The sequence below is a fragment of the Athene noctua genome, chromosome 4, assembly GCF_965140245.1.
Source record: "Athene noctua chromosome 4, bAthNoc1.hap1.1, whole genome shotgun sequence".
Classification (NCBI taxonomy): Eukaryota; Metazoa; Chordata; class Aves; order Strigiformes; family Strigidae; genus Athene; species Athene noctua.
In genome coordinates, this window is record NC_134040.1 from 12,174,676 (window position 1) to 12,309,958 (window position 135,283).

The 135,283-nt window shown below is 38.7% G+C and overlaps 2 protein-coding genes across 6 annotated transcripts; one reads left to right on the plus strand and one right to left on the minus strand.

Moving 5' to 3' along the window:
- Positions 1-16,732: 16,732 nt before the first annotated feature.
- Positions 16,733-43,930, minus strand: TRMT44 (tRNA methyltransferase 44 homolog). The gene is made up of 11 exons (XM_074904451.1): positions 43,440-43,930; positions 39,983-40,100; positions 38,922-39,141; positions 35,396-35,464; positions 31,896-32,003; positions 30,492-30,563; positions 27,217-27,323; positions 26,382-26,565; positions 25,357-25,747; positions 23,820-23,936; positions 16,733-21,373 (listed from the first exon to the last, which is right to left on the minus strand). Exons 1-11 carry the CDS (start codon positions 43,861-43,863, stop codon positions 21,141-21,143), a joined length of 2,043 nt encoding a protein of 680 aa, XP_074760552.1. The 5' UTR covers positions 43,864-43,930; the 3' UTR covers positions 16,733-21,140.
- Positions 43,855-81,066, plus strand: ACOX3 (acyl-CoA oxidase 3, pristanoyl). 5 transcript variants are annotated; one of them, XM_074904447.1, is made up of 19 exons: positions 43,855-43,948; positions 44,178-44,285; positions 47,281-47,459; positions 49,001-49,234; positions 50,260-50,331; positions 51,762-51,851; positions 53,723-53,866; positions 54,720-54,808; positions 64,241-64,337; positions 64,759-64,941; positions 66,288-66,410; positions 67,998-68,118; positions 68,585-68,704; positions 69,299-69,412; positions 71,087-71,202; positions 73,741-73,915; positions 74,928-74,995; positions 75,678-75,764; positions 79,358-81,066. In XM_074904447.1, the coding sequence occupies exons 3-19, from the start codon at positions 47,292-47,294 to the stop codon at positions 79,475-79,477; spliced, it is 2,121 nt and encodes a 706-aa protein (XP_074760548.1). In that variant the 5' UTR covers positions 43,855-43,948; positions 44,178-44,285; positions 47,281-47,291; the 3' UTR covers positions 79,478-81,066. The 5 variants fall into 5 exon arrangements, with proteins under 5 accessions (XP_074760548.1, XP_074760550.1, XP_074760549.1 ...); XM_074904449.1 differs by lacking the exon at positions 44,178-44,285 and having other exon boundaries at positions 43,888-43,948; XM_074904448.1 differs by lacking the exon at positions 43,855-43,948 and having other exon boundaries at positions 43,960-44,358.
- Positions 81,067-135,283: the final 54,217 nt, after the last annotated feature.

The window sequence follows — 135,283 nt, forward strand, 5'->3', positions numbered from 1 at the left end:
GGTTCATTGGGAACATGCCAACAAGATGAAATTAAAGCAGCAAAAGAGTAGGAAGCTTTCAACAAATCGCAAAGTGAGAAAAGGCAGTGCCTTCTCATCTGTGAGGTTGCCATCTATGGAAAATTTCTATCCTGTTCCTTTGCATTTCTTTAAAGCAACAAAAGATTTTGAAATGCTGACTGAAAAAGCAAACAGACAGTAATCACCCTCCTTGTAAAATGCAGGCAGTGCTTGCAGAAGCATTGCTCAGGACTCTCCCTGTTCTGGGGCAGCTCTGGACTATTTCTAGAATAGTGCAATTTGTGTTCCTAAGAGGTGCCTGAGGGTCACAAAGCTGCCCTTGTTTCAGAAGTTGTTCTGCATATCACTTTGAGGCATTCCTTCAGATTGTCTAATCCTAAACCATGAGTTGAAGTTCAGCTCAATGCCCTTGTATCTCTAACGTAAGCACTGCAGGGAAAGGGGAAGGAGCAAGGGAGGGCATGGTATATCAGGTACAGTAGGAGATCCTGTATTCTGCAGTGACAAAATGGTCCCAGCAAGAAGCTGAAAGTGGGAATGAAAACTAATCAGCAGTGAAGCTTCTTTTTTTTTTTTTTTTTAAAGTTTTAAACACTCTTTTATAAGCCTTCTTACAAGGAGATCTAAAATAGAGCAAATCAAATTTAGTTTTTGTGGGGGAAAAAAAAGAGCAGCAGATTATTTCCTTTCTAATTCCTCAGATGTAAAACACATTGAAAAGTAACTGGACTTTTATAATACAAAGTAGAAAAACATCAAGAAGAAAGACTGAGAGGAGGAATACCTGCAGAAAGATGACTCAGTTGCCTCACTTCCTGAACAAAGCAGATTTTGGTTCAAAATGCTCCAAGCTGGGCATACCAGGTCAGGTCACTCATCTACCCAAAAAGTGCTCTAGTCAGAAAGCTGGTGCCTCTTTCTTTTCCTGATAGCTATACAGTTGAAATTTTGGCTGCCTTAAGTCCATGGCAACCCTTTTAGCAAAACTCAGTAATGATAGTGATACAGTGTTGTTAGATACATATAAACTACCATTACATTAGGCTTATGAATAGGAGATACTGCATGTTTAACAATTTTGAAAACTGTACCTTTAATTTAGGTGCTAAGCATCACAAAACATTCTTAGCATAAATATTTTTCATCTCTTCTAATTCCTGGCTTTCTTCTCCTTTAGCTACTGAAAAAGAATCTGCTTATTTTTAGTATACTGATGTCCAGGATTGAAAACAGTATTTTTCTGGTCACAGAAAGTAATAGAAAAAGGAGGCATATCTTCTGAATCCAAGGTTAAATATCCTCCTCCTCAACTGGAGACCTATAAAAAGATCTTTCTTCCCATAATTCACTGTCCTTTTTTTTTTTTTTTTTTTTTTCAAAGAGGCTGAACAGTTTTATGGTTAAAATTAATATCAGGACTAAAGTAACATGACTTCTTTTCCTGATGTGCCAGAGAAGGCCTTTATATGCTTCAGTCTGGAAGAAGCACCATGGCTTCACTTGATGAATACCTCTTGGAACAGCTTGCTTGGTTTAAGCCAGAAAATTGCTTCTTTTGAGAATGCTCTGCTCTCTGAAGAATTCATCTACATGTATGACAACTTCTCCAATGTAAAAATCTATAAAATAATGCCATGGTGCTATAACACAATGTAGTATGAGGATAAGTTCTCTACTGTTTTGGACTTGCATGAGTACTGATATGAAAATCATTACAGAAACCTAACCATAAGATAGCTAAAGTTGTTACTCTGCCATTCAATGTTTAGTGTACGATTTCTCCCTACCACTGAATTTTGCATTGTTTGGACTATTTATTTTTTCTCTTGCATTCAGCCATGTGGAATTCACTCTTGGCTATCTTCTGCGGGTATTCTGAATTGCTCTCATTTTCCTAATTCACTTATTTCTCTCTCTTTCAAAGCTGTTTCAAATTTCAAATTATCTGCAAATAGCGATTATGTTGCAGATTTCCTTTTTATTTGTAAAAAATTCAGGATAGAAATACATGTCTTTGAAGAGGAACACATAAAATAATAGCCTTCAGTGAAAAAACAATCTATTTCAATTCACTAAGCAAAATTATTTGTGGTACTGCATAGGAATACAGGACATACATAAATTGTTGATAGGAGCACTACAATTGGGATAGATTACACAGGCCTATTTCTTACCTGGCAAGATCTGAGTTAGTGGGTTTAAGCCAGGGATAAACCTAATCTAGCACAGCTCGGCTGAAATTCTGGGGTCATACATTAACCATCTGTTGAAATGATTTCACCACATAAGAATACCCAAAGCATCTAAGGAGTAATACATTAAATTTATCAGCACATATGTTCAAAGAATTTAAGGCCAGAAACTGTAAATATTGAAAGCACATTTATTCAGAGACTCCAACGCAATTTATTGTAGCTGGATCTTCTTTGAAAGCCTATGATTCTCAGATGCCAAACGAAGCAGCGCAAATCTTATTTTGAAGTGGACTTTGAAGGGCCTCTGTCTTGTGTCACAAATTAGTAAGGCAAAACTAAGAGCACAGTCCAAAACTATTTTCAAATGTCTGTATGAAACTTTATATATGACCCCAAAATATTATTCTAGATTTCTGACTCATGAAGTTTATTATTCATGTATAATTGGTGTCATCATCTGACTTCATAATGCAAGTTGAAGACATAAGGAAACAAAATAAATTTTGCCTCAATGTAAATTAGTCAAAGATTATTTTACTTCTATTTCCACAGGACTACCCCAGTTGCAGAAGCATATTTGCATAGCGTTGCTAGTACCTGGGCTCAGTTTGCAATGAAATAGTCTGAAAACATAAACTAGAATCTATTCACAAAGCTGTACTGACCTCCATGGATCATGCGTGTATTTGACCTTTCTAGATACTTGTGACATCCTGTCATCTCCCTCTACACAATTAGCACTGAAGCAATTGTACACACAATATCATATTGTGGCAATTCAATAAGATCAAACATTCAAAAAGAGTGCACGTGGATGCAAGATAGCACTGAATATGTTGTAAGGACTATCTAAAAAGCAGTAGAGAAAACAGTGCAAGATTCTGAGAACAAATAGATTGTTTTGACTCTGGTACTGCTGCTCACATCCTCTGCTTGATGTCTTTTCTTTTTAAGTACCAGATTATCAATGCTGCAGGTTAAAAAAAGTTACTTTTATTAATTTTCACAGCTATTTCAATTATGATCAAACAGGATAGAAGTGAGTTTAATTGCTTTAATGCTCTAAGGTTTAGAAGATTAGCTCTGGAAGCATCTAAATGCACATCCTTCCCTGCTTTCTCCTAGCTCCCTGTGAAGAGGGAGTTATCTGCCAGCCTAACCCAGCAATAAATAAAGGTACCCCCCTACTGTCACAACAGTTCTGAAGATTGCTTCCTTGCCACGCTGCTCCAGAAAGAAAGTAAGCAGGTGCATATATAACCTTCAATTAAGTGTATTATAAAGCACCATCTGTGCACACCTTAGGGATGATGTTCAACAATCAAACAGCATGATTCCTTAGCTCAGACAGGACTGTCTAGAGTCTTAGAGGGGCAAGGTTGTCCAAAAAGTGAGACTACCTACCCTTAGGATTTTTTTCTCCTTTCCACATTGGGCAGAAAGTTGAGAATCTACACATTTTCTCCAGCTAATCACCTGAAACCTCTTGAGACATTCAGAACATTTCATATTTTGTCTATACAAAACATTATCATAAAGATGTCTGAGGTGAAAGGAATCTTCTTTTTTTTTCAAAAAAGTAAAATAAATTAAGGACATGATTTTAGAAAGCAAGTAAAAAAGGATAATTGATGAAGCATTAAAAGGTGCACATATTTTTCAAGTTGGAAAAAGTCATTCTTGAAGAATTTCCCATGGTTTTGATGAACTGACACTTTACAATGGGAGAATAAGAAGTTCAAAGAACATTTTCAAGTATCTCTAGTAGTAGGATCTTATCCTACATTCCCCTGCAAAAGTGTAGAATTTAGGCAACTCTCTACTTCTGATTCTTGGTCTCTGTTTAAAACAAAACTTTGGTTGCCAAAACTCCTATCACTTCCACAGCAAGAAGTTACATTAATTCCTAAATTGGGCACCGATGGAAAAATATCTAAAGTATAACTGATAGCACAGTGTGGCAAGGGTCTCCATTTCATTCTGATTACGCGCCCCCAACTTCACACTGTTTCTAAATAAAATGGTAACTCTCCAGAGAAGTGTCATAGCTTAATTGTCACTTCTCTCCTGAACTGCGATAAATATAATGTCATTAATGCAGCAGCAAGACAAGTGCTGCTCCTCGAGAAGAATTTCTAAGTTCCCTCGTGTTGTCCTAGCAACTTTGCAGAGTTGACATAGATTCTTCTTTTTGAAGGAGGAGTAGGTACATGTCAGTTCTGAAACAGTTGTGCTATCTGTCATCAAATTACCTTGAGCACTGAATAGAATAAAATACTGTTTTTGCAATTTGGCTTAAAAAAAAAAAAAAAAGACCTGCATGCTAAAATTGCTAAAATACATAATCAAGTAGATGAACTTAGGCCCAATTCAAAATTCACTGAAGTAAACAGAAATAGGCTTGCCCACTTCAATTACTTTTAGCTGAAAGAACAGATTTTTAAGGTATCTAACCAAATCCCTCATTTTACAAGACAATTAAGTGTCAACATACTTCAAAATCTTTGGTCCTGCATCACTGACAACACAAACATCACAATTACTGTCGTACAGAAATATGTCTGTTTCTGAAGATCACGAAGCAACACAGAAGAGAAGTGTACAATGGTATTGCATAGCACTGACTTTGACCATTCCTCCTTCTCTGCTGTGGGTTCTTCTTAGGGTCAGGCTTCTATGGATTGTCTGTCTTGGACAACAGCATTTCTTGATGCCAACATGACAGCTCCATACACATGCCCATATCCTGGCATTCAAAGTACTCAGCACACTACCATCAGAGCTTTCTTGTTCTAGACACAGGTGACCTGCTTGTGGTTGGTCCCCTTCCTGCTGGGAAGCCTCTCAAGAGTTTTAGCCAGATTAATTTTGTGTTAACATCAAATGAAGCCTGTGGTTTCATACTCTATCCACAGTTACACTTTCCTTTCCCAGAGCTGCAAGAGCTCTGGGCTCATCTTGCCAATGTGTGCTTCTGCCATGCTGTTCCTTTGCCTTTTTGAGTATTTTGTTTAAGGATTTCCCTTCAGTGCTCTTTTTCCCTTGATAAGGTACCAAATCTCTTGGCTTAGATAATTCCTCCTCCACCTGCATGACAGATGCAGCTCAAATCCGGTCATCTCTGGGGAATGCCCATTCTCCCTCAGGTCCAGGCTGCCTCTCACACACCCCTGACGATACTTCAGAAGGGCTCAGATTTTAATTTCTCCCTGCTCTCTATTTTTGAGTCATAAACTGTTGATTTTCACTGCCCCTTTCTGGTTAAAGTAGATTCAGTTTTATTTTCTGCCAGTACAAAGACTGAGGTTGCTGCTCTTAACAGATGTGCAATCTATCCTTGAATCAAGGACACAAGCCCTGAATTTCAATTATATGCAAGCTGATTTGACTTTGAAGGGGCATGAAAATACAGATAAAACCAGTAATTATATCATACTTCTGCTTCACATTTTGTCATCTTGCTTTTACCAGCAGTTTGCTGTAAACTATGTTTAATGTTCTTTATTTATATAAGACAAAGGATTTCATTTAGAAGAGGAGATGCATTGGTTAAGCTGGTATTAAGCAACACATTAACTATGAACTAATAGAACTCTGTTCCATTTTTTTTCTTCCATTGAAAACATATTAAAAGAGGTCTCATATGACAGAAATAATTTCTCCAGATTAGCCTTTTTCAATGATAAAATATTTTCATGACATATTCAACATTTTTCTTACGTGGCAATGACATGCTACAGCTACCTGAGGAGATATCTGAATCTGTTGTATATTTTTAACAAATTCAGAAGATTTCTAGTGGGTACAAATACCTTCAAGAAAGGCAAGCTGAACAGTCAGCATGACTACAAGCCAATTAATCTAACATAGGCAAATTCTCTATTAAATCCTGTATTAGTTTGTCATTAAAAAAATAAGTGCTGGAATATAATTACAGCCAGTGATGATGATTTTACAGAAAGCAGATCTTATTGACAAAATCTTATTTATTTGATGAGGTCACAGTTTTCTTTAAAAATAGATAACTGAGGGGATATATTTAGACTTTTACAAAGCACTTGATTTATGCATATGCATATGATAATCCGATCTAAAAATTAACAATATACATTATTAATAATGTACACATTAAGCAAATTAAAAAATGGCCCACGAATCTCTAGAAATAGTCACAAAAGGGAAAAGACCGTGGAACCCAAGTTATTTTAATATGATTCCTCAGGGTTGGCACTTGACTTTGCAATATATAATTGTTTCATAACCGATTTTGAAATAAGGCTAATGCAATCTTAAAACAATTAAAGCTGAAAAAAAACAGGCAGACTGATAAAGAGCAAAGATGGAACAGTTATGTAGAATGATCTGAAGCAATTCAGGATATGAAGCAATTAAGCCCACAAAATAATAAAATCACATTCACATTATACATCTAGAAAGAGAAGCGAAAGTCATACCTAAAGAATGGAGGGTGTATTGGCAAAGCAGTTACTTAAAATGAATCTAGAATTAAAATGGACAAACAGATGAGAAATGGAATTATCATTAATCTCCAAGGGCTATGAAGACAAAAGAAATGCTAATATGTTCCTTCAGTATTTGAACCCAGGAAAAGTAAGATTTTACTTCAGTGCATTTATTGCTAGCACTGAAATAGAAATGCTGCTTCCAATTCTGGTGTTTCCATTTGGAAAATCATGGCAAAAAACTGAAGACACAAACACGAAAGAATTAAAAGCTTATTATCGCATACCTTCTCAAGAAGAGATTTACAATGAATGTTGAGTCAGAGCAGGATTTGTAATCAAGCAGAGGCAAACCAAGAAGCAGTGGTAGACAGGTCAAGTTGAACAAATTCAAATTGTAAACAGGACTAAGTTTCAACTGCAAGAGTGATTAAGCACTGAGACCTTCAAATCAAGACAGAGTACATCTTTGGAAGAAAGTCAGAGACCTTTCACAGCCCTTAGTTCTATCAATTATAGCTTAATGAACAAGCAATCAAAGGTAATAGGGATCCAGTTTGAAGCTCATTGCCATCTGAAGACCTTTTCCACTGAGCTAAGGACCACAAGAAGAAAAACTACGACATTAACAAAGTTTTTAAATCTCTGAAGTAACACTTGAAATTGAAACAGAAGGTACACTTTCTTCAGCTCAACCCATTCTTTTCTCTGGTGTGGGGCATTTATTTGAAGAGAGCATTAAGCAAAGATGACAGTCAGACCACAGCATAAATGACACTGTAGTGGGTTTGTGTGACAAGGATTTGGTAGTGGGAGGGCTACAAGGGTGACTTCTGTGAGAAGCTGCTAGAAGCTTCCCTGACGTCTGATAAAGCCAATGCCAGCCGGCTCCAAGATGATCCCGCCGCTGGCCAAGGCTGAGCCCATCAGCGATAGAGGTAGTGCCTCTGTCATAACATATTTAAGAAGAGCTGGGGGCAGGAAAACCTATGCTATTGCAGTCAGGAGAGAGGAATGAGACTACGTGAGAAAAACAACATTAACAGAGGTGAACAGCAGAGCAGATCTCCACCTGCAGCCCATGGAGGACCCCATGCCAGAGCAGGTGGATGCCTGAAGGAGGCTGTGACCCTGTGGGAAGCCCACACTGGAGCAGGCTCCTGGCAGGACCTGTGGCCCCATGGGGAGAGAGGAGCCCATGCTGGAGCAGGTTTGCTGGCAGGACTTGTGACCCCGAGGGGGACCCACACTGGAGCAGTCTGTGCCTGAAGGGCTGCAGCCCATGGCAGGGACCCACGCTGGGGCAGTTCATGAAGAGCTGCAGCCTGTGGGAAGGACTCATGTTGGAGAAGTTCATGAAGGACTGTCTCCTGTGGGAGGGACCCAACACTGGAGCAGGGGAAGAGTGTGAGGAGTCATCCCCCCCCCCCCCCCCCCCCCCCCCAGGAGGAAGGAGCGGCAGGAACAACTGACCACAACCCCCATTCCCCATCCCCCTGTGCCACTGGCAGGGAAGATGTGGTGATATTGGGAGTGAAGCTGAGCACAGGAAGAAGGGAGAAGTGGAGGGAAGGTGTTTTAAGATGTGGGTTTATTTCTCATTACCCTACTCTGATTTGATTGTTAATAAATTAGTTTTCCCAAGGTGAGTCTGGTCTGCCTGTGATGGTCATCGGCGAGTGATCTCTCCCTGTCCTTATCTTGATTCATGAGCCTTTCATTGTGTTTTCTCTCCCCTGTTCAGCTGAGGAGGGAACTGATAGAACGGCTTTGGTGGGCACCTGGCATACAGACAGGGTCAGCCCACCACATATACACAGCCTCTACTCCATGTATGCCAGAAATAGACATATTAGGGCAGATTCTCTATTAACATAAATAATTGTAGGGATGTTGTTTTGGCTCGGTCTCACAGGAAAAGATATACTTCCCCAAATCAGGGTTTTGTCAGACACGATTTTTACACAACCTAGAAGAAACATGAAAATATTCCTCATGTAGTTGCAAGATGCCACAAAAAGTTCCTGTGACGCTGTTCAAGTGGGTTGGAGAAGACTTTCCAGGTAAATAAGTGTGACAGAAACTACAGAAAGTTTTCATATGTGCATATGATCTATTACTTCAACCAAATAATCAACTAGGTTAACTGCCTCTTGCTTCCGTGAGGCCCAGATTACATCAGAAACGCGCCACATCTGATGTTTAACTTGCATCTTAAAAAGTGCAGGAGTAAAATATCTTCTCAGCATCCCATTCTGGGCTATTCAACTGTTGCAGTAATCCATTATTTCTAAGGAGTGTCACCATAAAGAGCCAGTAAGGGTGAAAATCCAGTCTCTTCCTTCAAAAGATAACATTTCCTAGCCCTACCCAATGTTAGGAAAAATCAGTCAAAGCTCACATATCTTGTCACTAGAATATAGCTCCAACAGTGTTAGGCTATTAGAAATGAGCCACTGACAAATCCAAAGAGCAATACGTAGGTTTGGAGGAAGAAAAGAACCACAAAAAATTAAACGTGGTATTAAATCAGCTCAGCTGAGTATTCACACAAGCAGACTAGTGCAAAACCTCACTGAGAAAGCCATCCATTACGAACACAGGCAGTGGTACCCAGTCTTGCTTCCCTGACTGTCATGAGTTTTGACAAAGGACACACAGCAGCCTCCTAGTCACTGGACTAGGACCCTCAGGTGAATCCCAACCACCCCCACAGATTTTAAGAAAGCCTTTCTGAGTAGTCTCTAACCTGTTGCTCCCCTCTGTTGGTTGCGATGCCCTTCCCAAACCACAGCAGTAATGCAGAAGTCTGGGAGCAAGCCTGCCTATGAGCAGTAAGGAAAAAAAGGTCTTGAGAATTTCAGTTTTCTCCCCATTGTCTATCACAACGCTTTTGTTCACTGACATTTTCTCCTGAATTGCTTTTGGTAGTGAGCACATTTTTGGAATGTTTGGAATTTTCTTACCATCTTTAATGTTCCCTGCTAGTTTTAGCTGCAGCTGGGCTTTGTCATTTGCAATTTTGTCCCTAACTACTCAAGCAATGTTTTTACATTCTTCTTTTTTTGCTCTATTGCTGTCCACGTTTTCCTAGATCAACCCTCGGAGAAACCTTTCTTTATCCCACTGATCCACCATCTAATAAAAATTAAACACATAGGTACATAAAGGATGTTGAAACAACATGGCAGTGAGGATGAATATGATATGAATATACAGACAGACATGAATACACAGACAAAAAAACCCACCTCGCCTTTGCTGCTTTTTTGAATAGCCCTTTGAAGTCACCTTTACACATCACTAAGAGGTTAGCTGGAGGAGCACAGAATTTTGCACAGAATTGAAATTAGGAAAGAGTATAATTGCCAGACTTGTTGAGAGCTGTGTCCACCTGCTTCAGTATCCTCCATCTAACAAGGGGTAACAGGAGATGTTTCAAAGGCAGACAAGGCCATTAAGGGCAACTATAGGACAGCAAGCTTTTTGAGAGACCAGCTTCCTCCATTCAGATACATAAGGGCTCTTATGTCCTGAAGCATGTAGCTTTTTATCCTTTTTTTTTTTTTTCATAAAGTCTTTTTTGTTTTAATCTCCTGTAATATTTCAGAAGATCTTCTCACTATCTATTACCCTTTTTTGATCCTATAAAGCTTCTGGAAGCAATGATATCAAGAGACAGTAGGGTTCAGAGGTTAATTGTGCCTTGTATTTAAAAAGTACCTCCTTTTTTCCATTTTAACTGTGTTCATTTTTAATGCTAAAATAGAAACTGAAAAAATCTATAGCTGAGTTTAAAATAAAAATGAAAAAAAAATTAAATTATAACACTCTAATAATTATTTCCTGTAAGCCTTGGGGAAAACTTGATGAAACTGAGAAGTTAATGTAAATTGCCACTGTTAAGGTAAGATTAGAAAGAAAATTTAAGAAATAACACTTAATCAGCTCCTCAGCTGGTAGGAACCAGCTTAGTTCTTTGGGCATTATTGAGCCTGAAGTGATTTATATCACCTGAAGATCATGCCCTTTGATCTTTAAATATCTGGTAATTTTTATGGATCTTCTGCAGCCTTCTTTTAAAGAACGGACATATTTCTTAAGTCATGGTGTACAGAACTGGACCTTCTACTTCACCTGCCGTCTCACCTCTTGCTTCCTGTGCGTCGCCTTCCCATTCATAAATCCCAGACTTAGATTTACACCTCTTTTGCAGAAAGCACGTTGATCCTTATTCAGTTTATGATGCATTATAATATCATCACCCAGTCAGTAACTCCCCATGTTGTATTAATAATGCCCCTTCCCTGCCTACATCTGTCCCCATGTACTTAGCACTTGAATTTGCTGGTTTTCATCTCAGTGATTTCAAATCACTTATGCAATTAATCAAGATAAATTTTGAGTTATAATTGTGTCTCTCCCTTTTGTTCTTCCTCCAGGAACTGCCTCCTGCCCACCAGGGACTGTCCTTTCTAGCTATAAACTCAGTTCTGCATCAAAATAATTCAATTCAAGTAATATAACAAGTAGCACAACATGGGCATACTGCTGGTTATACAGCCATCTTGGGACTCGCTACACCAAAGCTCAAAATCAAAGATTTTAAGAGTTTCCTCTTTCATAATATTCATACTACTGCATTGTGCATTTAAAACCTACCTACATAGTATGTTTTAGAAGTGAACCGGTACTAATCCTGCTTCTGACCTGAAGTATTCACACTCACAGTGATTCTAACCATCTTGTGAAAAACTGCACATAACTGAAGTCATTCACTCATTTTTACTTGTCCTTAATTATTCGTTCTTGTTATTAATAGTTGTCAAAATTCATATTAAAAACCCTTACCTTCTTCCTTTTAAGCACTCATTTGCCACCATCCACTTTAAAATGCTCACAGTATCTTCCATGTGGCATAGTCTGAAAATGTAATAAGCATAACCTTTATTCCGTCATCTACATTTTACAAAAAATTAGAGATTAGGATTCTAAAACTAGCATCTCATGGATAAGGACTCTTAATGCATCCTTCAGGCTTAACACATCTCTAGAGGTTGTATTTCAACGAGCTAGGAGCAAATTTCACGCTGTTTTCATCTATATGGTCTTAATTCATTAGTCTAAGCATAGTATCTTGTGCCATTTGAGATATCCTAGGACAGGTGACACATTCACACAAGATATGATGAAGGACCTAATAGAGGCCCTATATTCCCCTGGGTCAGAAGTTGGAGACCTGGTGAGATACCAGGAGATTAAATGAGACAATGGTATCTCAAATGGCACTTTGTATTTAAGCAACTGAACTGTTCTTAATGTATTTCCCTATCTTATTATAAATATGCCACGTAATGTGTCCATGCTTGCTTATGTATAAGCCTAGATGCATGTGAAGGATGCTTCCACATGGAGGAAGACTATATTGCAGCTATACTCTTCTGAGAGAAACAGCTTTATACCTCCCATCTATATTTGCTTTTGACAGTTAATGAGTCAAAGGAGAATTGTTCAAAGCTGCTTGGTTTATGCTAAAGAAAAGTCTTAAAAAGAACTGAACACAAACAGATCTCATCTCTGTTTGCACAACTTTCACTTGTTAGGGGAAAATGCTGAAATGGTTGACACATTCAGTAACAAAAAGTGCAGTTTATTTTCAGTGTCAGCCAGGCAGCAACCAGAACTACTCCTGTGGACATATACTGTGCAACGTAGGCAGTAATTACTTCTTTCAGAAAGATCCAAGGAATACAAGTGCAATCCTGCTTTTCATCCTCTTTAAAAATCCTTGGTTGTGCTCTCCTACTGGGATCTATCTTATCTCGCTTTCTTTTCAACACCCATTTGGAGGAGGAAACACAATCTACAGGTTTCTCTGCCAAGAACGTACAGCTGATTCCCTTTTACTCTCCACAGATGTAGACATTGCTATCTGTAAAATGTCATAATGCCTAGCAGAAATTAGCTCCTGTGCAAAGAGCAGCAAACTTACCCTGACCCTACAGAAGGTCTAACAACAATCCACAGAAGAAAGTACTTCAGAGAACTAGCTAGGGCATAAGCTGTTTCTTTTATCAGAAACATCAGTCTACTATTCATCAAATGGTATGAAGCTGCCAGACTCTGTTCCATTGCTGATTAAACACTGACAATCATAATTTGCAGAGGAAACACATATAAAAAAACATTTCCCATTAAGTGCACACATTTAAGAACAGTATTTCCAGCTGAAGCTGATTGCCTGTTGACAAAATTACAAAATATGTCTGGGTTTTACAAAATTAAGCCCGTAATCTACTGAAGTGCAGAGGTGGAGTGCTGTGACAGAGGAGTAATGGCAGCAAAGGTGTTCAAAGGAACCTGTACCTGCATCAAGATTTGATCCTGTATCTCAAAGAAATTAACAGAAAACAGCTAATTGCCTCTGCAGGACCTTTTCTGGACCCAGAGGAAAAAAAAAAGCAATTTTCTCTTTTTCTATAATACCAGAAACTATTTGTAAATAAGTGAGGTACAGGAGTGATGGGGCTTCCTGTCCAGCTGCAGAGATACCACTGCCCTGTGGTCAAACTGCTGACCAAGGAGCAGATTCCAACCCGATGCACTGAAGTATGGCTCCATGGACCTCTCTCCAGACTGGCAGTGATGTGATAGGTCAGCACTGGAACTTTCTTTAATGGCCATCAAGTGTCATTTATACTGGCTTGAAGTATTTTTTATTACTATTAAAGTTAGAATTTCTCCACCTAGAAGTCACTCTTTCTCTGGGGTTTTGCTCAATTGCTGTCTGTGGAAGTTCCTTCTCAAATTGCCCAGGAGAGGGACTGCTACTGCTTGGTTGGCTGTTCTTATGGTAGCCAACACCAATGTCACTCATTTTCTGACACTCTCATCATCACATTACTCCTTCCTAATCTTTTTATGACCCTTTCCAAAGCCTTAGCATCAATACAGTATGACACAGTATCATCAAAGAAACAAATCATAGCACTACAAACTGAAGGAACACCAAATAAATCTAAAGAATAAATATTTTCTGAAGAAAGCATCAATGTTTAAACAGAGGGAGTGTTTCAGTGACTGAGGTACCACACAAACCAGCTTTGCAAGCTCTGTGTCACATGCAAATTCATGTTAAATATCTGGTTGCAAAGAGCAAGAAAGATGACAGCTCTCTTATGCAGCAGATTGAGCTAACAGTAATTACATGCCTGAGACACATTTTAACAAGGTAAGTTTGGCTATGCTCTGCCAGCAACTTGCTGATCAACCTTTCTTGCTGAACATCTGTAAGCAAACCAACACATCTATTATTTTTAGTGAGACACCTGGAGTTTAGTAGTTAGCCACTCATTTACTTTATAGTAGTTTGATGGCATGAAGTTCGTAAGTATCTTCAAACACCCTTTGCTATTCCAACAGTCATTTTACCTCCAAAAGTTAACTGAGAAAAAAAAAAAAAAAAAGAGTTCACAAAGGCACTCAACTGTACTAATAAAGACACTTTAAAGACACTTCTTCACATAAAGACTCATAGGAGACACTAATTTGTACCAGTGTGCAGCATTTTCCTGGTTTGTTGTTCCAGCCACTACAGGTACAGATATTCCAAGAAGACATTTAAAAGGAAAGTTTGTGACATCTCTCTCTATTTATCAGGAGGTATCAGGACAATTTGGGACCTTAGAACTTACGAGGAGAGTTCACAAGAAATGCCCTTCTTATCCCACCTCCTGCAAGACCTAGAATACCACAGGCATTTTTAGAAAAGAAAGCATTTTGGGGGGGGGGAAGTGCAACATTACTTAAATACCCAGCTTCTTCATAATAATTTGCACTTCAGATTGCCAAGAAATTACTTGAAATAATCTAGTCTCATCTAATCAGGGCAATTATCAAAATAACACCACTTACTTGTAATATAGTTTAGTTACTTCACTTAGGCAGTTATATTTATACAGAATGAAGAACCTAGAGAGAAGTAAAAGCAGGTTATCTTTTCAACGCAAAAATACAAGAATACCCTGAAATAATGATACAAAACCCAACTCCCTACAACACCTAATGAAATGCAACACAACCACCAGCCCACGTTCCCCAGCGCTGGAGACGCAGTCCCAGGACTCGCTGAACTCGGGGATATGCAGGTGCTGCCAGAGTTGCCTCTCCGCAGCTTTTTCACTTTCCCCACCTGCTGGCCATGCTGGAAAGCAGCACAGCACTAATACATTCTGTAAAAATACCCCGCTCGAGTGATTCTGCCCTCACACTGAGGTACTTCCACAAGCCATTAATGAAGTTTCTCTGCATTTTTTTACTGTTAACAGTGAGATCAGCATCTGTGATGAGACACCCCTGTAAAAGAACAGTGGAAGGAAGTGCAAAAATACCTCATCAATAAAGCTTTTAAAAAAAACCAGAAGTCTTTCTGGAAAGCATTCCCTATCTGCTTAGATTCCAAATACAAGAAAGAATATGACTGCTGGGCTAAATTCTGTATTTATGTTCACAGCATTATCAGATCATTGCTAACAGGTGATGTGTTCACTATGGGGTTTAAAGTCTCTGAAACAATCTGACAAAACATTAAATAAAATAGAAGGAAAAAAAAAAACCACCACCAACATTGTTATGTCTGTACTGTTCCACAGTGCAACAGAAGTAAGTATAGCAATTCCTGTATGGATTTCCTCACAATATGTTGAGAAATTCTTTTACCAAACAATGTTTAACTTTGTATTTAACAAGGCCTGAGTGATTAAAATATACAGAGAAGATACCCTAACCTTGAGAATAGATGTATTGTGGCAGAACTGCTCAAACAAGGCGGATAAGAAAGAACAGCTTAGCTGGACAACAGAGTTGGGAAACATGCAAGGAGAAGAAATTGTCCTCAAAAGACTCATGACCATAAAAGGGAAAAAGGACTAGGGGGCTAACTCCCCAAATCACCACCAACGACCCCCCGAGGCTCCCGCGCATGCACAGTGTAGTTTTGCAACGCCAGCATTACGTAAATGCAGTACATAGGCAGAAAGGTGGAGACTTCTCAAAAAATGTATCGGTATTCATGTCTTTGAGGTATATAAAGGAAGAACTTTTGTTTTAGTGTGTGCATGTCAGGAGGAATGATCCCCTATGCACACAGCGCCAAATAAAGAAATGCCTGCTGCTTTAATGCTACATTGGTGTTGACTCTGATTTTGGTGACAGATGCACCAAAGGCCAGTGAAGATATCATGGTGCTACAGAGCAAAAAACATTACCCCTGGGAAGGCTACATGTTCAAAGAAAACAAAAAAATGCATGATGTACTGGCAAAGGACGGGCAACCTGAAAACTCTGTTATCTCAATATTTTGTACCTGAAAAAAGGTCAAACAATTTTCCCTTCCTTTCTCAGTTCCATGTTGATTCACTGGATTAAAAACTACTAACACGAAGCCTACAATCCAAAGCAAAAGGAAAGACTCATTTCACAGCTGTTGTATCTGTGTGTACACCCCACTCATAATATCAATTTTCAGTGTGGACAGTTTCCTTACTGCTATTACAGCGAAGCAATTACCGAAGTGTTAAAAATTCAGGGCAGGCTTTCCAGGAGAAGATTGCTTTTGATTCTGTACACAGTGTTTGGCTAGCTGTCAGACAACAAGACTGACTGGCAGCTCAAATGAGGGTGTTTTCACAGCATGGCAGGTGCTCTGAGCTCTAGCAGCCATCGCCTGCCCCCGAGCGTGCACAGCACCACGTACCTGGGAAGGGCTGAGTACACAGCTTGCTGCAAAGCACTGCCCGGCTCACCGAGAAACTAATGCAGATGGATCCACTGATCTCTGAACGAGAATTTGCCATGATGCTCCTGCCACAAAGGAATCCAAAGCTAACCTCACCCATTTAGAGCCTTTGAAACCTGTTATAATAAAATTGTAGAGGGAAGAGAGGACCTGGGTTGCAATTGCTGAGCAGATCTCATCTGGCAGTACTGTAGGAGCACCCAGTTAGAAGTGGCTTAAAGCAGCACTTACAAGATGGTAAATGACACTAAAGCAGTTATTTATTTCTGCAGTTATGTATTTCTACCTGATAAATATGAACATTAAGTTATAATACAAACAAAATGCATAAACTAGGCAGGTCCAAATAACAGTGTTCACTAAAAACTACTCACAACACACAAAGCCCTGTCATGGATCCATTGCCACATATATACAGTGCTGCCGCAACGGGCTTCTGCAAGAGGAGATGTGCCAACGCTCCAGAGGAAAACCTTGAGACGCTACTCACAGTGGGTCCAGCACAACACAACAGCAGAAAAAGGTGACTGTGAAAGGTATTCCTTTGGCAACATGTTGGCATGACACATTGGATGAGTTCCCAATTAACTGCAGTTTTTGCATGAAAATACTCTTTCAGTTATATAAACAGAAGTTACCAGCAATAACAAAACATAATGTCTGACTTCAGTTGATGCCAAATGTTTAGACACTTTATTGGACACCTGTCTCAATATTTGTTTCAGCTGTCACTGGTACAACTGTTCCAGATTTTAGATTTCATCTCTGCTGATGGTGAAATATTTGCTATTATAGTGCCCTAAGCAAAGCTATTGATTGCTCACTCCTGCCTACTTTATATAGCTACAGCTAGATTCCAGTTCATAAAAACATGCTAAGATCACCAAAGATAAAGAGTTAAAACTTTGAACCTGAACAAAGCAGCCCCAAAACCCGTAAGAAGCAGCCCAAGTTTATTACAAAGCACACCTAGAGGCCTGTATTTGCTGTCAGACAAGCTGTAAGACTTCCTCAAGGAATTGCTCTAAATTTGGGCTAATAATTTATAACATTAAGTGGTGATAGTAATAATGTAAACAGACAATCCACATGATACATACAGAGAAAATTTTCCTTGCTTGAAATGTACCAGAAAATAGACTGTTGTGAAGCTATATATATAAATATTAATGAGTAAAAATATTGTCTTGTGATTTTTTTCAGTTTTAGGGATCTGATAGAAAACTAAAATTCAGTCCTTTTCTGAGGTTTAAGAGAGAACATAAACACAGATTTTTTTTTTTGTTCTTATTTATAGTATTTATACAGACTTAATGAAACGAGCTTATCTACAGATGGAAATACAAAATCTCTAGATCCCAGAATTTCTGATTGCAATCTAGTATCTAACTTCTTTATATTCTCACTCAAGTAAGGTTTCTACAACAGCACGTATTTTCGCCCTATAAAGAAGGCTTCAAATAAACCCAAATTAACTAATAAACTAAGGAGTAAAATGCCAGTGTCACCTAACAACTAAGACTTTATGCTTGAATCATTTGTGGAGCAAGAGGTTTTTTATCAAAAGCAAAAATAATTCTTCCTCTGTATAGTATTTCATCCATTGCCAAAGCTGAATATTGTATTAATGCAATTTTAAGACTGTGGATGACAGAGAAAGCAACAAGACACAGAATTTAAATAAAGTAGCTATTTTACACCCTCAGCAGTTACCTTCACATTTAAATGCAGAATTATGTAAGGCTGGCATTTCGATGCAAAAATGTTCTCTCACCACTTCTCCAAGCAACAGGGAAGTTTCTGTAATTACAGGAGATTCACTGGCAGGCTTGCCACCTGCAGTGATGCCAAACAGGAATCTGTGACAGATCTGCATGCTGGTGAGTTCAGAAACAAAGTCTATACAAAGGCAGCAGTGTACTACAGTAATAGAGTATGCTAGTTATCATAGCATTGCACAAATAATAAAAAAAGTAATTTTAAAACTAATTCACTAGTCTTACCATGTCAATGAATCAAGTACGTATTTCGCTCCGCATCTGTTGGAAAGAAGGAAAAAAAACCCAAACCAAAATGCAACCAACCTTCTTCTAGCTTTACTCCTGACTTCCTGCAAGCCCGTCTGAGGGGCTCCACAGGTGAACTCAGGAAATCACCTGTTTCAGGTAAACACATCCTAGCCCAAGGTGAATCATTAGGGAAGACACCAACAACTGGAACAGAACTGAAAGTCTGTTTTTGCTTTTTGCACCATCTGGAAACAACTTCCATCTGGAGATAGCATGAACTTAATTCTACAGGGGCCTCCTCCTCAGACAGACCAGTTTTACCACAGCAAATAAGCATCTTGGGGAACTCTTCTTACGCTGCATGTAGGCAAAGGATAACTAGAGCAACAACCTCACTTGATTACACGGAAGTCTGTACAATTCCATGGCTTTTTCTCAACTCTTAGCCCATCAATAACCTAAATATTCTTCTGAGATTCTTACAACAGTAACTACACCATCAACTTCCATCCTTTACCATGCTGCCCTGCTTCACAAGAGTTGCAGCTTACCTGGTTTATACTATTCTTTCCCTTAGTCCAATAACTGAACTACACCCAACTTGCCCCTTAGAATGTGATTCACCAGAGGGTATCTCTTCCTTTTAAAATGTGTAAATTATGCAGTGACTGCAACACAGTACTGATTAGTGCTAAATTCGGGATTACAGCACTGCAGAGCAGAGCCATCAGGGAAGCTCAGAGTGCACCACAGCTCCTGTTACAGGTAGACCAGGTAGCTGTACTGTGTGGCGTATTGGATAATATGGTATGTGATCCACTAAAAAGGCACTGCTGCAATTATGAGGATCACTGTTACCTAGCAAGAGCTGCTTCTTCCAGGATCATAAGAGAAATGTAAAGGGAGAAGAGGGAACATACAACACTTCAGTCAGGCCTTTGCTCCCACCCTGTCACTATATTTAGACCCTACTTCTGCAGGCAGTGGACTGCAACCAGTCAGCTTAAAGTTCGCGTGAGAGAACAGTGGCTTTGAATCTGTTTTGAAAAATATTTCCAGTGTCATCTTTCATTTTTTCCTCTGCTTTGTCTTCAATTACTTCCTTCCTTTGTGCTTTGGATTCCCTGAGTTCTTACAGAGTTCTCACATGGGTTATTTACTTTTAGCCCTAGACATCTTAGTCCTGCAATGTTTCTATGTCATTGCTCTCATCTCCACATTTCTTGTTTAGTAATTTTTTATTTTTTTTTTTTTTTTAAATCTTGCCCTTTTATCAGTAGGGTTTGGAATCAAAGTCTTGTCTCAGTACATCACAAAAGATTTTCACACTATCAGTATACAAACTAGGCCAGAACCAGCATTATTCCTTGTCTCAGAGCTTGTGCAGCAGATACTGAACTTTACACATACTTAGCAGCTGACAGATACGAATCATGACACTAGGACAACGTGCCAGATCTGCCACTAAACCATGTCCTTAAGCACCACCTCAACACATATTTTGAATACCTCCAGGGATGGTGACTCCTCCCACCATTTCCCTGGGCGGCCTGTTCCAGTGCTTGATAACTCTCTGAGTAAAGGACTTTTTCCTATTATCCAATCGAAACCTCTCCAGCACAACTTGCGGCCATTTCCTCTCAACCTATCACTTGTTACTTGGGAGAAGAGACCAACACCCACCTCGCTACAACCTCCTTCCAGGTAGTTGTAGAGTGGTAAGGTCTCCCCTCAGACTCCTTTTTCTGCAGACTAAACAACCCCAGTTTCCCTCAGCTTCTCCTCATAAGACTAATGCTCTAGACTCTTCAACAGCTTTGTTGCCCTTCTTTAGATGCACATTTAACTTTAGAAGTTAAACATTTTAAAGAAAATAATATTCTACCAAAGAAAATCATAACCTGCTCAAGGTGCTAAGTCATTGCTTTGTTATCCAATAACCAGAAACCCTACCATTCTGATTATTAAATACATTTTCCACTGTTACTCTATACTTTAAAAACAAGGGAAAAGAGAGTATGGCCCAGAGCCGTAAAAAGGGCTACATGCAAAGACTCCCACAGTAACTTCCACGAAAATTATTCTTCAAACCAATGCTCATTTTGAATCAGTACGAAAAGGAAGGAAAGGAGCAGCAGTGTATGGCCAAGAAAGAAAAGGTAATAAGTAGTATTACTCCATAGTTACATGGAGTAAAAGCTGTCAGGTCAGGAAAGAGTGAAGTACCTCCTATTTCTGACTTCCAAGAGCCACTGTGAGTCATAAGAAACCATAAATCCTCCTGGAAAATTTGGAACAAAACAGCTGATTTTCAGAGTTTTGAAAATGCTGCATCATGTACATTTGATTTGATCAAAGATCGTGAAGAGTGTCCTAGGAAATTAAGTTTTTTAACTTTTCTACTTATACAAATGAACGTTAGACAAGCCATGACAAAACCCCAAAGCATATACATACTTTACTATACCTTTTCCACATTAATAAAGAAATTAAAGAATTAAAAATACAGGAGAACTTGTAAACAACCAGAAAATAAGATGCATAGGAATGAAGAAAAACCCTCCACATTGTACAGATCTTCATGTACTAGGCAGTCCAGAAGTCCATCACAGATTCAGTTATGTACACAAGCTTAAACATAAGTGGCAGCATTTTATTACTGTGTATGTTTTTTCTTTTTAATAATCTGAGACTGCCTTAGTTCCTCAGTCCCATGAGCATATGGGCAAGATTCAGAAGGCAAAGAACAACCATCAGGATGATGAATGAAAAACCAACAGAGACGTGTTTTAAATGCTTCAGCTGAAAGGCGGCGTTTCACTTCAGGCTTAGTTTTCCTTGATGGTTTCTCTTTTCTCCAGTCACGAATATGAACTCTCCCATTTAGAACTAAGATTTAAAAACAAACAAAAATGCAGCTGTTAATAGACAGCTATGGGAATTATACTGGAAAAAATTAATACTGACATTCCGTGAATAATGTTCCGTTCTACAAATGGATCACTCAGGCAAAACCAAATGTGTCATTTGTACAGACATAGAAAGGAGTGCAAAACAAACCAAGATAATGTACAGACAGTCTAAAGAAGTGATTGATTTCCCTGTGAGATGTTTTACTGGGATGCTGAATAGTTTGAGGCACCTTTGTATCATCTTTGTAGAGATTTGTTTATTTCTGTTAAATGTAGCAGTTAGGAACATTTAGACTAAGACTAAAATCCTCTGAATTTAGATTGCAAGTCCTGACAAAGAAGCTTCAGGAACTGTAATCCTTCTTGTGTTGGATACTTTATTACTCCACACTTAAAATGTGATTACCAGCAAAAATCTAGTAAATCTACTACTTTCACTACACAGAAATGCTCTTGCAAAGACAATGGTTCACTGTCCCAAAAATACACTGCACCAAAGAGATGAAAAGTCTAAACCCTTCATATGAATCAACTGTGAATTATCATTGGTTAATAAAGATTCAGCACTTTGGGGTTTTTTAAATTAATTTGCTGTGTTAGGACCATAAACTGCACACACATTTGTGAACCTCTGTCACCTCCTTAAATGTGTAAACAAAACCAAATAAAAGAGAGCTAGTAAGAGAGAAAGAAAATATGTAGATGAAAAACAAGAATGAAAATAAGTACAGTCTGCCACTTCCAAGTTGCACTGCTTTATTTTCATATTCTGCTTCAATTGTACCTTCTGTATCACACACTTGTAGCTTGGAACAGTAAACTGATACCATTCTGCATTCTGACAATTGCTATCCAAAAGGTAACTAGTCCAGTGAAAGCTTAATATCATACATTCAGGCCTGGATGAATTCATCCCTCCAGGTTTCCCTGTGATAGACAAATAGATCTGAACTCATATAATGCCAATCCAGAAGTGGGTTCAGCAGAGCTTTAAAATCTCTCTCAAAAGATACAGAAAAATTAGTAGATATACTGCTATTTATGATCAAGCTTGCTTTTTTTTTTTTCCCTAGAAAATCCATCCTGCATTGGAGAAGATGACTGATCAAAAGAAACTACCACAGATCAGTTACTCTAAGCCCCTTCATTTTTGCATGTGTGTGTGCATGTTTTCCATGTCCTTAAAAGACTTCAGTAAAGATAACAAGAGCTGTAGCCATGTTCTCTGTCCTCTTTGCCTTAAGCAATGTCCTTACAGCCACCTGCTGACAAATCCTTTGTTATGGTGACATGCCACTAAATGCAAGAACAAATGGTCTCTACTGAAGCCCTAGGGAGTTTCCATGTGATGTAAATTATGAAGAAAGATCCCCTTAATCCTAGTCTTTATTCAGAGATAATGTGCAGACAGCATCCATGCCAAAGTAAAATGCTCATTTCATGTAACAGGTTGTAAATCTATTCCACCTATCCCTAATTACAGGGTATCAAATTCAGACACATAATGAATGCAGAGTAAGCAACTCTTTTCAATGGATGGTAATTCAAAAGGATTTTAGGATGGCTTCACATTTTATAATTGTCAAGTGTACAGAAATCCTTAGTGGATACTAAACTTGGCTAAATTAACCACTGGCAGCAACTAGGTTACAGTCAGGATTATTTGCCATGGATTAGTTGATCAATAGTTTACAGCTGATACAGAACTGTTGGGACACAAGAAGTTAACACACTTTCAAATTTGAAGCAGCCTTAATACTGATAAAACCTTGAAGATCTTGTATTACTGAAAAACTACACCTTACTTTTGCAAAACTCCACACTGACAAAAAAAAAACCCAACCCACACAAAACATAACACCACATTACACAGAAGAAAACAAAACACAGCTATCAAAAAACCCCGCCAACCACAGAAACTTGCTACTGAGTTCTTTCTGCCATGCTACCACAGGCCACATAAATACATCAAGCCTCACAGTTACAGGTTCTTACGGAGACTAGTTTTAATTTGTGTCAGCATTTATACTTTGGGGCTTGGTAAGGCCAGACTAAATATCAGTTAAATGCTTTAGTGACCTTGCTCTGCATTTGACAGCCCCAAAATTATCAATACTTTATAGGAAAAATAAGAATTCTCCAAGACAAACAATAGCATCAGATTAACCACTTTAACCAAAAGGTTGCCTTTTCAGATACAATCAGTCTAGAACACTGCTGATAGATACCTCACCAGTCTCATTCAAGAGTTTTACTAATAGTATCTTGGAGCAATAGGCACATAGAGAATATTCCATTTTCCACAAAGGTATAAAAGCAGTTTAAAGCCCCCACGACCATAGTAATTTTTCAGTTGAGTTTAACTACATATAGAGAAAACAGTTTCTTAAAGAAAAACAAAACAAAACCCAAACCCCCTTTACCTTCAAATACTTGATGATTGTTCTTGAGTAGTGTCTGCAGGCCTCCACATTCACTCTTTAGCCTTTTTAATGTCTCTTTATTTAAGTGTTCTGCTACTTCTTTCAAGGAAAGGCTTTCTGCAAAAAATGATGATATAGCTATTAAAAATGTATATATATAAAATCCTGAGAAAATTTATCTTCTATATAAGTTAATGATTATGAGCAGAATCCATTAATTATCTACCAGTACTGCAGAAACTTTGTACTCCCATGCATGATATATATTTTATATGAATATTGTCTGTAAAACAGCAATTGTCATTCTACAGGATTCAAGTCAGAATTTCCACAGTAAGACACATTTTTTTATTTTCCCTGATTTTTTTACAGTAGCATATAACCCTCATTGCGATGAGCACTGATTACATGCATGTAGTTAGATAGCAGAGAGAATGACACAAAGGATCTCCTGTAACAGTAATATGACAAACTACTGCAAGTAAATAATAAAAATGCACAGAAAATGGAAAGATGATAGTGAGAACTGCTTATAAAATTAACAGCAAGTTCTATTCTTTTTCTTCCTCAGACTAAACCGAGAGCTCCTAATCATGTGATAATCAAATGGACTTCAAACTACTTCTTAGACAATTCTTACAGAATTATAGCTAATTATTATGTGACTATCCAAAAATAAACCTAATGTTCTTCCCAAGTAGAGTGTTCTGCTTTGGTAAATGGGGAAGAGTTCTGGGTTGGGTTTGGGGTTTTTTTAATAAAAATTGATTCTGTCCTAGTATTTAAGTGTAGAGGGAAAAAACCCTACACCAATTTCAAGATATTCTTATATGCCTTATTTGGATCTTAGTGTGCAATAAAACACAGCAAAAGAAAAAGCCTTTGATTGCTACTATGCTGTCCTTGGTATTTCCTAAAATCTATTTAACTTACTAAATTCACAAACATGTAAATTCCTTGGAAAAGACATCCTCTACTGATGCCTTAAACAACAAGTAGAAAGACACCTTCTGTTACACCTTTGAAGGTCACCCTGGTATGACTGGTCTGTCTTTGCTTAACATGTATCAAACCTTCAAAACAAGCAGACACTGGGCTCAGAGCACCTGGAGTCTTGCAGCCAGAACCAACCAACTATATAGAAGAAAAACAAGTGTGTAGGTTAACCCACACTGTGTGTGCCCCAGAGGAGAGTTCAACTAAAGGACATCCCTGAAGACCAGCAAAGACCCCCAGGAAAGACCCTAAGAGATTTAAAGTGCATGTGTAATTAGGATGCAAATATTACAATTAGTTCCAGGAAAAAGAGTATGTGTAACTATTCCCGGAAATCTAATGCATATGTAAATTGTTGAGCAGTATAAGCTCTTTTGGCATGCACATTGGGCAGAGTGATCCCCAGTGCATCCAATAGTGCAATAAAAAATGTCTACCTTCTAGAACTTCAAAGTAAGTCTTAGAGGGTTCTTTTGCGACCAAATTTACAGTAACACTACCAGCAAAAGCAAAAGATAACGTAAAGGAAAGATGTCCTCACCTCCTTGATTCCAGGTATTTGTATTTCCAGCGTGTGTATTAGAACATGATTTCTGGGGGGTTGCATTTAACAGCAAGTTTGCCACACTGAGAACCACATCATCTACAAAATCATGAGGGAGGGAAGCACAATTTCTAATTTGTTCTACTTTTTCTCTGGGTTGAAATCCAGGCATCCAAGTTGTTCCAGCAATCTCAGTCTCATTTTCCCAAAGTTCTGAACCTGCTTCTTCACATACACCATCAGAGTGATCCTTATGATTAAATCCAACTCTTCTGTCACACGTGACCACAGCACAGGTCTGACGATTATTAATATATTGTGTTATCTGCTTGTCAATCAGAGCACATTCAGTGGGTGGATAGGTCCTTTTTTTTCCAATAAGGCTTACCTATTTTAGTAGAAACGGGTAAATTACTATTTATACTGAGTCCCACGCTTAAACACAGTAATCCAACCTGCACGTCTTATGCAGGCTTCTAAATTTACCTACAGGAGGTATTAATTCAAACTCAATGCTCATTAACATCTGAGGGATTTTGCAGTTGTTGAATATTGGTGCTACAGAAGAAATCCAATAATCAAACCATAATCCATCAGGGCATACAAGCACAGAGTAAACAAGACTGCTCCTGACCCTCAGATTACATACAAAATAAGATGGACGCCTCTTCCTACTCTAAGAACATTTTACTGTGAATTTCATGGGACATGAAAACCAGCAAAATTAAGTACAAATAATCAACATGGACAGGTGGAAAAATTAAGGCAAAAAATGGGTTTTCAGTTTTCCATCCTATAGTGTGGCATAAGAAATAACCACAAAGCCTTCCATTCTTTCTTGTCCCTAGGAGTGTACCTATGACATTAAGAGCACAATACCCAAGAAAACTGAGTATTTTTAAGTCTCTCTTCAGAGCATATTGTCTCAAGTAATGTGACTGTAGTCTGATCTTACAACAATAATGAACAAACATCCATATACTTCAGCTTAAAAAAAAAAGCCCTACACAGTCCAAAATTACCCTTTTTGTTGATGGAATTCTGAGACAGTCTTCTTCCACATGAAAGCCGCATACAAATCCCACTTGGGCAACAAAATCAAGATATTCTCTGTACTGAGTTTTCTTGCTTTGTCTTCGGCTGTATTTTCCATGGAAATCAAAGAAGCAACATGGCAGCACAAAGTAGCAGCATGAATAGGAAGACCTACAAAGGATAACAAAAGTGCTGAATGGAAAGTTATTTCAGAGAACACACAAATTTAACAAATAACCCATCAGATACCCAATATACAAGCAATATATAACCCAAATACAAGCAATAATAGAAATTTTTATTGACAGAGCTTCATGAAATAGTATTTATACGTTCCTCTTTCACCAGATCTATTAGCATAATCAAAAATACTGTTTCACAAAGTATTTGCCATAGCAAATTACCATGTCAACTTTGTTTACAGGACCCAATCTCTAGATTTAAACTACTGTAGCTGTCTGTGAAGAACACAATGGTTCAAGAAAAGGCAAAACCAACAACAATTTTATTTTAAAAAACCGCCAACAACAACAAAAATCAAATAACAGATTCACATTTAAAGAATAAAAATCATTCTGTTTTTTGAACTCCAAAAGCAAAATGCCGTACTGAATTGTATGAGAAAGTAAATACTACATTTGTGCTTGTCCACAGAAGAGAATATTTTTTTAAAAATCAATTGGCATCAAAAGCAGAAAGTCCTGCAAGGACAGCAGGTGTGGCTGCAAAAGTGACAGTTTTCACCAAGACCATTGTTTTGGTTTGGGTTTGTTTGGGTTTTTTTTAATTGCTTCCCCCTCACTCCCCTCCTTCTGCAAATACCTAGCTGCAATTACAGGTATCCATGGTGTTAATTCATCTGAATGGTTTCCTATGAGCCAGTCAGTATCTGGAAAGAGATGACTGTCCCCTGGCACGATGGTAGTTTCCTAAAAAAGCAAAAGATACATTAAGTGAATTTTATTACAAGTTTCTTTAAATGCATTTTATTTGTTAATAAAGCACTAAGCAACAATCTAAACTCATACGAGCTGACAAATACAAGGTGAATGAGAACGGCAGATGCCAACATTTTCCTCAATCTGCATTTTTGACAGGTAGTAATTTTTTATAGCTATGATTTATAATTTAACAACAGCTACCCACAAAATGTCGGTCAAAGAGCAGAATAACTATTTTGATTAAGGTATCTGGCACCCTGAATATCTGTAAACAAATATCATACATAGGATTAGGATTTCTTGCTGTTCTCCTCCTGTCACATGTATGTCTGGACTCAATTTTTCAGAAAGCCGCTTACTTTGCTATGTCTCACAGTCCTAGGACCCGTACAGCAGTTAATCAGAACAGCTTCACTATCATCTCCTCTTCTTACGGACTCTTCCCAAATCAAATCCTAACATAGAGAACACCACTCTTCACACCCTATCATTCATGTATTATAAACCTATTCCAGCCTAACACTTTCCCTTGTCTATGCTGCCATTCCATTCCCTTCCAAGTTGTGTCAGGATTACCTTATAATACATGCAAAATCAGGAGTAAAGTTAGGAAACAACAGGTTAGAGAAAGAAGGCTTCTTTGGTGGCTCTTAGAATAGTATTTTGCCTCATGGAAATTCAATCAATAAACATGGATTAAGAAGATGTCATCACAGAAGCATTCCCATCACAATTCTCACTCACAGTAGTCAAAAATATCCTATTCTATTATTCTTTAAAAAAAAACCAAATCCCAAAAAAACAAACCCAACCACCAAACAGGATGAATTTTTCATATAAGTTAAATTTTAAAAGTTCTAGAGTACCTTGAATGCACACACACTTTCTTACCTTAAACTAAGTTCAGCAAAGAAATTTTGAAATTATGTTGATACCTCGGAAGTACATACTCTTCTCTAAGAACATGTATGAATCTTAAAATAATTATTGGGCAGATCTGAAAAAAAGCTTAGAATTTGAGTCTCTACAGACCTTTAGGAAAAGCCCTGAAAATGATACCCACACTCTCTTTTTACAGACAAAATGCATGTTTTTATGAAGTCAAAATTCACATGTATATGCAAAGTAGTATCTGTGTAGAAATTAAAAAAACAAACCACACTTACTAGGGAATTTCAGTAATCTGAGACTACCTCCATTACATTCCAATTCTCTTCAGAAAGCACTGTGTTAGGTGTTGTAAGTATCAGTATGATTTATTATTGTTCACTTTAAATACTACATCTCTGACCATTTCTATTTATGTATATATGTATATTTCTAGATAATATATGTACCAAATTTCTTTTTGGCACGTTAGTAGATGTTAAACCAAGTGTTTGATAAGTGTTTTCTTGTGGTTGATTAAACAAGTTACTCCTACGTTACATTCTAATTTTGATCATTCAATTTAGGCATAGCATGAATTATCTGTGCCACATTCCACATTTTGACAGTCACCCATAATCAAATTTGTATTCACCATGTCTGACAGCAGTTTGGCAATGCAGAGTGCCACCTGTTACATTTATTTATATTGTTAGTATTGGCACTGAATGTCACAGATGGCAATATTCATCCTGCAACTCATGCTTTAAGATCAAAACAAAATTAGCTTTGAGGGTAACAAAAGGCTGTGAGCAGGTGCTTTCTCCTTCTGTGGCTCCAGGAGCCTTGAAAATCATTTCACCCTTCCTGTTCATTATGTAACTCCTTCCTACATAAATCAGTACTTTCCTTATATGAACATTTTGGGTATTTTTATTGTTTCTGACCACTTGTTTCTGTTCCCTGTGAATGATTCTTTTTTTGTCTTTTTTAAAAGACAAATAAATTATACCCATCCTTCTCTATTTTGATCCCTCATGCTGCAGAGAGGGACAGCTCAGAAGCTTCCCTATGAGTCAAGAAAACTGAGAAACTGTAAGCAGCCAGACCTTAATATGAAGTGAACGTACAAAAATCTAAAGATTTCCACAATACAGAAATGTGGGCAGAAAAAGGAATATATAACATGAAGGAAAAGAGAAGATGCTGTTTGGTACGAGCAGAAGTGACTTAATGTAGTACAACAGGAATGAAGGAGTACGACAGCTTGCTGTTTTGGATTGTCTCTTGAAGTCTTTCATTAAGATCTGGTTGCAGACTGCAGCAAAGAAATCTGGTAGTTTTGGCAATCTGTACCCAAAATGGCATGGTGGCAAAGAGAAGGCTGCACAAGACTGTGAAACCTCCACCTCCCATCTGTGAAAACCACTGCTCTTTTGTTGACTTAAGTTGTTAGCATTCAAAGATATGTTAAACTAACTTTTAAACCAAATGGCTAGAGGATAATTACAGGTGGAAAATTCTTCTAATATATTGGAAGCTGACAATTTTTGAGAGAACAGAGTGAGAAGTTTTAGGAGTGCAGAGAACAAGAAACCAGTAATACCTCACTTCTAAGGGGTACCTGCTCATCAGTGCCGCATTTTAACAAGTATCAGACCAAGAACAGCTGGAGTTAAAGTGAATGTTTCTGTGCTAAAATTGTTCCTGTCCTCATAAAAATGCCAATGTAAAACTTGAAATATAATCCCCCTTTCAGATTCATTTTCCTGTTCATTTTTTTGAAGGCTATTACTGCAATTATTTACCACGAGGTCAGTACAGCAGGACTGGCTCCTTTGAGGTTCAAGAATTCTATCCCCAAAACAGCAGAAAGCACTAGAAGGTCAGAATCACTTTCAAGAATAAAATTACTCACAACTTTGGATACTAATATCTTTTATGAGGTGTTGCAAACAAAGCTGCTTAATACTGAAATTCCAGTAAAATCAAAAATTGTTTCAATGGTGTGCATATCTGTACATGCAGTAGGAAATCACACTAGTCTTCTCAGATGGCAACTAAGATGCAAAATGCAAGAGTATGATACAGCATTGCTCTCATAATTCCCTTTACAACTTTACAGTCCCACAAGACATACGGGTGGCATCATACCAAACCCATAGATCACTTTAGGTAACTTTCTGCAACCTGGTATGTTTGATTACATTTGTATCAACACAACTTGGAAGCAATGAACAAATGAACAGAGTTACAAATTAGCAAGACTGACATACATTTGCATAATACCTCTAAATGAGTTTCTGGTCCATACATGTCCCATATTTTTCTTCTCCTTACATCAATTCCTCTACCTGAATGCTGAAACATTCGAACAACAAAAAGTATCATTTGTAAGTACTACTTATAGCAGAAATTGTCAAACAGACTTGCTAAATGTACATATCAACACTGCTTATTTTCATACATACTAAAATTTAGACATGTAATGAAACACAACTTCACCATTTCGGGCAGAAGCTGAATACTTTTAATCCATTTTTTTTCCTTTTTAAATATGAAGGGAAAGACTAGGAAACATTAAGAACGTATCTGGTTTGAAATTTTACCTGGGCATACCTACTGAGACTGCTCTTGAAAATCTGGATCTCTACAAAAGTAAATTGTTTTTTGTTTGTTTTTAAAATATCAAAACCTTTCATAAGGCAAGTACTATGGTAGCACCCACAGGACTCAGAGAAAAGTGCTATTCTAAGCAGTCCTTGCTGGAGAATCGCCTTTCAGCTACAGAAGTCAATTAGGCTGCTGGAGTCCAAACACACTTTTCCCTGTATGAACTAATGGGAAGAGGAAATAGGACCAGAAACTAAAGCAAGAAATACAGACTGCATAAGGAATAGTATTTGAATGTCAAGAACCTGTGCAGAAATAAATTACTAAAAAAGTCTCATAAAATTCTCACACACATGATTTTTTGATGGTCAACGTTTGTCAGTGCTACAGCCCCCCCCCCCCCCCCCGACATCTATTGATCTAACAGAGGATACTAATTTCCTCTACAAATATTACTATGTTCTCCCTAAAGTGGAAAATACAATTTTTTGAAACAGACAGACCCAACTTCACTGGGTTTTGTTCAATCTCACTGAATTTTTGTTGTTGTTTCAGAAACTTTGCTTGAAGAAACTGAATTTTGCTGTTACCGCATTTTTACTCCTAAAAGCACGGTACCTTCTAAGACATTTTCACAATTAAGAAATCCTGAAATTATTTTTAAAGATACAGAAAAACTTTTTCAGGACATGGTAAGTAGAGTTACCTTTCAATAAAATTAAGCTCATGAAAAATATCTTGTGAGAAAGAATCTCTATGATTCTAAGATTCCCCATTCCTTTTTCCTTTGTGTACATCATAACAATATTAGACCATTACTTTTTCTTTTCCATCTTAGTTTCTTACCTCACAAAAATAGCCTTGAATTGAAATGAATTGCACTAATAAAAATAGGTAAAAAAGTGAAAGGTTTCTAAAGCTCTGCTAGGATTATCTCCTGGTAGAGTGACAAAATTCCATTTTAGCAACATGGATTAACTTAACTTTGGATATATTTGCATGCCAGATAAAAGGAAATCATAACAAGAATATTGACTATCTCTGGGTTTTCATTATTATTTTAAAAAACCCTCTATTTACCCCTTCATTGTTCAGAATATGAACCAGTAGACCATTTCCACATCCAAGATCTACAAATGACTGTTTCTTGGTCAACCCTTTTTCCTTTCTCTCTTCTTCCCACAGAATCTAAGACAAGAGAAAACATTTTAGACTTTTGCTCTCAAGTTTCCCTGTAAGAAAGCAGCAAAGGTTATTGGAAATTAAAAGAGAACGCTGGGAGAGAATGCAGAAGACATTCAGTGTACTCACAGAGAAAATAAATTTCAAGGAGAAAATAAAACCAATACAAAACCCACTAAAACTTTATGGAGAGTGGCAGGAATTATGTTGCAAAGTATCAATCATTTTCTAAGTGCTAAGCACATCCTCCACTCTCTTCCGAGTCCCCGGAAGTTGAAATTAATCAAGACTATACAACCCTGGACTAGACTGCACATAAATGTGACATACGCTGCTAAAACAAAGGGTGAAACAAATGAACAGAGGAAGCAAGGGAAGTAGCAAGTAAACTTCAACAGTGTCTCTGCAAGTAACACCACAGAAGCATTTATATCCACTGTATTAAAGAAAGAATTGGTGGCAGAGCTGAAAATAAAACCCAAAATGTTATCAGTTGACTGTATATCGGTATACTTTCTACTGAACAATGTGTAACTTACCTAGCAACAGCCAGCTGCCCCAAATTCTACATCAGCTAAAGGGACCCCAAAGCTTTTAGCCCAATTCTAGGCCCTGCTCTAGCCCCATACTTCTACAGTTATGCAATTCATAATTAGTTAATAATTGGATGTTTGCCTGTGTCAAACTGTTCATAAACAAAAAACTGATTGTAAAGAGGATGTCTCAAACAACCCGAGTAGGGTGCCCTGTGGGGGAGAAGTGGAGCAAGCTCTGTGGAGGTGGAGCAGTGGGCCGTTTCTCTCCCCCTCCCTCCTGTTGTTGCCCAGAGACAGAACTTGCCCAACTGCGCAGGTACAAGCCAGAGAAAATGAGAACCTTCTGGAACAACCTACTGTGCATGCACAAGAGAGACAATATAAAGGCAACACCCCACGTGTGTCTTGGTCAACCCGCCACCTATGGACCAAGCTGGCTACTCTGCAACAACGTGGGATCCAAGGATGGCAATTTCCCCTTTTCCTATCCCCTACTCCCCTCTCTCTCTTTCTTACATATATTCACGTGTATAAGTTTTGTAGGAATTGAATTGCGATCGGTTGATCATTGGTGGGTTATTAGGAAAATAGTCCCATCATCAAAGTGCCTTTATTCGTTCCCAGGATGGTTATAAATTGATGGTTGCCAGATCGTCTCCATTCCCTTACTAAAGTGGTCAGTTAATAAAGTCACGAGCACAGTTGTTCCCCTGAGCTCTGAGTCACTGTGGTGACTCGGCCCGCCCTGAGGCTCTGCCCAGCAGAGACCGGCTCTCCCACCGGCACGCAGGTTCTTGGGGAATTCAAAAGATTCACCTCCCTCATAACCCACTGTGTGGGATGAGACAGTCTGCAGGCACAGATTAGTTGCTTTCTGTCACTGTCAAACTTTTTCCTTCAGTGAGAAGCTACAGAGCACATATTAATCAACTCTGCACGCTTATTTTTTACTATGACTAACAAAAATCCTCAAGAGTGTTTAACCATGAAAATTAATATTTGTAAGATTGCTACTTGTTAATTTGGCAATTTTGGTAGGGGGAAAGAAGCTGCAGATAACCCATGAGATTATCAGGCTGTGTCTACATTTTTACATGTACCAATCATTGCATTCTGCACCCTAGGCTGTATCCCAGAAATCCCTAATCATCTCCTACACTCCTCCTCCCTTTCTTGCTGAGTTTCTCATGATGCAAACTGAATAGCTACTGCTTTGGGCTTGTGCCTGAACAGTAGGTGACCTTTCAGAGTCAAATGAGGTCAGGTGTAGATGCTGTAAATCCATAAAAGTTTGACACTGGACCTACCTTCTCTTAACCAGCTGTTTAACATACTTCTAAGTAGTGAGTTACTATATACCATCGTATAGAGACCCAAAAATTTTGCAAGGAGGCTCAGTTATTAGTATCATACTTTAAGCTGTCATATATATGTCACTTACTGCATGATTTCAGCAACTTTTCTGAAAAATACTATGTCATCTAAAACACATTATCACCGTAAACTAACACTTGTGCATAAAAATTCTATCATTACAGAGTTTTCTTGTGGCTACAAATTTTCAACATCTAACAGATAAATCTATTATATAATTCTTCCCACATGCCAGTATCATAGATTAGTTCAGTTGGAGGGGATCTGCAACAACCATCTAGTCCAACTGTATGACCACTTCATCATGATCATTTCTCTGATGTAAAAAGTTCAGTCAAGATTTTGAGAGTAGCCTAGGTCAGCCAGGCTTCCTCAGACAATTCTAAAAATCTTCACGGGAAAAGAAACCAGGCTTCTAGGTTTAAACAGTCAATTATAAAAATAAATTAGTCCTCAGTGAGTTCTGTAAAGGACTTAACTTACAAATACTGATTTAGAAAAGATGCAAGAGGTATCTACATTATACTTCAAGGTTGACATGTTCTTGCCACACTCTGGATAGCAGTCAAAAATATTTGATGTGCCTACATAGTGACAAATTTTGATGCTGTTTAAAAGCCTGAAGTTTCTATTGACTACAGGTCACCAAATTTTCACAAGATTCTTAAGTAGGTAGGTGACTTTAAAAACTGCACCAAGCATTTATCTGCACTCCTAGCAGCTACAGTTGGCTTTACTGTATTTGAAGACAGGATTTGAGCTGAACTTTTATCAGGGAAAGGCATAGCATTGAAAAACCTTTAGCATAAAATTAAAAGATAGAAATACGTGTAAAACAATAGCTTCTGATCTCCAAATTGGTCCATCTAACCAGTATCTTTCTGATACATCAGTGCTTTTCACGTCATCATTTAAGAAAAACGCAAACCAAACTATCTTGTCTGTGTAGGTCATAAATTTCCTGTGACAGAGGACTGCAAATCTTTTCAATCTTCACAGAGAAGTTTTAGTATTCCTCTAAACTTAATTTTCACGGTTATTGTGCTGATCTTTGTGGTACAGGGCAATATGAAAAAACAAATCAATTTCTTTTCCCTTTGCTTTGTCACATTAATTTTTTTTCCAATTCTGTTATAAAATGCCTACCTCCTGTAATCACTTATCATACATGAATCCCTGAAATGCTGTTGAGGGTACTACGAAAAAAGATCAGAATACAAACACGACTTGAACAGCAACAGGCATGAATTCCACTTGCGGTTTAAGTTATGCTGGAAAACACTAAACAAAAAACCCCCACCCCAAACCACAGAAAACCCACAATTTCTCCTGCTGCTTTCCTTTTGCCAGTAATAACTGCAAGTCATTCTATTTTTTAAAAAATGCAATAACTACAAAATGAAAATACTAATTTTTCTTTAGAGAAGTTCTATTCTTAGAAAATAGATAGATCCATATAGAATATTAACAGGCAAAGTTGTTCCCTACCAGCAAGTAAGTGGCAATGGCAACATCTTCATAAACAAATTTCTCAGGATCTGTCACTTCAGGCCACACCTTTAAAAAAAAAAAAAATTAAGAAAAATTTTCTGCACCATCTGAAATTACTTCAAAAAGTGCTCAGAGCAATCTGGATACTCATCCACTTCCAACAGGTTTCTGCACATCACGAATTTTGCATTTTAACCTAATTAAAAATGTACACAGAGACTATAAATAAAGACTGTTTGATATTATGAGTCACACATAAGAATCATGGTGTAAAGAATGTGTGCTGTCATCCAGTCAATAAAGTTTCCAAGAGCATTACAGCTCCATATGCACAGGTCACACAAGCAAACTGCTTCATCTATTCTGTCACTGAGCATGCATCCTTTTGCTTAACTCCCTCAGAGGAAAATGCTTATATATGTGCAACATTGATAACATATTTGTAAATCTATTTTCACGATGTAACAGCCATAAAATTATCAAGAATCAAAATCTGAAGTAGGAAGACAAAGTGGAAGTATTATCCCTGTTTTGTAAATAAGTGAAACAAATATTAAAATACAAGGCTACTGCAGAGCTAAAGACTGAACCATTACCTTACCAGCAAGTCCCATTTTTCTCTCATATTATCACAGAAATATCAACAGTAAATCCTATCAACATTTTCACAGTATGTTTTACAAAAGCATTTACCAATTTTTTTTGCTTGTGGCTAAAGTCTGGTGCATAAGGATAGAGCCGTTACTTCATACAGTGGTTGTCCATCTAATCATTATTTTTCTGCTTGTGGCTAGAGTCTGGTGTATAAGGATATAGTCATTACTTCACACAGCACTAAAGATCATAGAATCATGGAATGGTTTGGGTTGGAAGGGACCTTATAGATCCATCTAGTTCCACCCCCCTGCCCTGGGCAGGGACACCTTCCACTAGCCCAGGTTGCTCAAAGCCCCGTCCAACCTGGCCTTGAACACTGCCAGGGAGGGGGCAGCCACAACCTCTCTGGGCAACCTGTTCCAGTGTCTCACCACCCTCACAGTAAAGAATTTCTTCCTTGTATCTAACCTAAATCTACCCTCTTTCTGTTTAAAACCATTACTTGTGATTCTATCACCACGCCCCCTGATCAAGGGTCCCTCCCCACCTTTCCTGTAGCCCCCTTTAAGTACTGGAAGGTCACTCTAAGGTCTCCCCAGAGCCTTCTCTTCTCCAGGCTGAACAACCTCAATTCTCTCAGCCTGTCCTCACAGGGGAGGTGCTCCAGCCCCCCGATCATCTTCATGGCCCTCCTCTGGATCTGCTTGAGCAGCTCCATGTCCTTCTGATGTTGGAGGTCCAGAGCCGGACACAGCACTGCAAGGGGGGTCTCATAAGAGTGGAGTAGAGGGCGAGAGTCCTTTCCCTCAACCTACTGGCCACACTCCTCTTGATGCAACCCAGGATACCACTGGCTTTCTGGGCTGTGAGCACACATTGCTGGCTCACAGTCAGTTTTCCATCCACTAATATCCCAAAGTCCTTCTCCTTGGGGCTGCTCTCAATCCACTCATTGCCCAGCCTGTATTTGTGTTTGGGATTGCCCCAACCCATGTGCAGGACCTTGTACTTGGCCTTGTTGAACTTCATGAGGTTTGCACAGGCCCACTTCTCAAGCCTGTCCAGGTCTCTCTGGATGGCACATCCCTTCCCTCCAGCCTGTTGACTGCACCACACAGCTTGGTGACATCTGTGAACTTGCTGAGGGTGCACTCAACCCCACTGTCCATGTCGCCGACAAAGATAAACAGCACCAGTCCCAGTACCAACCCCCAAGGAACGCCACTTGTCACTGCTCTCCACTTGGACATTGAGCCACTGACTGCAATTCTTTGCATGTGACCATCCAGCCAGTTCCTTATTCACCAAGTGGTTCATCCATCAAACCCACGTCTCCAATTTAGAGACAGGGATGTCATGCAGGACAGCATCAAGTGCTTTGCACAAGTCCACGTAGGTGATGTCAGTTGCTCTTCCCTTACATTTACCAATGATATAATCCCATCATAGAAGGCCAATGAACTTGTCAGGCACAATTTGCCCTTAGTGAAGCCATGTTGGCTGTCACTAATCAGCTTCTTATCTTCCACATGCCCCAGCATAGTTTCCAGGAGGATCCACTCCATGATCTTGCCAGGCACAGAGGTGACACTGACTGGTGTGTAGTTCTCCATGTCCTCCTTTTTTTCCCTTTTTAAAAATGGGGGTTATGTTTCCCCTTTTCCAGTCAGTGGGAACTTCACTGGACTGTCACTTCTCAGATATGATGGATAGTGGCTGAGCCATTTCATCTGCCAGTTCCCTCAGGACTCAGGGATATGTCCCATTGGGTTCCACAAACTTGTGCACCTTCAGGTTCTTCAACTGGTCTTGAACGTGATCTTCTCCTACAGTGGGCAGTTCTTCATCCTCCCAGACCCCACCTTTGCCTTCTGTGTCTTGGGTGGTCTGGCTGGAGCCCTTGCCAGTGCAGACTGAGGCAGAAGTCATGCAGTGCCTTCTCCATATCCCAGGTGACCATCTCTCCCTTTTCCTTCTGGAGAGGGCCCATATTTTCCTGTCTTCTTTTTATCACCAACGTACCTGTAAAAGCTTTTTTAATTACCCTTCAGGTCTCTGGACAGACTTAATTCTACCAGGGCTTTGGCCTTCCTAACCTGATCCCTGGACAGTTTCTCTGTATTCCTCCTAGGCTCTCTGCCCTTGCTTCCACCCTCTGCAGACTTCCTTTTTGTGTTTGAGCTTATCGAGGAGCTTCTTGTTCATCCATGCAGGTCTCCTGGTGTTCTTACCTAACTTCCTCTTTCTCAGGATGCATCACTCCTGAGCTTAAAGAAGGTGATCCTTGAATATTAACCAGCTTTCTTGGGCCCCCTCTTCCCTCTAGGGCCCACCCTGCCAAGCAGATCCCTGAAAAGGCCAAAGTCTGCTCTCCTAAAGTCCAGGGTAGCAGGCTTGATGATCACTGTCATTTTTCAGGATCTCCAGAATAAAACAATATTACAATATTGCTCCTCTAACTCAAACACAGATCAATATAGCATTCAAATTTAAGAAGGGTAAGAGGAAATTTAACCCACTTGCTAACCAGTGCTGTTTCCAGACTTTCAGGTTTTGGAGAAGGAGGTGCTTTACTTATGCCTTCTAGTGTGGATGACTTAGTATTTACATCCACAGCCCTACTGCTTAGTTCCTGTTAGAAGACATACACTCTGGAAAATACCTAACTCCTCCAGATATTTAGTGTGAATTTGGTTCCAAATCTTGCTTCTCCAGTATACTACTTGCTCTTCCAAATACTATATTGTGGTTTTTTTTCCCCAAATACACAGAAAAGAAGCCCCAAAACACAAAACCATAAAACACATATTTCAATTAAATTGCTTCTTTTATTAAAAAAAGTTAGCAAAAGAAGCAGCTTCACCAAACAAACAACAAAAAAGTATATGGGAAAGCATATTATTACTGCATTTTTTGCTAAACTTACCTTTACCATATCTTTGTATTTGTTTTTAAGGTCTTGATAAACCTTGCTGTATTTTGCTACAGAAATCAGTGAGAGTGTACTTTTAAATTCACTGGGCTTTTGCTCCACAGACCATTTAGCTAGTTTGGATAAAAGTTCATTTCCAAGCCATGCTAGCTTGGGGTATGCAATTCCATCTGAAAACCAATCTTCTGGATATGGAACTAGAATAGACACACACCTTTAAAAATAAAATAAAAACTTCATATAAATACAGTGTATCTCATTATTTCAGCTACCTCAAAAAGAGACAGAGCAATGATTAAGTGGAGAAAATCAGAAAATCAAACACAGGTATAAAAATAGACTGGAGAATAAGGAAATTAATATAATACACAAAACCAAAAGGAAAATAAAACAGTGAAGTTACTGAATAATGAAACAGTCTTCCCTGAATTTTTATTAGACAGCTCACTATCTGCCAATTCAAACACTGTACATGAGAGTCCATGCTGCATTTAACACAATGACTCAGGACTCACATATGATGAACAACCTGATTTAGCAAGACACTAACTAATAAAACTGAATTCATCGAATTCAAGAAAACAACAGGAAAATATATCAGTTGGTACATTTCATTATGTCATCATCTCTATGCAGATTTCACTAGAGCTACGCCCTCAGATGCTCAGGATCGAGCTGCAGTGGTCTACATTTCAATGACTGAAGCTCAGTAGGTTCACAGGAATTCCAGTTTGACCCTCAACCTTAGTAACACCCACAGAACCTGACCTCTCACAGGCATAGCTAGTTCTCGTTACCAGAATACACATTCTTACTTTTTCTAGACCACACACATGTACAGTTAATGTATACATTCAGAGTTGAAACAGATCTGGTTTGGGTATTGTAGATGTTTCTTTTAACTGAACACTATGCACTACGATCACACCACTACTGTCATTTAGTAATCAAGCAGGAAATGACACAAACCAAATCGCCTAGATACCAATACTAAAACATGGTGTGATCCTTACAAGAACTCAGGGTTTGCTTCCTCTCTCGCTCCCAGCACTTACCATTCTTCCCCTTTTATGTGTGTAAGTTGAATTTGATAAATATTGCACTTTTTAATCTGGTATTTTCCTTCACTGTTTTCCTCCAAAGGCAGAAAGGTCACAGTTCCATTGAAAACATCTGAAAAGATATGTGAACAGAGATATATTATTCCATAGTGCAAACCATCCTGGTTACCATCACAACAAACTTTTGTCTCCTTATTACGTTAAGTGCAAACTCATGAGGCAAAACCTAGGTCAACAGAGGAAGAATCACAATGCTAAGAATAGATCCATTTCTTGGTGTGCCTGATATCTGAAACTGCTGAACTGTTTGAATTCCCCAAATTTAGCATTTTGCTGCATGTTTCCAAAATATCTAGGGCTGGCCGGTAAGACTGTTCATTTTCTTTAAACGTAACTATTTTAATAAAGTAAAGGATAGGCAGATTTTTCTAGCACGAAGCTGCTGTTTTCCCCTACCCCACAGTAAATCCAGAGTCCTGGGAAGAACATTCCAAATTATTAGTATCATCACAGTATTAGACAAACAACCAGTGCAATATTAAAAAATTATCAATAATATTAGTGTCTATCCATTTTGCCAAGTTCAAAGACACATTGCATGTGACAAGGACAAACTGCATGATTATCATTAAGTAGAGCTACGTTTCCCTTTTACTGTCTCATGCAGCTTTCTCCATTAGTGTTCCTGGACTAAGCACTGTTAAAAAAAAAATCATTATCTATCCCTAAATTAGTACCTCTAACTGAAGGGAGACTACCTGAGAAGACCTATTTTTAGGTGAAGGTGCATGTATTGTGTTAGTATATTAAGTTATTGTCGCATTTAAGGTAGTGAATTAATTTGGTAAGAGATGAACCCCCTTGCGTTCTAGCTGGTCCTCAGAGATCAGAGGGGCTAGAGTGGCTGGACTTATCTCTCAATACCTGTGCCAATTACGATCATAACTATAGGCCTGACACCAGATGCATAAACAGCCCGTATGCTGTAGGTCCAGCTGCATTCAAGAGAAGCAGTCAGGTTCACAAATACCAAATACTACAGTTTATTCTTATGCGACATCTACAGATTCTTGAGATTGCCTACGACAAATGCACAGACTGCAGGTTGGTTATATAGCACTACAGACAAAAACACCCAATTGCGATCACACACACTTAATTCGCAGGAAATCACTCAGCATAGCCGAGGGCCCAAATCTTAACAAAACACATCCCTTTGGGGGGGGGGGTACAAGGAGCATGAATCTGTCAATCTGTCCCTACGATTTGGTATCAGATTATCATCCCTCCAAGTTAGATACAAACTTGGGCTAGTATTTATCAAAGTATGTATGTGTGAGTGGGTGGGACTGTGGTCAAGCCATTGTTTCTTGAGTAACGACACAGCACATCCCTTGGTGCAAGATGTGCGCTGTTTTCGTGGGAAAAGAGGAAGAATGAGAGATAAGGTCCACAGAAGTACTGCAAAACAGTCCTTGAGAGAAGGGGAAGAGCAGAATATAAATCTGTGTAGTCATGTCAAATGTTCCTTGAGAAAAGTAGAAGAATGGGAACACATGGCCTCTACCTCATTGGTGCCATGGCAACACTGGTCTGTTCTGGCACCACGTATTAAGGAAATGTGTGTTTTGCAGATTTTTCGCTGTTTCGCTTTTCCCACACTTCCAAGAGTTATGTTCAGCAACCATGACACTGATCTTAACAGTATCTATCACCTGTGGAATAGAACATTCATCTCCAGTGATATTCCAAACATTAAAGATTCTGGAAAAGTTGAGATGGGTTGACACAGCTGGCAACACACTCCAGTGTCTCTACTGTATTTCAAGAAGAGGTTCTGCAACTTTTATCATATTTCATTCTCTTGTGTCAATCATGCGTGTACCATAATTAACTCCTACACAGTAAAAACAGAGAGGAGTGCGTTCTTTTGAAATAACTTACAAAGAGAGGCGCCTGCATTGAAATACAAACGGTACAATAAAGCCTAGTACTAACATGCTACCGATTTTTTAAAAAAACCCTTAATATCCTAATTTATTCCCTCTATCTTTCCGATAAAGTAACTCGGACAGCATTTATATATTCCTTATGGCATATGATATGTATGCATTATTACTTTATAATGTGTATATATATATACATTATAAAGTGTTATAAATTGCAAAAAATCTTTTTAGCTATTGTTTATCCAGAGTGTTTTCTTCAGCATAACCTTTTTTGAAAATGGTTTTTCAATTACCATCAAAACAAACAGTCTGATAACTGCAAATCTTCAAACTAGCAATGCTATATTGGCTAAGTAATCAAATTTCAACTGCCTCCAAAATTTTCTGAGTGTGATGGGAAACAGAGCAATAGAGCAAACACCAAGTCTTGCCATCTTGGCTCACCCTTAGCTGATTCCCCAAATTTTTTTTTATTTTAAACCTATTATTTACAAAAGTTATTCTTCTAGGCTTTTTCTTACAGATGGGCTCCCTAGATGTAGCTCAGGAACATCTTATCATCAAAAGAAAAACTAAAACTGCAACATATACTTTTTTAAGGCATCAGTAAGAATCATAGGCCACGAGAGCATCCTAAATCAGCCGTCCCAAATAAATGATTATAGGTCCTTTTGAACTGTAAGCTTGTTTCTAGAGTTGAGTTTTTTCAAAACATTACTATTAGAATTCAATCCATATCAACACTTTTTCCAAAGTTTATTGTAAAAAGCTGTCAATCTCTACACTAATTTCTTTATCTTAGTAGGATTTACTGCAGAATATTACCATCATGACATGTAAAAAACCCCAAACAAGTCGAGCTTCATTTTTCAGCAGTTGTAAACAATAAGAAAGTTGACACAAACAGTTCAACTTGGCCAGGTAGGTGCCACAGCGGCCTACTTCTTTTCATTAACTCTGCATTTGCAAAGGACACGGTCACTCCTTACATACCCCTAACTAGGTTTGCATTACAAGCAGCCTTTATGTGTGGGCAGCTTATGACAGGAGCTGGCACGAAGACAGCCCTTCTTACCTCTTCCTTTCAAAGACAAAAAGACGAGTAATTTTCTATGCCTTTTCCTCAGGAGCAGGGTGCCTGGCTTCCCTAAGTGCTTTTCCCATCTCAGCCGTACCTAGACGTGAACCATTAGCTCTGCCCCTACCGTGCTTTCCTCAGGTTGATGTGGGGCTTGTTTAGACCAGAGTTCTACAGGTGTTTGATCTCTGTAATTTGTATTTCAACTGCTGACACTTCCTAGCGCAAGAAGAGCAGTAACAAAAAAGCAGCACGCCATGAGGACGAAAAGGCCATGTGCCCTTCCGCAAGCAGGACGAAGCGGTGCTTGTCCCATTAGCCAGAGTCTCGGGTGGGACAGGCCTGCGGCAGCCCCCACCGGCCGCGCTCCGGCCGCCGTCCCCGCCCTCTCGCAGCAGCGCCTGGGAGCGGCGCTCCCGCTCACCTCGGACCGCCAGCTCCTTCGTCAGCGGGGCGGGCGGGCCGCCGGGCCGCCCCCGGGGCAGCAGCGTCCTCAGCACGGCGCGGAGCTCGGAGCCGCGGCCCGGCCCGCCCCAGGGCGTGAGGGGCGGCGGCAAGCCCCCGAGCCCCGCCGGCAGCTGGCCGCGCACCTCCCTCCAGAGCCGGCCCAGCTCCGCAGCGCCGGCAGACGCCGCCCGCGCCCCGCCGCCCCCCACGGCGGCGAGGGGATGAAGAGCCGCCTCGCCGCCCTCCCCGAGCGGCACAGGCCCCTCCGCCTCCACGGCGGCGCCGCACAGCCGCCTGTTGGCCACCTGCGGCTTCTCCAGCCAGACGCGCACCGCCGCCCAGAAGCCGTGAGGCAGCGCGGCGCCGCCATCCCGCACGGCCGCCGTCCCCACCGAGCCCATAGCGGCCGCGGCGCAGGGGGAGGAGCCGGAGCGCGGCGCAGGCTACTCCCGTCAGTTCCTGAGGCGGGAACGGCGGCGCCCGCAGGTAGGTGCCGCGTCCCTTCACTCCGGGCCGGGGCTGTGGAGCGCCCCCGGGGCGGCCGCGGCCGAGGGCAGGCGGGGGGGAAGCGCCTCCCGTCAGCGCTCCCCGGGGAGCCGCAGCTGCCGCCGCTGGAAAACGCGGGGTACCGTCTGTCCCAGAAGCAAGTACAGGCTGGAGGATTTTTGCCTTATTTATGGATTTTGGTTGAGGAAGGTCTGTGTCGTTGTGACAGCGGCTACGATACCTCGTCGTAGAAACGCCTTTCTGAGAGCGGACTCAAAACTGGGAACGCTGACTGACAGCCTGACAGCTGCCCGACGCTTCAAGGAGGCAAATCTAGGTACATTTTTTGGAGTAGAAGTAAACTTCCCACACACACACACTTCGAGCAGAAACGCGGCCCAGCCCTGGATGTAGGTAGTTGAAATAGCGGTTGTGCAATGAAACTTCAAAGGTCTCTTAAAGAAGTGGTTTACTTCCCTGCCTCTAACCTTTCTAGTCTTGTCTTTCTCTGGAAAGCTGCCAGGTTTTATTTTTTTATTTTCTAGCGGCTCTGCATTTGCAAGTAACGGTATTTCTGACAGAATAAGGGTACGATATCATTGTTCTTGATGGCTACCAAGTGTCTGAGCTGTTTCATTGTCACGCAAGATAATCAACTATAATACACTGAAAACTGAAATAACTACTTCATGATTTGCGTAGCATTGTTGTTGTCCAGTCCTGAATTAGAATTACTAGCAGGAGCACCTTCCACACAGAAAGGTTTGTGTGCAGTCACTTGTCTCCCTCGTCTGAGCAGGATGTGACATCAACTCAGCATTTCTCAGTGAAACTGCAGCAATTCTCAGCAAGTTAAAAATAAAGTGTTATTTTTTACTGCCACACCCACATGCAGATTTTGAAACTTCATCGCAAGGCTGAAATTAACAGAGATTCTTTAGGGCAGTCCTATGTTACTTCCCTGCTGTAACTGCCTGTTTTGGTTTCCTAATGCGTTTTGAAATGGCTTGGACTCAAATTATATTAAAACATTGTGTGAAGACAGAAGAATTGCAATTTTTTTGAGGTACTGGATCTTTTTTAATGAATGCTCAAGTTTTCGCATTTGAGCAACCTCACTGATTTGCAATGTAAATAAAGTTAGATGCAATAACTGCAATATATTGATGTCAATTTCTGTTTTGAATCAGAAGCCTTGAACTTCTACCTGATTTACCTTCTTACCTTCTTATCTGATGTCCAGTTAGAAGAGTAACATCTGTTTGCTTGGTTTCAGGTTGAAATGCTCTTTCTCAATGCCTTTTTTGCCCCACTCTCTTTTATTTCCAAACCTGTTGCTCTGTACTGGAACTGTACCTTCCTAGAACTTACATGGAAGTCACATGCAGAAATATTACTCTGCAGTCCTCTTCTACTATGTCTGTACTGTCCAGAACTAGGAGATTACCTCCATAAAAGGATTAGGTTGAAAGAAAAGAAATGTAGCAAGTGACAGAAAAAGTAGAATGCCAAACCAGTAGTGTCTGTAGGTTATTATATTCATAGTCCATATTGAACTCTCAGTGCCTTTTAGAACTGCTTCTTCCAATCAATCCCCTTGTTATAATGGGCCATCTTATGTGCCCCCAGCTGTTCATTTTTGCATTTTATAAGCATGATACTCGTCTCTGCCATCTGTGTGATGGAATGGAAATTGCTGTTGTGATATGAGCAGGTGGCAGCAGAGGGCACTCCAACCATCTGCTTCTGGAAGCAACTAGCAGCATAAGCCTTTACTCTGGGCCAGTGTAAAACACAAGGGGAGATTCCCTTTCTCTCCAAAACCAGTGCGGTTGTACCTACAGATATGGAAATCCTGCTGGTTCAGTGAAGTTTTGCAGTGCACTTGCATGACCCATTATATATACACAACAAAATGCCAGCAGACTTTATGGGGCCACACCACTTTTGATCCCATACTTAAGAGTCTGAGGCCAACACAGCACAAAAAAAATAAGCGTATTCAGAAAAAAATTTTTAGTGGGAAGGCAGACTAAAAGTGTTATAACCCACCAAATAACAGAAATGAAAATTTAAACTTAGGGAAAAATGAAGTTGAATTGTGAAGTTAATACTTAGTATTATTTAAAATTTATTCCTGAATATGGCAGTATGACACTTAAGTGCGTACTTACGTGCTTTTTCCAAAACTGCATCTTCCATGCAGAAGAAAGGCCCTCTAGAAGTCTTTTGTAGAAGTCACCATGATAGTTTTATTTTACTTCATTTATGTAGGTTTTATCTGTACCTTTTATAGATCCATTGTAGACAAGGCCTCCTGCTTGTCCCATTCACCTGTTCCATTCAAGTCAATGTTAGTAATGAACAGCATGTTGGTATTGTTCTAGTTTCATAATTCTAAATGTTCACCATAACATACGAAAGGAAAAGTATACAGAGCTAGAAATGTTTGTTTTCCCTGTGTAAGGCCACCTGTTTGTTTCAGTGCCACAGTTCTAATGGCCTGGGCTGATACACCCAGATAGCAGAGTGCTCGCATAGCCAAGTGGATCTGTGGGAGCCAGCCCAGTTCTGGACAAGATTAGATCAGGCAAGGGAGAGGCAAATATGCAGAATTTTACAGTAATTTATTTCTTGCAATTGGGGTACATCTAATAAAGGTTTTATTATCCACTTTCATATATTTAGCCAGTGGAAGATAAGGGCAGAGTTCCTACCATTTTGCTGATGTCTTCTGTCTCATGTTTATGCGTGAACAACAGCTCACCAATTCTATAAAACCAGACCTTAACATATAAACGATGCAATTAGTTAGACGTTGTTTAAATGTTACCTGTTTTATCTTCATGTTACTAGTTATCTCCTGCATTTGAACAGCACTTTGTATGCATGTTTGGGTGCTATTTTATTTTTTTACATTTAAATTAGAAGTGAGATAACAATTATTCACATTATGTTATTAAAGACATTATTTTTTTGCCTGGATCTTTTATCTCATCCCTCCTTTCTTATTATGCAATATTAACCAGTGGTGTTCCTGTTTAATATTTGGCTTATTTTAAAAGGTTTAGCTCATATTTTAATAATAAAGACCATGTAATTAATTTACCATTGCTTCAAGGCATTTTTTTTTTTAGCTCGTACCAAGCCAATTGAATTAGAAAAATGGAAGGGCAACCTTTTAGTTGGCTCTGCACTGCTATACTCATACATTTGAACAAGTCTATGGTTTAATTAAAAACCCTTTATTTTTATTATTATATGATTTATTTTTATTATTAAAAATTTGGCATCTCTGTGCTTCAGTTTGTATCTTTTCTTGTTTTATACAGTTTAGCTAACAATGGCATCCACACAGAATCTGAAAGAAGCCACTGGCAACCACAATTCATGGGAAAGTTTGCTACCAGATTTCCCTAAAGGACCGCTTTGCAAATACCGTAAGAAAGCTTCCTTTAACTGGAAGGAAATGGCAGTGTTACTAGATGGCAAAGATATCATCCAGCTTAAGGTAAACTTTGCAAGAATTATAACCATCTTTTAATTCTGGACATATCAGTAGAAGCAAGTAATTTTCAAAGGGAGAGTATTTAATAATATTCTCAAGATATGGAGCGTGAAGACATTGTTTTTCCACATCCGATTTTCAGAGCAGAACTGAACTTTTAAGCAACCTACTTTGCTGTCTCATAAGGCTCGTTTCATTACTGAGTATCAGTACAGGGGAGACCAGCAGGTGCTACATTAGAGAACTTCAATGTTCATTTCAAACTGAGAAAGAACTATATTCTACAATGTTTCTTTACTGTACTATTTGCATTAAATAATATATCTCATGGTTTTACAATGCACCTAAGCTGAGCTAAGTTCATTCTACTCTCAAACGTAGTATATCTGTCCTGGACTGACATAATTTCCTGTCATCTTCTGTGCTTGCATTAATGCTTATGTGGCGTTGCAGTTGGACAGTTTAGCATGCCTACCTCACTGAAAACTAACCCTACCAAAAAAACAGGTTAATTGCAGATGTGGGAATGCATGACTTGGAGATGTGGGAGGAGACAGAACTGACTTTTTTGAAGGTGGTATAGATTTACATGGATTTAAGCTAATCTTGAACATTTGCCATAATTATTAAAATCTTAGAAGGCGGATCAGAGAAAAATGCCTTGTTCTGCATCTGACTGATACACTTAAGAGCACAGAAAAAACACAAGTGCTCTGTGTCTGAGGGAGTTTCAGAGCTGTGTGGGCAAATAGTGTTGTTCATACAGAGAGAGGGAATGACCCTACCTTTCAAAGAGAGGCACAGAAACTCTGGGTTTTTTCCTTCTTACTGTGTCATTCTCATCAGAGAGGAGGAAAGGACTTTAAAAATCTCTTTAAAAGATTTTGCCTAAGGCACTGCACTTTTTTTTCTAAATTACATGAAAGACAACTAAGAAGATGTGGGAATCTTGAAGACACAGGGATCTGAGATAAAATAGTGCCATAGTATATAATCTAATAATAAAAAAGAAGATCCAAATTACATCAATAAAACCTGTTTATCCCCATATTGAATGGCTGCATATGATGGTTCCATTACACGGAGTATATTTCTGCTTTCATCTGGGATCAGAGCAGTTGTGATTACTTAATGTCATTACGGCATATTTCTAACCGAATGTAACCTCTAGAGTTTTACCTTTATCCTCAGATTGAGGGCTATTGCCCTTTATATCCTACCAGCAGCTTCATATAGCGAAACAATGAAGCTGCTATAAAAAAAAAGTAAGTTTTACCATACTGTTCTCTTACATTCAGAGTGAATCAGTCCCACACCTATTACTTCATGATGAATTTTCATAAAATTTTCCTGCATGAACAGTATATATAATGACAGACCGTTTAAATAGATATTTTTAATTCTTTGGAGTTTTGGCGTTATAAATTTATATCTTCCTATCAAATGAATGTAGCTTGAGGCCTAGTATTATCCTAGAAGAATATTAAGTTGTTTTGTTAACGCTTTTAGATTAACATTCTCATGTCAATTTTTTCCCCCTGAAGAACAGAATCTTCTCTGCTCTGGAAAGGGATCCTCTCTTTGTACATCACCCTGGAGAAGAACTGTCCCGTGAGAAATATCAGGAGCTGACATTCTTGCGCTTTAAAAGGCTCTTTGAGTATGATTTTCTTACTCAGCAAGAGATTATAGAGAACCCATTAAAGATATTTCATATGGTCCTCTGTATAGGAATGTATGATTGGTCTCCATGTATCCAGTATCTATTACATTGCGCTGTAAGTATGGTTCAAAAGGTATAGTGGTGTATCTTTGAATTTAAGCATCTTGTAATACGGTAATTCAGTTGCTTTCTGCCCATTTTATTAAGTCCTTTATTTTCAAAAATGAAATTCATTTTAACTGTTTAGAAGAATAAGACCTGTAGGATAAAGTTATTAGATGTTTGTCATTAAGCCCTGTCTCCACCGGAATCCCATCTGGAAAGTAAAGGTAGAGCGGTATAGACAAAGCTACAGAAAGATATTTTGATGCCTACAGTTCCACCTTTTTTTGTCCACTCCTCTGCCTCTTCTGTAGGGCAGTAGCAGCCACAGAAATTGTTTGTTGAGCCCTATTTGATGCCTGTGCCTTTGCTACAGATACGGGCGGGTATCCTTGCCTCACCCTCAGTGTGTTGATTCTGGGTGGAATCCAGAAGGAACAGAAAACAGTGTAAAGTTTCTCACGGACATCAGTGGCTGGGATTCTGTTCTTCAGTTGCTGCTTAGATGAGTCTTTCAGAAAGAATACTTGATATAGCTGGTCAAATAATATTAGTTGAATTAATTTGTTATTCCTATTCACATGGAAGGAGAGGGTCTGGGAATTACATTTTTGTTATGTCATCTAGAAAAACTGAAGGTACATTTAAAAACAGTGTGCTTGTCTGCTCCTGAAGCAGCTACCTTAGTTCCCAATCCATTTACAATAAAACAAACTAGAATAGCATTAAAATTTTAGTTTACTCAAGGGGACATCAATAAGGACAAGTGGAAAGTGAGCTCATTAAGTGTTTTAAGAGTTTGCAGTGAAGGCCTGAACAGGTTAGAGCTGTGAAAATTCCAGTCCTCTGTAAAGAGGCGTTGACAAGATCAAATCCTGCCGTACTTCCTCCAGCTGTAGTCTAAGTAGTAGTTTACAGTGCGGCCTACTTTCCCATGTCCCTTTAATGGACGTCACTTTTACAGATTATTAAGCATGTACAATTTGTGCTATCCATCTTGGGGTCACTGATTTAATTTGTAATTCTCTGTTTTTACAGGCATTTGGAGGTACACTTTTGAGTGCTTCTGGGAGATTTGCAGCCTTTATGAAAAAGATTTTTGGCATGGAGGTAAATTTTTTCTTTTTGATAACTTGTGAGAACTGGGCACCTGTCAGAACCATGGCACTACCTGCACCCTTGTGTTATTTCTGATCTCTTTACATACCAAGGTACTTGTAAATAGTGACAGAAAAGTCCAAGGAGCACTGAGTCCTGACTATCCTCACTGCTAGCTATTATACCGCTTGCTGGACTGTTTTTAGACTGTCCAAGTTAACACGCAGACAGTTTGGGGACTTCTCCCAAAATGCAGTATAGATGACACTACACTAGTTCTTTCTCCATCCAGCGTCCTTTAAGAGTATATCCCAGCAAGTTTTGCACACTGACACTCCCACCTCCCACATCTACATCATACACATTGCCATGATGCTTTAAGTACTCCATTCTGATGCTATAAAATGGAAAAAAATAATGTCTTAATGCCACAGAAACACCACGTGGAGTCCAGTGGAAACTCAGACCAAATGCCCTGCAGAGTAAGTGCAGCCTATCTATAGAAAGAACTAGTCCTGAACAATTTCTCCTGTCTGTGCCATTTGGCCATGTGGGCAGCATTCATGATCTGGCCTGACCGTATTTGATTTTGCAAGATATATGTGCTCAGCAGACCCAAACTGAGCTTAACGCTTTTTTTGTTATTCATTATCCCTTCTTACCTTTTTTTTGCCAACCATTTACCTTCTTTGCTTATTTATTTTTCTGAAATTCTATATTTATCTGTCTGCTTGTAGGCAGCCATATACTGCTACATAGTTCTGATGTGATAGCCTCATGTTAAAGATCAGGATAAAGTCTTTTAATGACTTTCAGGCTACACAAAAGCCTGATGATATGTATTTGTCAGAATAATTTTGCCTGAGGCTACAGGTTTATTTATTTATTTATTTTTAACTCTCACTTGCTTTTTTTTAGGTTTGCTACTTAAGAGTATGTATTATAGGCCAAACCAGTCTAGGGTAAAGGATTCCAGTATGCACATTTCACTGTGGCTTCAAGCCGGCAGTGTTCCCACATGCTTCTGAGAACCAAGTGTATGCATACATTGATCTGATAAAATTTTATCCCCATCAATAATGTAAGCTATTTTCAATTTTGAAAATAAATAACCATATTCTGGTTTTCTCCTGACTTTGGGAGTTCCCAGAACTGCATGTAGTGCAAGCAGACTTGCCGATTTTCACCATGGAACAGTTCTTTCAACCCAGACAGCTGAAAACTTAGATACCTGCCTGAATGAGTCAGCCATCAGCAAAGGAAAAAAGTACCTGTTAACCTACTGCAGCCATGATGTCCTAGCCTTAGGGTTACATTTGACTGGTTTCTTGTAATTGCAAGTTATTTTTCCAATAGCTGTATTTGCAATCATTTGAAAATCTTACCATGTTAATTACTGTAATAAAATAGTCTTGAACTGTGCCTCATATCTGCTTGTTTAGATTGTTGGATGTTTTGCTCTGACTGAACTCAGCCATGGAAGTAATACCAAAGGCATACGGACTACTGCCACGTTTGATCGTAACACTCAGGTTAGTCCTTAATGCACAGGAATAATGTTTGAGACTGTTAGACTCTTACTTGCTAACAGGACAGAATGATTCAAGGTTTCTTGGATTAATGAGAAAGAATCAAATTAAACTCCAAATGTTTAAAAAAAAAAAAAGTCAAAGTCCAAAATATTGGAGGGAAGAGTGGTTTTGGGGAGTGGTTTTGAGGAGTGGGTTTGAGCTCTGGTTCACGAAAGCAGAAACCGACAAGCATATCACAGTTCATGTGCTGCGGATGCCTCAGTTCAGAGACAGCTCCCTCTCCCCTTCATTTATTTCTAAGAGGAGGAAACGGATACCTGAAAAGAATACAGTTATGGGTGGATGTGGGGATTTCAAAAGATAAACATGTTCCCACACAGCTTTCCAGTGTTCACAAAACAAAAGGTCTTCTTCATTAGTATTTTTGACTACTGTAAATAAGTGCATATAACACCCGGAATACTTTTACAAAAGAGGAAAGTGATTCCATTTCAGCAGAACAAAGTGCAAGAAAGTGGAATGATTGTCTGTCAGATATCAATATTTGCAATAAATCCAGAAATTTCTGTTTTCTTGTACAAGTAGTTAATTTAGCTTCTGTTTGTGATACAAAATAGAGCACCCTTCTCCTTTGTTATGTCTCTTAAGGAATAGCTGGACATGCAGATTAAATTGTCTTTTTGTCTTGAAATATGAAGGCTTTATAGATGGCAATTGGGATTATTTCTTAAGGATCAGAAAACTAAATATGAAAATGAGGTAACATGGCTATTGAAGAGACTGAAAGAACAAAACAATAAACTGCTCTTTCAATTAGGATACTGCTTGCTATTCATAATTTTTTTTTCTGAAATCAACACTGCTGCAGAAATAAATTCATTGTCCTAAGATTTTTTTCAGTAAATTAATAAAACTCATTGTAGTTTTACATTGAGGGAGAAGAGACTAGAAGTTAAGAGAGGAGACTGGTAGAACTTTATCTCTCTCTTTGTCATCTATATGCTTGGTTTATGCCAAGTTGCATTTAAAATGTGTTATTTAATGTCCCAAGGAGGTAGGCTCATCATCTCCCCCAAAGACTGTGGCATAGTATTGCAAAGCATATGGGTGCTGTTACTGGCAACGATGTCGCTCATATCTGTACCTCATGAAGTGGCCTCAGAAGAATGAGAAATTAGAATCATAGACTTGAAGCATAAGATTTTATATTCTTCGTTAGGACAACATTCCAGTCTGCATTTTTTCATCTAAAAGCAATTTAGTGATCATTTATGCAACATGGATGATCAGATCCCTTTCCAGAAAAATAAACAACCTTGTGAATTTGGCAGCATAAAAAGTTCCGTTTAAATAAATCTAAAAATCTGAATGCTTAAGCTATGCCTAAATTTCAGGGTATGTGTATTCTTCAGAATTCCCAGTACTCATGGTCCCCCAGTGGTCCAAGCTGGGAAGCATGCTGCGCTTCATGCTGTCTACCAGGCTTGTTTCCACATAAAACTGTGTGAGAAGGTGGTCCCTGCATAGGTTTCAGCCCTCACAGCTGAAACAGCCCTCACAGTCCCTCCCATGGACTCACAGCTCAGGTTAACCTAAGATCTAGGAAATGCTTCCAAGTCCCTAACCTTGCTTTATTTTTCTTAACTGCTTAAATGAGCAAATAAAAGGCTGAGTTTCAGGCTTTACAATGAAATAATAAACTTTTCTCTCCAAAGTTGAACACTAAGAGAGATCTCAGCTGCTGGAGTGGAGTACATAATGAAACCCTAGCAGTTAATGGAGGTTTTCAAAACATTGCCATGATCATGACAAATAGCTGTGTCTTGATTTATATGACTTATATAATTTTCTCCTTTCTTTCCTGGCTACAGGAATTTATCATAAATACTCCTGACTTTGAAGCTGCAAAATTCTGGATTGGTAATATGGGAAAACATGCCACTCATGCAGTTGTGTACGCTCAGCTCTACACTCCTGATGGACAGTACCAAGGATTACATTCCTTTCTTGTACAGGTAGGGTAGAAATATTGCTAATCTTTTCTTTTTGTGGGGAGCAGGTTCAAATTAAAGACTTTATGTTAGGCTGTTATCTATATCTGACCAGCAGATTCTTTAATTAATGTCTTGAACATTTATTGCAATGTAACAACCGTACTGTTTTTAAATATTCACTGATTTTGTGACAGTTGTACCACCAGTTTTATGCTGCCAGTTTTCTGCAAAAAATTCTAAAAATACGAAGAGCTGAAAAGCCTCCAGATTATCACACTACTTATATAGTTAAAACTAACCTATGCTATATGAAATCATGAAAGTCCTGGATGGGACTTAACATGATTTATATCTGCCAGTGCTGCAGGCTGATCTGCATGAAATCCACAAGCTTCTACCACAGAGATCAGTTTATAAGATTAAAGGCATCAGAAAATAGGGCAGTGGAGTAGAGAAGTACATAGTAACATGAACTAGTTGCAGACTGAACAGAATTTATGACAAAATTGGAGAATAGCTCAAAGCTGATCTTTACATAAAAGTTCCATTGATTCCTACTATGTCTCTGTACACCTGAAGAAGGTTTCTTTGCTAGTCTGATGAGAGCAGTCCTCAGTGTTAAGGCATATTTAACACAGTGATGTAATTACTGTCATAATTGCCAAAGTAATTTTCATTAAGGGGTCTGTGTTCTGAATGAGAGGAAACATAAGTACAAGGTATATCCAGGATTATGTGCTTGAGAAAAACAGAGAGCTTTCTTTAGCATCAATAACAGAATACAAATTGGGAATATCTTCACTGTTTGAAAAGTTCAACCCATAGCTTTGATTGTTCCACAACTGAAATAATGTTTCATTCCATTTCTGTGCAGATTCGAGATACAAAAACTCTCCTACCAATTCCAGGTGTGGTGGTAGGTGACATAGGAAAGAAAATTGGGCAGAATGGGTTAGATAATGGGTAAGTCAATCCATGTGAAGGAGGAAACATTCTAGATTATATCACACTGTAGTGGTGCAAATGTTCTCCTGTGTCAGTTCTGTCTTCTGAGGTATTTGATAGTGGCTTTAAGTTGTTGATATTTCTTAAAAAAAAAAAAAAAAAACCCACAAAAAACCCCCCCAGATTTAAAAGTCTTGAATTTCAGTATTTTCTATCTGAACAGCCCTAGTCTTTCTGCTTCTCTCACTTTTTAGAATACGAAGTGCCACTGATACACTGAATATGCCCATGCATTCTTGGAGTCATAGACTCTGCAACAGTAATAATGAAAAAAAAACCCAAATCCATTAAGCTCTGAGTAAAGAACTTAATCAGCCTCTCCACCCATCTGAGTGTAAGCCCTTAATTATTTTGTCTGTAGATTTCCAGCCCACAGGAAGGCTAATGGAGGTCACAGAAAAGGTTTATTGTTAGTGAAGATGTAAGAGTAATGAGACGCAATAGAGGAACTAGGTACCTTGTTTAAAGCATGGGATTTCTGGACTAGTCCTGTTCACTGCAGAAGAGGAGAAGCTTAGTTATTTTTTTCTTTTCTCTGTGTACACTTGAAATAAAAAGTAACCTGGGCTCCATTTCTGAGTCATGGACTTCAGGGGCCTTACTGTATCTCTGCTAACCAAAGGTGCTGATGGGGAGGAGAGACAGTGAAGGAATTAAGGTAGATTTCTGCATTAAAAACCATTATGTAAAAATTATGATTTAAACCCCTGCATTAGTTATATAGCTCTGTGTAAAGTTAAGCGATCGAAAATAGCAAAGGAGGGAAGTGTCACTTCTTCATGCCTCAAATTTACCTCTCTATTGTTTCTATTCATTACATATATATGTATTGTCCTTCATAACATCCCATTGCAGAAAACAAAGTATAGACATCCTAAGGTGTCCTACTTTCAAATGTAATGGCTTTGACTGGCTTCCCAGAAGGTCGTAGGCCTTCCAGAGTTTGTACCAGCCTCCTCCTGATGTCCCAAAGAGCCTGTAGTGGCAAAAATAGCACTGACTTTTATGTTTATGTAGCTCATTCTCATTTATGCTCTGTTTCCTGAAGACACAGACGCAATAAAGGAAAAATACATAGAAAATTTTTATAGAGGAAAAAAGTGAGAAAAGGCCTAGAAAAGAAGGGGGTTTGGGTATTGGTGGGTATTTTTGCCAGCATCTGTATTACAAACTAGTAGCCACCAGATGGCACAGCAACATGGGCCTGAGCAGTCTAAATGTAGTTCAGCTTCACGTTTCTGTAGAAATGTTCTAATTCTACTGTTCATTCTCAAATTGCAGCATAGTTTTATGCAACATGAGGAAGAAGAAAAGTGTGCTTGTCACATGACATCAAAATGCATGTAATTTTAAAATCCATTTACCCTACTGGGAAAAATAGAGCATTTCTTTAAATTTTGGTATAATTGAATAATCTGAGATGATAATCCACATGATACACTGTAAATAAGACATACCAATGACTTCATATCTTAATGTCAGATCGTGTCCTTTATCTTAGTTATGACATTACATGTCATTTAAAGCAATCATAGGGCATTCTAATCTTTCTGCTTACTTTGCACATGCTGCTTTAAAAAATATATTATTTTCTTCTAACAACATGTCTGAGAAGCCCCAGTCATGGATCTAGATCTCTTAAGTATGAATTAAGACAGTCACTGCACTAGAAAGCTTAAGACAGCACATGCAGATTGAGGAAGGAGGGAAGCCCAAGGTTACCAATAGATACCCTTCATTCAGCTGAAAACTCTAGGAGCCTGTGCTCCTGATCTACTTCAGCTATTTTCTTTGGAGAGGTCTGAAGCTAAATGCAACATTTTTCACAAGAACTAGAGAACTAGTTTTAGCTTTGCAACTTTCCTGCTCACACTGAGTTGTCTGATGTCAGGATTTGTACATACCAATACTCAGCAGTACACGAAGGCCTGGATGGGGACTGTAGTACCTTTATAGCTCTGCATTTCTTTGCAGAGATGACAGGCTGTGCCACTCTAGAAAATGAACTGTTTGTTGCATGATCTGTAAAATGCCAAGATTTGCAGGGAGACATTTCAAAAGACACTGCCTGGTCATGGTGTTGTCCTAAGCAGTTTAGTAATCTTATATCCTAGCTTATCCCAGAGAAAGCACACCTTGCAATATAGAAGCCTGTTGGATGTGGTGATGACAAAATATTCAGTTATGCTGTGATTACAAGTGTTAGTCTCTGCTGCGTGCTTTGCCAGTTTTTTGAATGTATGTGTAAAGTCTGGTTCAACTACCATAGCTACTTAGTAAATCAGATATATTTCCATGTAGTTACACTCAGGATAAATGGTCAGAGTGAAGCAAGAAGTTTATGCTACTAATTTTCCATATAGGTACAGAGAGTTAAGCTCCTGAACAGTGGTGAAGGACATGGGAAATAAATTCCAGAGCTTCCTTGGAAAATGCCATTGATTTATGCAGAGTAGGTGATTGTAGTTGTCCCTTCTGGCTTTGGAAAACAATTTTTTTGGGTCATTTGGCTGAAAGCTGGTTTCTTGCTAATGCAGAGCATAATGTTTTCAGTAACAAAGAATTTCAGAAGTAATGTGGGAATTTTTGCTGTGTAACTTCAGTTGACTAGTCTGCTCCTTCTAAATCTGTCTTTCTAAATAATTCTCATAGCTTGATAATTGGAAGGTCCAAATATCACATGGGTTTTGCAAGTCTTCGTAACTTCAACTACCCTGACAAAAAAGAAAAAATCACTTAAATATTCTAAAGTATTTTTTCTCTCTCTCTGTGATTTACAACAATTTGTGTGATCAGTATATAAATGGTTAAAAATAGAATTCCAGTTTTTCTTACGAAGAGTTTAGACTGGTTTTATGTTTTGTTACCAAAAATTAAATTAGACTGCCACCAGGGGATGCAAGTGCTTCAGTCATTGTAATATAAAAATGTCCACCTGTTGCTTGTGCTCTGGCAGTCTTTGAAATATGCTGTTCACTGAGGTCCCAAAATGGAAGTAGCTGAGGAACAAAACAACCACAAAAAAACTCTGGGTATTTGGGATCCAGAGGCCTTTCAGTAGAAGGCATGGCAGGCATAAGAGGAGAGACATAAAACAAGAGCTTTTGTAAGTGCTGACGTGCATTTCTGTTTCTTCCCTTTGTGGGTTTTTTTTTTGTCTACCCTTGCTAACGTAACATTACCAAAATTACCCATTACTGCAGTCTGCGTTGGTAAATGATTGCCACTGTCTGAATTGGTGGTGAACCGATTTCATGTCCAGTTGCAACTAACAGCAAATTCCTGCTTTCCCAATCCATAAATGGAAATGGTACCCAACTGAATCTGCATGGGCAAGTTTGAAAATTGGTTATAATTGTGTCTCTTAAGTGGTGCTTAACATGCCTGTCTTTATAAAACGTGTTCTGTGCTCTTTCAGCTTTACCCACTGATAACATATACAATTTGTTGAGCAGACAAAACCTCTGATAAGGGAAGAACTAGTGAAATGAAGGTATTGAAGGTACAGCAAACCACTGCCAGATAGAAAGCTATTTACTTCATCTGCATTCTTTGTAGGGGAGAAAAGGGTCTTCTGGGAGAAGAATAATTGTTAACTGTATCTAATTATAATGATGGATTTTGGAAAACTGAATTTTTTTGTTAGCGGTCAAACAGCCTTTCATATACAATTAAAATGTGATCAGTCTCTCCACACATACAACATGCTAAGACATTCAGCATGTTCTCTAGCAGTCACTGAGGCCAGATTCAGTTTTCTGGATACTGATAACTAAACAAAACACCCAGGAGGAAATGGGTAAAAGGGATTTATTGGGCAGAAGACCAATAAATGTTGTAAAAGAAACCCTCCTGGAAAGAGATTGCAGGTTCTGAAAGCCCTCGCTACAATTCCTTGTATGTTGTCAAAGATAGCATACATCACACAACCTCCAAGCCTTTACAGATGACCTTTAAATGGTTAATTCATTTTTTTTTCTTTGTTACTATTTCAGTATCAGTGCCAATAACACATTAAGATTCTGCTACTGCTAGTTTAAGGGCAGAACAAATGAAAGTCTAGTCCTTCAGATGGTTTTTGTCTCCTAGTATTTATCCTTTTAACTCTTACAAAGATTTTGCAATGGTTGCAGTTATTTCACTAGGAAGATAGGAGCTGTAATACATGGTTGAAGCCTAAATAGTTTCTGGAGCCTCATTTTACAATCTGAAACAGTAGTTTGGTAAAGATAATTTCCATACTCTTTGGTCATTTGCTTCTACTCCCACACTTTTTCTTTGTGCTGGGACAAATGTTTATGTAGCTGTGTAGGGGACTCATCTAGGGAACTGGAACTGCCTGAAAACTAACCCAACAAAAAAACCCCGAAGTCTGGCTGTCTTCAGACAGATCATCTGTCAGGTCTGGTTCACTGCAAGGCCACAGAAGAGGCTGTTCAGTACAGGGAGAGGGACAGTACAGGCATGTGTATAAGAAAGCAGGTGTGTAAATCAGTCCTGCTTCTCAAATAAACAAGCTTGTGTTTGTTTAATGTTTTTATTGTCTTGCAGTCTCTGATCAGAGTCACAAACAATTACAGTAGTAATGAAGCAACTAAAATAAAAATCAATGTCAAAAATGCCTGTACTTGCACTTACAGTATTTGAAGACAGTACTATCAATACTTCAGTCTTTGTGAACAGTGCCACTTTCACAGTTAAGCCAAATGTTTTGCAAGATACATACTGCATAATTGCAATTGAAGTCAAACCAGTGATTTTTGCTGTGGGATCACTGATATTTCCCTGGTTTGAGCTCTCCACTTAGTATCTACAGTCTAGGTTAGACACTGTGTGGGTACATACAGTGATGTGCACATTGCTAAGATGTGGTCACATTGCTGAAGAGTGCTGCTTTATCTCCTCATTTTTTCTCACTTAGATCTACCTTAAAGCTATGTAGCCATAGCTAGTTCACACTGACAGTCACTTGATGGTGCTAATGTGAAAAGGTAGATTCAGATCTGGTCACACATTTGTTCTGTGACCCACAAAAATACAGCCTTGCATCTGCAACGAACCTCAAACAACCTTTTTGCTCCCTTACCAGAGCTCTGTCAGCTCTCAACAGTTGCAGGAGTCTGCACATCTAGAACTTCTTGCAAGACTGGCACTTAGACTATAAGAACTTTAGGGTGAGTGGGTCTTGAAGTGTGTCCATGAAATCCATTAAGATAGATTAGGAGGCCTATAAAATGCTATTTTGTTTTATCATTGCTATTGAGCATTACTGTTTACAGTGCTGCCTTCTTAGATTAGAGCCTTGATTGTAGAAACTAGAGCTAAAATGCTGCCTTGTGGTTTTCTCCAGCTTCTCTGTAACTCTTCTCAACTGTAAACTTCCTGTGAGTTCCAGTCTGGAATATGTGGCTGTTTTTTACCAAACCTCTGAAGTGTTATTCTTCCCAAGGTTTACAGTATCCCATAGACAACCATGAGATCACTTGACTCACAGCCTTCCAATACCGTTCACACCTGCTTTCTGTTTCTGGCTGGAAGGATTGAAGGAACTGTCACTGCACCATCTCCAACGTAGTCAATAACAAAAGCTGGCAGGATAAGCATTTTAGTGAGTCTGAAATTCACCAAAGCATGTTTGAGCTATTTGTACTATAGGTAACAGCTTATTAATTTAGTACTGGCAAAAGGAGCCTTGTAGCTTTTCCAGCTGCTCCTTTTTTATCAGCATTACTGCACACCAGGTGAATTATTATTGCATGATTTAAATTCAGTAAGATTAACTTTGCTTGAAATGGTCCTTAAACTACTGGCCAAAGAACCCAGACAAGAATGCTTCTGTTGGAATAACACTTCACTCTGCTCAGGTAATCTAGGTAGAAATCTATGGGATACAGGGGTTTTTTACCTGTGGGCTACATGGTGCAAAATTGCACATCGCTGTAGAGCCCTGTGATGCATATTTAAAGTGGCAGCTATCTGTCTTTCTTGCTGAGAGGTCTTCATCCCAGTCACACGATTTGCTATGCAGAAGAGGCCCTGAGTAGGGTAGCTTTCAAACCTATGGTCTTGTCATCACCATGTGAAATTTAGCAATTTTTCCAAACTTTCTGGTACATGATATCCCCATGACTGTGTATACAGTTCCATTATTGTAAGATATTTCTTCAATTCTTTAAGGAGATTTTTCCGCTAAATGTGGTGACAGATGTGAACCATGTCAATTCACTATGCTTTCTAGGCTAAAAAACATTACAAATGTGCTCGTTGACTTCATTAAATCTTACTACTTATTTTTAATATGTTCCAATACCAAGTTCAAATTGGTCAGTATGTTTAACAAATTCAAACAACGTTCTTGGAGAAGGAGTGTAACAGCAGTTGGCAGTGATCTCACAAGGTTGCCGAACTCCCAGGTCCTGTAAGGTTCTGCTTTTATTTTCAACACTGGTGCTTACAGGCAATATATCTTATTTCTTTACAGATGGAAATTTTCTCTGATTTTTTAATTGCTACTTCTGTCTCTCTCTTTTGCTTCTTAAAGCTTTTGTCACCTTACATGCATCTATTTTGACAGCAGCTCACAGAAAAAGAAAGAAAGAATGTATCTGTAATGGACAATATCAAGGGAAAAAGCTAAAGTCGAAAACTTACTTGAAATTTGATTTTAAGAAAATAGATTATTATATAATGATTGGAAATGTAGTGTTCTGGTTCACTAGCTGTGAAAAAAAATATTATAAGAAGGGTATATATATGGTTTTTAAGGAAAATAATTCTAGGTAATCTTTTATGTGGTACAGAATTAGCTATATTATATTAATGTCAGACTTCCTATAAGATTTTGTGCTCTTTCCAACAAAAGACCTCCTTTAGATTTATCTATTTGGGATTGAATCACAACAGGTGAAAGGGGGTAAGACTGTTTTAGGTTATTTTGGGTTCTGTTTTGTTTGGCACATATCTGCTATATGTTCAATAATCAGGCTTGAATTTCCTAAAATTAGGTTATTAGTATATAGATTTATATATTAGTAGATTGGAATTTGCTTCTTAAAGAACTCTAGAGTTTTAAGCATGTATTATTAGTATAAATAATTTTCTAAAACTGCACAGCTTTGCTGAATGAATTGAACTTATCATTACAGTGTAAAACATAAAAGGACAATTTGCCCTTTTGTTCATTGTGATTACTACCATGAATCTTACCATTCATCACACACAGAAATAAACATGCTCCAAATAGGTATTTGCAAAGAGAAGGCGCAAGAACTGGAGCCCTTTGAAGTTTCTTCCTAATCTGTGCCTCAAAGATTGTATCATCTCTTTTGTTTCCAGTTTCGATTTTTATCACCCATTCAATGGCTTATAAAAATAATATTTCATTGCTTTCTTCCATGCATCTTTTTCTACTTGGGAGGGATCCTTTATAAACACCCATGAAACTCCCATACTTTCATCACTCAGATTCCTATTTAAAATTCTTACTTGCTCTAATGACTAAATGCCAATGCTTAGCTGCCAGCATGCTGTGACTGGCAGGTATTATATCAAGAAAGTATTCTTCGGTAGTTAGTGTCTGACTCACTGTTTGAACACATTTCTAGCTTCTTGCCTTGTGCTTGCATTGTAAGCTCCTATGAGGAAGCACCTTCTTGCAGTATGGATGTATGTATGGATGTACAGTAACTAGGAAAAGAGTGCTAAAGTAGGGACCTAAACCTTGCCACACACACTCTTCTGTAATTAAAGTAATGAGTAATAATTATTAAAAAGCTCAATTTCTGTCTAACATGCGTGCCATTGCTTAAAAGTATTGGGAGTTGCTATACAGTTTTAGTTGTGATGGATTTTATTTGGGATGTGTAGAGCAGAGAATGTGAATTTAACCAAAAGATATTTTTTGAATGAGATTTTTTATTTTCAGTGATGTGAAAAAACATATTAATAAAGACAGAAATCAGATTTTTGGAAATTCTGAATTTGCTTCTGTTACAAAAATTGGCACTTAATAAAGCACTTTTTAGCATCGTTAAGGCCAGTGAGCAGCTGGTTGTTCGTTAGGATAACATGCTTTCCTCTGTGGCTAAGTCCGAAAATACTGTGTATCTCTAAGGCTGAATAAAATCAGTATGCAGATATGTTTCCTTGGAAACAACTCGTAATTTTAAAGCACATGCAGCAATGCAGCCCTTATGTAATTTATTAATGTGAAAGACCTGGCTCTCATGAGCCTTGTTAAATAGATCAGCCTGTATTGGCAGGAAAGAGGAATTTGCTTTGATTACAAATACAGCTTTTCAAGTGCTATTAGATACTGAGATATTCGTGAGTAGAGCCGATGCTACTGCTATTGTGCCAAGTTGTATTGCCTATTTGGGTGAAACAGTTCATACACTTTTTTCCCGAAGAATGCAAATACTCAGGACATTCTGCCTATTCTGACAACTTCCTTCTTTATTGCTGCTGGTGTGCCACAATTTAGAAAATATTACCTTACTCTTCCTTTTTAAGATACCACATTCCAGGAAACAGAAATCTGAGTTTGAGTTTAAACAAAGGAAAATTCTACATTGTTCCTTTTCAGAGCACTGTTTCAGCTATGTCATTTGTATTTTAATAACACGAATGATCCTCACAGATCTGTATTTTAGACTCATAAAAATATATACTGTCTCTATTCCAAAGCAGATTGGACTGAACAACACTTCAGTAAAGCATATGGTTCAGCAGAATTGTTTGTGGCAGAGAATTATTAGGAGTCAGAATGGCCTAGTCAGGTTCCAAGCAGGAGAAGGAAGTTGTTCATCTTCCCAAGCTTTTCAATAGCTGAGATACCAAGCTAAGTAACTTACCTAAACTCATGCAGACTGAGAATTCAGTTCAGGTTTGTGGGCTGTCGGTGAAAGGGTCTGTCAAACTACCTTTGTATAAGATCTGCAATAAGTAACTTTACCTGTCCCTCCCCTCAGACTGAATACATTGCTCATCCTTCCATTAGTTGTTTACTCCTTTAATGATGAAGCTGCGGAAATGGTCTCATAGTCAATGAGGTGTTTGTCTTGGTTTTGTAAACACCATCTTTTTTAAAAAAAAATAAAGAACAACAAAAACAAAAACAAACCAACAACAACAAAAAAAACCCCAACTGAAGAGTTGTAACAAATAATTTCCCATCTTGAATTTCCTCTGCTGCTCTGAGTCTGAAAGCCTTTGTTCTCCTAATCATACTCCTAAAATTACCTACCTGGCTTGATGGACACAGTTTTCCGTTTACTGATATACCTGAGATCATTGTGCAATTGTGTCTTTGTTGTGACTTTGTTCTGTAATGTAGACACCTCAGACTATGCTGAGGTAGGTTTTACATTGCTTGTGTATTTGTTTAAACAGATTTGCCATGTTCCACAATGTCAGGATACCTAAAGAAAACATACTGAATATAGCTGGAGATGTCACAGCTGAGGGGAAGTACTCAAGTTCTGTCAAGGTACCAATCAAGTTTTTGTTTCATTAATACGGTCCATTAAATACATAAAGGTATAAGTAGTTAAGAAATAGAGCATGGGTCTCTCATGTTGGGAAGTATCTGAACTGAAATAAGACTGTTGACAATTTCTGACATAGTCAGAATCATGGTTTTTTAATTGCCTTTCAGAGGTGTCTCAACTCACCTGACTGATTTTACTGACTTCTTGCACTTTGCAGTACCCCACTGATCCCAAAATAGTTTCTAGAGAAACTACTTTGAGTCTTGCCTGAACGCAGATAACTGCCTTATCTGAACGTGTTGAGAAAAAAAATCAGCCAGTCCTCTGGGCTACTGATCAGGCTACCAGAGTTGTGTTTTTATGAGGGCTGTAAATGAAATGTTAGCCTTACCATTCAGTCTGTGCTTTTTATTCGTTCAGGATGTTAAAGAGCGTTTCAGTGCAGCTCTGGGATCCTTGTCCTCTGGCAGAACAGTGATCACAGCAGTTTCCATGACCAATTTAAAGCTTGCCTTATCAATAGCCATTCGCTTCTCAGCAGTTCGCCGTCAGTTTGGACCAACTGATGATGAAGAAATACCTGTTCTTGAATACCAAACACAGGTAAATACTTTGGAATTCATATCTACAGACTTTTATAGAATGAAACTCAGATTCAGATCTACTGCAGTCCAAAATAGCGATACTAAAGATTAGTGAATTTAAAGTTGTCTGTGTCATCCAGAATGTCATTCTAGCGCACCTGTGGGGGTTCATTCCAACTCAAGGCCTTCTCCTGGCATGATCAGGCTTTTGATGTAAGTTCTTGGAATAGAAAACCCAAAATGTTCATGTTTCTCTGAAGTACGCAGAAACATTTGTTTTCTTAAATAGTAACCTTTTCAGAGAAAGACTGCCTTCTGTGCACACGTGAAAGTACTGCCGATGTAGAAACTAGTATTTGTTTAAAAATGTCAGTGCCTCTTTTGCTGCTATGCTAATTTTATCTTTTTTAGCCTTTATACTTTAAAAGTATGGAAATCAGTGACATTAATTGTGGTGATATCTCAAGCTAGCACTAATTTTAAGAGGAATATCACTATTTTTTTCTGCAGATTACATTTTTGCTGTGAAAAAATAGAACAAGAGTATGTAGGGTACCTGGGAAATAGAGAAAACTCATGTCTGCTGAATGAGAAAGATTAATATACAAGAAGTGCTGAAAAAAAACCTGCCCAGTTTGTCCTTGCAAAGTCAGTGCTTTTTTCCAGGTTTGCAGTTAGTCTTGCAACTTTGAAAGATTTTATGGGTTTCTACAAACTGGCAAAAGCTGCCTTCTTTTCGCCTCTTCTAAATAAGACAGGGTCTGCTTCCTGCTATTCTTAACATCTCTAAATTTTTCTCAGTTTTTGGCTTCTACTATGGGCCCTGCTTGCTGAACCTCTCATTCTCTTCTTGGTCTACCACAAAATCTTCCTCAAGCAGTTTCTCTTTTCCTTCATGGGCTCCAAGTTGCATGGAGCAGCAAAGATGCTTTTTGCTCTGCTTCCCAGCCATTTTTTTTCACAGAATGCAACTACTGTACATTCAGCAATGAATAAGCAAGTGAAATGAATACAATCTCTTGTCATGTTGGTACTGAGGAAACACATGAATCATGACTGGCCCTGGCATGCCAGACATTGTATAAACACAGGGCAAAAATATGTCATTGGTCCCCAGGCTTCAGTGAACTTTTGCACTGGTTTAACAATCTTTATTAAAAATTCATAAAATACATGGACTAGAATAACGTAACTAACTTGTATATAGAGTAGTTACATTTAATTATGTTTATAGATGGTTATTGTTAAGTTCTCCATAGAACAGTTTCACCATTTGAACAATGAAAAATGAATGGTTCAATATTATATATAACTATAAAAAATATGTATCAATTTGTGATCAAATCTATTTAACTTTTATTCTAGCAATGGCGTCTTCTTCCTTATCTGGCTGCCACATATGCCTTAGATTATTTCTGCAAATCGCTGTTTGAGAACTTAACAGAATTTTATTTAGGCTTATTGACAAAGCAAAGGAGTCAGAGACAGGTGAGATATTTACACATTTCTTCTTTGCTGAGTTCTTACTATAAAAAATTGGAAATAGTTAAATGAAGGACCTGCTTAGAAGTCTTAAGCCGTCTTACAATCAAGAACACTAAAGCAATGTCTCAGAAATATGAGACATACAAAGTAATATTTAAAGTTCCATTCAGAAAAGCATCTAAAATAGTTTTGATGCAGTGGTTAAAGTTTTACTGATTTCTGTAGGATTTAAGGTTATGTTCCCTTGCAGAATTGTTTATCATAAATGTATGATGATAATGCAAATTCAGTTTATAACTGTTTTAAATGATACTACAGGGGGCATATGTCAAAGACTTTCTGAAATGGTACTATTCTCAGTTCCTGAACAGACTCTGTGAGTCTGGCTTGAGTTTGTATTTGTATTCATGCATTAGGATAAGTATTTCATTCTCATCCACAGTCAGACCATTGGAAGTCACCCCTTTACAGAGGAAACAGTTTGGTCTGTCTCTGTGCAAGGACTGATTCTCAACCAAAATAACTGCAGTATGGTTTTTCAATAGCATATAAATTTTACTTATTTTTTTAAATTTTGACAGTATTAATTGTTAGGGCCTACACACTGGCTGTGTATTGCTCAGACCTCACTTAAAACACTCAGGCTTTTTTCAGCTAAAATAAAGCTCGTGAAAGATTTGTGTAGTAATGGCTGGCTGTTCTAATTTCTCCTCTTTGCTCAAAACACAGAAGAATTAGTTTGACTTTTTTAATCTGATATTTTATCTCTGGAGGTCTCCAGTGCACTCACTAATCTTAGACAAAACAGTGGCTATCAGAAAAAAAAATTGTGATAGTAAAAAATCTGATTGTTGATAAAGAATGTAATCCTTATGAACTACTTTTGTTCCAAAGAAGATCTTAAAAATAAACCAAAACAAAAGTAAACCAACCAGGGAGTTACTCCTAAACAAGCTTTGGCAGTATCATACCACTATCTCTGGAATCTGGAATTCCAAACACATTTTCAAAGGAGGGCCAGCAGAGTTAGTGTAAATGCAGGCTACCGTGATTCTCTGGAAATTGAGAGGGTACATTGAAGTTTTCTTACTCTTTGCAAAAAAGATGCTTGAAAGATCAGTGAAAACAGTGTAAGGCAGTAAATACTATAAATATCCCCTTGCTGACTGGTGAGAGAGGGATTGCTTATGTCACAGAGGGGATAGAAGCTTTCTCTGGACATGCCACCTTAAACCACCTGCCTCTGCATATTTTGGAGGAAAAGATTGGCAGGTAGTGAACTGTCCCATGCTATGCCATGTCAGCTGGCACATCTGAGCTAAGATGTACTCATGTGTCCATTACCTGGTACAAATTATTGCTGTCCCATATAAGAAAGTTAGTGCTGAAGGTTTTTGAGATGTGGCAGAGTTTTTTTGTGGCAACAAATAATATGCTCTGCCCTCACATAGATCTCAGAAAATTTTATGTATGTATTGCCAGTTACTCATTTCATCATTTTAAAGCAGTACACATAGCTATGGCTTTTAACTGGTCACAACTTAGTTTGTGTAAAAGTTATTGCTTACTTATAACTTCTGTTTCACAAAGGCTGATATAGGACGTGAGATTCATGCCTTATCTGCTGCCAGCAAACCACTGACTTCTTGGACTGCTCAGCAGGCAGCCCAGGAGTGTCGAGAAGCTTGTGGAGGACATGGTTACCTTGCCAGTAAGTTACAGGCTACTACATACACTGATATGGAAGAGAATGGTTACACTGACGTTTTCTTTGACTGTTGTTGTCTCGTGGTGTCTGAATTTTAGCAATATGTTTGGAAAGGGTTTTTCCCTCATATCCGTATTTTCATACCTGAAAGCACAAGAAAAAAATAAACCCGTGCAGCATCTGCACCAGCAGTTGGACAGACTGTACATGTGATTCAGTCTCAGTTCCAAAAACAAAAATGCAGACTTTAGAGATAAAAATTCCCCTGGTAAGATGAATGCCACACTTTTCAAGTATATTCATTTTCACAAGCTAAACGTGAATTTTCCAGTTCCTCTGTTGGTAAAAATAGCTATACCTACAGGAGCAGACAACTCTCTTGCATTTTGTCACAGAACACTTATTTAATCCCTCTTAGCTTCCATTAATATACTGAAATATATTAAATTGTACACTTGTTTTTATTAAGTGAATCGTCTAGGTGAAATCCGAAATGACAATGATCCAAACTGCACATATGAGGGAGATAACAATGTCCTGCTTCAGCAAACCAGCAACTACTTAATGAGCTGGATGGATTGTATAAGAGGTAAGCTGTCATTGTGGAATCCTGTGCTAGACCTAACAGCGTGTAGCTAATGTAATTAGGAGGTAATTTCATACTGAAATAATTTTATAGAGCATAAATAATTTGCTACAGACTCCATAATATGATACATTCACACTACACAGATATTTGCTGCAAGAAATATTCTTTCTCCTAAGTCTTGCAGAAGGTGTCTAGATGGCATGCTATCCCTAATCAGGTTCAGTAATATCTTGCTTCCCGAGAAGTGCAGTTTAGTTTAGTGGAACTACTACTAAAGTCATAAGCCTGGGTATCCTCTGCTTATTGTACTTAAAACAATTTGCATAACCTAACTTGGCAGCAATATCCATCAGTACATTCTGTAGTTCTCTAGATTTTGTTTCAGTTTTCTAGCAGTGAGTTTCAGCAGCAATAGGAGTTGAATCTTATGGGACTTGTAGGCAGAAATGTCAGGTTTTTCTGCACTTGTCCACCAGTACTCCTTTGACTGGACTAGGCCATAATAAAATAAATAGCAATTTGTAATAGGCTTTTATTTCCAAAAAGTGTGACTTATTTTCTCATAAATAATTTTTATTTTCTTTGGTATTTCAGATAAAGTTCCTTTTGAGTCCCCTTTTGGAACAATAAATGTTTTGCAAGATTACCATCATATCCTTGGCTGGAAATTCACAGCCATTAGTGTTGAAGATTGCATGGACTCCTCAGGTAGCCTTCTGCTGTTGTTCAACTGATTTTAGAGTCTTAAATTCCTTTGCAGAGGAAAGGATCCAGAGATTTGAAATTCAACCTCTGCTACTTATTAGATACTTGTCATATTACTATTTGCTGACTTTCTTTGTATTATATGCATTTCAATTTACTAAGAACATAGTTTGCATTTCCAAAGATGTTGTATTGTCCCCAGCCTCAATTCTGGAATGGAGGATAGCATCAAATATTTTGCTTCCATTTTTGTTCCTCTGAAATCGAATTTGTGATCTTGTTTTTTTGCTACTGTATTGTTTCAAGTGAAACTGTTGTAAGGGGCATTGATTACCACTACCCTTATATCACTGTAATATTTTAGAAAAACATACAAGTGGTATAGAAGTATGTTGAAAAGGCCTTAAGTGTATCTGCTTTAGACAGTTACTTTTGGTTCCATAGAGAAAAATGAGTAATGGTGAAAGAAAATTCCCTGCAGTTTTCCTGGCTTACTCTACTATAATCAAATCAAGTATGATATTAGATGCCATTCCCACTTTTTATCACTGTGAGCCCAGATTGGCTCTTGGAGGCAAGAATTAACAAAGAAATGAGCAGATAATTAGATAGCGACAGGGCAAAAGTGAATCTGTGAAACTGAGAATATACTGGGGGAATGAGATTCAGCCTTTCTATGTAAGGGGCAATTGAGTCGATTCCTAGAATTCAGTAACCACTCCAGTGCTCAAATAATTGCAAAAATGTTGGACTTTGGTTAGCGAGGCATAGTACCAAGTGAGGTAGTACCATAATAGATGTGGGGTAAAATATGAACAGCTTCAAGACACAAAGGCTTATAAGAAAAAGACTGGCTCAGAAAAGCTGCTTGCTTTCTTCTTTGTTGTAAGTCTCCAACTTGTGAAATCCAGGAGAGCACAAACTGGTGGCTAAGCACATGTTCTCTCCTCTCTTGTAATATGTACTGAACCAGACTATAGTTTTAAAAATATCTGAATCTGTTCAATGTTCCATTCTGTTAGAATCTGGGCTGTTAATTTAGGCACCTAAATTTAAGCAGCACATGAACACGCACAGTTGCGTAAATAATATTCTACATTAAATATTAAGCTAAGACACAAAAAAGGAGGAGTCATATAAGGACTTTATGCTGAAGTACTTTTTTCTTTAATAGTTCCAGGCTGCTCTAAATAACGCATTTATGTACAGAGCAGGTCATGCAAATGCGATTACATTCAGCCACCTTTGCAGTCTTAGAAGTCAAGTGCTTCCATGAAATGTGGACTGTCGTCTGTTCTTGTATTCTCAGAAGAGACTGAGTACCTTGAAGACCTAAGCCTTAATATGGGAAGAAAATAACAAGCTAAAAATACTGGATTGAGTCAGAAGTCTAAACTGATCTGTGTATATCCCTTGTCTTTTAGCTTGGGGTCAGTTTGAAATGGTGTATGGTCAGGCGTGGTATGTCTTCACTGTACAGTTACAATCTGACTGCCTTACCCAGATGTTACTTACTGCATCTGCAGTAATGGGCAAAGTGTCATGTTAATGGATTGAGTAATTAACACTTTCACTTTTCATCTTGGATAACAAAAACTGAGACTGCAGTGAATATGCATGTGACTTTTTGCATTATAAATGTGAATATTAAGAATTTTGGTTTTCTCTTTTTCACAGTTCCTTTAGCAGCATATAAATGGCTGGTTTGCTACCTGCTCCGAGAAAGTGACCTAAAGCTGAGCAAGGAGAAGCAGTCTGGGCGAAGTGATTTTGAGGCAAAAAACAACTGCCAGGTAATACTTACTCAGCTTTATTTTATTTACTTATTTTCATCCAAGTTTGTATATCTTGTTAGTTTTACCTTCTTGTGTCATGAAGTACAATTTCCTCAAGCATAAACTGGCAAGTGAAATAACTCATAAAATATAATACTTGTCCATGTGCATTGTATTAAACATGATAGCAGGAAGGCAGTTACCATCAGCAGAAGTCTTTCCCTTCAGAAAAGTTTCAGGCATGTGCTGGGTGATGTCTGTAATTTTGATAGCACAACTTCTGAAGACTAAAATCTGCTACTATTAAATCTACTGCAGCATCTGATTATTACATCTCCATCTGCTCTAGTGGCCAAATACATACTGTAGGAAAGAATCTTGCTCTGGCGGGTAGGTAAACTAGATGACCTAATAGGTCTATTCCATCTCTAATTTCTATGGTGCAAAGTACTCATGAAAGATACCAGACTGACAGCATTGGAACTTGAAAAGGAAACATTGACAATCTACATATAGCAGATCCATTCTCTCACCAGAGAGTTTTAACAGCTAGGAATGGCTTAATTCCAAATTTCAGTGTATATCCCCAAGCTCCCCAAATTCTTCTGTTACCTCCATGAGAAAAACGGGCTTGCATCCAGGGAAAGAACACTTGTCATTTCTCACTGAGGACAGAGAGCTGTTCCCTGAAGATGGCCAGTGTCATTCACCTTATCTGCAAAGCTCATTAAAAAGCATCAGGAAGGAATATTCAACTGCAGCTAGAAAGAGCCAGCCTAGCTTCAACAGGGGATGGTCTGCATGAAACCAGTGGTAGAGTGGAGGAAATCTTTCCTGTTTTTCCCTGAGAAGCAGCTTGTTAGAGAAACTCTTCAGGGTCAAATTCAGAATAGGAATTGCCAGAAATTCAAGGCTGATTAACTGTCATTTGGCCAGGTCTTGGGAGACTGGTGCCAGGGCCAGTGTATTAGAGAGAATGGTTTGCTCAGAAGCAAAGGTTCTCTTATGTTCATATGTGTGAAAATTTAAAGATACTTAGGCACAAAAGTGCTTTTGAGATAGGTATTGATACACTTCAGGTCATTAGGTTTTCTCCCTGCAATTCATCTTCAGGACAGCGGGATTTTTTTATTTTAAATGGCATGACTCAAAAACATCTGAAAATTATTTACAGGCTGTGCTTTAAAGAGATGTGCATACTTGATCTAAAACTTTCTGTGCATAAAGAAACACTTTTCTGTCAGCCCAGTGGCTGAATAATATATATTTGTTCTTGCTATGGGAGATCTGGAAGAGATTCCTGGCCTATCCCTAGGTTATTTTGGTTTGGGTATAGCTTGATAGAAAAATTACAAAAGTGCAAGCAAAGTTAAAGAAGGAAATAGAATTATAGGGGAGAATAATAGGGAGTTAGTCCTTCATTTGCAATGTTAAAACATTTCATTCTGACCGTGGAATTGACATTCATATCTAAAAAAGTCCATCTAGTAAGGGGGAAGTCCTCCCTAAACCTGGAGAGAATAGATGTGTATTTTGCAGTTCATATTTGCATCTAAGCTTGGCCGTGAGCATGCTACTGTACAGCTGTCACAAGAGACATGGTAATCTTTGGAATATGCCTTTCTTAAATGCCACAGTGGATTTCAATGCAAGGATGATGCAAGTATTTAAAGTAAAAAATAAAAACCTAATGAACTAATTCTAAATGAGAAAAAAACCAAACAACCCAACCCTGAACAAATGGGCTGAAAAGAAACACCAGTTTTACAGCATTGCAGCAAATCAGCCATAACAGCAATGGCTTCATGTTCTCCTTCTGTTCACCAACTAGAATTTTTTTAGTCAGCAGTCTATTGGTAGAACATATGCCACAGCACAGCGAAGGTGAACAATTTTAAAGTAGACAAGCATTCCTACAATCACTTAAGGTTTTATACTCTGTATTAATGGTAACTGGTGACTTGCCTTTCTGAACAGATAGTTGGCATGGGTTACTTGGATAGTTCTTTGAAAACATATTGCAATCTATTGCAATTCATAGACAGAATCCACTCATGCTAATGTGATCAAATTTTTTATTTATTATTTTAAGGAACTGTAATAAGTTTTCAGTAGGTTACTGAACCATTTTGAAGATGTTATCCTCTTTATAAAACTCTGCATAATATTAAATAAATGTAGACCTACCTTTATCTTCTTAGAGTTATATGGGTTTATTAATAATCCTGAAGTCAGCAAACCTGATTTTGCATGGTCTTCTCTCTGACATACCAACTTGATCCCATAGAGTCTTGAGGGCAACTGTCAAATCATACCGGTAATAAGCATACAATATATGCTCTTTTTCATGAGGCATTTCATGACTAACCTTTGCAAAGGCATTGCAGAGTTTTCTCCTAGAGTTTCTTCTTAGACTTTCTTCAATCTCAAGCTAGATCAGCAGATCTAAACTCAACGGATTTCCATTAACTTCACCAGAGTAATACCATTTTGCACCAGCTGAGGATTAGTTCCTTGTATTTTGTTACTCAGTGTCATTCTTTTCTGTTTCCTAAGGTGTACTACTGTCGGTCATTAGCCATCGCTTTTATTGAACAGACAGTCTTACAGAGATACCATGACTACACCCATGATCCTGACATACCATCTACTCTGCAGCCAGTGCTTAAGAATCTCAGTGCTCTCTATGGCCTCTGGTCTTTAAGCAAACATCTGGCTGTGCTCTACCAAGGTAAGATCAGCTCCCTGAATATACTACTCATGTCACTTTAGGAGTCTCTCCAAACAGACGAGGCAGGTAATCAAAATTGGATTTATTCTAATCAAAGTCGTTCAGCACTCCAACAAACATTAGTAAACTACAGGTTTGGTTGTCTAAAACAGAATTAGTACTACACAGCCAACTTAAGTTTAAGGTTTAGGGATGATGACCTAAAATGCACATAGCACTCACCCAGCAAGGTGAGGGGTCTCAACCTTGAGGAATTACCTTGGGCAGCATCCTGATCCAAGGGGAGAGCCCCTCACTGCAGACCCACTGCTCCAAGGAGGACTGGCTCAATTTGCACTCTGGCAGGGCTTCATTCATACCCTAGTTGTATCTGATCTGTGATCATGTATGGTCAGCAGTCTAGAAACTTCTCTCAGCTGATGTGTTTCATTGGCTGAAGGCATTGTCTGTCAACTGATGGGCCTTGCCTTTCCTATCTCTTACCCAAGGTGTGTACATGACCAGTCACCACATGACAGGGCAGCTCAACGCTCAACCTGTGACTTCTAGTTTTAACTTTTCCATTTCAGCAGTTGAGACATTTTGGTCTTTATTGGAGTGGGTGCACCTGCCACAAAATGTCCTAACTTGGCAGAGGGAGGGAATCGTAATTAGGATTTAGATTGGAGCATTTTCTTATTGCCTGTATAACATAAAACAATCATTCTGGACAAAATTATCAGGACCAGGAATCTGGAGTGACAAATTAACACAAGTTTTGCTGTGGTCCAGTGCTTGGGGAGAGAATGGGGGAAAAGCAGCAAGATGCTGTAGTGTAGCTTGTTAATGCAAAAGGCTCCAAATGTCTTAGATAAATGGTTTTACAGTCAACTCATTAATGAAAGACAGTCAGTCCAGTTGCACAGGAGTATCTATTTAGTCTCTTGAATACCGACCTGATAAACACCTTTGTAAAAGGTTTGTATCAGTGTAATCTTAACTGGTATAAGCTTCTTTGTGAATGTATTTGCAGGTGGCTATGCTTCAGGTGAACAAGCTGGTAGATTTATTCAGAATGCTATTCTGGAGCTCTGCTACAGGGTAAGCCTTCGATATTGTTTGTTGTGATTAAATAATTTAGTATAGAAATACTGAAAAAGAGATACATCAGTTATTTTGTACTTCAGCAGATAAATTAGCAGGATATTACATTAATAGTTTCTGAAAAACTTTCTGTAAATTTAGTAACTCGTTGACCCTGGATCTAGTCCTTATTTACTTACCAAAAAATAGAAACCAATATATCTTATGAAATAACACGATCATTTGTGGCCTTGCAGTCTTCATTGCAAAGTCAGTAAAATACTGAAGTCCAGTTCTATTTTTTTCATTATTGTGTTAGCTCATGATTTTTTTTTCTCAACATAAAATCTTTTCAAATTGAATCATGTTCTTCACAGGTAAGCAAATTTTCAAAGAAGAATCTGGATGTTATGTTTTTAAAGTTCAAAAATACATGTTTTATGTGTGCAAACAATACCATCTTGATTAAATTGTGTTTAAAAACCCATAAGCAAGGGAGGAAAACATTTAAAATACAGTCTCTTGGCAATTACCCTGGGAGGAAAAAAGCAGAATAAATCCTGACTCCTTATTGTGGATTTCTCTTAAGTTACCAATAGCTGGTGCTTTATGAAAATAATCTTTATGCTGCTCTGTAGTTCCCAGGTAGCCATAGACAACTACAGAAGTTGCCAAATGTATGTCTTTTGTTTTTAAACAGTTGAAAGATGATGCAGTTGCCCTGGTTGATGTTTTTGCTCCTCCTGACTTCATTCTCAACTCTCCCATTGGTAAAGCTAATGGAGAGGTAAGAAAACCCCTTTTAAAATTTGTAGGTTTAATCATTAAGAAGGGTATTGACTGTAAATAGCCATAACATATTCAAGACACTTCACAGCTACAAAAGAAAACAAAGACACTTTTTCGGTGGAAAGTACCAGAGTTAAATTGATGCCAGCAGAAAATGACATTTTGCATTTGCTGGAGGTAGGCTTCAGTGGCAAACTTATACAGTATTGCTCTAGTTTGCTCTTGTGGGCATCTGCTGCTGAACAAAAAAAAAAAAAAATTATACCATCTCCTAAGATTCCTTAAGGAGTAACATGTCTTTAGTATATAGCTTAATACTTTGGAGATGTTGTAAGGTATGTTTCTTCTCTGCCTAGGACTTTTGCTGCCTTTATTAGTATTTACATTACACCCAGTTTGTGTGATATGCATATAAATGATGTAGAAATTACTTTTTTCTTTGAATACTTCATAAAATTTTTATTTTAGTAAGAGGAAGGAAAATTTAAAACTTGTTCCGGTTAAAATTATATCAGAAACTGCACAATTCTTTGGGAATTCTGTTAATCCAGTGAGAATTCTAGGATGTAACTGAGTATCTTGTACTAACCAGTGCAAGGTAGTACATTACCCAAGGGATCTCAGTAGTCTTAATACAGACTTGAAGAATGCTGTTTTGTTAGCACTTCTCCTTGCTTTAATAAATATATATAAATCCATCCTTGTTGAGGCCGAGAGAGATTTTTTGGTATAGTCTAAAGTACACAAAGCAAGAGTTGAATCAAGAGCATAGGAACGACCATACTGGATCCAGTTCATAGAGCTCTGTAAGTGACAGTGGCCAAGGAGAACACTCTATGAAACAGATCCTGGTGTCTCAGCTGTTGGCAGTTGGTTTAAGAGATATCATCCCACAGGTTGTATTTGTATCATTCAGTTAAATAGCCACAGATATATCTATCCTTCATTTTTTTCAATCCATTCTCAAATTCAGCTGTGTTTGGGCTTCCATGACACCATAATTTCCATGGATACTGTGAAAAAATAACTTCCTAGTCCCTAGTCTGCATGCGTTTACTATCTGTGGAGACCTTTTCATTCCTCTGACAGGCCTTGTTTTCCTTCTCTGTATCTTTCCTGATTCTGCCGTATCCGTTCTGAGATAGGTCATAACTAGACCTACAAGCAGGATTCAGGATGTGAGCGCACCGTGGATTTGGCTATGCTAGGTCATGGTCTCTCACCGCTTTTTTTTCTCTTGACATATTTAAAGAGCTGTATTTCATTCCCACGTCTCAGCGAACCAAAACTCTTGCTTACTGGCCAGTAAGCATTATTATTCAGCAGGGCCAGGCTGTGGAAGAACTTTTATGTAGAGACTACTGTCACAGTACAGTAGTTTAGTTCAGTGTGGATAGACCCTGTAGAGAATCACTAGAGCCTGGAGAGACTGTCAGGAAGTTTTACAGGATTGCTGAGTAAGGCTTACTCAATGCTTTTCAATTTTCTCTGTCTTCATGTCTAAAATTGTCCATCATTTCTATGGTGATCAAGCAATACAGAAGGCAGCCCAGATGTTTCTAACAAAACACTGACCTAACAGAATGATTACTTTGGTAACACAGACTCTACAAATAAAGGAGGAAAGGCTAGCTCTACATATCCAGCCATCTCAACAAGAGGACTGTAATCATCACTGGAAACTTTGTTTCCATTTCTGTAGATTTTTGAGCATTAAATTAATGAAATCATGGATGGGAAGCTCCAAAGGTAATTCTAAGAGAAGGAACATCATCTGGAGGAATGTTAAGGATATCTGTACTGGCCCAAATCCCATTTTCACTTATTATTCTGTCTCTTAACAGAAGCTGTGAGCAGATGCTATAGTCAGGAATATAAAATATGGTGCAAGTACATGGTGATCTGTTCCTAGAATACTACCCCCCTTTCTATTGGTCAGCTAGAGATTTCTTAGCAGCAGCTGATAAGGATGTAATGGATTTGGCTAGCTCCTCTTTGGCTAGCTCTTAGCTCACAAAAATACAAAAGCCACAGAGGCTTATTAATGTTAGAGATTAGCATTACGAATGTAATATGCAAGACATGCAGATAGGACTCTAACACTGCTGACTTCCTCGTGTACTAATTATTTGGTAAGGTTTTTGTAAATTCATTCAGTCATATTGAGAAAATAATGTCAAGCAGTGATACCCAACCCATGTTCTGCAGAATTCAGGAAGGTTTTCTGAACTGCCTCTAAGTCTGTGGTTTTCAGCTTGTATAAATATTTTCAACTGAAATTTTTAAAAGGCTGCCAATCCCTCACTCAAAGACAATACTTAATAAAGCACCTTGTCTCCTGGTTGTCTGTATTTCTTTCTCTATTCATTGCTGTCTTTGCAACTTCTAAAAACTGGTGTAAACGTTCTTATAAAAATTACAGTATGGTAAACAATAGATTATCCAAGCATAACAGGACAGTGAATTTAATTCAGGATAGCCTATGTTGCACTGCAGTGGAGCGCCTTGCACCACAAGCCACAGGTCATAATCAGAGCAGAAGAAGAGTTTCCAAATTTGTTATGGGCAGCTTTAAGCATTAAATAAGAATTCAGATTCTCTTTAAAAGAAACTTTGATAGTGTGGATATCATTTCCCTGTAGAAGCTTTGACAATCTCATCTTAAGTATGTGAAGTTATCACCACATTTATTTTGAGATTAATTAAAAATTGTTAGACAATGTTAAATCATATTTGTAATGGAATAAATAGTTAACTCTAGCCCATGTAATCAAGGTAAAAACATACTTAATATTAGATATTTCAATATTTATTTAAATCATCACGAATGTATAGGGCCAAGACATCTTTTGATGTAGAAGAAAGGCTTTTCATTTTACATTACTGACTGGTTTTGTACTATGTTAATATCATATTGTGCTGTACTCCAACTTACTGCTGAAAATATGGCATTCCTTTCCTTGTCTTTCTATGTTAAGTTTAAAGCCTCAACTAATTATGAATTGCCAAATGTTGCTAAAATTATACTTCTGCAGTATTTACTTTTCATGCACTTTTTTAACCATTCCACATAAAATTGCAAATTGATGAAGATGATGAAATAATAATCTGCTTATGATAGAGGAATTTGTCATGCTCAGATCGAATAGTTCACATATGGGAGACAAGTTATGTTACTTTCCAGAAATGTGTTGAAATAAAAGTAAAAACAGACAGGCATGAGTGCTTTCCGTCACAGTCTTCAGGTCTGGGCAGAACAAAGATTAGCTTAATATAACCTTGTTCCCAAATTTCTACCTTCAATAATAGAACTCATGTCAAGTTGAAAACAAGAAATTGTAAAGGTTACTGGTTTCCTGCTCTTATGCTAAGGATGGTCTAAGTGATTTACAGAGATATCTGATGTTCACAATACTTTGAATTTTGCGCTTTATCTGTGCGTTTATTCTTGACTGTACATAATTATTCACATTTGTTACCTAGAAATTCAATCACAATCTCATTTCAACCAATCATAATTTATCTTGCAGAAGGGGTTTTTTTTGTTTTATTTTCTGTATGAATTAATACTTTTTAATTATTATTTTGCAGTTATATAAAAATATGTGGGGAGAGGTCCTTCAAGGCAGCAAAACTCTGAACAGACCTTCATGGTGGACAGAATTTTGTATCAATAGGCCTGTTGCAGGCAGGCTGAAGTCAAAATTGTAAACCAAACAACTTGTAGGAGGCTGGATGAGCCTGAGATGGATACCGTCTTTCAAACATCGGGAGGAAATGAAACCATATGCCAAACACTGAAAATGAAAGAGATTTTCATAGATAAGTGCCAAGTTTTAAAGTAACTTTGAAGTCAAGTCCAACTTGGTCTCAGGGTCTGTTAACAGAATAATGACAGGAGCAAGAGCAACACATCTGCACACTATTCATATTTACTCAAATACAAAAAAATGAAGATTCATTATGATTACTGCTTTGCAAAGTTTCTGTAAAAGTTCCTGTCAGTCTCTTGACTTTACTGTCATGTTACAGAAGTTAAATAATTAAAAAACATTTCCCACCAGGGATTATGAATAATCTGAACAAAAGCAAAGTAAAAGAGAATTTGAAGAAAGAAGACATCAAGAACACCAACAGCGATAAACCTGTGTTAAGGGATGGGAATAATATCCGACAGCCCCTTTGAAGTCTGTGAAGCTGTTCTGATTTGCTTCACATGCCTTGGTCAACATAGCGCTTAGGGACACGGTGTAGTTTGGAACTGTCAGTGTTGGGTTAATGGTTGGACTGGATGATCTTCAAGGTCTCTTCCAACCTAGACGATTCTGTGATGCTTGATTGCTCTTTCAGTGCATAAGACTTGGATTTTTAGATAATCTGTCTTTAAATTGTGTATAACTCTGTAGATAAAATTAATTGAAAACAACTCGTTTATACATCTTTCTTAAAACAAATGCAAACTTGTAAGTTTTATGTATGTTCTTGGTTGGTTATAAAGTTTTCAGTCAATGCAAAACCAGTATCAAGCCAGGGATACGCTGATACACATAGAAACTGCATCTATTTTTAAGGTTAGAATCTATTCAAACAAATTACAATAAATATCATCTTATAAGAACATACGACAGTGGTAGGCGTTATTGACAATATTAGGATATTTCTCTTTCAGCTATATTAACCATCAAATATTTTTATTCACAAATGGAAGAGATACTAACAAAGCTTTGAAAACTCAAAATATTTTGTTTTATATCTTCTGTGAAAATCAAATTTCTTTTTCCTTTATTGTATCTATGAACTGAGGTACTGTTAAACCTAATTCCTGCTGCCCTTACTGTTGTGAGGAATCCTATCAAGCCAAAGAGTTTATTTTTTAAATTAAAAATGTGAGTATTATTTGTGGCTAGTTAGGGATGAATTATGGTTTGGGCTATTAAATAAATGCTATTTCAATAATTGAGTTTTGAATTCTACTTGAACAGAATCAGACCCTTGTCCTTGTGGGGTTTTATAATTTCATCTGTTGTTGCACTGTCAATATATGAAAGTTTGTAAGTCTACAGACTTCCACAATGTGACCAAGTAGTTCTGTAGAGGCTTCTTTGATTCCATCTAAATCTGACAGAGCTCAGGAAACATTTCATGGCTGCAGAATACATTGAAAGGCCAGTGTTAAAAAGGTTTTTCAGAGTACCTCAAGGTACAGTTATTTACTAAACAGATTTTTCTTTTAAGTTTTTGTTTGTATTTTTAAGACCAGGTTGTTGGAGAATCTGAGGACTCCAAGTAGATAATAACCCAAGTACAGTTTAGGACAGGCCAGAAAGAAGCTTTATGAGCTATGATCATAATGAGAACCAGTGGAGAGCCTGTCACCCTCTAGTCCCCTGTTCTCAACCAACTGATTGCAGGGACCCAACCTAGATACCGTTTCAGAAAAAAGAAAGAGGTTGGGAAAAGCAATTTGAATGTTCACAAAGTCACACATGCATTTTGGAGACACGGACATCCTAGGTAGCTTGGTAACTGCCACAGTTCTAAGGAATCAAACAGTAGATAACATGACAATATGAAGAGATGGCTCTTGGTGGAGCCTGTATTAGTGGCCCTCCCTGTGTTACCTTAGCTCAGAAGTGGGAAGTTGGAAACAATCACAGACTGTTAGCTTTTAGCTGAAAGGAATGTCCTTTTAGTAAAGATATCTTCTTAGCTAGACCTCTCGATCTTAAATATTAATAATTTTACCACCAGAAGTTCAAGGTCATTTAAAGATGATCACCCTCAACACACTTCAGTAAAGGAAAAAACAACAAGCAAACAAAAACCCTAAAATGCCAAAACTGTTGTTTATAGTCCCATTGGAAAAATGGATAAAAGCTTATCTTCTTAAACCTTACCTGTATTTTTTTCCCTGAATTTCATTTTCTTTGCCAGAGATAGTCAGTGTTGCCTGTGTTTTTTCTGCCTCTATTCTTCTTTTCTAATGAGGTACCATAATTCAGGATGTTCCAATAGAAGCTCTTTGTCTAACCATTGAACTGTAGGAAACAGTCAAAAGTGTAGCCTTCTTTGCTGGGGAAAAAAAAAAAAAAAAAAAAAAAAGTATAAAGTGAATTTATTTTCTTTTAACTATTTTGCCTCTTTTAATAATGTCCAATAGGTGGCATCATCCCATGGAAAAAAAATAGATCAATACAGCTAAATACTTATCATTAGATATTATGGATTTATGGAGTCTTACGGTTACCTTCATCTATTTTCTATATCAATAGGGAATCCAGCAAATCTGCTGCTTGCATTTGTGCAGACCTGAAGGAAGTAGGCAGAGCACAAAATGCCCAATATCCAGTGTGAACACCAGGGTCTCTGACAGTGAAAATGGCAAATGGGGAAGAAAATGCTATGGAAAGTGCAGAGACCAGTAACATTGATCTGTCACTCCACATTCTGCACTATCAATTGATCAGCAGCATTGTTTCACTGTCTTACACACATGCAATTTTGCCATCGCCCCTGAGCTCTTCATAAGTGATATGGTCTTTTTCTGCTGCTTTCCTCACAGCTGGGAAGCAGAACTGTATCTAAATCTTTCATACAGACTATAAACCTATTTATAAGGCCTTTGTAGCCCAGAAGAAAAGACAAGGGTGTTTGGCATGTAGCTTCAGCCACCTTCATCCAAAAAATCCCTGAGAAATAAGCAGTGTCACCGTAGAACAGAACTGAAGAACCGGGGAGCCCCAAAGATACCCACCAAACACATGACAGGATAAACAGACACCTCTGTAGAAATACATCCCTAAGTTGCTCCTGCTGATCTTACTTATGTTGACTGTTAAGTCAACATCCAAACTCCCTGATAAAAGCTGGACTCCATTCTGATTAGGACTGTATGAACAGGCAGAAGAGTGTGCTGCTCTGAAAAGCTTCTAACTTCAACTAGAGCAAGCACTGCAGCGTGCATCAGCAAGAACGTGATTTTGGGCAGGCAAAATAGGATACTCGGTAAAACGTCAGAGTTATAGACATTTGTATAAACTGTCACACAGCTTGAACTAAGCTTCTGAGCTTCATGGGATCCTTGGATACCCACACAGTTAATGGCGGGAGTGAGACACGCAAGCACCAAAGTTGAAATAAGTAAAGCAGGGGTACCGTGAGGCCGTGGAGATTTACTCTTTATAGCACCACACAGCTCTGATCCACAGCTGCGGGGTGATGGTGGCTGCTCACCAAGACTGTTGGCAAGCTCAGTGCAGGTGTTCAGCAGCTGTTGGGCTTTATATGCTGCCAGCAAAGGCTCTCCGTTTATCTCAGCCTTGGCTCAGCAAAGGCAGGCCCAAGCGGCCAGACCCACTCTGCACTCAGTATTTTCAAAACTCTACTATATTCTGTTTGAATATGTGGATAACCATTCTTTATTCAGTTATGGCTGAATTTCTGACCTGTACGTTAAGCCAGACCTGTGTAATCAAGTGACGAAAATACCCCTTTTCCTCTGAAGTCAACAATAAGCCAAAGGTTCCAGAGGTCTTCTACATCTAGCTTCTAAGAGCAGCAGAAATTGTGAGTGTGAACTTACAGAGCTGCAGCATGGAGGGAGAAAGATGTAATGAAATTTGGCATCCAACTATCTACTAAATCATAGGGCAATAGTTCAACAACTGCCACAAGATGTCATTATGATATACAGTTTGTTCCTCTTAACAGGACATTAAAGAAAAGAGGCTTCTAACAGAACAGAACAGTCATTTCCCTTACAATTCAAATGCCAAATAAAGTTGGATATGGCATTTTAACTTGGTTGGGGAGCTGGGTCAAAGGCTGTCAAATAGCTTCAGTCCAAAACAATTCGGCCATGGGAATCTGTCCTTTCAAGCTGCCATATGAAGGCAGCTAAATCTGTCACCAGAAAGCTGAAGCCAAGAAGGCCTGAGACCCAACCTACTCCTTCCCTTGCATCCATGATGGCTTCTCTCCTGGATAGTATCATTTTCCTTCTTTCTGATTTTGTCAAACCTGCCAAGGGTATTTCAAACTGGTTTCCTTGCAATGTGATATTTCTGCTGATGTGACTCCATTAAAGCAAAACCTCTTTTTTCTATCAGAAAAACCCCAAAAATTTTTCATGTGTGTTAGGACACAATGTACACACCTCCCTCGCTGATTTGGCAAGATAAATACATGAATATTTCACATCACCTTTTGTAGAAGCGATGGTGTCAGGAGAAAGTCTTAAGAAGCCAGATGGAAGACAACCACCTTTACATCTGCAGTTCTGTGGACACAGGTTTCCCCAGAGGTGCTTGTTTTCTGCAAAGTAGACTCATACACTGCCATTTCTGTCTGAAAGCCTCTTACATGCTGTAATAAATGATTTATCATGTGTTCTGCAGGGTAGCAAGTTTCTCTTCTGTTTGCCTTTATTCATGTATTTTCTTTACTGACTTAATGTGTTTTCAAACCTGAGTGGTAATTCAATACTAGCACATGCTATCAGCACGACTGGACTCTCAGACGCAACCATATGGACATCACAGAGGCCTGTGTTTCCTCTTGTAGCACTGTACTTCTAGGGGCCTTAGCAATGTTCTGTTATTCCCAATTCTCACTAGCCTGAGATCAGAGTAAGGCTCCAGATCATGCTAGCTCGGTTCACTGGCCTAAGGAGCACCATAAGCAAAGGGGAACTTGCTGCATGAGGCATCCATGTGATAGTATAATCTGAGACAGACAGATCCAGCCAAGGGAAGGTCAGCTACGATCACAGCAGGCTGCCCACAACACTGTCAGTGGGAACAGCAGCATGAAGCTTCACTCTTCTGCAGCAAGTCTCCAGGTTTATCACACACAAGCAGAGCATTTCACATCGTTTCCTTTCAGAGGCAGAGAGAGGTTGAGTGCAGTTTTTGCTGAGAACAACAGTTCTGGTGACTACCTTGCCTTTTTCTTGCCCCAACTTTTGCTGTCTGGTAGCATTCATTTAGTATTCCCACTGCATGAATCTCTCTTGAATAAATGTAGTTTCCATCAGGATTTTCTTTACTGTGTTTGTCAAAGAATAGACCAGCAAATGTGTAGCTAAAACAATTCCCAGTGGATTTCCTGAAGCAAATTACACATTTTTTTGCATTTTTATTTGGGAACTATGGTCAACTGAAAATTGCAGAAGACTAGAAATACCAACTGTCAGTGGGCGATAGCCACCTTTACCTGCCCAGGTTCTTCCATCCTCCTGCAGAGTGCCCTCCCCAACTCATTTCACTTGCTCATCATCTTCTCTGTACTCGTAGCTTTGCTACAAACTCATTTTTGCCAAATCATAAACTGTCCATTGTTATTCCTCCTTTTATGCAAAGAATATTTTAAAATTGTAAGTTCTTTGATAGAGAAAATGCCTCAATTCATAATGACAGTTTTGCTTAGAACAACAATTGTTTGCAGTGTGTGTACCATAGTGAGAGAACCAGGAGTTGGAAAACAGCCTGTGGAAGGACCAGCATGGAGCTCTAGTTCAGTCAGACCTGTGACTGTGATAGAGACTTGCTCATGCTTTCAACAGGTGATCCATGGGCCAGGACACCTAAAGCATCCAGAGAAAAGCAGCCCTGCTGCCAGTACACCACACAGTATATACTGCATGGGCCCTACCACCTCCATGAGGTCTTCGAGGCAGCCTGTACATTAGCAATGGAAAACCACTGTCTTTGAACAAAACCTCTTTTACCGGTGTAATACAGTATTTTTGTAAAATGTAAGAATCAAACCAGGAATCTATAGACAGACATAATTCCCTGTAGCAAAAATACAAGCTGTGATGATAGAATTGTTTATAATGAGGCAAAAAATGTACTCAACAAGTAGTTCTGCACTGTATTTGCATGCTTTTGTCACTGGGATATGATGAAATACTTTCCAGTCCTTTAGAAACCCAGGAGGATGTCAAACAACACATACTGTGGTGAACACTTTAAAATCAACAGACCCATATAAGTAGCAACAAAAAATTGTGAAGGCTTGAGTAGGAAGATTTGACTGGCCTGCTCATACACATTTCTGTTATATTTAAGAGTATCAAAGAATTTCCACTAGAATAGAGTTTTCTGGATATTATACCAAAATTTTAAAAGGACAGAAAAGTGGTGAACATGATTCTATCAAAGTCAGAATAATGGAAAATCTGAAGGAAGATTCAACTAATAAAGTAATTAGCATATAGTAAAACAACAAATATCAGTCAGAAATTTTATAGAAAATAGATTTTGTCAGACAAACCTGATTTCATTCTTGGAGGAGTTCCCAGGTATTCTCAAACTCTGCTTTTTGAATCTTTGTGACATGCAATGTACACATTTACCTCTAAGACACTATAGTGAGTGTTATATGGCACTATAATGAAAAATTAGTATTCTATCTATCAGTAAAACACACATTAATTGGATTAGGAACTTCCTGACTGACAAGATCTCAGAAAGCCATCAGTGGAAAAATCATTGTGCTTTAGGGATGCTGTTAAGATTAATCCTAGACCTGCCACTGCTTATTATTTTCCCCAACGAGCTGGAAGTAATTGTAAAATCTCTTTTATTAAAATGTGCAGAATTGATGGACTGCTAAATAAAGGTGGAAACAGACGACATACAGCATAGTCTGAAATGCTTAAGAAGTTTAAACCAGTCTGGTTTTGCTGACCAAAGTATGGAAGAAGCTCCTTCAAAAATTAGGATAAAGGGAGATTTGGTTGTTCTGGGTCAGACAGAGCTGAGACAACATTTCCTCTCCATGCTGGCCGATGGCTCTCATCAGCAACTGACCTCTATTGATGTATTGGGAGAGAATGATGTGGTTTACAATTTTTTAAAAGATTACAGGAGTGTCACAGGAGGAGTAAGAAAATGTGTGAAACTTACAACCTTGACATGATCAGAGAATTGTTTCTTGTCTAGCCCTAGTTTTACAAAGCCACATCCAAAGTTAGACCCATAAAAAATGCAGGCCTGCCTGGAAAATGGAAACTGTGTCGTGGAAAGTGAAAATTTCTATGAGTAATTGTCTCTGTGCTCACAGAAACCAGGTGCCTTACTGCTTCCTTGGGTCGCTAACCAGCAAAGGATGCAAAAAAAAGAACAACCATACTGACTTTAAAACTGGAGAAAATTGTGGTACAACAGGAAAATGGACAAACTCAATGTTTAGCATGTCAAAGAGTAACATAAAAAATGATGTGATTACAGTATTATTGGCTTGTCCAGAAGTGGAAGAAAATGTTGAATGTCAAAACAAATTAATTTGTGTCTGATCACTAGGAAGAGATTTAAGGAAATGGTTTACTTTGAATGAAAGTGTGTGTATATACACACATTATTTGGGATCACCAAACAAGGATCTACGGCTTTGTTATATGCTGTAGCAAGATGCTTTAAATCTCCTTTTCAGAACAGCTGGTGCCATTTGAACTGCCCTTCAAAAAAGTACTTCTCTGAGTGTCGTTAAATAATGATTTTTTTTTTAAGCCCACACAAACACTTGGCTTTTTCCATCTAGTTTATCAATGATGAGTGTTTGCAAAGTCCAGAACTGAGCACTGGCTGTATTTCACTAGTGTGATGGAGGAGCCAGGAAAAACATATCTCCTGGGGAGTATTCCCAGTTGTAAATTTATTTCTGACACATATAGGGTGGAATCGCGTTTCTGTGCTTGTTTTGATCTCTTTACAAATTCTTATTAAAAGAATGTCTTCCACAGAAACTGCATATCCCGTTCCAGTCCTAAAGCTGTGGATAAGTCCCACAGCCAGAAGCATGGGGCAGTGAGAGAATAATTTTCACAAAATATTTCTGTAGAAAAACTACCCTTCCAACTTGAGGAAGGGTGCCACCACCTGATCTTTGCCAAGATCATAAAAAGGAAGAAACACAGAAATGCCTATGACACTGAGCAAGCGGCAGCCCAGTTCTTTGCTCAACACACAGTGGAGCTAAGCTCTACGGCAGATGTTTTTCACAGCAGTCAATTGCACTCAGCGTTGTTCATCCAAGGCACGGGTCCGGTCAGAGCCACTCTCTGGTATCACTGGTGAGGTCTTTCCAGGGTGGCCCCACGACAGTCACCAGGTGATAGGTTGGAGGTGGTGCAGTCTGTCCTGCTGTACTCTACTTGAGCAGGAGAAATCCACTCAGCCTGCATAGTCCATCGTGGTTATAGTGGGAGCGCGTGTTCAGGGAATTTCTCTCTGTGTTTTTGTCTCAGTCTCTGTTTTGGGTTTCATTTGGGTTTTTTTTGATGGGGAGGGAGAATTAAATAAAATTTTACATTTCTGTCTACCAGGTGGTCTGTTTTGACAAGCAAGGAAATAGGCACAGCATTACTTACACGTGTTGTGGTTTCTCCTCCTCGGTGTCCATTTTTCTGGTGTCTCCTCATTATACTTCAACTGTGAAGCCAGTTTCACACCAAACATTCGCAGTTTTATTTCTGTTGCCAGGCTCCCTGTTCATTGTGGGAGGATTCTGTATACAACCAGAGGATGATTTTCCTCTGTGTTAAGAAATAGTCCTGGCACTAAACTGTTTGAGTCATCTTTCTGTTTGCTTAACTTCTCCCATAATAATATTATCCAAAACTTGATTCACCAGCTAATCTCACAAGACAGGATTTTAAACATTTAAAGAAAAAAAAAAAAAAAAAAAAAAGTATTTTCTTGTTTTCTTGTTTTTTTCATTTTGTCCTAAGAAAGCTCAGAGATTATTAAATCATGCTGTATTTTGCTTAAATTGAGATTACAGAGCAAACACTTCTCCAGAAAGGTACATACCATAGATGTTCAATTTGCAACATGATCAATTATGGTTTGTTTTATTTGGGAGGAACATGGTAGTGTCATTATTAGTAGTGAGGTGTGTCTTACCACTTCTCAGAACTATCATGTTATCTCTGAATTACCAGAATGATTGTCTCATGCATTCAAGTTCCCAACATTTAAAAGGTCCCATTAAAAGGTCCCATAACTCAGTCATAGATGTTCCTACATCATAAGAGTTGAGGTGACTCAAGATGTCATCTGGTCAAAAGCTGTTCTTCAATGCAAGATTAACTATCTGCCTATTAAGGACTACTTAAATCTGACATTTTCTTGAATACAAATTCAATGTTAAATTGTAATTAACATACTGGAATGGGCAGACATGGCTGTTATTCTAGAAATCTAGTACTTTTTCATCACATCTTTCTCTAGATTCTTGGTGAAGAGAGGAAGAGGGCTTACTGTAATGCATGAAAGATGAAACCACAGACCAGGGTCCCACCATCCTAATTCCTGTACAAAGCTCTTACAAATAGATTTCCAAAACCTTGCAATTTAAATAGAAGATAGGAAATAATGAACAAAATAATATGGCAGTACTGGATAGCAATATGTGCAGCAATCTCAATGTTCCAGTTGCCATTTTTAGCCAATTTTTTTATAAACATGGTGTCAGAGGAGTTTAAATATGAGATGTAAAATAAGTTAATAGGAAAATTATCTGGAAATTTTCTGAGAGCTTCCTGATTTGTAAAGGAAGCTTATGAGAATATAGGTAGCCAGAACTTAGCATCAAGGATGGCATCATGGAGGCTGGAGTAAATATCCTATCACTGAATGAAAGATTTAACAATTAGGATTAGGCTGTGATGAGTCTTGAGAGTAAAGACCAAGAATTTACACTTCAGCTAATATCAAAGACAGAGAAAAGGAATAATGGGTACATACTTTTATGAGTAAGTTTTGCTGTATGAGAGAGAGGCAAGTCAATAGTTTTGCAGAAAATTTGAAGGCGTTTTAAAATTTAGAGATAGCTTGGACGTAAGGAACAGACTGACTGACAGTAAGTTTTCATCCACAGTGGAAGTGTCTCCTTAAACCGCTACTTTAAGTAATTACATCTGTTGCAATTTTTGTTCAGTTATTTTGCTTCCATATGTATCTAGGCAACACCTGGAATAATATTATTCTCTAAAAACTTCTAAAATACAGTGGTTCATTGCAACACTTTGCAACATTTTCGTTTTAAAGATACAGATCTCACACACACACACCCCGACACACACACACACCTATTTACAAACCTCAATCCATGCAAAAATAAACAATTTTTGAGCAGGCTTAGTCAAATAGTTTTCCTTCTGGTTGTTACTATTTGTCAGAATTCAGCCTGAAATGAATGTGTAGAGCTAGGTGTGTGTATATGTTTTTTCAACCACAGTAATCAACTCTTTATGAAAGCATGATGAGTGGCAAAGAGATAATAAGGAACTTTTTGTGATATGGTATATTAATTAGAATTATAATGAAGGTTAAGAAGATCTTTATCTCAAAAGTTACACCAATATGTGAGAGAGGGAATTATCTTATTAGATTCAAGAATTGCCGCAGAACTGTGAGCATATTTTACATTTTAAGTTTAATTGGGTAATCTCATTTGTCTAACGAAGTTACAGCTATACTTTTGAGTAATAAAATCATGTAGGGGAATTATCATTACTTTAACAAATGCATCCTACAGAAGATGTTATCATTTTAATTACCTCAAGATGTTTAGAGCTATTTCCTTTTAATTAGAAATCAGAGGACCTAATAGCAGTGGTATGCCTAAATATCCCAGGGAAATCATTTGTTGATCTGTGGTTGCTATGAGAATATTCAGAACTATAGATTGTCTGTGGATTAACATGTAGCTATATAAACTATAAATGCTTTGAAAAGCTTGAGGGTTTAATGCAAACTGCATTTTGATTCATACATCCTCTCTAATTACTTAAGCAATGTGGTTTGAATGATTACATTGTACTATTTCCACACTTCAAAGGCAAACTGTCTAAAGCCCTTCCTTATGAATTTCCCTACACAGTCCATCTATACAAACTCTGCCATATCTCTTGCAGGTTACCATGCATGTGTGTGGCAAAGCAAATCAGCATTTAAACCACTCACAAAAATCCCAGCATCAAAGGGTCTATAATAAGCAGTGGCCCCTGAGCCAAAGGTTTTCAGCTTATAAGGCATCCAGGGACTTTAAGAAGCATCAAGCGGTCCCGGTGCATGGGAAGCCACCTCCGCAGCACCAGGGGCATCCACCAGCTAACCCCATGCACACGGGACCTGGGGCAGGAGACCCAGGACAAGAGCTCTGTAGAGGCAGTACCTTGTTATCCTCTAGCTGAGCCATAGCATACGGACAGGCCACATTCACGTGTCATCTGCTGGTCTAACAGTTTGGGAAATGTCTTGTTTCTTTGCCCTCAAACTTCATGAAGTATGTGATTGATGGGGTGTAAAACTGGTTAAATCTGGCAAAGATCACGGGTATGGGTTAAGTCTGAGCAGCAACAGTGTGCATTTTGGAAGAGTTGCAAGGGGAGTACTAAGAAGACAGGCTGTGTTTTTTGTCCTAGCAGCAAGAGTAAAGCATAAGGCACAGCCCGAACACAGTGTCTCTGGCCATGTGGTATGACAGCACCCGTGCATCCCCAGTGGTCCAGACAGGAAGAGCATCTGCGGAGACTCAGGCTAAAACATCTGCACATCACTCCATAAACACAGCTTACCATATGTCACCAAATTACCAAAGCAGCCTGTGATTCAAGAGGAGGAGTTCTGATGAAAGCAAAAGAAGAGAATATATAAAAACCTTTTTATCTGTGCTACAGTGTGACCAGAAGCAGATACCTAATTGCATTAAATTGTTTACACCCCAAAGTAACAACTGACACAGCGCTTTTCTCCTCCCACTTGTCAAATTCCATTTTATATTTGGCTATTTTGACATTTTGGTTATTTTAATGAAATACATTTTACTATATTGCTTTACTGACTTACGTGATTTGCCTCATGATTTAAAGACACTGAAATGATTAAGTCCCAAATATGAATAAATTGGCGTGTGTACCATTATATCTTCCTCAACAGTGAAAGAAACAGGGATTTATAGACAGAATTTATCCCTTTCGGGGAGATGAAGCACAGGAAGAAAGCTCTGTTTCGAGCTGCCACTTTGCAAAACTAAGTAATGCTCTCTAATGACATTATACCAGCGGCTCAGGATGGTGAAGCAAAGTTCTGCCTTGCCTATCAACTCTCCTAAATACATTCCTATCTTCAGGAAACAACATCTCAGAAACCACCATCCATCTGTTGCCAGATGGCATTTTTGTCTCAGTAGAAGAGCCAGAAGATGGCTATGAAGGCTGTAAAGCAACTTTTCTGATTTGTGTGCAATTTTTGTCCAGTCTGAACAATTACCATGGGCTTATTTCTTTTTTAATTTCCCACAAACAACTACTTAGAAAAACAGTTGCAGTAACGCTGCTACGTGATCTTTCAGAAACTACATTCCATAATCCTCCTACTCCTTTGAAACTGGCCTACTGCCATCTCACAAGCTCTCAAAAGCTTTACCTCTGGTTAAAACATGCCCACAAGAGAAAACATCATTCAGCCCCTCTCTTGTCTCTTCCCTTCATCATTTTTATACCTCCACCTCTCTATAAGCTTACCTTCCTGTCCCACAGCAATGTAGAGGGCAGAGTCACATCCATCATTATTGTCAGTGGACCACACTGGTGGGTCACCAGCTCATGCAGCTTGGCTCTAGTCTTTCTTTCTGCTGTAACCTTAGCCCACCCTGTAACACTCCCCTCCTACCCTTTAAATACCCAGCACGAGGCATCTGTATACAAAGTCACATAATGAGGTGACAGATACACACACGTCTGTGAGCCTGCCTGGTCAGAGAAGGCCAAGGCACATTGGCTCATGAGATGGTAAGGGAATGCATGGGGGTCATAGAAGATTTGCAGTGCTGAGGTGCACTCACCAGGATGAGTGGTTCTCTGAGCTAGTTTGTCACCCTGGTTTCCTGTACTTGAACTTGTATTCTGTCTCAGGACTTCTCACATCTGACATATATGAAAAGGAAAAGCAAGAAGTTCAGTCACCATAGGGTGATACACAGGTGCCACAAACCCAGTGTGAGTCGGGGAGCCATGACTCTTCAGCTACCAGCCTAGAGAACTGAGCGTATGACAGCAAGTACAAGCTGCTCAACATCTTGCCTTACTTTATTCCCTATCAAAACAAGTCTTCAACCTGATGTGACCCTCTCAACCTCTCCCTCTCTGCCATCAAGCCCAGGATGCCCACAGCTCCCCACTCATCCCACAGCATGCTACTCATTTCCCCTATTATCCTCTACTCTACTATGTCCTAATTCTCCTCCCCATAAACATTCATGTATGACATTCACTCTATTCTTGTGCTACTCTGAGTGACACTCTAGTTTTTGACACAGGCAAAGTAACATACTAGAAATCCTTCTTCGTCTCAAGTGCATTTATAGCCAGAGGTTACTTTTCTGTCTTTCCTGGCTTTAGGGTTTTTCCAATGGGAGAATTTACATTGACGCAGGCGTGACATTGGTAAGACTCCCACTCTTGTCCCCTAGAGCTGGTGGGTATGAGGTGGCCCGTGATTTTCTCAACTATTTGGCATGTTAGCATTAAGCTGTCTGTAGCTTAACTCTTTGTTGTGAACTGTGTTTGATATAATTTCCCCAGAGACAGAGAGATCAGTAGCACATAAGTAAATAATAAAAGGCAACCCATGATGCTATTACCATTTTTCTTTTTACTTCTACCCACTGCAAGTAGCTAACCAAGGAAGGAAGTTCTAAATGTTCCTCTGCAAGTACTGAGCAACCCTTATCATATTACTGATCTTCCTCATATTAGGAGCTCTACAGGCACATTGAGCTGAAATTAGGTACTTGCATTTGAAAAATCTAAGCACTCACAAGTTAGACATCTCTACTAAATGGCAATGGAAGCATAACCGTCACAAGGGTTTTTTCAGCATCTTAAAGGAGCTGATGACTTGGGCTAAGAGTGTATAAGTTGATAGTTTTTGTGGCAAGATGCTTTTCTATCCAAGATAAAGGTCAAGCACATCTGGAAGACATAATAGCTGCGTCCTATAGAGAGAACATCAACTATCTTGCTGCCAAACTCTACTATAAACAGACACAAAGGGCCAATCTGCTGATTTTCCCAGCTGTCACTGGTTTATTTAAGGGGCTAAGTCAGTTTTCAATTATTGTTCTGTTAAGAAAAAATGAAATCTATTGTGTAAGCTCTGTGCCAAATTACCATTGCTGCATTTCCTTGGATTTTGACAAGCTCATTTTCTGTTGTCCTATTTATCTCCGTGGGCTGTATATAATTATTAAATGGCCCCTAAAATCTTTTAGCCATTTCACACAAGATGACAAACATATTTTCTTGAAATATTTATAGCAAGAAATAAGCTTTAAGTGGGACAACTGCTTGCTCTCCTGATCTAAACTGTCCAATACACATTTTAAACAGGACAGTGCTCATCCTGACTTTATTTTTGAAGTGCTAAACTAACTCACTGTACTCAGAAGAGTTTACTCAAAACCGCATGGTACAACTATGGGTGAAGAAGATACCATATGCATGAACACAAACATAAGTTGTATGTATTATGAACAATAGAGGTGCAGGACTTGCTAATAGAAGGCACCCTGCAGACAGATGCATCCAAACCCCTGCTCCTCCCTGCAGCTACAGAGCCTAATTCAGGGTGGCGATTGACACCCAGAAGGCTGCAGAGCCCATAGCCCTCCTTTATGGGTAAGGGTGAGTCTTTAAAACGATGCTGCAGCAAGAAGGGGGCACTATCTGCTGAAGTACTCACTCAGGGCAAGGGATGACAACATCCAGCTCCCTCCTTAGCTTCAGATGTTTAAAATGCACTCGTTGATTCTGAATGGCTTTGGAGTCCTTCCTGTTGAAACTAGGCCTACATGCATTCTAAGGTGTCAGAAGCACAGCTACAGCTCAACAGTAGAACTTTAGATTTGGTCCATGGGTCCCAGCTCCCTCCATGCTTAGCAAATCCCCCAGCACATAACCTTCCTTGATTTGCTTGGCTGAAACTGAGCAAGAGGAGTGTGCTCAACTGCATAATTGCATCACATCTTAAGTGAGCCTACACTTCTGACCAGGCTCTCCACCAGTTACTGCAATTCAAAGTCCCATTAATTTGTATTCTCCAGACTGGATACTTTTGCTGCTTAAAAGAATAGTTAGAACAGTCTCAGTCTGATACTGGTTTGTGCATTTCATTAATCATCTGTAAAGTAATACATTGCTTGGGAGCTTAAAAATTAACAGAGGAGCATTAAATGCAGAGGAATATTAAAATAGATGGACTTGCAGCAGCAGGTTTGAATGGACCTGCAGGAGGTGAAAAACAGCGTCAGACATTGGTTTGTCTGTGTTCCTAGAATCAGAGCAAGTGAGAAACTGCCATTGCAGTTGCTTTTTTTGCACCAGCAATTTTATTCTTTGGAGAAGTAAAGTAAGGAAATAAAGAAGATGACAAAACAAGAGTCAAATTAACTTTTACTTGTAATTTATTCCATTACATAAATGAAGTGATAGCATTTGGTGAAAAAGCTACACCACAGAGAGTTTTCTAGGGATTTACAAAACTCTCTTGTGCAGTACTTGCCTTCATACTTACTTGCTTATGGCCTCAACTAATTTTTAGACTGCTGCCTCCTTAATTTAGCTTTTAGTGAACTCTACTTTGCCCCTAAATTTAACTGCTTGTCCAGCAATGTAGATGAGTAGAATGCATGAATACACTGCTACATATAAGGAACAAACTTTCTTCCACCCATGGATCAACACCTCTCTAGTGTTTGGCTACGCTTTGCTAAAGCATACAGTATATTTATAAAAATCTTTTTCTAGTCTTTTTTACAGACTAGGTAGAGTTAAACATTCATGAAAATGATGATTCGGCTCTTTTATTTCCACAGAACCTCTGTAGATCACCAGAGGTGGAGGACTATTAAATGCCTGACTTATGAGGTGATTCACGAAGGGCGATTTGTTTTCCTGGGAACTCTGTGCTATTAGAGATGATAGGGTCTGGACTCAGTTCCAGGAGAAAGGGGGAGACAGCACCAGCACGCAACAGGAGAGGCTCTGATGAATCAGCACATCTGAGACATCAGCAAACCTCTCAGACCACAACTGGTGTGTTGTCTGGGACCTGTTTGAGCAGCAGGTGCACGTTAGTCAGCATCTACCAGGAATATTCAAAAATACAGTCCCCAGTGTCCTTCACTGGGCACAGCCCCAGCTCATGAAAACCTGCTGAAACTGCCAATTCTGTGACATGAACAAGTAGGTCTTCCTCAAACACAAGTCAGGCAGGGTCGAAGGAAAACCTGGGCTCAGTCCACAAGCTGGACATTGGCCAAAAAGCCTTGACTACGTTGGGGTGTGGAGGGACATGTAGAAGAAACAGAAGATTTAATCTCAGATTTTTAGTCTTGTGAGTAGTACCCAAGTAAGGAAATCCTTTAGAATCTGTGATACTTCTTCAAGCCATGAGCTGAGCAACTGTCCATCTAGACCAACATTTAGCACAGGGGGTTGGTGTCTGATCTAGCTTTTCCTGGCCTTAGATATCAACCAAATGGTGCAGCTGAGGTGAATAACTTGAATCTCTTTATAATCACTGAATAGAAACAGGCACTTACAGGGTACAGTTCATAACGGCTGTTTCAGAGGTCTACGGAGGGGTGAGATGAGCAGCATTCTCTGCTGACCCTAACAAAGGTATTCATTTCCAGACTGGAATTCTTTTTAGGGGAGATACCTGTAAGTCTATATTCGCATATCCCCGGATCTGCTGCACTTGCACCCACCAGCTCTGATAAGATCCAGTAACAAGCCTGTGAATAGCCACTTACAGCCTCTGACCTTTTCAGCCATCATGGGGGTAAGGAAGAGTATCCCACTGATGGAGAGATGATCCCTCCCCTCCTGTTACTGAGAAAAAAATACATGACCATGAGTCAGAGAGAGAGAAAGAAGGTGAGAGCAATAACAACATTTCAGATTAGTTCATTTCTTGTGTCTCAAGAGATGAATCTTCGGACAACACCCAGGATTGTTTGGGTGAGGGGCTATTTATTTACTTAAGTCCTGTATTGGATATTGGACACATCAGTTAGTTAAACTGCAAGTTCAGTAGGAAACCACCTGGTTATCTGGATTCTAACACAAGAGGAATGAATCAATACTATTTCTCTTTAAGCGGTGTTATAGACAAGAGTATAAAAGGAAACCACTCCACACCTGCCAGTGAAAGGTACCTCTGCGACTCCGAGGGTAAACCTCTGCTGGTCAATTAAGCAAGTTCAAAAAGGCTGTCAGGCACTCAAGTCAGCTGGCACAGAGCAAGCCCTGTCTGCTTAGTGAGCTTGCCTCTCCTCCGAGACAAAGCGGCTGCATGTGGCCACCATCCATGGGGATTGGCCCCGGGAACTGCCGGGGAGAGCTGCTATCCCCGGGCACCCCAGCCCAGGCACTACTCTGGCAGCTCAGTACCACAAACAGCCACCCTGGATCCAACGGCTGGGAGCAGCGCCTGGCTTTGCCTCATTATTTGTAGGAATGTAACCAGTAGGTGAAAACAGTCATTTAGAAAGAAAGGAATAAAAATCATACTTTCACCTTTGTCTCAGACTACCAAAAAAAAGATTTAAGTAGGAATTTTAGAAAATGAAACAACCCATGGCATACTGGCTTATTCTTTGGAAGCTGTGAAAAGTAAGGAAAATCTCTGATATACATAAACGCTCTTAAATTCACTGGGATCATCAGAGATGTCAGAAAGTAAAGAGGGCTGCCTTTAATAGTGTGCACCGTGCTTTGGTTTCAAAGCTGGAAAAATATCCAGTACTCCAGATGGAGAGCAAATTGAAAACCATTCTTTGTTTATATTTATTTATTCTATCTCATGGTGTCCTTGGTTGCCCAGAGGAGCTACTGAGAGTAGTTTCTACTGTGCTGGTGGTTAGAGTTAGGTTACACACACTTTTAGAAATTCAGCTGTCTGCCACTAATGAATTGTTCAGTGTAGCTTGAGGGTAATGATGTAATTAGCAAAAGTAGGCCAAATCCGTCCCAGGTGAAACTCTACTGATGTCAATGGTTTTATTCTTGATGATGCACTTGTTCCAGTGTAGAAAGAACAGTCTTGCAAAAGGACTTACATGGATTTAATTTTTCTGTTACTAATCCTGCATTTTACTCAATAAAATGTAAAATTGCAACATTTGCATTGACAGCAACAGTGCATTTCTGTGGACCAACTCACAGGTTCAGCACATTAATAATTATTTTATGTTTTTAACACTCTTATAATTCTATCCACAAGCATATATAATAATAGCTGTTCCATTCCTTGACTACATGCTACTTTTTTGAATTCACATAACTAAAAAAAAAATAAATCTGATAGTCTTTGTTATCCCTGGCTGTTTTAGGAATGGATTTGCTCCAGAGGAGCCCACAGCTAGAGCATGGCAGGCAAAATAAGGGTGAATTTTGCCTTGGCTTCCCTCCTGAATAGGGTACTGTGTAAAACAAAGCAATTGGCTTTCCCTGCCCAAAAGGTTTTTAAAGTCTGTTCCATCAGTTATTTAAAGATATATTGTATTTCAGTGAAGTTACCAGGGCTTCATGACTCATACCCTAATAGATAAGAAAGGAAGTACATATCAAAACTGAAAGCACAAACCAGTCACTTCACAGAATCATTCAGGCTGGAAAAGACCCTTGGGATCATCGAGTCCAACCATCAGCCCTACTCTACAGACTTCTCCCATATACCATATCCACCAGCATCTCATGTAAATGACCCTTAAACACATCCAGGCATGGGGACTCCACCACCTCCCTGGGCAGCCTAGTCTACTGTCTGACCACTTCACCCAGGTCATGCAAGAAGTCTGTATTAGAGCTCCTAAGCCATTCTGATTCAAGGTTACTCAATTATTTTTTCCGGACTTTGCTGGAAAATTGTATCACTATCTCCCTGGTAGAAAGCACAGCCTTGATACAGGTCTCCCTGGCCAGAAAACCTCTCCAAGCTGCTTGGAGCATTCGCCTGCATTAGCATGGGAGACATCAACATCTGAGACTGTGACAAAATCCAAGCAAATCATGTTCCTAGTCAAAATTTTGTCCAGAAACCACCAACCCTGGTGTGGTATCTTAAAGAGTCATCCTTCCTCTCATTGATTTCTAAACAGTGGCAGTTATGAGGGCAAATTTATGACTAGCGGTGTAGTCTACTTGATACTAATCTAAAGAGTACAATCTATGGTCCTCAGTTTTATTATCCCTGAAAAAAACCATTGATTTTGTCATGGATCTACTTAAGTGTGACCTCTTAAATTATCTCTGCTAGGGGGTTGTAGCAACAGTTCCCCAGCTGTGCTGTTATTCATCAGTAACCATAGAAATTAAAGTGCTGCCAAGTATGTGCTCTTTGTTTTTTTCCAAGGGCTGAAAGACGATGCAGTGATGTCTTTGCCCCTCCTGACTTAATTCTGAACTCACCCACTGGCAGATCTGATGGAGAGGTGAAGATGAAACTTTTTGTCATTGGAAAGCATCACCAGCAAGCTCAGTCAACAATGCCACTTCTGCAACTGAGCTGCGAGTGCATTTTCAAAAAGCCTACAGCTAGAAAGAGGATGTGGTGGAAAGTCATATCCTGTTATTCAGTGATTGCAGTCTTTAATGAAAAACTATTTTTGTTTGTTTGTGTATTTCTGTTGAGACTGAACTGAAGCAGCACTGGTATTTTTAGCCAAATGCTTTGTTTTGGAAAGAAAAAGTTGTATAAAATCTCTCCTAAGGGGATGCCTTCAAGTTAATTATTGGCCCACATTGATCTTTGAGTTTTTGTGGGTAATTCTGTTATTAGGATAGGATTCTTTGACTTTGAACTGGCGTACAGACTTTTTCAGTAGTCAGTAGAGTGGCACACTTCCAGCGGGCAGCACTAATAGTGTGTTAAGATGGGATGAATCCTCTTTCTCCTCAGTCATGGAGGGAAATAATTAGCTGAGATCAGACTCCTAACTTTTAGGCAGCTATAGTTAAGTGAGAAAACTAGTCTATTTACTGGACAACTTAAGGACCAAGAAACTCTGGTATTTTGCTTTGTCTTCCACTGGTTACTTTTCTGCCACACACTATATTGCCCAGTAATAGCCAGCTATTCATGGACAATGCCTAACCCAACATGATTTTGCTTTTTGTTGGGTATGCAATATCCACCCTACAGAAAAGGAGACTGCTTTCCATTTGCCTAAGGAGAACTTAGAGAACATCTAAAATGTGCAGGGCATTGTGGTACAGCAATTTCTGCAGGAGTTTTTCAAGAGGGAAATCACACAGGAGGACTTTCTAGCATGGCTTGGTAGCAACAAATAGTACACACTAGACTCAGATGTCTCTGAGCACTTCTGGCTTGGGATGAGCATGGGAGTAACCCGTGTATCTCTACAGCCAGTGTGAAAGTAACACCACCCTGGACTTGTTCATCAAAGTTAAACAAAAAGAATAGATTTGGCAAAAATGTATATTTTCCCTCTGCCACTCTTTGAGGGTGCACTAATGCCCCATTTGACATCTTCACAGGAACTTTGGCTGGGGGGAAAAAATCTGATTTTAAATTTTGGCTTGTAATTATCAGATATTCCATGCTGATGTGTACCAAAATTGTTGGAGTCTGAAAAAAAGTCTCCAAAATAGCACTTCATATTGGTTCAAATAAGGAAATCACTACAAATACCATAAAGACAAAACTGCCAACTCCAGATTCCAAATGAATTAGAAAGTCTATATTTAGCTCCTACTATTTCTGCTTCAATTATAAAACATTTCTTGTTAAATACACACCATCATCTCAAATGGTACACTTAACATAGTTGCTTGGAGCCCCATAATTCATCTCTATTTTTAGCTTGCTCACAGATAAGCGAATGGCAAAGGACAGCGAGTAAATGATCCAGGCTGGTGTTTTTACTGGACCTTCACAGTTGCTGCTCTAGGAATTTCTCTGGAAGCAATCCAAACCTGGCACAACTCCCATCAAACAATTTCTCTTACCAAGGTAAGTGTCAGATCTTAAGCAACCTTTTCCCTGCTTTTGGGAAGGGTGGAAGAAAAGGATGCATGAATCCTTGGTAGAGCAGAAGCAGCAGATTTTCTCAGTAGGCACCTGACATTAAATGCTGCTTTGTGACCATGAAGAAGAGAGTGGAGTGGGTCACACCTTGAAAGAGACAGATGGTTAATTTAAATGCCAGGCTTGGATGTTACAAGCGGTATTGGGCTGCTGGAATTTATCCCAACTATTTGGATTTTCATGAAAGATTTGCAATTCCCTAATTGCACATTAGAAACAAAAGTGTTTCCATCTTCTAATAAACTCTAAACTTCTTTCCAGAATCCCTTCAAAATGCTCAGCATATGTTGCATGTTGCCTGCAGTCTGCCACAGAGGCTTTCAAGTTTACCTGTAGCCTGGACTCAGGAAGTGAAACAGGGAAGGGAAACACAGAAACCAGATTCAGTCCCAGTTGTGGTAAAGAGCAGTGAGCTGAAAAAGGGGGAGGTGTATCTCTGTAAGTAGAAAAATCAAATTTTTTATCAGCTTGTACAAAGAAATCGAATTGATGGAAAATCTGGATGGGCAGTGTAGATGCAGGCCTAGGCGGTCAGCTTTCACTCAGACTTATGCCAGGGTGTGAAGACGTTCAGGTCTCAGGAACACTGTTAGGGAAATGGCTTTGCTTTATCACTCTGTCATGTACATGGTGTTTTGCAAGCTCAAGGGAAGTTAGGCTCATCAAACTTGAACTTAGCCAGCAACGATTTGTTTGAACCAGATTTGGCTTAGTTTGCCTGGTATAATTGGACAGGCTCACACAGGATGAAGTTAGGAAAAAGGAAAATTTACACCGGAATACAATTTCTAACACTCAAACAAAGTGGGATGTGAAGCAGTCCCATAAGGAAGAGGCTGATTCTTGTGTCCAAAGTCACAGCATCATAGAATCATTTAGGCTGGAAAAGACCTTTAAGATCATCAAGTCCAACTGTTTCTTTCCAACCAAGTCTTTCAAAGCTGGACCACACAAAATCCTAACTAGTTCTCCCAGGAGCAATCATCCACTGGTGGGAAGATGGAAGGGATGAGGTAATATAAGATAGATATCAAACCCTTCTTTGAGATACAAGGAGGGAGGTATATATCCCCGGTACAGAGAAAAAGGTAGGCAGAGAGGTTAAATGCTAGCTCCAGAAGTCAGCTATAATTGACTAATAATCTAAATTCATAAGTGTGATTTGGAAAACTCTCATTCAGCTGCTGTTAATCCTGGAAACAGCTAAGTTTTACTGGTAGCTCACTTCCTCTGTAAAATCTCCCACATGAACATCCATGCTTGCCTCACAACAACAGCCCGCAAAGCCCAGCCAGGAGCCTTTTTAGGCTGTAAGAAGAGTTGGAAAACCTCAAGCAAATAAAAAAAAAGAGAAAATCATCCCACTTTTCTCATTTCCTAGCCCAATTTGTAGTCATTAGTATATGACATTAGTGTTGGCTCAATCTCCTCTACCTCCAAATATTCTTTAAAAGTCTTCTCTGAGTTGAGTCTTTGAAAGAGTGTCTGTGCTCAGGACAGAATTCCAGATGATGCATCCTAAAGCGATGACAGCACATCCCGGTGGCCCTGGTGCAGCTCCTGTGTGTGAGGGCTCAGGTGCTCAGCGGTTCCTGGTGCCTGGCTGCAGCACTGGGCACACACCATGAGCCCCCCTCTCTGGTGCCATCCCAACACACACCATCTCCAACCCCATCCTGGACACAAAGGCCTTTCACTAACGTGGCAACGCCTGCACAGGCGAGATGCCCAGAGGCTGGACCCTAACCCCTAAGAGACAGGCAGTGCCATACTTCTCTCTTTGCTATGGCCAAAGTTTGATAATTTCATTAGGAAGTCTGTGATTTCAGCCTTAACTCAGCTACTATATTAAATATGGGCTTAAATCTCCTATTAGAGGTATAGACAGGAGCAGACACAGCATTGTCATATATCCAAACTCAGACCTAAACATTAAACTATTTAACTGAACTGGAGCATGTATACACAACCTGTCTAGGCAGTGGAAGATAAATGTTAATATCTTCATGTTTATATGAGAATAACAGCACTTTCTTCGTGCATGTAAGAATAGCTTAAAACTTACAATACAGAATAAAAATTATGTTTGAATCTTTTTTATTAAATACTTATATCAGAAGATTATCCAATTCAGTTAGAAGGATTTTAGAAAGTAGAATGGACTTGAAACAGCTGCACGTCAAAAAGTTACTCTCTCAAACAAAATTAATGATTAAAATATAAAGCCCTATATACTAGTATGTCACATACAGGTCATGTTAATGAAAATGGTTCAGTGCTTCTATGCTAGACAATACTTAAATATAAAAATATTTTTAAAACAAATTGAAAATGAGGAGATCATTTTGCACAGCAATATTTTTGCAGCAGCATACCTCTTAAAAATAGAAAGAAAATGAGAAAAGTCTTCTAGGAAATATCAAAGACCTGTTAAATAAAAGTAACTAACAGAAAAAAAAAAGAAGAAACAAGGGAAAACAAAACTGATGACTTCTTGTGACCACAAACTTTGACTGAATGCTAAATTTGCACTTGCAAAGACATTTGTTTTGCAAAGTATAAAATTTACTCTAGCGTGCTCTCAACTCCCTGTGCTTAGCACATTTGTTTTATCAGTGTTCAGATAGCATCTGATGTTGCTGATCTCTTGGAAGATATTTGTTTTGTAGAGCTCATCCAAGTCCACACACCCAGTGATGTCTAGTGAGCTCCTTCTCCTAAAACAGGCTGATTTTTCATTTGTTACAGCAAATTCCTGAAAACATACAGTGAACTGGAAATCATCCTAACTCAGCTGCTTCTTCTTAGAATGACACGTACTGACTGGCTACATTAAGAAGGGCTGAAAATATATAACCTCATTTTATGGTAGTCTGTCCCAAATGACTTTGGAACAATTCTCTAATGATTTTTATTCTCCTCAAACTGATATCACACATTCATTCTATCTCAGTGTTAAATCTGAGAAATATAATGAATCATGGAAGCCCAGACATTTCTCATACAGACTTATTGGAGAAAAGACCATGCTGAAGAAAAGACCATGATAAACAACAGAGAAACATCCAAACCTCAATGAACTTTGCATCAGACCCTAAACAGTACTGCTTTTTTTCTTCTCCAATGATCCACAAATTAAAAAGCAGTTAGTGGGGTTTACATCTAACTTATGTTCATTTCTGAGCACAGAAGTAAGGTCATTTGCTATAATAAGAGTAAAATTCCCACTGTTTTAGAAGATGCATTTCTTCACCAATAAACACATTCATAATCAACTTCCCTTAACCATTAATGGATCACCTGAGTTGCAAACAATGACATGGATGGACAGGCAATCAGCTTGATCAACACAGATTCTTCTGAGATGTCTCTGTGCTGCATCCCTCCACTGTGTATCTTTACTAGTTTGGATATGAAACTGTTGAACTCTTGCTTCTAGTCCTGAATTAACTCCATATATTGGTACAGAGGTACTAGCGGCTATATAATGCTCTGTCATGGGATGGTACTCACCAACAGTCCAAGTGTGAGCTAGCCGGTCCATATCCATGTTGTTTTTGTTTTTTTCTTTAATCTCAATGTCCTAGGTTTTCAATACCCTGCAGCTGGATATCTGGCTGAAACTGAAATAAAATAGATGTTTCTTGGCTGAAATTTGATGTTGTTTTCGTCTTTCCCCTGAAGAAATAAAACATCAAGCATTCATCAAAGCATGGCAATGCTTGTGTTATCCAAAATCGGATCACAAACAGCACATTTCTAAGTGCTCATGTCAGATTACCAACATCAAACACTTGGCATGCTTGACACAACTAACTTTTGAAAGACAAGGAAAAAAATCGAATGTTTCCAATGCCTCTATTGAAAGCACATCTTCTTAAACACATTTGTGTAAGGACTATTCCCCAAATGCAAAGGAGAGTCAAGTGATTTATGATTTGTTTACAAAAAATGGTCAAATCTCTAAACATTAAGTTTGGTGCTTTTTTGGTGTATTCTGAAGAGATTAAGAACTTGGGCTCACCTAGACAAAAGGCTATCCTGCCTCAACCACACCTGGTAATGGTATAAACATGGTTATGCTTACATACATATGCTTATACTCGAACAGCTGATTTTGACCAGGGAAGGAATTATAGTGGTTAAAACTTTTTATTAATATATATTCATAACTGTGTCCAAACCAGTATTATGCTGGTATATATACACTGGAAAAATAATAACATTATTAAGCAATCCCAGCTACATGATTAAGCACCGCCTGACTCCTCAAATAGCTTTTTATCCCTCTTCTGAACACTTGTTTTAAGGATGAAACATATAGAAGTGGAATGCACTCTATCTTTCCTGTAGAAAACATAGCCTATGGTCTATTTAATGTCTTGAAATAACATTAGGTGAACCAAAAAAAAAAAGAAAGTTGGATTTGGCATGTGACATATTCATAAATCAGCTTTCCATTGCATCAAATCCTCCATTATTTTTAATAATTAAATTGATGTTGCAGCCTTTGCCTAAGCAAAACTTAGTATCATGGAATATTTCAAATGAGTATTCAAGGCAGGAGCTGGTCTGTTACGCTCTGTACATTTCCCTTAGAAGCTGAGGAAAGTCTCAATGAAATGTAAGTCAGTCAGAGACCTCCCAGAGGACTTTAGATGTGTCGGCAGCTATTCTGCAGGGCAGGTGCCATCAGGTGCGCGAGCCCAGGGGCAGAAATGTCAGAAGGGTCCATCTCACTCCTCCTTGCTTGATCCATCCTCAGAAGTATCTTTGCATATGAAGATGATTCCATAATTATTTTTTACTGATTGTAAGAACTATTCAAAATTGTGAAAAAATCAAGTGTGCACATATAGTTTAAACCTTCAGGTATCATTGTTTAGAGGGTTATTTTCTAAGGGCCTTTGGCAAATTAGGAAATTCCTGCCACAGCTGTGAGTACTTCTATTTGAACATCTGAAATTCCACAGCTATCAGCACATTAGCTTGAGCCTTGGTGACTCATAAATCTTTTTCAGCATCTTATTTCATGAGGTCTAGTTCAAGCATTAGATGGAAATTACATTTTGCAGAGACCATATTTGAACAGCATTAAAGAGAAGCAAATGGATTTTTACTTTAACGGTAGTCCAGGTAGATATTAGCAAGTGTTCAGAAAAGCAAAGATCCAGTTTGAGCTAGACAGCAGGTCTTTAATAGAAAAAAAAGACAGAGACATTTTATCATTAGCAATGACATGAAATATCAGGGATATCTGAAGATCTGAGATGAGAACACATGGTCTGAAAATGAGAATTTGAAGGCAGACACAGTCCTGACACAGCGCCTACCTTGCCAAGAGCTGGCGACAAGCAGATCCACCCACCCAGAGAACGCTGTTTCAATTCCCACTTCTTCAGCCTCCCTTTCAACACACCCTGCAGACAGTGGAAGGGCTGCTCGCAGCATTTTGAAGCTATTGAGTGTGATCTAAGCCTGCATAAGAGCTTTCTAAACATCAATCCTGGGCTGACCTATGGTATAGGTAATGTATACCTAGTTAAGAAATGAAAAAAATGTTACTACGTTGTTCCCAATGGTTTGCATGCAATTGCCAATCAGGCATCCATTTTCCCTGATCATTAAAACCCATGGCCTGCTTGTGCCTTCTCAGAGGCTCAATTTTTTTTCTGCATTACAACCTATTGCATGGTTGCTTTAATTCAGTCTAGCATAGCCCCTAGACTGGTGGTTAGGGACTCCTGCTCAGTCCCATGGATCTGAGACTTCCCATATTTTACAGTTATCATTGGTCTATGGATTGCTTGCCACGTTCCTGAAAATGTAGGGGTTTAATCCCCTTGCGTAGGACCCAGGATAACTTTTGCCTATAATTAGGGCCCAGTTTAGCCCAGCACTTTTCTCACAAAGCACCTTAAACAAAGATGCAGATCCCTCTCACTGACATATATCCACATGATCAGGGCACTCATCTAGGTAGGAGAGCTAAGTTTGTCTTGCCTACAGACTGGGCACCTTTCCTTACCTTACTTACAACAGAGACTTTTCACCACTTTTCTCCACAACCCAGTGATTATGCAACATCTTACGCACAATGAAATAATCCATTAAGAAACCCCAAAGGTACCCAAGTCAGTCTGTCCACCATCAGCCCCATGGTTTGAATTCTCTCCTGATAGACTGGCGGGCACATAGACATGCACTTGCTCTCTGTAGAATGTGTTCACCAAAGACTGAGAGGAGATACAGGGTGGAAGAGGCTTCACTAACCTGCATGAGAGTATAGAGATCTCAGGAAAAACATCTAGGCCAGGCTAGACACTGGAAGAATTTTTTCATCCATGGAGTGTATTAATCACTACTCTATCAAAGATTAAAGAGAGATTTCACCTTCTTCTACAAGCTTTGCTCCAGACAGAACTGGAGCATATTCTGAGAGCATACCCCAGAGGACAGGGACGTTACTAGGAAGACTGACAAAACATGTGGAGCATAGGAACCCTGAGAGGACTTAGATACTGATCCGCTATCAGGATTTTGAAAGAAATCTGTATTTCCAACACCAGAAATGTAGACATCTAGAAATCTGCACTGATGGGAATTCAGTTTCTTTGAAAAGTATGAAAAAGTTCCAAGGATCTATGTTTTGGATTTAAGTACCTTAAGCACCTTTGCAGACCTTGGCCTTTCCTTTTTATCTCTGACACTGCTGTTATTCATGTCTTGTGTATTTTTGCAGGTCAAGTGACATAATAGTCTACTACATCCAGTCAATAAAAATTGAAACAAAAAGCAAAAGCTTTTTTAAACCCTAAACAGGAATTCTGTGTTGTTTAATGGACTACCAGGAGTGCAGGGAATTGCTTTGGGGCAGGTGGAAACAGGATCCAGAACTCCTGAATATATTCAAAGCAAATCATTTCCAGGCAATGACATGATTTTCACGATTAATAACACAGGTGATGTGGTGCAAGAAGGTAGCCTTCAGAGATACCAGTACTACACTCCTGCTTCCTAAAAGTCAGCTCTGGAGCTTTTATTGACTGTGACTGTTCTTTCCAGTGAGTTTCTGGGCAGATGCTGCTGTCAGCACATATGTTTTTCAGAATCAGCAATATAAAGTCAGATGTGTGACACAGGCTGCTTAACTGCATAGTGGTGGCCCTTTAATGTCTCTATTTTCACCAGTAAATTATATACCCAGTCAATATTAACCACCTATGCTCTAGCGCTGACAATGTAGAAAAGTCCAACGCATCAGTTACATCAGAAGACAATGAGTATCCTTCTATTTATCTTATATATTAGAGATTTTTATAGCATGTCTACAGACCAAGGTTCTTCATGGAAATGCCAGCAAAGGTTTTGGCAGTTGTAGTGTTGCTTTATCATCCATTAAGGCAGTGGTCAGAGCTCTTGTGCAGCCTGCGAAACACCTATTTCCATTCGTTTTCTTAGCCTAAGGAATAACAAACACACGTTTCGCAGGAATGGGATCTAAACATTGAACTGTTGGAGGATGACTTCATACACCCTTCTAGACAGCCAACTTTCCCTGGAGTTATAAAATATTCACTAGGCCAAGAGATAATCCTTCTTTTTTCAGTTTAAAGAATTCCTTTGTGAGAGTGGACTTGGGTTCCAGTCCTTGCTGTAAGACCTGTTTAATTATCTTGTCCGATTGCTATGGATACTGTAGAAATAGGATGCACAGTTCCTAAATGCAGTACAATTGGAAGAGCATGTTTGCATCTTTAAGGGAAAGACCCAACCACTAGACTAGAGTGTTGATTTCATTACTTTTTCTATCATCTCATTCATTTTTCCTTGGACAAGCCGTAAATTTGTGATTGATAGCCAGTCTTCTCTCTTTAGAGGGTCACATTCATATTTCACTTCTAATTTGCCTGTACCATAATTAGCACAGGAATACAGTCCACAAAACTAGTTAAAAATAATCAAACCAACAACTAAAAAAGCACAACTCTGATGTTATTGGGCTTTCATCTTCTTTCTTGCAAAATATTTCAGAGTATGAAGAAATTTAGTATTAAGCAATAATTTTAATATTCAGCTTATAGTTACACTGAGTTCATCCTCCTTACTCATGCCCCTTGGGCTATCACTCCCCTTGCTGTTTTCATCTTTAAATAAATACTTTTAGCAGGTTTTCTTTACCCTCTTAGTCATCATTTGGCCAAACTTGACTTTTTTTTTTGAACTTTCAATATATGATTTGTTGAACTAACCCTTTGACTTCTCATTCAATACTGTTACTCTTCAAATTCAACATACATTTCTTTATTATTGTTGCAATTAAATTATTTAATACCTATTTGAGCTTTACAAATGAAGCACTAAAACACTTGACTCTGGAACTATTTAACATTAAAAGCTGATTTTTTTTTCTTCTTTATCTCTGTTAAAACTTCTTTATTGACACTAAGATTTCAAAACATCTTTATCCAGATGTGTATCTCAGTCCAAATCAAATCCAATGGGGAACATAATTTAACCTTTTTCCAGATTTAGTCATGTTTATTAATCCTGAAAGTACTTCAGACAACTACTATACTCATCTGGGTTTTTTCCAAATCTATAGAAGGGTGCTTCTAGACAGTAAATCCTTCCTCTTAGCCTTGCCACTTTTTTTGAGATACCTTTTTCTATTTTTTTTTTCAGGAGAATTTAGAAAGCTACAATGTTCTAAGCAACTAATAGATACTGAAGCTAGGCAAGACATCTTCTCCATCTTCTGTAAATTTTGGCACCTGCTTTGACTTTAGTGTTCTTTAGTTTCCATTAACATAATAAATAATGGCTTTTAGCAAAGCTGGGCCTAGCACCAATTCTTGCAATACTCCTTATGTTCATCTTCCCTTCCAAATTGGTACATTGCCATTGTCATTAACCTTGATTTATGGTCCCTTGTCTGCTTGCCAGCCTACTTGAAAGTGTAGTTATCCAAGTCATTTTTAATTTATTTCTGGAATGAGACTCCATGCCATGCTATTATAAAGTCCAGATTCAGCAAATATTCTGAATTCCTAGTGTATATTAATCCTGCCACTCCATTTTACCAGAGATGTCATTTTGAGGAGAACACAAAGCCTAAGGAGTGTTAAGAACCAGCATTCCTAGCACAGCAAGAATAGGGGAAATAGGTCTGACAGGTTGAAGAGATGACTCTAGATTTCAGGAATACTCATATGCCTTTTATGTACACCATTACAGACCTTCTATTTTATCATTATGCCAAGGAGCCAGCATGAAATTGCCTTTATTCATTTTCCTCAAGAATTCATAAGCCTGGGCTCCATTCATCTGCATTATTAGAAACATAGCTTATTTCTATCAGTATTTGTCTTCTAAATACCTTCATGAAAGTTTGCATTCTGAGGAGGAATTAGTTTAGTATGATTATCCTTGATTTATTAATACAGTCCCAATGTATGCTAAGGACTAAAGGCTCCTCTTTTTCAAAAGTTTATTCTAAAATAATAGCGTTTGTTCTCAAATGGCTTACTCTGTAATAATCACTGGGAGACGTGTTTAACCTTCTCCACATTGAAAATTCATCTCTGCTTGATTACTTTTCACCTTCATCTTTACTGATAAGAGGAGTGGAGGCAATTTAAAATCTGATTCACACATGCAGGAACTCTGAATCTAGATAAGGAAAAGCTTCCTCTCTGCAGTGGGGAAAACGGGTTGTCACCCCACAGAAGAGCGTTGGAAGTGCAATGCAATGACAGAAACTATTTCTATCAAATCAATGAGACAAGGGAGATATAAAAAAGTGTTTCTTCCCTAAACTAGTAAGAAGGGGGAAATATTCTCCATAATATTTTAGGAAGGAAAAGGAACCACTGTCTGCTTTTGTGTTCCACTGATAGGAAGAACTAGAACCAGAGTCCCAAATACGTGATCTTGGTGATGTGCAGCATTACAGTAAAAGCTCACATGGCAGCATGCCAGTCCCCTAGCAACAACTGCAATTAGGAATCTCTTGTAATTTCTTAAAAGCGTATAAATAAGGATAAGAATGAATTATCAAGATTTCTACTTAATGGTATTCTTCATTCCTTCTTCCCTCAGTTCCTGTGAGCGTTGTTGCACAAGATAAGCACACTGTTTGACAGTCTTTTAGATAGTGTTAAATAAAGTAATCAACTTCTTTGGGGAGAAAAGTAGTTATCAACAAGCATTGGAGCTGGAGAGTTCTTCCATTTTCTAACTCTGATTCTGCAGAATAAATCCACAGAAGTGGCAAGAGGTAAAGAAGATCAACTGTCTCAGTTGCTAACCCTAAGTTGTCTCACTCCAGGGCATCTCAAGCATAAAATCTCATAAGACACACTTTGATCCAACAAACTGATACTTCCACTGTGACCTTAGAGCTTGTGGTTGCAGCTGTCTCTGTGCAATAACAGAAGTAGTATAGAAGACTTAGGTAAGCAAAATAAATTCTTATACAGCAACCAAAAGTGTTTTTCAAGTACATAAGTGGAAAGGGAAAAGGTACATGAGAGAAGGAGAGACATTAGGAATTCGAGACAGGGTTGAGGATTAGCTAAAGTTGATAGAAGAAACAATTTTATATGGCTACTTCAGGCCCAGAGCAGTGAGAGGTGGGAGGGTATCTTGACTGATCATGAAGTATCAAGAGGAAGTCATGGTAGCTATGAGAGCTGAGTTACAATATGGGCATTTCAAGATATTTAATTCTCTTTGTTCCATCTCTTTTTTTTTTTTTAGAATTCTAGATTTGAAGAAATAAGGGAACAGAGGGAGAGGGAGGGGAGAAGGAGGGGACAGAGAAAGAGAGAGAAGCCCATGCTTTCACCAGTTTGTCCACCAGCTTTATCTGTCAACAAAACCCCACTTTGATCCCTGACATTTCATTCTGTTCTCCATTTGCTTGCCCACAACAGTATCAACAGAAACTTTGGAAAACGTTAGTGGACCTATTTGTCTGAAACACCTGTGCTCTTTCTTCTTTGTTTTCATCCTTTTAACAGCTACTTCCAAGCAACTGAGAAAGAATTTAGGTCTGCTTGATGTTAATTATTACACTGCTCTCTTACTCCCACCTCCATTTGTACACCCTGATCCTGCTCTCCCTTATCATAAAAATGCCACAGAAACTACGCTACATGGGTAGAGTTTCAGTAAAAATGTTTCTACACAGAGAGGTCCTTATTCAGTTATTGCTCCATACTCTCTCAGGGAAACTTGACTTCAGTGGGAGTCGGTCCATGTAATGACCGAGCAGAGATTTCAGGGCATGAACTGCAGAGCACAGGAACTTCCACGGAAATTTTATTTAGCAGGTCTAAGTAGTGAAGGTTCACCAATAGGCTGTTGTGGGAATACTGACACCGCAACCAAAAAGCTTTGGCTTCTGCCTCCACTTAGGATATATTGCAAGATCAGAACCTACCTTTGTATATCAGCTTAAGCCTGTAAAGCTTTTTATGACATTTCAGGTTTGATAAAAACTTGTTTGCTATTGTTTCAGTATTACTTTCAGCATGATCTAATTTATAGACCTAATAGTATATTTAAGATATCCTATAGGTGGAGTTGGTACCACTGCCTACCATTAAGCTTTTGTAACACTTCCACTTACAAGACTGTGTATTCAACAGCTTATAGCTTTGCCAGACCTGAACCATTTGGGCTGAGATTTTACATGTTGCTTGGAAAACTTAGCCTTAGGCTGAATTTTACTGGCAAGTATCAGCCAAAGTTATGCAACTGTTCAGCTTTCTCCAAGAACAAAACTGGGAACACTTTTTGCAATGCTAAAAGCATACAGACATTTTCTTGGAGAAGATAGAGGCCTATGCTACAACATGTACTGGAAACACAGTGAAAATAATGCTTTCTTACAGGGAAGAATTCGGTGTTTTCCACCAAATCTATACAAAGATTTACAATATAAACTCTATGAAATCACAGATTAAATGGGCTCAGGAGAAACAGCTTCTGTTCTGCTGATAAACAGCAACAGCTCTGTCCTCAGTGTGCAGTCTCAAGCTTCTCAAATCTCTTATAGTGCTGGCCTTTCAGAATGAGAAACGGATTATCTGTCTCTTCCAGATTCCCCCATTTTGGGGGCACAGACATTTCAGTACAGAAAAATCAGCAATGCAAATGCAGATGAAACGTGGTCTTGGATGTGAGGAAGCAGAGAGGACAAATGATCTACTAAGAATGGGAGAGAGGACAAAGGGGACAAAGTGAAGTGGATGACATTGAAAATGAGTGAACAAAAATTCAACCCTTTGATGAAGATGAGAACTGGGACTGGCCAAATTACATGGAATAAGAAGCCCACAATAATAAATGCAGTCACAGGAACAGGTTGGAGAATGAGATACACAGTGACAAGTTTGGAGTCATAACATACTTTTTTTAGTCTGTAATGGATACCCAGCTTCCTAAGCCTCACCATTTGCTCTTGCTAGATAGTAGCTGTGAAACCCATTGGTGTTGTATGCACACTTCAGTCCTTCACAGCTGGTCTCTATAAATTATGTCAATTTACTTCTGCTATAAATTATTTAACTGCTTGACAGCACCCTGCTGAGTTCAGAAATGACATATGATGAAATACCTCTATTTCTTTTACCAGAAAAGAAATAGGAAATCAGGCCTAGTCAGAAATGGGTACCTGTTTTGCCAATTATTAGGCCTAGCATAAAGGACACAGCCCGCATAAAGATGAACCAACAACCAAACTGTATTTGATACAAAAGGGTCAGTACATGGGTGAGCGCTGGGGGTACAGACAAGTCAGTCAGATTATACATAATCAACATCAATCCCACTGACCCCAGCAACAACACTGCACAACCAACAATGGGTGGAATAAATGGTGAAATGCAGTCTCCCATAGAAGGGACGGGAGACAACCGAGTCAACAAGCCAAACACATAAGACCAAGGAAGCCACATACCGAATCTCTACACAGCCCGTGTTTACAAAAGCCAGACCTGAGTGGAGCCCAGTCCCAGGGAGGCAGGAGGTCCTTCCCCAACAGGGAACTCTGCACAGGGCACCCACCTCACAGACAGACACTGCCCCTGCCTGCAAGTGGTCCCAGCTTTTATCCCTCAGTGGGACACCTGACCTTGGGTTACTCAGTGCAGGACACCTGGGGTCATTTACCCAATGGCTCCGTCTGCAAGGCCGCCCACCCTGGAGGGAAGCCTAAAGGCAAACTCACCACCCCCTGGTGAAGGGCTGTGGGAATCACCCACATGTCAACCTTAATTTGGGGCTTGGGGTTGAAACCCCAGCATTTCAGTACCGTAGTTTAAGATGTCGCTGCCCTCTATGCCAAAAAGTTGATTATTGTTCTTCTGGTGGATTTAACTGTCCCCATGGCATCTCTAGATGAAGTACCTAAAAATGTCTCCTCCATATCAGTTTGAATTCTGGTGTTTTTTTGCTGAACAATGCTCAGATTTGAGTGCAGTTGCACTCAACCAGACAAAGAGAATTAACATAATCCAGTCACTTCAATCATAATGACAACGATCTCCCGCTAGGACATGGCCTAAAACACAATGAATAATCAAAGAATTTGAATATTACATATTCCAAAACTCAGAAGTCAGTGGAAAAATAATGACTAGGCCTTTGTTAATTCATTTGGTACCATGATGATGTAGTGGGCATGTGGAAAATGCTGCAAAATATCAATGGAAGGAAAATGCTTGTCCACAAAGAATTATTTTCTGAAATTTCAGTGCCTGATTCTGGTCTCTAAATTTACCTGCGACATTTTAAAAGCTTCTGCACATGACAACACATTTAATTCCCTAAAATACGAATTGTTCCTTCTGCCTTATTTTTTTATCACACCAGATTTCCTTAATCTCTTTTCCTGGTATAAGAAATTTTATTCTGAGTACCAGAATTCATTCTGTCCAGAGTTCAGGTTTTTTATTTGTGAAACCAAAGTAGAAAATTACAAACCATTCTGGATACTTTTTCTGAGTTTTGTGTACTAAACCAAAAAAACAGAGTTCTGACTTTTTTGTTAGGAAAAACCTAAGGTGCTATTTTACCTACAGCTGAGCTTAAGAGTCAGCCACTGTTTTTTCCACTGTTTGCCTTGGCCTCTAACATACAGTTTTACCTTGTATCTACCACTGCCAGCAAAGCTTGCCTTTTCATTCAGCATCAAACAGAAAACTCAGCTCCGCGGAATTAAATTCTTCCTCTTGTCTACAGCAGAAAAGTTCAAGTTTATCTTGAGCTAAAGCAGCTTATATTTTGTCTTTGCTCTCCAAGGCATCATACTGCACAGCTCAACAGAAGGGTTTCAGTGACTTGCTAGGATTCTGATCAAGCACTGTTGGTTTGGACTTTTCTTAGAAGAGCCTTTTCACCTTCCTGAAATGGAGGAAATCTGAGAAGAATAACCAGAGGAGGAAATCGTCCACAAACTTAAGAGCTCACAGACTGCTTATTAAAGCAGTACTATGCTTTTGAGGAGCAGTGGCTTTGTAGTAAAGCTGTAGGCTAGACTGAGGTGATCTGGATTCAGTCCTCGGTTTAAAAAGTGTAGCTTTAAGCAAGCTATGCCAGTGGGGAACTTAGACCATGAAGAGAGGATTCTGGTGGACTAAAGGTACAGATACTCATACATCTCAGGATCCCACCCGGGATACAGGAACAAACCATTCCTCCGGTTGTGCCAAAGAGGTCCAAGTAATTTATATGGAGAGATTTCTAATCTCAGGAAAATCTTAATCCTGACAAAGCTCTGCTTTTTTATGTGTAGTACAAGTTTTCTTCCTATATTCTGTTCAAAGAATTTTCAGTGCAAATTTTAGCTACATTAGAACAGACCAAAACCCAGGACTCCCCCCTCCACACTAGCCACACATTGCATACCCCTTCTGGCTTTGGTTCCTGCTGGACCTTCTGGCACAGTGGGGAGGGAGAGCTCCAGTTCCCCGCAGCATAGCCAAGGAGGCCAGGACACTGCTATCTAGGATGAACAACAGTCAAATGCCCTACATTCAGTACTTGTCCAGACCAGACTGGTGTTTAAAGCATAAGACTATTATATAAAACAAGGGACTTCTTTCATCTTCAGGAGTCCTGTTTTTAAAGAAAAGCATGAGCATTACTCTTTAAAAAAACAGATGTAAATGTCTAGCCACAGAAGACCCTAGGCTCTAAAATGGATGGATACACCATTCTGTAGGCTTGAATCCAGAGTCTATGCTCTGGAGAGGGATAGTATTCATAACATATAAAACCCCCGTTCTTAGTTTTTCCTATTTCTCTTTGCTTAATACATGTGTTATGTATTTTCCAAGATGTCTAATTTTCCCCCTGCTGTTCAAAGGGAGCCTATGTACTTCATGCACACTTATTCTTTGCAGTCGGAGAGTCAATTAACTAAAAATGCTGGTATCTACAGGCATCAAAGTCTTCTTAGGAAAACGTCAGAGATTAATGCGTGGGATAGGTTCATATCAAATTTCTTGCCTATGTATGTAACAAAATTTGGTATCTCAGTTTACTTGGCCTATCCAAAATATCCATAGCCCACAGACTTAAACAATTTATTAGTGTGACAAGCAGAATATTTAAGAAGCATATTGCAGAATCTACACACTGATTTTTTTTTTTGGACACAGAAATGAACTCATAAAGGCCCTCTGTAACAGAGTCACAGCAAACCACTGGTTGGACCATTGCCACTTTGCAATTCTGATTAAACACTTTTCCATCCAACCACTGCAGCCATCCAGCATATTCTGCTGAAGTCTGTACAACTGATTTGCTAATGCAAGTGGATGAAGCAGCTCAATCTATAACCATTTCTCCTTAATGTGAATTGGACTACAGAGATAAATACTATTTATTACACTGGATACATCCACATTTTCCAATTACTGTCCTAAGAGTTACAAATGCCTCGTCACAAGAAATTTCTATTTCAGATTTCCTTAACCACATCAGTTATCACAGAATCATAGAAATTTTGACTGGAAAGGAGCTCTGGAGGTCATCTTGTCCAGCCTCCCACTGAAAGCAGGATAGTCACCAATGCTGGATAAAGCCACCTGTAATTTTGCCCAGCCTGGTCTTGAAAATATCCAAGAATGAAGACTCTACAACTGTGCAACCATGAGTCAATCTAACCAAAGAAGCCAAGGTGAAGGCTGAATGGAAGGCAGCATCCCAAAGGGAGAACCAGCTCTGCTTGTGTAACCTAGCACTTTGTCTTTGAGAACACTCTGCAGATGCTTAGGGGAATACATTAAAACGGGGAGTATGTAGGCCGATCCTCTTAGAGCAACCAGATAAATTAATGAAAGGGAAGGTTTTTTAGGAACATTATTGCACACAAAAATGTAGATACAACCTGAAGCTTAAATTCCCCAAGTCACAGGGGAATATTTTGCTAAGAAAATAATACAAGGACTACATGTCACTGATTACTTGCCATGTTCTTACTCTCTTTCTTTATGAGATGTTACTGGCTATCCAAAAATACAGAATAATTGGCTAAAAATACCTTTGTTCTTTCTGTACCCTCTAAAGTTTATCATGTGCGTTCTTGTCCTAGAAAACTACAGATTAACCACTACCACCCCCATTTGGATCACAACCTTTAATCTCTTACTATCAAGAAAGCTAAATGTTCCAAAGGATGAGATCTTAATCATATGGATCAAGATAGAAAGGGAGGCTTAGATGTTTAACAGGGCTACATATTTTCTGGCTGTCATCAGCTTCAAGCTACTACATTGTTGGTTGTTCTGGGTTGTCTTTAAATCTCTCTCTACCTCTGCTTTACAACTCCAGTAAAAACACTGTTTAGATGTGTTTCAAGAATATATACCTAATATACAGTAAAACACTCATATGTCATGCTAATAGATGTCATTAATAAGTATTTAGGTAAAAAATTAGAATTGCAGCATCACACATTTGAGGTATACATGATAAAATCAATTGCCCAGATCAGTTTACACAACAGAGTATTATAGAACAAAACTAAGATATCTAATTTAACAATATCTTCAAAATGATGAAACTATGATTATTTCACCTCCTAGACTTTCAAAGGCAAATAACACCACTTTGATACTGAATATACTGAGTAGTCATGTAAAATTATAATGACAACAAATTCCGGCAGATTCTCTTGCATAATTTTCATCTTTCTGTGCTTGTATTGTTTATACACCCTTGTTTCTCTCTCCCTGACTCAGACATGCATCATCTTTATTTCTGGGAAAATATTATTGACATTTTGTCCTTGAGTGTCTGTCACTGGTGGGGGGCAGGGCAAGACTATCTAATGCATGGAATGTAGGTCATAAAAAGCTGAGGGCGCCCAAGATGTTTTTGAACCAGAAAACAAGCTTTACTGGAACAGAAAAATAAGAAATTAGACAGCTTCATGTGATTTAATTTTAGATGCTTCACTGAAACATCACAGATACTCTGCTGGTAACGTCTTTTCTGACGACAGTGTGCTGGGTGTTCTTACAATGGCTTAGTGCTGGTAGGCAAACTGGGCAAAATTCAGCAACTAAATAGAACTTCTTCTTTTTCTCTGCAGAAATATTGGGGACTCATCTTTCCTATCCTCCAGTTCAGCTTGTGCATGCATGAAAGTTGCTGGGTACATGCTAGAGCTTAGACACTACCTCACCACCTCCAGACCCATCCAAGGCAATCGGCAAAGAGCACTTCGCATACTGACAAAGGAATTTGGGGCAGTTGGAAAGTGCTTCACAAGTTTTTTCCATTCCAGTTCTTCTTTCTGGGCGGTCCTTACCAGAGCCTGCTCTGGGTTTTGGCTCTTGTCTATCCAAAGCTGGCCAGAATAATTTCAGTTATATAACATTTGCCAGACACTCCTCTATTCTTCAGACTGTTCCTTTTCACCACGTTACCTCAGATTTCCAATTTGCTTAATAGCATTTCTTCCCCTCCCTACTTTATCAAATTCTCTCCTTGGCTGTCATTATCTCTTTGGGAATCTCTACATAATATTTAAAATTATTTCATATCCCTAACTCCTACTTCTGGGCTGCAAAGTTAAAACATAATGCTGTTCTCTCCCTGACCACACTTGAATGGGTACCCAACAACAGTTACATATCTCAGCTGCCAGCACCTATCACAGGAAAATCTCATTTCCCATAGAGTCAGTGGCGAATAATATTTTTTAGAACTTAGGTACAGGTACTAGACAGAGTGAATATCCTTAAACAGTGTTAATTATGTGACACAAATTCCTTAGAAGCATTCATGTAGGAAACATAATTTCCTTCTAGGAAAGCAGAAGCCTCTCTTTTGTATTTCTGTATTCCAACTAAATTTTTAAGGAACTAAAAGAAGTGATGACTTGAAAGGTTTATACCTGTCGTTGATTCTTGTTATTGGTCCTTTTGATGCCCTGCTCCCCTCCCTCTGCCCTTATCAAGTGATGTGTGAAGAGCACCCCTTTTGGCTGCCAGTTGTCACCCCAGCTCAGGTGTTAGTCATAGCCTGGGCACGATCCTGAACGCACACCTACCAAGTGGTCACTCATGTTCTGAAGTTAGGTTTGTACGTCTAATTTCTAACGGTAGCCAGGTGGTTACTGAGGATTTTGAAGACTACTGAACCTAGTGATTTACAAACCAATGTTTATACAAATGGGAGGCACAGGATGTTTAATGTCTGTCTGCTACACTTCAAGTGCAGTTACCAGAAACGATGTGCAATCCTCTATCATTATTTAATAGCTCATTTGAGAATAACAGGGTGATTCCCTTTCCAACAGTAGTGGCCCAGAGGACACAAGATTATGTAACTTCAATCACCTATTGACAGTTTACAAGAGAAAAGTGTTGGGGGGGGTTTGCAAGTTTCTGATTGCAGAAGCCTAAACTTAAATAAAGCAGCATAAAACATTATCAGGAAATAAGAGACATTCTTTCAGAGTTACAGACAAATGCATATCACAGGTAACTTCTCGGTAAAAATGCCTACTAAGAATCCTCAAGTTTGTCTGCAAATGTAGTAATGTCCAGGAGAGGAAGCTATGTCATCAATAAGTGATGCAGAAGTATCTCTGCATTGGCAATGAGAAAAACGAGACCATTTGATAATTTGAAAATATGTGATGTTACTCCACCTGATTTTTAGCAATAAGGGGAAACAATTAAGAAGAATAAAATTTACAGTGCCAATTCAGATGTACATATGCTGTAGCAGATCTAATTAGCCCTTATAAAGACTTGAAGGGAACTGTTGCAAAGAGTGGATCAGATTAGAATGTTATTAAAAAGGAGAAAACTTATTTCCATATAAAAATCTCACCTGAAAATAGCATATCCAAGGCCTAGACATTTTAGATTTTCCTGTAATATCCAAAGTATAAAACAAGAGAATGTACTAAACTGACATTCAGCCCAAGGGAAAAAATTTGGATGTACGAACTGGTTGAACATAACGCAACTCCAGATACAAGTAAGGCTGTCAGGATAAGTTTTCCTGGGTAATTAATCCACAGAGAAGAAAAGTTCAGAGGTAAAGCAATTAGGAATGACTGTACCAAACTGGAGAGACAAGTTAAATCAGATGTTTCAGTTACTGACATGGCTGTATTTCATGTGTGCTTCATCACTCAGTTTACAGTCAATAAAGAATCTAGTAAATTAAACAATTAAGGCCAATATAGAATGCAAGATAAACCTTGATTTTTTAAAAAAAACCCACACCTTTAAATCCAATTCAGCTAAGGCGTAATACTTTAAACTCTCAGACTGTTAACGTCTATCCCAGTTGTTCAGTTAGAGCCTGAACTGTAACCTTTGAAAATTAACAGACTCCCACAGGTATGCAGAATTTCAAAATACAGTGCTGTTGCCTGTCTTTTTCCACTCATCTACCTGATATAAAACTAGTAGATTAAAGTCAGATTGCATAGCAGTTTGAATTTTAAAAATCTGGATATGTTATTAAATGCAGACAGTAAGCAGTAGCAAGCACATAGGGAAAATTCTATACCGCAAGCCATGATTTTTCTTTTCAGTAACATTTTTGAAGCTCTGGTCTTTATACAGACTGAAACTCCTCAAGCTCAGTCTGTCCCCTCTGTAATTCTCTGGTGATACAGTTTGCAAACATGCTAAGTACCAGAGCCCTCAAATATACATACCAGTACCTCAAACCCTTTGAAAACCAAGCTTCTTTCAGCTTTCACTTGACAAGAGCTAGTGTGACAGGCTCACCAGCTGTACAGACCTGAATAAGGGCTTTTTGAGGAAAAATCCATGAGCACATCAGACATTCAAAATGACACTGTACTGCATGCATACTGCCTGAAAATTAAGGATAAGTCAGCGCTGTGACACTTATAGTGACATTTTTATTATATAGGCAACCTTAGTAATTGGCAACATCTTGGTTTAAACAGTAAATCAGCCATCTCTTTGAGCTGGCTCATTATCAGGCAACCTAGTTGAAGAAAATAAGTGCCTGCAAGACTGAAAGTTCTCAAAGTGATAAGAGGTTTACAATTAAAACCGTTTTGTGCCAGATTTCACCACACTGAATGCTTGCAGTAGATAACTTGCACATCTGCTAATGGCATGTCATTCCCTGACGGCTTCAGTTTATAGTACACTCTCCTCTGAAAAAAACAGTCACAGATTTTTAAAGCTTTATCTCTAGAAATTTCTCCCTTTCCAATGGCTTCATTTCTGAAGAAAACAGAAATCTACTTTCCACTGGAGAGGAAGGCACATGGGATGTCAGTATGTCTGAGACTCTAGAAAAGACAGGTAACAGTCCCTGAAAGGTCTTGACTGGTCAGTATTGTAGTTGCTTTCCATTTTTACATGTTTCTTCCATAATAAGGCCGAAAGGCACTAAGAAGATTTCTCCCTGTCTGCTTTCTGTATCTGTGCTATGGAATGAATACGATCACTAGAGCAGCGAGATTGGCTACGGCTCTCGTGCTGATACTAATGAGGTTCCTGGTATAATTTCCATACCCCCTCTAAGCTGATGCTATAAATAACAATCAGTGCAGCCTTACATGGCTAAGTCTTGATAAAGTTTCTGATGGTGCCAAAATATCCTATTTCTCTGCATGCCAGATGCTTTTAATAAAGTGACTTCCATCTTCTGGAACAGTGTTTGCATTACCCTCATCCCCCTGAGCTGCTTACAGTGAAGCTTACAGTTGGGTCAACTTTTTTCTCCCATCATGATCTTTTGCCTGTGTAGAAGAATGTGATCATTATTCTCTGGAGCCACCCACAAAGAAGAAAGCATGTGTATGGACAACCTCTTTCTGCGAGCATTTCACGTTGATTTAAGACTTTGTTCCATTCAGAGCTCATTTCCACTGCTTTTAGAGAAAGCTCTCTAAAAATGGCCGATAACTAAGGACAAAATTTATAAAAAATGGTTGAAAGGAAAAGAACTCTAAAGCTGACAATAGGGAACTTCGTGTCCAGGTGACCTGCTGTGCAATACCTGCTCCCAGGGCTGAGTCCAGAACTCCCTACTAGGTACTGGGCACCTGAGGAGCATCCTGTTAAAACTGTCTTTGGATAAAATTCAGTCAGACCCAAGGGCCAAGACAAGGTCACTCTACTAACTAAGCTAAGATCATGCTTGTTGCTATGCCCTTGTTCAGAAATGATGATTCTTAAATCCTTTTGCTCACAGAAACAGTTTTTTCCCATTTTTCCAGAAAATTATTTAAGCCAGTCTACTAGGAAATGAGAGGTGTTAGTTTGAACTCCCTTAACTATTGAATGGAATCAAAACCTGATTCCACATTTCATAGGCACGTGGCTGAGTCACACATATATTGCATTGAAAGGGTATATTCCCTCCTAAACACGTTTTGGGGGTTTTGTTTGGGGTTTTTTTGTTTGTTTTCATTTTTGTTTTTGTTTTTTAAAGAAAGAGGAAACTACTACAAGGAGGCAGAAAATACCATAGCATAGCACCCCTTCACCTACAAGAGCAAGCTGTGGAGCACAGACTCCAACATCCTAAACAGATTTTGGCTTAACTGCAATACTTAGTCTCATCCCAACTGCACTGACATAGAATAGATGCAGAGATGCAGCTGTAGGTATGCACATCTTCGGAGTTTAGGTGTTTCTTAGCATCGATGGCACGTGAGGAGAGATATTTCAATGTTGCAATACTGGACCTCAGTACCTAGTCTCAGGTAAGACTTACTTGAGATAGCTTCTCAAAGCTTATTTCTCATAATCTAATCCAATCAGGTCTTTGGTTTTCCACTCAGGGCAGGAATCATACAGTACCCACAGGACACTGAGTAAGAAATTCCAGGTTTTTATATTCTTGCTTCCAGTGCAATTAGCTAACATATTTATTGTAATTCATGAAAGGGATCTGTTGAGAGCTTAAAGGTCAGCTGGTCTGAATGGAGCTAAATCCATCTCCTATGCAGAAAGGAAAAATAAAATACATGGAAAAAAACAACCAACCAAAAAAAAAAAAAAAAAGCCTTTCCATAATGTTTGTGTTCCAGTAAGTACAAAAGTGAAGCAATTGCTGTCCCTTTTTGCTCTTGATGAGTCAACACATTGTTGACAGCAGCACATCTTCTCTATGGGGTGGACTAACAGATATGCCTGTAGCCCACATTGGGATAAGGTCCTCAACAGAAGATCAAGGAAGCTGAGATGGAGATAAGGGTTTACATGCAAGCTGTAGGATTGACTTCTACTTCTGTGGCTCCACTGTTGCACTTTGGTCTATGATAGAAAATTTCACAGATGAAGTCTTTTACCATTGATGAGGGAGAAGAAGGAAAAAAAGTGTATTCCCACACTCTTGCTTGTGCATTAAGCCATATGCCAAGCACACAAAAAATCTCAGACTAAATTCTTGAAGCTTTTGGGAAATCTATCAAACCACAAACTCAGGCTAAGTGAGTGTGTGAGTCAATGCGCTTATTTAGAGTTCAGTAGTAGCTGGGCTCTGACTGTAAACTTTGGGATGCTCATACACAGAGTGAAGTCAGTTGTTGCTCTGAAGAGGTTCCAGTCCGCAGTAGGAAAGGAGACCCAATTCACTGCAGTACATGCAGCAGTTAGATGTCTAATTTTCAAAAGGGGAATTTGAATTCATTTATGCCTCAGAAAGGAAAATCCTAATAATACTCTTATCAGAACTGTGTCTACTTTATTTAGAACTGGAAAGTAGGGTTGTAAAGGTTATTTTCTGAGATCTGATAATTCTTTACTAAAGGATAGGATTGTATTAAACACTCTTGAGGATAGGATTAAAGCTATTCTATGGGAGTCTACTTAATCTTCCATTATTGGTCATATTACCTTCTGCATCACCATAAATGGATTTAGAAAAGTAACTGGAAAAAGAGCTGATCTAATTGCAGAAGTAAGACAGCCTCGAGATTCAAGGCAATAATAAGATGCTATGGGTTATTTTTTTAGTTTTCAGACAAAGATGTAAGAAGACTCATTTAAAAAAATATTCTTAAAAAGGCCACCACTAATTAGGAGATTTTCCCAGAGGAACAAAACATCTATTGTAAAGAAACAGTTACCACAATTTGAAGAGTTAAAAAGATATATCTATTTCATATTCAAATTCTGTTTGAACAATAAAATACTATTGCAAAAGATGTCACAAGAATAATTTTATTGTGTACCAAAAAATGTGTCTCCAGGCTATAACAGACTAAGTGCAATTGCTGAAGTTGAATCTTTCTATTAATATATCCAGCGCCACAATAAATGTGCAACTGGCTTTAGTGTTGATTAAAATCCTATCTTGCTTCAGCATCAGTATCAAAAACACAGTTTTGTTAGTTCTGTATTTATAGATCTGGGGCAGACTGAAAAACTCTCACAGTATTAAAGACTAGGACCAGATTTTGCTATTGCATCTTATTCTAGTTATACACTGAATCTGGTGTTTTGATTAGAAAGGTAATTATTTTGATTATTGCGATACTCCTTCACTTGCTAAGAAAAAAGTAAGAATATATCTATTTCTGTGGATCTGTGTGTTCTGTTTCTCTTTCAGGTAATGACAGTTATCTGAAATTACTTGTGCCTTTGTAGTTCTTACTTCAACAGCAGCAATGGCTATTTAGTCTAAAGGCCTTTCATCATTTAGGAAATGTTAGTGCAAAATACTGTAGCCCATCTCTGCAGTGACAACTTGGGTACAACTCTGATTTGTCACATACTATAACGAAGCTCAAGGCCCAAATCCCTTTACTCCAAAATGGTCAATATCTGAGCTAAGTATATTTAAAATTCACGATACACCTAAGCTGTTCTGGAATTCATCCTGACAGGGGTAAAACTTCTCTGATTTGAGAGCAACATTGTCCTAGAGGTTAAACTTTGTTTTATTTAGCTAAAAACTACAGACAATTACATTAATCATATTACTTACTGACTGTATGCACTCCTTGAGAAAAGTATCAGAGAGTAACACCTTATGACTGCCTAGTCACATTTTTATTTATTACCACATTAAGGGCAGGACAGAACAGGACAGGACAAGACAAGACATAAAAATCAATAGGATAGGATAGGACAGGTCAGGACATGACAGGGCAGGACAGGACGAGACTGTCCTCCATTTGGTTTGATGTATCTGCAAATTGATTCTTGCAATGTTTCCAAGGGATCTGAACACTTTTAGCTTTGTTTCTTCAGAAGGAGTCAATGTATTAATTTATACAGATGCTAAAACTGGCTGCATATTTTCCAGCTGGTCACTTGGCTCAAATCCAGGTCACTCCTTCACATAAAATAGCTGTTTCATGAAAAATGCAGGACTTCGTTGCTCCTAGTCCAGTCCTCATCAGCTTGTAATTGTAATCAAAAAGATTAGTACCTTGTCTGTATTTGCAACAAAGATGGAAGCGATTGACTGGTGTTTGGATTTACTCTTTGCCTTCTTCATATTGTTTCTCAGAGTCACCACTGAAAATAGAGTTCATCAATATTTATCAATTTTTTTTTTTCCACAAAAATAAAAGCTTACTTTTATTACTATTTTTCATGTTATAATGAAGATTTCTTATTTAGCTTCATTTCATGATAAGCTAATGAATAAATCTTACCACATTACATCCCCCACTCTGATTTACAATATTGCATATAGGTAATAACAATGTAGGAACTCTTGCTAAGTTAGAATTTCTCAGATTCTTCTGTTCATAAATCCTCCCTTTCTTTGCCTGATGTTTCCCCAAGCTTGTCTGCTGCAACTATTTGGAAAAGGCAGTTTGGCAAAAAGCAACGAGTGGGAGTGGAAAGACATGAATGATGAAGCTAAAGGTTATTTAATTTGACGACCTAAGTGGTGAAGCACGTAACATACAGATCTAGCATGATCCCTAATGGGTCTTCTGAATGCTTTAGTAGCAGAAAGGCTGGACGCTTTCTTACATCTTGAAGAATCAAAGAAAATGGAATAAATCTTGTCTTCTATTTTCCTCCTCAAAACTGGATTGCTCAGAAGTCTTGCCAGTATCAAAATAGCTGCCTGATGAGTTTATACTGTATAACGTGCACAGATTACTTGCCTTATGTTAAAGTCACCTGCTGCTATATTATTTCATGCATAAAAATAGAGAATAGCAGGCAGTCTATGCATACTCTGCTTTATAACAGATTTACGAGGAGGCTGACAGGTGACTCGTAGTTAGCCACTTCTAGTGCACCTTAAAACCCTCAGCTGGTTTTCATAGCACAAACACTCCAACAACTCCCAGATGTTTCAGACCTTCCAGAATCAAACGCATTGTTAACGTGCAAAGATGTTTATGGGGATTTTTCCTGTTCCTGGTTGTTCAAATATTGAGTTACTTTGCAGCTGGCTGATAATGAAGGCTGTTTTCCAAAAAACCCGACCTTTTCAGACAAATGTCTGCTGCCTTTGTGCAGGTAAGACACAGGCACTATTTTTGAACAATAGCGCATTACTCCACAGCAGAGACAGTCAGGCCAGTTGGTTACTGACCATGGGCTGGTTTTTGCGTGGTTGAACACAATCTGGAGACACATTCACCTTTCAAGCACTGGATACCGCTTATAGACATGAATAATACCATGGACTTCAAGAACGTGCCCTTACTTGCTACATTTTGTTTTGTCTTGGATGATAACAGATTAAATCAATGAGCCTACATGTCTAAGTATTAATACAAATATCTTTCATAAGTTACTTCAAGGTTTTTTGTATGATATAATTAAGAGAGCAGCAGGTCACATTACACAAAGTGTTTCCTATTGGAAGCAAACTTCATCTGGGATTTTTTTTTCCTCTGAGCCCAATAAAAATGGAGAACATCTTTCCCCTTTGACTTCTCCTAGTTTTGACTCAAGCACTGGACATTTCATCTCCAAAAGTTACAGGAAAATGGAAGATCTTCTGGCAAGGCTGCTTTTATCTTGTTTGACATATTAGCTTTGAGTTTTTCCTATGATACAAAGTATGGGCAGTAGTTTACAAAGGTTAAAAAAGAAATGATCTAAGGGATACTTTAATTTTATTTTTACTATTCTATCTTTACATAATAGGAACCTTAACACCCTATGAGAATTTCCTAGTTGCGATTTGACACACAAAGAAAACATTTATAAAAGGAGGAAAAACCCACCAGAATTAATTCTTTCTGATAAAGAGGAAACATAGAGTATGAATTTTAGCCAAGAAAACAAAACGTGGGAGAATAAATGGTGACTTATCTGGACTAAAAAAAAAAAAAAAAATTTGAAATTTAAACTTTCAGCTGAAAGACAGTCCAGATTAAATATTAGGATGTTTAGAGACATCACCCTGAGTAATTGGGCACGTTGCCTTTACCCTGCTGAGACACTGAATTCAGGCATCTATAAAAGCACATATTCACGGTCATGAACTAAGGTTTCAGTGAAGAAACTGAACAGCAGAGTGGAGGTAATGTCCATTTAGACATCTGTCTTTTTGCAGACTACATGAACTCATTGAGTCTCTTTTTTTTTTTTTTTAATCACATAGAGACAGTGTTTGCAATTTAATAGTATAACCTTCTTTGTCTGAGATTTCAGAGTGCTTCAGGTTAGGCATTGCTGCCAGTTACATCTAATGGATGCAGGAACTGAAGCAGAGGAAGAGTTGAATAACCAGTCCAGCGTCAATCAGAGTCTGAAACAGATTTGAACTGCAAACCACCTACTTTTCAAATAAGTTGCAGAAAACATTCTATCTGTATTAAAGTTAGAGTTTAATACCGCAACCACCTCCTCCCTTGCCCTCTCACTGCCATGTGACTCTCATTCCTGTGGTCTGCACAAAATGCAATCAAAATCATCCTTTTTCTCCACACATTTATAATTCCCAATTTCAGTTCATTTTATCAGCTGCAAAGTTACTAGTCTGACTTAAAAATCCCATCAAAATCTACCCTTTGATGCTTATTTATATGTTCAGCAATTAGGAGCCCTTAAAAATGTCAGAGATCTTCTAGTCTCACTTGGAGCTATTCATGGAGCATCACCACAGTTCTAAGGTTTACAGAAACGTAACATGAACTATTAGACAGTTTAGACAGTTTTAAAAACAGCTACAAGTTATCTGAACATGATGATAAAATAAGAAAAAAAAAAGAACAAAAAAGAACAAAAAAGCTTAGCTCTAGATACAGCTGTCTAACTTCATGCTGAGCTACTGTTAAAGTGGAAAGTATTTCATCGTTATCATATGAATTGACTGACACATTTGTTATTATCTCATTTGATAATACCTCTGTACTAATCACAGAAGGAAATATCTGTTAGACGATGTTTTCTGCATCAATGCCATTACTTCTACCAGTGTTTTTAACTGATCAGGGGTAAGGACAACTCTTAAGGTTCCCAGGGTCAGATATTATAATGTCTGCTAGCCACAAAATTAATCTTACATCTTTGTATTTCCCTGGTGAATACTTCTACATTTTTTTATATTCTTATTTATATTAATTTCCCCTTTTTGTATATTTGTATGGACTCCATATGTGCGTGCAAAATGAATACATGTGAAAGCATAGTGTATATTTTATAGTATATATAAACTGGAGTTAATTAGGTGTGTGTGCTATGTCTTCACTCTTAAGATTATGGCTACTATGCACTTGCTACCAACGGCAGATGAAATAGATGTTGGACTGGCAAGTTGTGACCACGTACAGAGATTTGAAGTCATGTTTTAATATTTGCATCATGAGAATTCCAGCACGGACCAGATTTCAGTGTTCACCAATGTATTAATCATGTGCTTAACTTCAAGCATATGTTTTCCTTCACAGATTTTAGGATCTAAGTTCCTATGGTGTACTCGTGCTGGACCCACAAACAGTGTATTTGTTAAGCAGACCCAGCTCCGGTGACTGGAACTCTGAGGCGTAGATGAGTATTAATTTAACCGATAATTAATCTACCTGTTTTCTCTTTCAGGTGTTTGGTTTGGTTGCATTACACTGTCAATCACTCTACTGTTTCAAATGAGCCAACGTGGTGTTCACCGAGGCTCTTGAGATTTAGCACGGAAAATGAGCAGAGTTATTTTGATTCATTGTTGTAACAGATGGTAAACCTCTCCTCTGTTTTTAGAAACATTTACCATAGCAGCTGAAAAATGGTTTTTCAAAATACTATTGCTACAGCCATGGGATTAGATCTTGGGTTTAACCCAAAACACCCTCTATGCTTCTAAAACCCCCTTTCATAATCCTCCTAATCTCTACACACACACACACACACACACACGTTAAATATAGCACACTGACTGTGTTTTCCTTTTCTGTTTTTAGGGGAGAATTTCAATCTAAACCAAACCTACCCTGTGTAGTACATTACAATCAATATGACTTTGTATTTGTTAATGTTGGCAACAAACAGGTGGGGAGTTATCAGTGAGAATAAACTGAAGTAATTTTGGTACTAACAGTAAAAAGACTTCTGCTACACATCATTAAGTAGTAAGATTTAATTTCATGCAGCTCTTTCCTATCTTGTATGAATTTTAAATCTGGACATGTAGCAGATTCTCAAAATGGTGCAATTTTAGCTTAAGACGCTTACTACATAGTGAAACCGCATTTTTTTCCCTTATTACTAATATATGTGCCATTAAAAATTTGACAAATTGTGTACAACGTCAAAATATGCTTGTGATGGTTGTCCTTTGCTTGCCAGGTTTAGGTAAGATTTCTTCAACTACTACTCATATAGCATGTGGGATTTGAATATATCATCTACTTGCTAATAAATTTCTGTGCTTTATAATATGCGAAATAAAAATGTCACCACTCACCACACCTTCTATCCAGGTTCTCTGTGTGCTCTGTGATGTAAATTATTTTCTTTTCTTGCTGAGAAGCTGCTGTGTTATTAGGGAGATAAATGAATATCAAAATGTGTCACTATGATTGGAAGTGTCAAGATGAACTTGCGGGAAATCTTTGCTCCAAGAAAGATGTTTACATTCTGACTTTTTCTCCCCTAAATCAGGACACAAACCAGTGCTGTGGTGTCAGATATTGCCACACACACATAAATTTTGTCTTATGGTCAGTCTGTAGGAAATGTAGCACCCATGAGCCACACACAGTGAATCATGTAATCTGGAAGGTATTCATGGCATACCACCTACATCTGCTGGAGAATCTGGACCTCAAATGCCGTGGGAATGGGACTGTATAAAGACACAGGCAGTTAAACAGACCTCTGCAGCATCCAGCCATTCCTAGCTCCAGGAAGAGCTAAATGACACTTCAGACTACCATTGCCTTTCTCTTCTCCTTCTTCCTCCATGCTAATAGGGAAAGAGCAGTGTTGCACAGCTCATTTTTCACTTGACTTATTTTTTTTCTGTTTAAAAAAAGACAACAGAGGCTTGATTTCACAGAGGGTGCATCTATGACTATAAACCCATGCTGCATATGCAAAATGAAAAGATGTCAAGAGTTCCTTGTGTTCCAAATCTGAGATTTTTTTAAACTGTGCTACTTGCTACCTCACTGACCTTCTGAAGCTTAATCATCTCTTTGCATTTATGCCCCAAACTTCATTGACCTGAACAGGATTATAACTAGCAAATTTGTACATGTTAGAAGAGGAATCTAGGTGGCATTAAACAGGCATCAGAGCTTTCTGGAGAAAAGGAAACTCTGTATTTTATGGTGCTCTACCATCTGCAAAAGCATGTTTTCAAACCTGGTCAGATAGAGGTGGATAAGGAAGGTCTTTGTTTTTAGCAAGCTGGGGGAGATAACTTCTCCCCAGGCGTTGTAATTAACAGCAATTGCTGCAAATTCTCACAGCCTTCACAGTTACATATAGAGGCAAATGTATGCCTGACCTGTAGCAGCCATCAGAATTACAGAAACCTACCCAAAGTGCATGGAAGGACTTTGCTAGCTGACAAGCTAAATTTCAGATATCTTTTATAGAACTTCTATGCCTTAGTCTTTAATTTCAGAACCTGACTCCATGCCACTAGGGTTGACAGCATTAGCAATTGACTCTGTTGGGTCAAATTTCCTCAGTATTATACAAAATAAATGTTGTGTTATGAAAACACTGCCCATTTAAAAAAAATAATCTTAGACAAGGTTCATATTTCTCTTCAGAAAAAACTGATTTTATTTAATTACATATCATGGTTTGGGGTAAAACACTTTGAAAAGTAGGTTTTGCAAATATTGTTACAAGTTAAGGCAAATCTGTAATGCCTACCCATGCAAAATGTGTAAAGATTACTGTTTTCAATACAAATATTAAATTGCTTCAGTGGTATAACTAAGCTGTAGAAAAGCTTGCTTTATTCTAAATAGTGGTGGTGATATACAGAAGTTTGCCAGGCTGCTTTCAGAGGCTGCTCTTTTTCAATTTGCCAGGATTTACTCATGTGTCTTTCTTTTTCAGCAGCTGCCGTTACAGATGTGAAGAAAAAAAGAAAAAAAAAACCCAACCAAAAAAACTCAAACCAAAAACCAAAGCCGCTCTCAACTTTCATACCACATTCAGTTTGTGTTTGTGGTTGTTTAGCCTCGTACCAAAAACACTAAAGATAATGATCGCCAAGAAATCAGATAACTTTTCCTCAAAAAAATCTCAGAAGCACTCAGAAAATTTACTGCAACAAAACCAGCAAAAACATAGACCATATGTACAGATCTTTCAGGGAAAAAAACATGAAACAATGGTATACATTTATCATTGTGCCTCTCATCATTTCCTCAGATTGTGCCCACTGATTTCTTCATATAACATCTCACATCCCAAACAACTGAGAAGTTGTAAAGGGCTTTTCAAAACATCAGAACTCCCTTAACCTGCCACAAAATTTTCTCTGCTTTTCCCTTAATGGGGGATTTCATTGTAAGATTTACGGGACAGAATGGCAATATTTAATCCTAGAAGAATAATATATTTCAGATGTTGAAGTCTTTCTGTAGAGGCACAACTGGCAGCTTTATGCCCCTAAGGTAAGCAATAGATAGTCTTCCAGTGGGATATACAGCTGGCAGGAGGTGACCTGCATAACTTGCAGTGGGAAACAGAGTACTGGTGTATGTCCCCAAAGACTACCACCATGATGGACTTTCAAGCTCAGATATTTTTATGTACATAAAAAAGATTTTGGGGAGCATTTTTGGTGGTTTATGTGTATTTTCCTATGTTCCTTGCATCTGGATTTATAGACAGAAAGAAACAGCTTTAGAGGTAGAACAGCTGGCAAGGCAAGTGTAATGAATGCATTTCTAACTCTGATCAGACAACTTTTGGTAGGTAGCTGTGGTAGGCATGTCATGGTGTAGTGAGCTTTACACCTGAGTGAGGCAGGATCCATCATCTTTCTGCCTGCACCTAGGTTGTAGATAAACCTAGACACTATCATGAAATATCACATATTACTACACTCAGAAAGTTCTTCTCACACTGCCCGAGAACTTTATGGATTACTTCTGGTGGACACAAGACAAAGTTGAGATATTTTTCACTCATCAAAAATAAGGATTTAAATTTAACTAGTAACCAAAGGCAAAACCTTCATTATTCTGAAACCAGCTTAAGACTGTAGAGTTGAAAGTCATCGCACCTAACTGGGGATTTGTACAGCACAGACATGTACATCAGTTCTGGTCATCTGAGACTCTCTTTACAGGAAGGAGGCCTTATAGCAGATATGTTTAGGATACAACTTTCAGGACCTGTCTTGAACCTCTCCTTTCTGAGAAGAGGAAAGCTACTGTTTCTTTCCCTTGATGCTAAGGGACACCCAGCCAGGTAGCTCAGATGAAACAACCAGCAGTCTATGTGACAGCAACCATGAGGTAGACCTCCCACAGATGAAGACCAGTTGGCACTATTGCTGTAGTGCTGTACATCTTGACCAACTGAGATGTTAGAAAGCCATCTTCAAAAGAGCTAGCACTATACTCTCCAGCTTCACTGTCTCTCTCTGATATTTAGGATCTTACTGAGAAGATAGTTGAAGGCTTCTTGTTTTCCTGTTAGTTGTTAGGGTTTGATTTTGGTATTTTTCCCAAGCTGTTTCTGGGATTTCAAGCAGCAAATCATCGTGCCTGGTTATTTATAGTTACGGAGGTAGAAGATCATCTCATAGTGGAACAGAACTTCAGATGGAGGCAATCGAGAAGTCATTGAACTTAGCAGCTGTGCAGCTGCGTCATCAAACCCCTTGTGCTGCCCAATTATTTTCCTTGGCGACTCCTTCCTCTAAGAACTTGTTTTTTCCTGACTATGCCTCAGTTGGTTGTTTGTGAAACCCTGGCCTGTGTTTGTTGAAGAAAGAAAGAAGCGAGCAGTTGCTTCTGTTATTCTCCAGAGATCTTTATAGGGAAAATGCTGTTTAATATTGACATATTCTCAGAGTCTCTGGGGGAACCTTCTGACAGAAAGGGAGGGGAAGAGGAAGGGAGGATGGGGGAAGACCTGCTCTGTCTGACCTTTCTCCCCAGAGGATAAAAATCAAAAGAAGAAAAAAAAAATGTAGTTTTCCTCTTTTTTTTTGACTGTTGCAGCCTGAAGCTCCACTCATGGGTCCATGCTCCGTGCTCCCCAAACATTAGTTCATGGCTATTGAATATACTGTTGAGCATTTTTTTAGTAGAAAAATGCAGTATAGCATTGCCTCACATATTTGCTAGATGACAAAGAACTGGACCAGCCAGCAAGGTCTTCTAAGCAACTCTGCCTTAACTGCTGGTTTAACTTAACTGCCTCAGTTTACAGCCCATGGCATGACCTGGAAAGTTCTTCTACAGCAAAGCCCCACCAACCTGCATCTGCTGACACAAGCACTGGGAAGATCTGCATAAAAGACCAAATCTACTATTTGCAGAACACCAAAGTTGGAAAAATAACCTACTACTGTGGGAAGAGGGATGGGAACAAACACAGACCTGCATGCCTTCCCCAGGCACGTCCAGTTCAATGATTACAGAGACCCAAGTAAATAAAGGGAATAAAATAAAATAAACATGCTACACCCCTTCCCTTTTAAAGTCTTTCTCGTACTTCAAAGGAATCCTGAGACTTTAATCCTATATGTGGGTACAGAAAGCATACTCTTACTATCCATACACACCCCCTCTGGGTTAAGCTCTCAACCTTGCTTGTCTTTGAACACCAGTTCCTGGCTGGCGGTGCCTAAAGGGAGGCAGCATCACCTTCTATATTCTGCAGCGTCTTGCAGTTAAGTAAACTTTTCATCAACCCACTGCTCTAGTATTATGCTATGGACTTGAAATGCTCAGCACAGCACTCCAGACTTCAGAGCTTGGGAAGAAAAAAAAGTCCTCTTTCTTCCAGATTTCTGCTAAACCAACAAAGCCTCAAGCAAGAAACAAGCAGTCAAAACAAAACTGAAAGAGTGTGAGACTGCTGTCTGGGCTATATGGTGGTACAGAATAGCTGGTGCAAAACCAGTGGAGAAAAGCAAACACAGCAACTGCTGTGGAGGGCAAAATTGCAAAAGTGTGAAACAGCCCCTGTGGAAGAAGCTGTGCGGGAGAGCTTTGCACAGAATAGTTGGTGTAGAGGCAGTCACAAGACACGTATAGAAAGGGGGGACTGCTGGGTAGTATGTTTGTGCAGAGTAGCTTGCGCAGAACATACACAACAGCAGAGAACAGGTTACACAGAAGAGCTGCTGTGCACTGACTTTCTGTGTGACCAGTGAAGCTCCTCAATAACTTCAGGTTTCTGCTGCCTTTTCAGATTCCCATAAGCCAAAATTCCTGGAGCTGCAGCAGGTACGACTGCAGGACTATGAGAGTGCTCTGTCCAACACAGCGACCACAGTATGCAAATCACCAGCTTGT

What these genes read in the sequence shown, in the direction of transcription:
- TRMT44 (XM_074904451.1), bottom strand. Translation starts at nt 43,863, where the DNA reads ATGGGCTCGGTGGGGACGGCGGCCGTGCGGGATGGCGGCGCCGCGCTG. An exon ending in GAAGGAGCTGGCGGTCCGAG is followed by an intron (nt 40,101 to 43,439) that starts GTGAGCGGGAGC and finishes ATATCTTTTCAG; the next exon opens with ATGTTTTCAATGGAACTGTG. An exon ending in CCATTGCCACTTACTTGCTG is followed by an intron (nt 32,004 to 35,395) that starts GTAGGGAACAAC and finishes CTCTTGTCTTAG; the next exon opens with ATTCTGTGGGAAGAAGAGAG.
- ACOX3 (XM_074904447.1), top strand. Translation starts at nt 47,292, where the DNA reads ATGGCATCCACACAGAATCTGAAAGAAGCCACTGGCAACCACAATTCA. An exon ending in CGTTTGATCGTAACACTCAG is followed by an intron (nt 51,852 to 53,722) that starts GTTAGTCCTTAA and finishes TCCTGGCTACAG; the next exon opens with GAATTTATCATAAATACTCC. An exon ending in TACATTCCTTTCTTGTACAG is followed by an intron (nt 53,867 to 54,719) that starts GTAGGGTAGAAA and finishes ATTTCTGTGCAG; the next exon opens with ATTCGAGATACAAAAACTCT.